Here is a 144,179-nt window from a genome sequence, read left to right on the forward strand (position 1 = left end):
GCAGTAAGACCAGCTACTGGCACGTATGGGGAGGGAAGTTTCTGTACTTCTATGTTTGACTAGGGCATTGCTTGTCAGATTTTTGTTTTTCAGCACTGGAATTCTTTCTGCAAATAAAATCCACACAGAAGCCTTGTATGTGATAGAAATCACAGGAGCACTATCTGCTTGAAAGGTTAGGCGGCCCACAGCCCCACCTGCTCCGCTCATGACCAAGGCTGTGTTCCACCCACGTTACCCTCTTTGCCCGGGAACAAGAGGCAAGGCACCTCCAAGATCAACAGAAGATTTTTATTTATTTTTTTCTTTTTGTTTTCTTCAGTTTTGTCTTGGTTTTAGGGATTTCAACAGAGGCATTTCTGTTGGATGCATGTGATATGCTGGTGACAGACAAAGCTGAGTGGAAGCCTGGTTTCCACCCTTGCTCATCACAACCAATATTGTGCCCTGGCTAGAATAAATGTATTGTGAACACCAACAGTACTGATTAGAAGACAAATGAGAGATGAAAACAGGACTTGCAAGAAAAATGCCTGCCCCAGGTTGGGTCTAAAGTGTGTCCCTTCATTTGTTTGCTTTTTTTTTTTTTTTTTTTACTTAATTTTTATTAAATAATAACTGCATACATTTATTGAATCTGATCAAACTAAAAAGCTTCTGCAGATCTAAGGGCACTGTAAGTAAAGTAAACAGATAGCCTTCAGAATGGGAGATTTTTGCAGGTTATGTTTCCAACAAAGGTCTGATAGAGAACTCAAACTAATCAATAAGAAAAGAACAAAAAAAACCATTTCCATTTCTTTGTGGGCAAGAAACTAAGAACAGAAAATTCTCTGAAGATGACAGGAGCATGGCCTACAAACACATGAAAAAATGCTCATCTTTAATCAGGGAAATGCAAATCAAAAACCACTTTGAGATATCACCTAACTCCAATATGATTAGCCCACGTCACAAAACCCCCAAACTGCAGATGCTGGCATGGATGTAGAGAGAAAGGAACACTTTTACACTGCTGGTGGGACTACAAACTAAGTGAGTCCCTTTGATCTTCTCTTTGAATCCAGGTCATTGCTAAGGACACCCAGCAAATCTGAGAGAACACAGCCAGTTCAGCAAAGGCAAACGGGCTGGCCCTGTGCACACAGCAATCACTACTCCTCTCTGGTCACCGCTCAGATAATACAGGGATTCAGTCTGCAGCCCAGCTCTAAGAGTTTATGAATTGAGGTAAGGGAAGTATACCTTTTGGACTCATCATTCTGGGGATAGGTTTGATGAGGAACAGGTATATGGGAGGCTAAGGGAGGAGGACATTATTTTTCCACCTCACACCCCTCTTCCTCTCCATTGTAATGGTTTCCATGGCAGCTCTCCTGTTCTCACATGACTCTGCACTTCTGGCCACGGATTATGCACCAGGGCTGAACATGGAGCCAAGCTATACCAATTCTAACACCTCATCCCCATGTCCAGGAGGGATCGTTTAATCTTTTTCTGGCAACTAAATGTCAGCATTAAAAATCTACCTCTTTCTTCAGTAGGAGAAGGAATAAATAAACCCTGGTAGGTCTGCATGAAGGAATACTACGCAGCCATAATGAGCAAGACATTATTAATATAAAGACACTGAGCTAATGAAGAGAAGACAGTACTATGTATTAAATGGTTACACAGTGTCTAATTTATATAACATTCTTGAAAGGAAAAATTATAGTTTTGGAGGGAATATCCATAGTTGTCAGGACTTATGGGTGGGAGGACCATGCTACTATAAAGAAACATCATGAGGCAGTTTGGGGGCTAGAACACTGCTCTGTATCCCCATCAGAATGTTGGCTACATTAATCTATATATGTATTAAAATTCTCACAAAATTCATAAAATTTATAATTTTTTTCAAAAGAAAAAACTCAATGCTATAATACTTTCTTAAATAAAATTTTAAGCTATTTTTTTTAAAGCTCTCTCACCTCCAAAGAGAAAGTAGAGATGGCTGATCTACAAAAGAGGCAGAAGATGAACACTGCAGAGAGGGGAAAAGAAACAAGAGGGGAAGCAGTGTCACCCAGGGTCCCCTTGCTCGGGGGGAGCTGCAGTCTCTTTCTGGAGTTCTATGACACAATCTTACACTCTTATAAACATTTCCCTTTTGCATGTAATGCAAGTTCAGCTGGCTGTGTCATAAGCAACTTAAAATCCTAACCAATGTAGTAAGGAAATTTTGGTTCAATCTTGCATTAGTTGTTCTAGAGCTGGAGGGCAGCTCTTCTCTTTGCAAGCATAATAGTGAATGGATGGCTGCTTCACCGATAAGGCCACCTCAGCATTTATAGGTTTCACCACATGGATGCTAAAACCTACATTCCAAACTTCTGACCCACTAAGCCCTAACTCTTGCCAAGAAGTCTCTTCCCCTAAGGTTACCACATAACTTCATAAGGGCTCATTAAATCTAAGAAATTTAAGTGACATTTATTGTTCTACACAATTTAGCTGAGATAGTTTCTACAAAGCATGCCAGGAAAAGTCCTATGTTATCAGCCATCCAATTAGGAGTACAGGATTTTATATTATCCAAGAGCTTATATTTTCTTCAAGAGGAAGTAAAATATTCTTGCATTAATTTATTTAGCCTGTGCTAAGTACCAACTGTGTACAGTCACTGAGCCACAGCTAGACAAATAGATTAATCATAAACCCTAGACTTCCTTCCTAGGTGAGGCATATGGAGAAGAGTCTGAATATTGCCCACATAGGAACTCAACCTTTATCATTCTGAAGATTTGCTATAAAGAGAACTAATCAGTTAACGACAACTTCAAGGATAAAACAGCAGAGATGCATTAGTTTTCATTGATGAAACTCTAGTCCATGCCTTCATCACTTGTTTGTTCTAACTTGTCTCACAGGGTAGTTTGAACTTGAGAGTTATTTTAAATTCACTGCAAAAATTTCAAAGTACACATTTATTTTGAAAGAAAGAGAGAGAAGAGAAAGCAGAAAAAGAGAAAGAGAGAAAGAGAAGGAGAGAGAGAGAGAAGGAAAGAGGGAAAGAAGAAAAAAAAAAAGGAAAGAATCACATATGACAACAATTGGCTGAATAAAAGTGTGGTTGCTCCCTTTAAATGTGCCAGATTCTCTCCTGTTACCACCCAGCTATTTCAGTCATTTACAGATCTGCCTGTCCCCTGTAGGTTTTCAAGATTATGACCCTTTCTGTCAGGATCAAGTCTAGACTCAGCATAAAAGCCCTCTTCAACCTGTGCTCAGCTCTCTTCTCCAGCATTTTCTCTTCTACATCCCAGTATTTTAGCTACTCTGAATTACTGGAAATGGTCACAATATACCCGCCGTTCTCATCTCTCAACCCATGATCATGCTGTTCCACTACCTGGCCAACAACTATTTATTAAGGATAAGAAAAAAATTTTGGATGAAGGACAATAAACTATACAAAGGTAGAAAGGCTACAGAATTTCTCCATAGACAAAGCATTAGAAAGACAACTCTGCATTAGGAAGCCACAGAAATGAGCCCCTCTCTGCGCAGAATCCAGGCCCAGCCTGAATTTACCACTGAATGGGCTTCAGAATAAACATTCCATTAGTGGACTAAATTAAGGGAACTGTGGCCCTGCCTGCTGGCTCTACATCAGTTTTTCAAGTCACTGTAGTGAAAAAGCTGACAACAGCCTGATGCTCTGCTGGTCATCACCACGATGGGTCATGGCAACAGCGTGTCTGCTGTTTTGACCAAAGATAAACGAAAGTTGAGAAGGAGCAGAGGCTCGGTTGGTGACAACTTGTCTTAGGGCAAGACCAACTGTATTGTAAAGCCATTTTTTCCCCAAAGACAAATTCTTTTTCTTTTTTCAATATAAAAATAAAAGAACTAGTTTTCTTCTTTTCTTCATTCCAACAACTGGCAGCAATTGCCTCTCTGCCCAGTAGAGGGAGGGCTCTCACCTACTTACAAAGATACATAGATATGGTCAGATTCACAGGAAAAAAGATGAGAATAAGAAAATGGTTTGATATAAAATTATGCCAACTAGGGTTATTGGTGGCTTGAAGTCTACTTAAGATAGCATACAGAAAAGGAGAGTAGAACACAACAATTAAATTTCTGGAGATCCTTAACAAAGTTCTCTTTGGTCCAGACAGCCTGCATTACAGAAAGATACTAACACATAGCCCACTCTGAGGGTGTCTAATAAAGGACCCCAAGTCTCCATCCTAAAAAGTTCAAGATAGTGAGATACAGAGAATTTATACCTGCAGGGATGGTGCTAGTTATACAATTTCTCCATAGAGCATTTCCCATATAAAAACATTGAGTGATAACGTCTTAACTAGAACTCAGAATTCTGAAGCTACACAACCCACAGACCACCACATCCAGCACGAAGATAGAGCCCACACAACGTGGGTTCTTTCTACCCAAGTCATGACTTTAACTTTTGATAATTAAGCTGACTTGGGGGAGCTCCAAACCAACGTTTAGGAAAAAAAAAAAAAAAGGCCAGTGCCTTTCCTAGTCTTTTCCCCCAAAGGTTTTAACCCTAATTTCAACCTTCTAGCTCTTGCTTCTCTGGTAGTGAATAAAGGTGAGCTAATTAAAGGGTAAGTTCAAGGAAACCACCTCCCAGACTAGCAGATGGATCACAGCTCTCTCTCTAAGGTGGGGTAGAGTTTATCTAAGTCAATTGGTACTTGAAGCCTAATGTACTCTTCAAGAGCTTATTTCAAAAGTATTTGAAGACTGAATAAAAAATTGTAGAAAGTCTAAAAAATGTGAAAAAATATAAAATAAAAGTAGTAATATGGGCAAACACCTATGTAGTACTTTCTATGCCCCAGTCTTTATTCTGAAAGCTTCTCTCATACCGGTTCATTTGCTCTTCAGCACCCCTCTGGTACTATGGTTTCCATCTCCATGTTATGGGGGGAAACTGAGGCACATAGTCATTATCTTGCTAGTAAATGATAGGCTTAGGATTTGAACCCTAGTGTCTCATTTCTGAGTCTTTGATTCTGGATCTCTAAGCCAGAAAACCTCTCTAAATATTGCATCTTTAATGTAAATATTTACAAAATGTAAAATTCTATCAGCGAGAAAACTGTACTCTACTTCAACTCTAACAGTCATACATCAATTGCATTTATTAGAGATGTAGTATATGTTATTAAAATTTGGTGTAGTGAGGTAGGAGGAGCTAGGGACTACAAAGGTTTTGAAGTAGCTCGGACCCCAGATTTTCACAACCCCAAAATCCTGATTGAGAAGAAGAGGCCAGAGAGTCACAGAAAAAACTCACTGCTCAGACTCAGGGTCTTTGTGAAAGCACCCATCTCTTGCTCTATAGCCCAATAACATCCTTGCTGACCTCCTTTGACCAAGGGTTGGAAAACTATTTTTGCTAAACTCCAGATAGTCAATATTTTAGCCTTTCAAGCCAGTTGCACTCTGTTGTAACTATTCAACTCTGTATTGTAGTGCTAAAACATCCGCACTAATACAGGAATGAATGGGCATGGCTGTGTTCCAGTAAAACTTTATTATAAGCACTGTGATCTAAATTTCATATAATTCTCATATATTATTATTAATTTTTTTGAGATAGAGTCTTACTTTGTTGCCCAAGGTAGAGTGCCATGCCATCACAGCTGACAGCAACTTCAAACTCCAGGGCTCAAATGAGTCTCTTACCTCAGCCTACCAAGTAGGTGGGACTACAGGTGTCCACCACAATACCCGGCTATTTTTAGAGACAGAGTCTTGCTCTTGCTCAGGCTTGTCTTGAGCTCCTGAGCTCAGGCAATCCACCCGCCTTGGCCTCCCAGAGTTCATTTTCATGTATTAAATAATATCATTTTTATTTTTTCTTAAGGTAATTAAAATGAATGTCAATTTCATACCATTTTTAAGACATTTTTTTTTTTTAATTTCAGGGTAATGTGAGAGTACAAACAACCGAATCACAATATTTGAATTTGTTAGGTAAAATGCCTCTTACAGTTATGTCCTACACCAGAAAAGGTGTGCCATACACTCCCACATTGTGCCTATTCAGTGAGCACACCCCAAAATCCCTCCTTCCCTCTCCCCTCTCCCTTGTTCCCCCTCCCCCCAACTTGAAATGAATTTTTCTCTTATGTGGGCATGAATTAGATCATCTACTGGCTTCATATTAGCATTGGATATTTGCTGGAGTAGAGTATCATTCTTATGATATCTACTGAGAAGAATTCATCCAGGTTAATACAAAAGATGTGAAGTCACCATCTTTCTTATGGCTGAACAGTATTCCCTGGTATGCATAGACCACTGTTTGTTAATCCATTCTCAAACTGATGAGCATTTAGGTTGTTTCCACATCTTGGCAATTGTAAATTATGATAAATAATCTAGTACATATCTCCTTATCATAAAATGATATTTTTTCTTCTAGGTAGATGCCTAGTAATGGGATTATGGGGTAAAATGGGAGATGCAATTTTAGTTCCTTGAGGATTCTCCATGCTTCTTTCCAAAGAGGCTGTATTAGCTTGCATTCTCACCAACAGCATAAAAGTGTTCCCTTCTCTACACATCTCTTCCCTTCTCTTCCATTATTTTTCTTTTGTTTCAGTTATTTAAAATTATAAAGACATTTTTAGCTCATGAACCACACAAATACCGGTAGACAGAATTTGGCCCCAGGGCTGTGGTGTACCTAGCCCTGTTCTTGGACATCAGGAAGGATAAGGTGATAGATGAGGTGGGGAGAAGCCTGAATATAACACAGAGGCCATAAAATCTAATATTGGTCAAAAGACAACCATTTTGGTAAGCTAAACTAACTAATACTGTGTTTTCTAAAACTGAAAGTACAGCAGAATTGTCCAGGGTACTTGCTAGAAATACAAATCTCAGAAATTCTGATTCAGTCCCATCGGCATGAAGTCTATTATTTTAAAACCAATCCACTGATTTAGGCAAAAGGCCTTTAAAAATTTATTTGTACTCCAAGGAAGCATAGGTATATCCACTAAGGTGTGGAAAGAAAATAGTAAAACTGCCTTCTATGTTATTTATATTCAAAAATTAGGAAGAAAAATAACACTTTATAAATAATTACCATGAGCACTGATCTTGGCCCCCTCACTGGGTTTGTGTGTCAGTGATCATGGATCACAAGCAGGATGTGAAATTTCCTGAGAAAAACATGGAAAGTCTGCAAAGTGGAGGTACTGACAGAGGTACCTCACTACTACATTTACACTTAGTGTATCCATAAAGAAGAGACCAGTACCAAGCACGGCTGAACCAATTTTGAAGAAAAAAAATGATTTAGCTACCAAATCTCAAAAGTTATCATAAACATATATTAATTAAGATTGTGGCCAGGTGTGGTAGCTGGCACCTATATTCCCAGTTACTAAGGTGGCTCAGGCAAGAGGATCACTTGAGGCCAGGAGTCCAAGACCAGCTTGGACAATATAGCAAGACCCCATCTCTAAAAAAAAAAAAAAAAAAAAAAATTAAGATTACCCAGGCAAGCTGGTATGCATCTGTAGTCCCAGCTATTGGGGAGGGTGAGGCAGGAGGACCATTTGAGCTCAGGAGTTTGAGGCTGCAGTGAGCTGTGATCATGTCACTGCACTCCAGGTTGGGCAACAGAGCAAGACCCCTATCTCAAAAACAAAACAAAAAAATAAGAAGATTGTGGTAATAATATAGGAATAAACAGGTCAATGGAATGAAATAAAAGTGTAAGATATGTCAAATAAGTAACCAAGACAGTCCATCAGAGGAGAGAGAGAAAGGATGAACTATTCAATAATGATACTAGGGCAACTGATTATCTTCAAAGAAAAAAATGAAATTAGATCCCACTTCATCAATAAAAATCAATTCTTGGATGAGTAAAATATAAAGAACAAAAACTTTAAACTTTTAAAAGATAATATAGGAAGATCTCTTTTTGATTTCAGGGTAGGGGAGGATTTCTTAAGACACAAGACAGTATGAACCATAAGGATAAGGACTAATAAATCTGATTCTTCCAAAGAAAAAGCTTATGTTCACTAAGAAACACCACAAACTGAATTAAAATTCAAGCCATAGACCAGGAGGTTTACAAACCATGTAACCAATAAAGGGTTGTATCTAGAATCTGTAACAAAGTACCGGAAGTCAGTAAGAACAAAACAACCCAGTGGGGGGGAGAAGGGCAAAAGATATGAATAATTTATAGAAAAGGAGGCCTAGAAGGCCAAGAAATGCATGAAAAAATGCTCAATTGTTGCAGAAAATGCTTTTGACAAAATCCAGCATCCCTTTCTGATAAGAATACTTTAGAAAATAGGCATAGGTGGGACATTTCTTAAATTGATTAGAGGCCATCTACAACAAACCCACAGCCAATGTCATATTGAATGGAGTAAAACTGAAAGCATTTCCAGTTAGAACTGGAACTAGACAAAGATGCCCACTATCGCCACTGCTATTCAACATAGTGCTAGATAAGTCCTAGCCTGTGAAATCAGGCAAGAGGAAATTAAGGATATTCAAATGAGGACAGAGGAGGTCAAGCTCACACTCTTTGTTGATGATGTGATCTTATCCCTGGCAAACTACAAAGCTCTTAAAAATAATCAAGAAATATGGTTAAATGCCTCAGGATGCAAAAATCAATGTCCACCAATCAGTAGCCTTCATATATGCCAATAACAGTCAAGCTGAGAATGAAATCAAAGACAATATCTTTCATAGTAGCTCCAAAGAAAATGAAATACCTGGGAATATATCTAACGAAGGATGTGAAGGATCTCTACAGACAGAACTATGAAACTCTGATAAAAGAAATAGCAGAAGATATTAACAAATGGAAGATCATAACATGCTTGTGGCTGGAAAGAATTAACATCGTTAAAATGTCCATACTACCCAAAGTAATCTACAGATTTAATACAATCCCCATCAAACACCAATGTCATACACTTTAAAAAAATAGTACTTTGACATGGAACCAGGAAAAAAAACTCAAATAGCCAATACAATTTTAAGAAATAAAAACAAATCTGGAGGGATCACATTACCAGACTCAGGTTATACTAAAAGTGTGCAATGATCAAAACAGCATGGTACTAGCACAAAAACAGAGATATAGATTTATGGAATAAAATAGAGAACCTAGAGATGAATCCAACCATGTATCACCATCTGATCTTTGATAAACCAGACAAAAGCATGCCATGGGGAAAAGAATCTCTATTTAATAAATAGTGCTGACAGAACTAGTTAGCCATGTGTAGTTGAAACTGGACCCACATCTCTCACCATTGACAAAAATTGATTCAATAGATGAAAGGTGTAAATTGAAAACACAAAACAATAAAAATTCTAGAAGAATGTGTGAGGAAAATGCTTGGCAAAATTAGCCTAGGGAAAGATTTTATGAAGAAGACCCCCTTGGCAATTGCAGTAACACCAAAAATGAATGGGATATGATCATGCTAAAAAGCTTCTGCACAGCTAAGGGTGCAATAACTAAAGCAGAAAGACAGCTTTCAGAAGAAGATTTTTGCATGCTATGACAAAGGGCTGATAAGTAGAATCTATAGAGAACTCAAATTAATCAACAAAAAAAGATCAAACAGGGGCAGCACCTGTGGCTCAGTGGGAAGGCACCGGCCCCATATATCAAGTATGGCGGGTTCAAACCCAGCCCCGGCCAGCTTAAAAACAGCAAAGACAACTGCAACAACTACAAAAAATGCCAGGCATTGTGGCGGGCACCTGTAGTCCCAGCTACTTGGGAGGCTGAGGCAAGAGAATTGCTTAAGCCCAAGAGTTGAAGGCTGCTGTGAGCTGTGATGCTGCAGCACTCTACCGAGGGTGACAAAGTGAGACTCTGTCTCAAAAAAAAAAAAAAAAGAAAAGAAAAATGAGAAAAAAAAAATCAAACAACCCCATTTATAAGTGGGCAAGAGACTTGAACAGTAGCTTCTCTGAAGGTAACAGACGAATGGCCAACAAACATGAAAAAATACTCATCATCCCTAATCAGAGAAATGCAAATCAAAACCACTCTGAGATATTACCTATCATTAAGTGAGAATAGCCCACATCGCAAAGTCCAAAAGCTGAAGATGCTGGCATGGATGTGGAGAGAAAGAACCACTTTTGCCCTTCTGGTGGGACCACAAACTGATACAACCTCTCTGGAACGAAGTATGGAGAATCCTCAAAGAACTGAAAGTCAACCTTCCATTTGATCCTGCCATTCCATTACTAAGTATCTACCTAGAAAAACAAAAATTGTTTTATCGCAAGGACACTTGCACCAGAATGTTTATTGCAGATCAATTCACAATTGCCAAGACATGGAATCAACCCCAGAGCCCATCAACTGTGGCATATGTACACCATGGAGTACTATTCAGCCCTAAGAAAAGATGGAGACTTTGCATCTTTTGTTTTTACCTGGATGGAGTTGAAACACATTATTCTTAGTAAAGTGTCTCAAGAATGGAAAAAGAAAGTATCCAATGTACTCAATACTAATATAAAACCAACATATAAACAACTACATGCCCACACGAAAGAAAAAAACACAAGTGTAGTCTAGCAAGGGGTAGGGTAAAAGAGAAGGGGGAAGGGGGAAGTAGGAAGGGCAATTGGTGGGTTCTCACCTAAATGCACAAGGTGAGGGTGTTTGGTATACCTCTTGGGTGAAGGGCTCAACTACAACTTGAACTTTACCTTAGAGATGAAAACTATGTAACCTTAAACATTTGTACCCTCATATTAATCTGAAATTAAAAAAAAAGAAAATATGCTTGATATCCTAGCAACCATCTCACGCCTGTAATCCTAGCACTTGGGGAGGCCAAAGCGGGTGGATTGCCTGAGCTCATGGGTTCAAGACCAGACTGAGCCAGAGCAAGACCTCATCTCTAAAAAATAGCCAGGTATTGTGGCGGGCACCTGTAGTCCCAGGTACTCAGGAGGCTGAGGCAAAAGAATCACTTGAGTCCAAGAGTTTGAGGTTGCTGTGAGCTGCGACACCATGATACTTTACCAAGGGTGACAAAGTGAGACTCAGTCTCAAAAAAATAATAAAATGAAAAATAAAATAAAATAAAACCACATCATATACCAGATTGTGGCAAGATTGAAATAGCAGATAATACCATGTATTGGTGAGGATAAAGAGGAAGGAGAACTCTGTTTCAAAAAAAAGAAAAAGTCTCACTTTGTCACCCTTGGTAGAGTGTCACAGCACTCAGCTCACAGCAACCTCTAACTCTTGGGCTTAAGCAATTCTCTTGCCTCAGCCTCCCAAGTAGCTGGGACTACAGGCACCAGTTACAAGGCCCAGCTATTTTTAAGAGATGGGATCTCACTCTTACTCAGGCTGGTCTCAAACCCATGAGCTCAAGCAGTCCACCCACCTCAGCCTTCCAGAGTGCTGGGATTACAGGCGTGAGCCACCGCGCCCGACCTAGAAAGGGGAACTCTTCTTCTATGCAGATTATGAGAGCATGAGTCGGTTCAATAATTTTAGAGAAAATTTTAGCAATATTTGAAAAAGTTGAAGAGGCACAAACCTACAACCCCAAATTTAACATCCAGGAATATAGCCTGGAGAAATTCTTATACATATTCCAAAAGAAGAAACAAAAAAATTTTCTTAGCAGCATTGTTTGTAATAGCAAGAGATTGGATAAACATAAACATGAACAGGAGAGAAGATAACTAAGTCATAGTCAATTAGAAAGGACTTCGTTTAAAGGGACTGGATTAGAGTGGCATGTGTTAATAGACATAAATATGTAAAAACATAATAATGAGAAAAAGCAAATTTCCGAATATTACACAGTTTTACAACAGGGAAAACTATGCCAGACATTATTTGTGCACTGGTGCATATGTGGTAAAGCATAATAAATTCAGGAATTATAATTCTGGCTGGTGATTCTCTAGTGAGAGGAGGAGGCATGGGAAAGAAGGAGGAGACACAGGAGTCCTACTTGTCCCTGTCAGCCCCCAGTAGGAACAGGCTATTTTTGTAATGTAATACCGTGTGCTTTTCAGTATCAGTGAAATATGTTGTAATAAAAAGCATATGAGAGAATGAAGTTAGATAGTACATTGCAAACCTTTGATGGAATACCAGGATGGCCTAAGCTTCAGTAGTGTGTGGTGGGGGAGAAAGTTTCAGACAGATTTTGTTACTAATTAACAGATTCCAGGGATAGGGAGCTGCCAACAAGTCACCCATTCTCATAATGGGATCAATATGTACCCTAGTTTACCCCAGACAATCCCAGTTTATGCGCATTGCCTGGTGTGATTACCAAGAGTTTCCCCTTTTACTTTCAAAAGTGCCCATGTTTGAAAGATACATGACATGGTCTCCCCAATAAAGCACCCTTAGCTCCTGCACTAAGAGGCAGGCTCTGGGTACCTGATGTGGGGGTCTGCTAAGGCCAGAATGCTCATGAGATGAAGAGGTATACACGGGAGAAATTCAAAAGAATAGGGAAGGTAGTCAGCCTCCAACTGATCTCTTAGCTGAAAACCGAAGACCTCGGGGTTCTCATCTTTTCTTTAGAACCATGTCCATTTAGAACATAGATCTGTCTGTTAATCTTTTCAAAGACACAGCCTGTGAAGTAAAAAGGCCTATAGAGTTAAGCTCACAGATGTAGCTGCGAACAAAAGTCACCATGGGAGCTTTGAAAACCACAGATTCTTGGGTCCCAACACTAGATTATTGGCTTAAAGTTTGGAAACTTGTGGCCACAGAATCCATTTTTGTAACCTGGAATTTTGGAATGAATAGCAGAGCTGTAACAGTTGTACTGTTTTAAATAGTGACTTACTGAAAGCTAAAGTCTTTTATACTAACTTTAAATCCTTGGTTATCTGACATAACCTACTTTCATCTCTTACCATAATCTAATGATTTTGTAGCCTCATGCCATGCAGCATTCAGCCTATCCTGCCCTTGGTCTGGTATCTACTATTGAGATCAAGCGAAGGCTGAGGTCAGATCTGGAACATGCTTGTCAAGGTACCTTCTAGCAGCTTTGCAATGGGCAAAGAGGATGATGCAAAAAACATGCAGAGAATGAGGCCAGGCCACGGTACATGGGGTCATCAACCTGAGCCCAACCCTCTAGTCCTGGTGAGTGGCCAACGCAGATGTCATTCTTTCAGGAGCAGGCACGCCACCATGGACTCCTTTTCTAGAACCTCATGCTGGTTCTTACTAAGTTTCTTTTTAGGAGGGTCTGATGAAAATTGCCCCAAGCTGCAGTAAAACTTATTAACACCAGAGGATAATTTTTTAAAAATTGGTTTTGTTTGGGCTACTTTTAATAGTTATTACACCTTAGAAAGTATTTTTGGATTTAGCCCAGGGTTGCTGGACTTACTTTTACATATATGTGGTTTTGAAAGATGTCTGAATACGATGCAAATATGACTCCCCAGCTGGGTGTGCTACACCCAGCAATGGGACACACCATTTGGACATCAGCTAAGTTTGGGTGATGGCCTTGTGGTTTGAATCTTTAATTCATTGGCTTTAAATTCTTGAGAATCTAGGTAATATTGTGTATGATACAAGTGCTCCTAGAATTTGCTCCCATCTAAATGTCTAAGTACAAAATTAAGCATATCTCTGATGATTTTTAGACATTTAATCTAATTGGATTTTCTTTTTTTCTTTTTAGCTCTTGCTTAGAAAGAGTGTTTTGGAGATTGGGAAAGTGTTAAATTATAAGTACCTTCATTTCCCAAAGGCCTCTTGAGAATGGGGGTCAGGCTAGAAATCTATCAGAAATAGCTTTTATCGTGTCCTAAGAGAATCCTTTTGTCACTGGCCTAACCCAAGCTGACTGGGTTGATTGCCTCTAGCATGTGTGGTTTCCAGCCTTCCTTGACCACCAGAAGCATCTAGGGGAGCTTTTAAACATTATTAATGTCCAGCCCCCACCCAAACAATGAAAATACAATGTCTAGAGAGGGACTTTGGTTATCAGTGGTTTGGACATCAGTGTAGGGTGGGTAAGCACCTAGTGCAGCGGTTCTCAACCTGTGGGTCACAACCCACAGGAATTGTATTAAAGGGCCGTGGCATTAGGAAGGTTGAGAACCACTGACCTAGTGTGTCTGAAACCGAGGGCTTCCAGTACAAAAACCAGAAAAGACCTGCATAAACCAGGAGGTTAGTCACCTCAGTGGGGGTGAGACTCCTGGCTCTGTGCTACTGTGCCCTGAAGAGCAAACTCTCTGTCCCTTTCTAATCTTTATTACTGATGGGATTCATGACCGCTGAGCGTAGAAGAGAGAACTGTTTCCTGAACCCTTCTGATGCTGTTCACTGTAACCTAACAGACGGATGTGAGCAAGATATGAGAAGATGCAATGAACCTGGCCCACGAAGATGAAAAAAAAAAAAGTCCATCAACACTGTCTGCAACCAGAGAGCAAAGGCAAAACCTTTGAGATTACACAGAAAGAAAAGTGGCAAGGAGGGATTCAAAAAATAACACTCCAATTAGTCCATTTTTCTTTTTCTTATGAAGAAATTGGAGACTCTCTTTGCAGTATTGAATATGTGGGGGCCTGTTGGTTCTCCTTCTCCTGGCAGAGTCAGGGTTTGTTTCCCCTCGGCTGTTCTGTCCTGCCCAGTCTTGGGCAGGGGGACAGCAGCTTGTATGTGTGCTGGAGGCAGCACTGTTGTTACACCTGGGTTCTGCTCTTTGTGCCTAACTGTGAATCACTTTGGTCTTCCCTTCAAGACGGACTGCTCTGTTTGGAACTTACAGCACTTCAGTGTGAAGGGCATTTATGGGTACAGAAGTGGAGGCCTGACTTTCAATATGAAAAGAAGGCATACCAGTGTTAGGAAGGTTTCCGTACAAAACAGTGCTTCTGACTTTCGCTGGCTCTGACTAGACCCAGGGCCCTACACCAGCTGTAGCCATAGAGCATGAACTCATCCGCTTACAGAGAAGTGAGGCCGGTTGCAGATCTGGTAAATGTCTGAAATAATAAGAGGGGGAAGCTGAGGGAAAGGTGAGATGACAGCGGTCGGGAGGTGAGACCACAGGAGTGGGGAAGTCCTAGCCAGTGGGGGTTAAAAACACCATGGCGCAGCCTTAGGCAGCAGGGACTTACAGAGGCACCGGTCTGCATACTTGGGTGACTTTTGTTTTTAACAAGTCTTACATACAAACATATATGTAAGAACAAATAAGTTAAAACAGTTGGATTTTTCCAGACTGACCCATAGCCAGATAGCACACACCTCAATGAAAATGGGGCTCTTACACGAGGAAAAAATGGAGGACGGTTTTAAGACAGCCCCATGAGGCTTAGAAAATGAGGACTTCTCCTAGTCCTGTGCTTTGTGTAACTTGGGGGACGAGCAGCCTGCAAGCCAGAGGACTGGGGGAAAAGTGATACCTAGTGAGAAGTCAGGTTTCCACTACAAGATGTGGAAGAGGCAGGTAATTCTTTCTTTATCTTGTGATGAGGCTTATATAGGGCAGTGGAGAAAGACTGTGTTTTAGTCTATTCATGTGAATATAACAGAATACGCAAGGATAGATAATTTATAAAGAAGAGAAACTTACTTCCGCATGGTTCTGAAGGTTGGGAAGTCCAGGTTCAAGGCACCAGCAGGTTTGGTTGTTGGGGGAGGGCCACATCCTTCAGAGGGATTAACTCTGCACCCTCACCTGGGAGAAAGCAGCAGGACAAGCCAGCCACATGCTGACGGAGGCCTGTTTTATTACCGGCCTTAATTCCATTAGTGAGTAAGGAGCCCTCATGCCTAGTCACCTGTGAAAGGCCTCATTGCTTAATAGAATTATAATGACAACACCTGGATTTTGGAGATGCTACATTTTCACAGCCCCTTGGAAGTAAGAGGGGAAGAGTAAGAGAGGGGAAAGCAGAGTATGGGTACAGAGGCCAAGAGAAGACAGGCCACCAGGAGGGCCTGCATTGGCAGCAGTCGAGGCATGAGAGGAGGGGTATTCTCACTCTACAGACCCCTCGGGACTCTGCAGCTCTCCCTGGCTGGTGCGGGCTGCAGGTCAGGGGTGCCGGCATGTGGTCTTCAGATGCCAAGGCAGGGGCTGCCGAGGGCCACAGTCAGTGCTCTTCCCGCTTTCCAAAGTGTCTTTTTTCCCAAAAATCACAAGGGGGACTGAGAGTGAGACAGGGAAGCCGTGTGGGGTAGAGCAATCCCGGGAAAATGTGTCTTTGGGCCACCCACCCACATGCCTCAAGTTTGAAAGAATGTGAACAGCAGGAAAACACATTTCCCTCTGCCCACTGTCCTATATGTGAGAGTAGAAAGCAGATTTGGGCAAAACTGGTATGTACACCGTGGTTGCTCAATAAATAAGACCTGGGCCTTTTCTTGTCTTCCCAGATCCCTGCCTGACACCAGGCGTTTACACCAGAGGGCTGGCCTTTGTGGTCCAGGTTCTGACTTTGGTGCAAGAGTTCCCACAGAGGTTTAGGACAGAAAGCTGCCAGAGTGTTTTAGCTTATAACAAATGACAGCCTTACCTCCTTTATTTTCTATTTGTTTAACTGTTTTACAGGTCAGTGCTCCCTAGGCTACCTTTTTTTTTTTTTTTAACCTGATCATCAACATTCTCTTCTCAAGCTTCCCTCCTCCCGGAGGCCCAGGCAGGGTCTGAGGGCAGCATTTCTCCACGTGTGGTCTGCCAACCGCCTGCAGGAGGCAGAGACCCTGCCCCGATGCCTCGAGTTTAGCAAGCTCCTGACACCCTCTCTGTGTGGAACCAGTGTTGGAATGTCCTGCCCCACTGGTAGCTTCTTAATTGACTGCTCCTTATTTCCCCCCAATCTTCCATCATTCTCTTACCAAAACCCGTGACCACGTAAGCTCCACAAGGACCAGGGCATCTATTTTGTTCACTGATGGATCCCAAATTCTTAGAACAGTCCTGCTCCAGTGACAGTTCCTTAGTAAATATTTGAAAATAAATGAAAAGTTTCTTGAATGCTCCCTTAATGCCAGGCACTGGCTGGGCTGAGTGCTGGGATATGGCAGCAAAGTGGACAGGCAGAGGCCAGCCCTCTTGGTGTGTGGCTTCTGGTGCTTGGGGAGGGAAAGGGGGGGACAGCAGACAGGTTGGCAGACTAAACAATCGTAGTAAAATGTTAAGAGTATTCTGAGAAAGTGTGGTGAGAATAATGTCAGGGTTTGCTGACTCCAGGGGCCACTGAACAGAAGAGAAAAGTTTCATTTAATCTCTTTTCTTGGCCTGCCAGCTCTTAAAATTGTCCTCATCTTTTCCTCAGCTCAAGTCAGAGCTCAAGTTGATCCCAGTTACCATCATCAGATTTTCCTAGGCATTGAGTCCCTTTGTTTCCTGTTCCTTCCTGTTTTGATTTTTTTTTTTAATTTCTATTTTAACAGCTGCACTGCAAATTTTTTTTCAGTCTTAAAGCTGCCTTCACATTTTTGGAAGTTTTATGCAGATATAAATTATGATGAAATGAAACACATGTGTCCATTTTCTCCCCACCCACCAGTCCTTGTATCCTCTCCTGACTGCTGTCTCATTGCCATGGAACTGCCTCTTCCTGTGGCCTTTCTCCTATCTCCAGAATAATTTTTTTTTTGAGACAGAGCCTCATGCTGTCGCCCTGGGTAGAGTGCCGTAGCATCACAGCTCACAGCAACCTCCAACTCCTGGGCTCAAGCGATTCTCTTGCCTCTGCCTCCCGAGTAGCTGGGACTATAGGCGCCCACCACAATGCCCGACTATTTTTTTTTTTTTTTTTGGTTGCAGCTATCATTGTTATTTGGTGGGCCCAGGCTGGATTCAAACCTGCCAGCTCAGGTGTATGTGGCTGGCACCTTAGCTGCTTGAGCCACAGGCGCTGAGCCTCCAGAATAATTTTTTGTCACTCTTCACTGCAGGCACCAACACACCTATGGAACCTCTCATCCCCTTCATTTTCTTCTTTATTTCCATGTGCTGGCCTTGCTTGTGGCTCTGACCCTTGCCCTGAGCCTTTTAATATCCATCCTTCTTCCCTAACTCTGGCACCTCCCCCTCTCTCCCAGATCTTGGACACCGTAACACTTGCTCCACTAGAGCAGAATTGCTGTCACCTTTCTTTCCACAATAGATTCCCCTAGGGAAATTGAGCAATCTGTTAGTGGGGTCCCAAATGGAACTGAGTTCATAGACCCCTTCACTCTGCCTTCAAACCCTGCATAATAGAATAAACTTAACCAACACCAACATCTCCCTTTGTGTGTTTCTGTCCTGCTGCTTGGTAAATGCTTGCTCACTCATTCATAACTAAGGCTTCTAAGCCCAGCATCGCTCATCCTGCTGTTTGACAGTTGTGTCTCCCAAACCCTTTGAATCTTAAATTAGTGTCACTACAATGTTATGATTCATTGCTCCTACTTTTTGTGAGATTCTGGTTGTTTCTTTTAAACAGCCCTTCCATTAAGGTAATAGAGCCAACGTAGAACACACACATATGTCTTCCCGAATCCCCAGCTCTGTGGGTGGTCCCAGCATTGCCTTCCAAATACAGCCTCTGGGAAAGGGAGGAAAGGGAAGTCATCCTTGTCTGTCTGCTCCTAAAACTTCATTTCCAAAGGATGTTAGTTGGTGCTTGTACACATGGGTGATCCCTACTCTCCTCTCCTTTAAAAGATAGTTTAAATTTTTTGGAAGGGATACAACTGTCTGTGTGCTATGCTATCTCTGAGTTTTCCAGTCTCGAAGATGTGCTTTGGCTTAGTCCAAATTGGGATCAGAGCATGAAGACTATTCATTCATTTAACAAATGTTTGTTGAGGAGGCACTGTTTTAGGAGGGGGGAATATATCAATGAAGTTTTTGTGGAGTTTATACTCCAGAAAACCTGGCTCGGTGCCTGTAGAACAATGGTTATGGTGCCAGCCACATACACTGAGGCTGACTGGTTCAAACCTGGCCTAGGCCAGATGAATAACAATGACAACTGCAATAAGAAATAGCAGGGAGTTGTGGCAGGTGCCCGTAGTCCCAGGTACTTGGGAGGCTGAGGCAAGAGAATCTCTTAAACCCAAGAGTTGGAGATTGCTGTGAGCTGTGAGGCCGTGGCCCTCAGGGTGACAGAGTAAGACTCTGTCTCTAAAAAAAAAAATAAATAAATAAAATAAATAATATACTCCAGAAAAGAGAAGACAGACAATAAAACATGTATAAATGATACAATATAGGATTGGGTTAAGAGTCATGAAGAAAGATAATATTGTATAAAATGACCAGGAGAGGCCCCTCTGAGCAGGTTAGAGACATGAATGAAATCAGAGAGCTATGCCTCTTCTCCTGCCCATGGCTAACTTCAATAATCAATTACAAGGCTGGGTGCAATGGCTCATGCCTGTAATCCCAGCAGTCTGGGAGGCCAAGACAAAAAGGATCAGTTGAGGCTTGAAATTTGAGACCAGCCTGGGCAACATAGTGGGACCCCATCTTTACAAGAATAAAAATAACAACAGGCTGTGGTGTCACAAGCCTATAGTCTTAGCTACGTGGGAGGCTGAGGCAGGAGAATCATTAAGGCCTGAAATTTGAGGCTGCAGTGAGCTATGATCATGCCACTGCACTCCAGCCTGGGTAACAGAGCCAGACTTTTTCTATAAAAAAATAATAATAGTCAGACCCATCACTTCACCTCAACGCCATATAATCCTCCATGAGCAGTCTGGGCCATCACTGCCATTTGATGGGTGTTGACATGCATGACCAGGCTAATTTTCCATCCTGTTCCAAAATTGTCTTCCTTTTCAAAAGCAAGGAGGAAAATTATAGAGGGTGAATCTGGGGACCATCTCTCACCCATCATTATTGAAGAGTCTAATGATGCAGGATTGATTATCTCTTCTCTTGTCAGAAAGACAAGGTGTTTCCATCCCTTTGTGAGATTTCTTTATTTCTGGCCCATTCACAGTCATGGGGCTCTGCAGCTAACTCAGCTGATCAATTCTAATCACCAGATTGAAATAATAGGTGCTGTTATATCATAAGCATATTCTTAGATTTCAACCTGAAACCCATCATAGATAGCATGTTTTCTTGAGAAACCCATTTTTTATAAATAAAAATACTCTACACATGCACCCCCAATTTTCTTTTTACCCACTCATTTATTGAGCACCTACTGGGTGCCAGACACAAAGTATTAAAGATGAAGATACACAATGTCTTACTCAAGTATCATACAAATGCCAATGGAGAACAAAGCGAAATACTCTTTATAGGGGGAGATTCATATCCTATCCTTTTATAATTGTTTTTAAGACAATGACCTTACAGGGCGGCACCTGTGGCTCAAGGAGTAGGGCGGCGGTCCCATATGCCGGAGGTGGTGGGTTCAAACCCAGCCCCGGCCAAAAACCAAAAAAGACAATGACCTTACAAACCACAACCTCAGAGGTCACCAGTGACTTTCAGTTGCCAATCCAGGGGCAATCTTTATTCCACTTGATTTCTACTGAGCACCATGTCCTTCTTTTCTCCAGTTGCTTTTCTTGGTTCCTATCATTATGCACTATCCTGCTCTTTGTTCTATTCCATTTTTCTCTATATTCTTTCCCTCAGTGAATTTCTGTCACTTCCAGAGATTTAATAACACTTTCATGTTGCTGAGTCTCGAATATGTATCCCAGTTTATGACTTCTCTTCTGAGTTACGGTCCACCAAAGTATCCTTCTGGAACCTGAAATTTTATGTGTTCAAGGTCAAACTCATCATCACTGTATTTACCAGGGTCTTTGTGATTGCAAATGACAGTAATATAATTTAAACTGGCACATGTAGGGAAAAAGAGGAAAACGTTTTTCTGTGCAATCAAAACAGTCTTGAGCTAGATCCAGGAACTCTCCTCCCCCTCCTCTCTTCTTCCTCCATTTTTTGGGGGGGGTGTGCACGGGTGTATTATAGGTCAGGTTCTCTGCATGATAGCCCCCATGAGCACCAGGCTTGTCTTCACTGGCTTAATAAGCCTAGAGAAAAGAGAGAAACTGGGTTTTCCATAGTTCCATCAAAACCCTACAATTAAATATCATTGGGCTAACTAGGGACACTGGCCCTCCTATAAACCTATCACATGACTGAAACACTAACTATGGAAATCTAAGTTTCTGCAAGCTGTGGGTAAACTCCAATCATGTTAAACTGAGTGTGGGGAGCTCCCAGTTTCCTCTACATCGTTGGAGGTTGCAGCACTTTGTGTCTTTCATTCTCTCATCACATTATACTTTGCCAAACAGCCGTTATGCACTTTCTTATCTCCTCTGGCAGACTGAGGTAGGGGACTAATACTTTCAATGTCTTGAACACAGTAAGTACTCTGTAAACACTTGTGGAAATGATGACAATAGAAACTCCAGAATCTATGCCAACAGGTCTTGGGGGTGAAAAAAAAATGTGTGTTTTATAAACATTCTACTCTTTAGGGTTTTTCTTATATTAAAGAAGAGGTTTGGGGCAGCGCCTGTGGCTCAGTGAGTAGGGCGCCGGCCCCATATACCGTGGGTGGCGGGTTCAAACCCAGCCCCGGCTAAACTGCAACAAAAAAATAGCCAGGCGTTGTGGTGGGCGCCTGTAGTCCCAGCTGCTCGGGAGGCTGAGGCAAAAGAATCACACAAGCCCAAGAGCTGGAGGTTGCTGTGAGCTGTGTGAGGCCACAGCACTCCACCCGAGGGCAGTAAAGTGAGACTCTGTCTCTACCAAAAAAAAAAAAAAAGGAGGTTTTTTTTTTTTTTTTTTTTAGTATTAAGGTGCATATATATTTATTTATTTTTACAATTCTTTTTTTAATTTTAGATTAATATGATGGCACAAATGACTAGGTTACATTGTTTGCACTTGTTAGGTAGAGTCCAAGTTGTTGTTGTGCCCGTCACCCAGAAGGTGTGCTGTACACTCTTACATTGTGCCCATTAGGCGAGAGCGCACCCATCTCCCTCCCTCCTCCTGCCCCTTCCCGCCTTCCCTCTCCTCCCCACTTGAATTTAATTGTGTTTTTCTCTTGTGTGGGTATTTGTTTGTCTACTTGTTTCATATTAATATTGAGTACATTGGATACTTGTTTTTCTATTCTTATCTTATGACACTTTACTAAGGAGAATCTTCTCCAACTCCATCCAGGTTAGTACAAAAGAAATAAAGTCTCCAACTTTTTTTAATTACCTAATAGTATTTCATGGTATACACATACCACAGTTTATTAATCATTTTGTGTTGATTGGCACTTGGATTGTTTCCCTATCTTGATGATTGTGAATTGAGCTGCAATAAACATTCTAGTGCGTATGTCTTTATGGTAAAATGATATTTTCCTTCTGAGTAGATACCTAGTAATGGGGTTGTGGAATTAAGTCAAAGGTCTACTTTAAGTTCTTTGAGGATTCTCCATACTTCTTTCCAAAGAGGGTATATTAGTTTGTAATACACCAACAGTGTGTAAGTGTTCCCTTCTCTCCACATCCACGCCAACATCTGCAGCTTCAGAACTTTGTGATGTGGGCTATTCTTACTGGGATTAGGTGATATCTCAGTGTGGTTTTGAATTGCATTTCTCTGATGATTACAGACAATGAGCATTTTTTTAATGTGTTTATTAGCCATTCATCTGTCTTAAAAAGAGAACTTTAGATGTAACCAGAGGTTATTTTATGTGTTCGTTTTTACCAAAAGAAAACTTTTATTTTCTGTTGACAGCTTCAAATGTCTTATGGAAAATAACTCAAAAGAATTCAATGAGCAAGTGGGGACAGGGGAGAAGGGACAGTGACAGAGGATCAAGGCGTATGCACACTTCTTGGGGGTGGGACACCATTACAAGAGAGACTTTATCTAACAAACACAATTAGTGTAAACCAATTCTTTGTACCGTGAATGAATCCCAAACAATTAGAAAAAAAAAAAAAACTGAAAAAAAAATACAATGTATTACTACCTTGTGGAGCAATAGCAACAGCATCAAAATTGTCTCTGCATTTCAAAAGAGCCTGTGGATGCTGAAACTTAACACTCAGTTGTTCCTTCAGCACAGGTTTGTTGAACACACACTAAGGAATGATACTGTGCAAGGTACACTAAGACAAATTCGTTGATCTCAGAAAACTTAGAATCTAGTGGAGGAAACAGACAAACAAGAAATTACTATGCACTGGGTGCATAAGGGCAGTGAGACTCAGCTAATAAATTGTCTGGGTCTCCATTTGCAACTGTCAAGGTTGGTGCTGGCTGGTTCTCAGGCATCTGTTTTACATCCACCCCGGGAACGCTTGCATTCTGGTCTCATACTTTCAGAGTTAGGCAAAGGAGAAGAATGTGAAGAAGGCCTGTCCCAATACCTGCTGCCTTCCTGTCTCTAAAGAAGTCTTGCCTGTGGTCCCCATCGCCTAGAAGAAACTGGTGATATTGGCTGAAGACACCTTGGGGAAAGGAACGTTATGGATCATTGTACCTAGGTGTAAGTTGATTCAGAACGTTCAAAAGCTCCTTAGTGATTTGGAGAGGACTTCCAGAAGTAGCTGTGGATTTTCATGCCTTTATGTTCATATTGCTCATAAAAATTTTTGAATTGCAAGACTTGTGCCATTATGAACCCAAATTTATGAGAAAGCCTAAGTTACAGGAATTATATCTCTTCCAAGTTCTAGTACAAAGCAGGAACTCCAATTTTCAGTTATGATCCGTGTTCTGCACTCAATTTAAGTGGTTTAAGGAGGCACTTCTCGAGCTTTGTTTGATGGATCTCCAATGGATGGAGTTCCAGTCCTGCAATCATCATCCTCCCCCTGACTTTTAGCCACTTTTTGTTTTGCAGCCAACCTTACAACTGAGCCCCTCCTTGGGTGCCTTTCCCAAGTGCTCTCTAAACCCATCATTCTGTGATTACCTATATATCCTACCCTTTGACCAGCTTCCTTTTTACCCAGCTGCCCTATAGGAACGCATCTTATTTTGTGAGATTCTGCAATGAGTCCTATGATTCTTCTACAACCTTAGGAGCATAAGGCTGATAAAGGTGTTTTGTTTCCTATTGCTGCTATAATAGGAAACAAAATTCAGTGGCTTAAAATAATGGTGATTTATTGTCTTACAGTTCTAGAAGTCAAGGTCCAAACTGAGTCTTATGGGGCAAAAATAAAGATGTCCACAGGGCTGCATTCCTTCTGGAGACAGTAGGAGAGAATCCTTTTGCTTGCCTTTTCTAGCTTCTGGGTGCTGCTCACATTCCTTGGCTCATGGCTGCATCACTCCAACATCTGCTTCTGTTGTTACATCTGCTTCTCTGTCCTTACCCTTCTGCCGCCTTCTTATGAGGCCCCCTGTGGTTACACTGGACTCACCCAGATACCCTAGAATTATCTTCTCATCTCGAGATACTTAATTACATCTGCGAAGTCCTTTTTGCCATATAAAGTAACACACCCACAGGTTCCAGAGATTAGGGCACAGATGTATTTGGAGGGGTCATTATTCAGCCCATCACATTGGAGAGAGGAAGGTTGAGTTCTGCATCTGTCTCATTCCCTGTTGATATCTCCAGACCTTTACTCTACAACAAGCATCAGCCAATATTTTCTATGAAGGGGTTGTGTAGTAAAAGATTAATGTGGAAGCTTTTATAAGCCAAACAACATTAAAATGGCAAATGTCAGCTAGGTAGGTCTGGTCACAGGATCACATCTTACCACAAGAGAAACAGGGAGATTTAGTCCATCTATGTGTCCAGGAGACAGAGGAAACAGTTTGGTAAATACATAGTCTTTGCCTGCATGGCGTTTTCTGAAAGCGTATGACGTGACCAGCTCTGTGCGTCCTGCTGGGACCCAAGCACAGGACCGACTGCTGCTTTTGATGTACAGGTGGATGATTTCACAACCATGTGGTAAACTCAAAGAGCACATTATTGTCTGTAGAAACTTTGAGGATAATACTTAGCCCAGCCTAGAGAAGTCTCAGAAGCCTTCCTTGTAGTGGAAATGCTTGTGCTAGGTATTGAGGATGAGTAGAGAAAGAAAGAGAATGAGGGAAAGCTATTTTCAGCAGAAGCAATAATCAGAATAAAGAGTGTGGGAAGGAACTACAAGCAATTCAATATTATTAGAGCATAAAGAAAATGGGCAAGGAGGGGCAGGAGATGATGCTGCAAAGGCCTCCCATCGGGAGCCCCAGAAGCATGTGGACATTGACAATAAGTAGCAGGAAGAAATTGGGGGGCTGAAAAGAGGGATTGGTACATGAGCAGCTGCATAATTAATAGATGTCACTTTGGTACTGTATTTAGGAAGGTTTTAATGGAGGTGAGACTTGGAGAATAGTTTGGATGTTTTTGCAATTGTACAGGAAGAGATAATAGGGCTTAAATTAGGTTGTAAAAGATAGTTTTTTTTTTTGTTTTTTTTTGTAGAGACAGAGTCTCACTTTACCGCCCTCAGTAGAGTGGCATGGCGTCACACAGCTCACAGCAACCTCCAGCTCTTACATGATTCTCTTGCCTCAGCCTCCCAAGTAGCTGGGACTACAGGCGCTCACCACAATGCCCAGCTATTTTTTTGTTGCAGTTTGGCCAGGGCTGGGTTTGAACCCACCACCCTCTGTATATGGGGCCAGCGCCCTACTCACTGAGCCACAGGTGCTGCCCTTAGGTTGTAAAAGAAAGACACTATGAAGCAAACATCACCCTGATCCCCAAACCAGGAAAAGACCCAACAAGAAAAGAAAATTATAGACCAGTATCACTAATGAATATAAATGCAAAAATATTCAACAAGATCCTAACAAACAGAGTCCAGCAACACATCAAACAAATTATACATCACGACCAACTTGGTTTTATCCCAGGGTCTCAAGGCTGGTTCAATATACGTAAATCTGTAAATGTAATTCAGCACATAAACAAATTAAAAAACAAAGACCATATGATTCTCTCAATTGATACAGAAAAAGATTTTGATAATATCCAGCATCCCTTCATGATCAGAACACTTAAGATAATTGGTATAGAAGGGACCATTCTTAAACTGATAGAGACCATCTACAGCAAACCCACAGCCAATATCGTATTGAATGGAGTTAAATTGAAATCATTTCCACTCAGATCAGGAACCAGACAAGGCTGCCCATTGTCTCCATTGCTCTTTAACATTGTAATGGAAGTTTTAGCCATCACAATTAGGGAAGAAAAGGTGATCAAGAGTATCCATATAGGGTCAGAAGAGATCAAACTTTTGCTCTTTGCAGATGATATGATTGTATATCTGGAAAACACCAGGGATTCTACCACAAAACTCTTAGAAGTGATCAAGGAATACAGCAGTGTCTCAGGTTACAAAATCAACATTCATAAATCGGTAGACTTTATATATACCAACAATAGTCAAGCTGAAAAAACAGTTAAGGACTCTATTCCATTCACAGTAGTGCCAAAGAAGATGAAATATTTGGGAGATTATCTATCAAAGGATGTGAAAGATCTCTATAAAGAGAACTATGAAACTCTAAGAAAAGAAATAGCTGAAAATGTTAACAAATGAAAAAACATACCATGCTCATGGCTGGGAAGAATCAACATTGTTAAAATGTCCATATTACCCAAAGCAATATACAATTTTAATGCAATCCCTATTAAAGCTCCACTTTCATACTTTAAAGAGCTTGAAAATATAATACTTTGAATCAGAAAAAACCTCGAATAGCCAAAACATTACTCAGAAATAAAAACAAAGCCAGAGGAATTATGCTACCAGATCTCAGACTATACTACAAATCGATAGTGATCAAAACAGCATAGTATTGGCACAAAAACAGAGAGAAGTAGATGTCCGGAACAGAATAGAGAACCACGACATGAATCCAGCTACTTACTGTTATTTGATCTTTGACAAGCCAATTAACAACATTCAGTGGGGAAAAGATTCCCTATTTAACAAATGGTGCTGGATGAACTGGCTGGCAACCTGTAGAAGACTGAAACTGGACCCACACCTTTCACCATTAACTAAGGTAGACTCTCACTGGATTAAAGATTTAAACTTAAGACATGAAACTATAAAAATACTAGAAGAGAGTGCAGGGAAAACTCTTGAAGAAATCTGTCTGGGCTAATATTTTATGAGGAGGACTCCCCAGGGCAATTGAAGCAGCTTCAAAAATACACTACTGGAACCTGATCAAACTAAAAAACGTCTGCACAGCCAAGAACATAGTAAGTAAAGCAAGCAGACAGGCCTCAGACTGGGAGAAGATTTTGCAGGATATGTCTCCAACAAAGGTTTAATAACCAGAATCCACAGAGAACTCAAACATACAAACATGAAAAGAACAAGTGATCCCATTGCAGGCTGGGCAAGGGACTTGAAGAGAAACTTCTCTGAAGAAGACAGGTGCACAGCCTACAGACATATGAAAAAATGCTCATCATCCTTAATCATCAGAGAAATGCAAATCAAAACTACTTTGAGATATCACCCAACTCCAGTAAGATTAGCCCATATCACAAAATCCCAAGACCAGAGATGTTGGCATGGATGTGGAGAAAAAGGAATACTTCTACACTGCTGGTGTGAATGCAAATTAATACATTCCTTTTAGAAAGATGTTTGGAGAACACTTAGAGATCTAAAAATAGATCTGCCATTCAATCTTATAATTCCTCTACTAGGTATATACGCAGAAGACCAAAAATCACATTATAACAAAGACATTTGTACCAGAATGTTTATTGCAGCCCAATTCATAATTGCTAATTCATGGAAAAACCCAAGTGCCCATCGATCCATGAATGGATTAATAAATTGTGGTATATGTACACCATGGAATATTATGCAGCCTTAAAGAAAGATGGAGACTTTACCTCTTTCATGTTTACATGGATGGAGCTGGAACATATTCTTCTTAGTAAATTATCTCAAGAATGGAAGAAAAATATCCAATATACTCAGCCGTACTATGAAACTAATTTATGGCTTTCATATGAAAGCTATAACTCAGTTATAACTTAAGCATATGGGGAAGAGGGAGAGGGAGGGGAGGGAGGGGGGAAGATGGGCAGAGGGAGGTGATTGGTGGGATTAACACCTTTGGTGCATCTTACAAGGGTACATGTGAAACTTAGTAAATGTAGAATATAAATGTCTTAACACAATAACTAAGAAAATGCCAGGAAGGATATGTTAACCAGTGTGATGAAAATGTGTCAAACGGTCTATAAAACCAGTGTATGGCGTCCCATGATCGCATTGATGTACACAGCTATGATTTAATAAAAAAAAAAAGAAAGAAAGAAAGACAAATGCAAGAAATATGAATGACTTAAAATTGGGAAGATTTGTAATTGGTTAAATGTGAAGGTTCAAGCAAGAGGGAATCTGCAGTGGTCCCAGGCTTCTGACAGGTAACCCTGTAACTTGCCTCATCATTAACTACAGGAAATATGGGTAGATCATAGATCTAGGAAAAGGTGAGCACAATACGGGGAGTTGTCCAGTTGTCCATCATGTAACAAACTACAGAAAGTCCCAGAGTTACAAACAAGATAGGTTCTATAGATTTGTTCTTAAGTTGAATTTGTATGTAAGTTGAAACAGGTACATTTACCTAACACCTGTAAGAGCCTTCATTCATAAGTATGAGTCATACATCAGTCAGATGTTTGTAATTCAGGGGTTTACTCTAATAGCCTTCATTCATAACTGCAAGGAGTATGTAAGTTGGACGTTTGTAACTTGAAGACTACCTGCACCTTAAAACTTACTGGCATAATTCATGTAGAAATGTCTGTTCCTCATTCTTTGGGAGCAGAAATGCTACATTAATAAAGGAGTTATTAAGGCTGCCAGCCTTGCAGTAGAAGCTGAAGGGTAGTATGTTTCTCCTACATAAAAGAAGGGGGGACTTAAAATTACCCTTGATTTATTCATGGCATAAAATTACCCTTGATTTATTATGCTCACAGATTATGTAAACTGAGAAGTAGGACAGGGTTAAACAGGGTTGATTATTTCTATTCTACCATGTCTGGGGCTTTGGTTAGAGATAATCATATGGCTGGGGGCTGGAATCACTTGGAAGTTTCTTCACTCACTGCTGGGGCATTGGTGGAGATGGCTGGCAGACTGTGTAAGGGTTAGCACTGAACCCTACAGTATTCCTGGTCTCTAGCCACTAGCATCTCCCCCACTCATTGGTGACAACCAATATGTCTTCTTGACATTGTCAAACAGCTCCAGTGGGACAATTGCCTCCTGTGGTTGAGGATCATAGGCTATGAGTCTGAAACTTAGCCAGGACTGCAAAGAGGCATTTCCAATCATCAGCACATAGCTGGTCTTTAGAGCCACTACAATCCATGAGGTGTTTCAGAATGTGTAGAGTAAAAAGATCAATGGTTCAAGGTTAGAAAGATGGACCCAAATTGAAGGGGGTGAGGAAGAGATAATATTAAGAAAGATGAAAAAGAAAAATCCAGAGAGATAGTAGGAAAACCAAGAAAGACAGGAAAGAGAGGTGCAGTGGTGATTCCAAGTGCCTGCCCGGCATCCTATCTCCACTCTTTTTAGCCAGGTCCAGCCTCTTGACCACAGTGACACAAGCCAGGCCATATAGTCCTTTCCTGTGATTTTATATTTTGAGCCATGGAGCAAAGTGTTTCTTACCTTTTGTGTACTTGTAGTGAAATGATGTAAATCCAGAAGTGCCCAGGATGTTCTCTGCCACATGGCGAAGTTTCTGCTCAGTAGGTTCAGATACGCCATGAGGTCACCATGATCACCTATGCCTCTCAGCTCAGAAAAAGACTCTTCAGGGAAGGTGGTGGGAGTACCTCATACCTGAAGAGGATTTTTGGCTCCTAAAACACCTTTACTTTCTAAAGTTTTCTTAGACTTTTGCCAGTTAGTGTTTTTCTGCAGAACTCTGAAAGACCAGAACACCAAAAGCATCCCTTCCATGCTGTTTATCTTGCAGCTGATATCTGAGCTAGATAAGCTGTGAAACAATGTCAAATAAACACACATGCAACTTGTGAGCTGTGTGGGAGCTTGATGAGTAATAAGCACCCCAAACACTGTGATGTGAGTGTGTCTTCTACAGTGTCTTCTGCCGCAGAAGAAATTAAGCTCAGCAGCAGAGGGAAAGAGAACAGAAAGCTGACTTTTGGTAGCAGTCGAGTGCCTGGATTTGATTCTCAGAAGCCAAATCTAACCCTGCACTTTCAGTTATGTGAATAGATGTATGCTTTCAAGTTGGGTATCTTTCTGTTGCAAATGCAAGTATCCAAATACAGAAAACTTGAACCAGGAGTAAAGTGATAGACTTAAAATGTGAAACTGGTTGAGTCAAGATAGGGAAAGTTGCAATCTTTGTTGTACGGAAGTGAAGCAGCTTTCACCTAGCGTGTTTCCTATCTCGGGTAATGCCCTGACTACAAGAGGAACATTATAGACTTAATAGAAAGGCATTGGGATATGGGAGAGAGAATTCGGAAAGCCTCTCTGCTCCACTGCCCTCCCACACTCCTCTATGACTGCCATCCATATCTAACAAGGTTCATAATCCGCTTTGGATGTGTCCTGGGAATGAAGGCAGTTGGCAATTGTCACACTTTTCTAAGAGTCAGAGACTGAGATGGATAACGTTAATCTTGTTAATCTAAAGCCCTGAGGAATGAGATGATTTCTGTAATTGCTGCTAATGGACTGAAACCAAGAGGGTGGGGAATCCAGATTCAGAGACTTTTAGCATCTTTTAGTAGCTAATTTTACTAGCCACCTATAATCACATAATCATAAGCATTTCAAGCAAACTTATTGCTCCCTCATCAAACAAAGATTATGATTGTTCAGTTCTTAAGATGGCCCTCCAAGTCTCTGTAAAAGAGAGTGGGTTGCTAACCCGGGAGAGACCCTACCCAAAGCAGTCTTCTGACCATCCTTAAGCCTGGTGGCAGTCAGTGAACAAGGCAGATCCTCCCAGAAGAAAAGCTCTGGAGCATCCGCGTCAACTGACTAAGGAACCTATTCCTCAGCTGACGGAGATCTCACTGTTCCTGTTTCTCAGCCTAGAGGATGTTGCTTCCTTCCTCTAACCTCTTTCTACGTGTGGCACTACCTTGCCTCTCTTCTTTCCCCATCAACCTCCTCTCTTCATTTGGGGACCACCATCTAATCTCTAGACTCAGGTAAGTCTCCTATTCCTCTATCTGCTTAATAGGAACTCAACTATGCTGCAGCCATACCTACGACCTACAGAAAATGAAAGGCTCATGGTCATGCAAGTGTCATTTCTCCATCCACACATCCTTCAGGAGCCTAGCAAAACCCATACCCACCTCTATAAAAGGGCTGTCATTTAAGGTAAGTGTAATAACAGAGGCAGACCTGAAACAAGAAAGCTTTTATGTAACATTTATTTTTTAATCCCATCCTAACTTTGCCTTTAACCCTCACCTCCCATTTCTATTCTTTTCTTAAAAACCCAAACTTTATTTTTAAACAAAATATTTAAAATCCTGATTATGTGGAATCATAATAAAACTTTCTTCTCTTGAAAGAGCGGGAAAACACATGATTTTCATTTTTTGCAGCATTTTCAAATATGCACGTCAATACATATTTTATAAACTATTTAAAATAAAAACCCTTCATCCTTTGAGGTTATTGTCATTTTCTAGTTTACTGACACGTCTCCCATAATACAATAATTCTGTTCATTTTCACGCATGAGGTGGAAACTATACTAAAAAATAGGATTTTAATCCCTGAGGTGCCAGTTAAAATGGACGAGGTTGCCATTGCAACACAAGATTTTAAAAATCAGCCTTAAATAATAAGCATGGATCACCTCCAAAGCATGGAGTCATTTAGAAAACTGCGTTGACTGGGTGAGGCTCACCCTGCTATTCTCGGCCTTCATGCTATGCCAATCTTTCCTTTTGTAAAGGAGTAACACATAGCAATGAAGTCTGCAGAAACTTCCGAGATCCTCAGAAGTCAAGAGAAACCATAGTCCTGTTTCTCCAATCTCCATTCACGTTGTTGGAGAGGGGTTTTCAGCACCATCCCGACACCTGGAAAGGTGGATGAACAGAATTGTTTTTTTATGTGTCCATAGATTCAGTCAAAAAGGAGAAATCCGCCCTCCTTGCTAGAAAAAGGGGGGTGGGGGAAAGGCATGTCTTGCCGTTCTCTGCGGCCACAGTTCAGCAGAGCCGGCTCGGGTTCCGTGCGCCCAGCGTCCCGCAGCGCCTTCTCCTTCCAGGCGGCCTCCAGCCGTAGCCCAGCGCGCGCCTAGTAATAGCGGTTCAGGCTGCGCGTCCCGGGCACCTCGGGCTGGCCGTTCATCCAGATCTCCCTGATGATGCGCTCCCGCTCCTCCAGCCGCTGCGCGCGCTCCAGCTCCTCTGCCGACGTGAACACGTTCTTGTTCAAAGTCCTCTCGAAGCGGCGGTGTCTCCGCACCGAGAGGTCTGACGCCGTGTCCGAGCTGCCGTCCTCGCTGTCGCTGCTGTCACTGCTGCTCTCTCGGTCCTCCAGGAACTTCTTCCCCGGACGCCGCCGGCAGTCTGTGTGGCAAGAGACCCTCATCACCAAGGCGGCCAGGGTCAGCACCAGGCCGATGCACACGCCGGACACGAAGTACAGGGCTGCTCGCTCAGGGTTTTCTGGAGGGCGAGGGGGAACAAGTATTTCAGAGATGGCAACTGGAAAAGCAGAGACCAATTGGGACCCCAGCCCACACCTCCCACCAGGCCCCGAGGCTTTGACGATCAAAAATATTGCCCTCCCATGTGACAAATGTCACACGTTCAGAATATAATTATTGATAAAATACAGAATCTGGAAAGAATAGATGAGATTCTTTTACTCTTGTGCAACTTTTGACTTTGAAATTCTCTTCAGATGAACAATTAAAGAAAAAAATTTAATTACGTAACACCCATGATATGCCAACAACCGTGATTGGGAGCCATTTAAGAGATGTTTCTGTCTAAAGCTCTTTTTACCTATAAAAAAACATCTCTCCTTATAAATTGGCTCACGTAACCCTTTGAATGACATTTTATCAGGGTACCCGGCAGTTTCTGAGTTGACCTCCCCTTTCTGGTATTCATGCCCTTGTGCAATCCCCTCCCTTTAAGGCCTGGACCTAGTGACTTCTAAGAAATACAGTCAGCCCTTGAACCACACCGGCTTGCACCACGCAGGTGAACTTTTAAGTAGATTTTTTTTTCAGCCATCTGCATGAATGAAATAACAGTATTCGCAGGATGTAAGACTTGCCCATAAGGAGGGCTGACTTTGTGAATAGGCGGCTGCAAGTCTTGAGTATACCTGCATGGATTTGGGTCTATGGGGAGGTTCTGGAACCAATTTCCCACTTATAGCAAGGGATGACTGTACAATATGGCAAAGGGAACGAGTGATCCTAAAATTAAATTACATAAGACTGCGATTTCCTCTTGCTCTTGCTTTTGCTTTCTCCTTCTCTGTGCCTCTTCTTACTTGCTGGCTCTGATGATGCCAGCTGCCGCATGTGAGCTGCCCTACAGAGAGGTCCAGGTGGCAAAGAACTGAGGGGGGCTCCTGACCACCTGCAGCCTTCAAGGAACTGAACGGCGCCAACGGCCATGTGACTGAGTTTATGGTGAATACCACATCACTCAGCTATCCTTGAGCTGGCAACAGCCCTGGCCTGGCAGCAGCCTGTGAGACAACCCAGCTAAGCCACACCCAGATTTCCAACCAGGAGATTCTGAGAGATAATACATGTGTGTTAGTTTAAGCTACTAAGTTTTGGGGTAGTTTCGTACACAGCAATAAATAACTTACTCAATGGGTCACACACTGAAAGGCAATATAGGCATTTGGGAATGGCTTTAGCAGGCTAACTGAAAAAAACGTGGGCTCTTTCCTTTGTGAGAGAAAAAATAGTCATTTTGTTGATGATTAAAAATGCTTAGAGGCACAGTGGTGAACCCTGTAAGATGTGCTGAACAGAATGGGTCTTTGGGTGAGCAGTTTTCCTTTCCAGGTACATGCGAGGAGGACACAAGGACAGGCGTGGCCATGAGTCACGGGCAGGGTCAACCTGACAGGATCCAAGACTGACGAATTAATTTTCCATATTCTATATTCACTTGTAAGTATGAATCAAAATATATATTATTTTATGGGTTTTCAGAATATACGTGGTATCATAGATGATATATATTTGCTTTTTAAATTTAAGACTATTTCTTAGAGAGATTCCAAATTTGTATATTTAGGTTAATAACATTTTTTTTTTTACTTTCACAGAGTGTTTTGTAGCATAGATAGACCTGTCAAAGTTTATTCAACCATTTCCTTATTGATAATATATAAATTGTTTCTAGTTTTTCCCAATTCCTGTCAATGCTAGAATCAGTGTCCTTGGGTCCTTATATACATCTCTTCATATACAACAGAATTATTTCTACAGATTAGTTATCTAGAAAATGAACAGTTGTATCAAACAGCATAGGCATTTTGAAATTTTATGCCTTCTGAATTCTGTATCCAATAACAGGCACTATGGGTCTAAACACCGCATATTGAATCCATGTGTTAACAATCCATCCTTCCCTCTGAAGCCCCATCAAAATGACAGCAATATGGATAAAATAGATATAAATTACAAGTACAAAGAGCTGAGTGGAGAAGAAAATAGAAACAAGAATAGGTGATAATAGTCATCAAAAGGATTCGAAGTACAGCGAAGGAGGCTGAATCTGAACTCCATCCAGCTGACATTCAGCAAACACTGAGAGCACTAAGGAAGCCTCTGCCTTGACAAACCAATGGTCCAGTGGGGAAGGAAGCCACCCCGTTCCACTATAAAGAGAAGCACTATGACAGAAGAATGAAGAGGGATCTCTGGAGAAACAAAGGAAGGTAGGAAGCTAAGATCAAATATGGGGGTTGGAGAAGGCTTTCTAGAAAAGAGAATTTCTGAGCGGAGAGTTGAACACTGAGATGGGTAAGCCATGTGAAGACTGAAAAGAAGTAGTCCAGGCAAAGGGACCAGCATGAACAAGCATAGAGGTGTGAAAAAGCATGTCTGTGTGGGCAGTGCCTGTGGGCTCAAGGAGGAGGGCGCTGGCCCCATATACCAGAGGTAGTGGGTTCAAACCTGGCCCCGGCCAAAAACAAACAAACAAACAAAAAAAAAAAAAAAAAAAACATGTCTGTGTGGAAAATTATAAGAGGCTTGGAACAAATCCATGGAAAAATGTTAAATTCCTTTTTCCTAAGGCAGCTCCTTAAATATTTGGAAATAACTATTATGCACTAGGATTAAGAACATTGGTTGATATTCAGAAATCATAGTCACTCTTTAAACATCATGCATTTAGCGCAGAGAATAATAGAACCATAATCTCCCTCTTTGTAGAGACTGTATTTGAGTCAAACAACCCCAGTCATGTCTAATTACAGTATCTCATGTAGTGAATTTATTGTCATGTAAACTCAGCAAGTCTTTTGCAAAGATGATGGGATTAAGTCTTGTTTCCCCATTTAAAAAATGTTCTACTTATTAGGATTCTTTTCAATTCAAATCTGAAAACTTCATTATTTCAGCCTGCTTTAAAACTGTTAAGATTTTTTTTAAAATCTAATATTGTCATCTAAAATTATCTCTCAGAGCCTACCATTCACCAGCAAAACCAACATACATAATTCTATCCACAACCATTGTAAAAAATATAGAACAGGACAGTGATCTGTAACAAGCCACTAGACCAGCCTCTAGCAATTGGTGTGCCACAGCACACTGGAGTGCCACGAGAGGATCTTAGATGTGCCATGAAATTTTTTTTTAACTTTTTTCTTTCTATTTTTGGCTTTCAGTCCAGAAGGACCTCAACTCTGTGCCTCTTATTTGAGGAACAAGAGGAGGAAAGGGAGGAAAAGGGTATCGGGATTGGAGGGTGTGGGCACTGCCAAGGGCAAGGTCAAAAATCAGGGTGATCTCTGACGTGAGTCTGAACCCAAGACAGCATCAGCAAGTGAGAATGTTTAGAGGTGGGGGGAGATGCTACAGGTGAGTCCCCACCTCCCTTGCCTCACAGATTGGCCTGTTTTCCCTGACAAAACAGCCCAGCGGCTCTTGAAGAAGCGGCGCATGTGTGCCCAGCTTTGCCCACTTCAGAGTCATCCTCTTTGAAAGTCTGGCAGTTGTCAAACACCAGGAGGGCATCAGTTGCAGACTCCTCTGAGCTGGTGTGCCCTCTTCGGAGTAGCCACTCCCTCGTGGTGGAAAAATCCATAGGATTTTTGATGATGCACCGATATCCGCTCACCCAGCATGGATTCACAGGCTAAAGATCATTAATTAAATTACTTTTGAAAGAAGTTCAAAGCATAGTAAGTATATTCTGTTTTTTACTGTTTTTGTTTTTTGACTGACATAATTCAAGTGTGCTGCAGAAGCATAAACATACATTCGAGTGTGCTGTGAGATGAAAAAGGTTGAAAGACCCTGCTGTAGATGAATAACGGCCTGCCATGTGACAGGTTTTAGGAGGAATGAATTTCCCTAATCAGCCCGGCATTCAGCCCAGGTGTCTCTACCTTATCTCATGCTCACAAAATGCCTCACTGATCCCCTGGTCTCCTAGGGCTGCTTACCCGACAACGTGCCTCCATCATAAACAGCCCTTTGCCTTACTTTCTGCCAATTGCTTATATCTGTCTTCCCACCAGACTAGGTGCTTTCTGAAGCTAAGAATGAATCTTATTTCATTCTTTGAATTTCCAGAACTTACCAAAATTGTTCATGTTCCTACAATTTAATGAAATATCATCACTCCCAATCTTTACAATAATCTCCTTTTTCTTTTTTTAATATTCTATAATTTTTTTCTTGCCTTAATTTTATTTTATTTTTATTTATTTATTTTTGGTTGGAGATTCATTGAGGGTACAAAGATCCAGGTTACACTAATTGCATTTGTCAGGCAAGGTTCCTCTTATAAATGTGTGCCTCCCCCAAGAGGTGTGCCAAATCCGGTGACCCCTCCACCTCCCTCCCTCCTTTCCTCTCTCACCTCCCCCATTCCTCCATGCCCCACCATGTACTAGGTCATCAATTGTCCTCATATCAAAATTTAGTACATTGGATTCTTGCTTCTCCATTCTCATAATGTTTTACTAAGAAGAATGTGTTCCACCTCCATCCAGGTTAGTACAAAATATGTATAGTCTCCATCTTTTTTAGTGGCTGAATACTATTCCATGGTATACATATACCACAGCTTGTTAATCCATTTTTGGATTGGTAGGCATTTAGGCTGTTTCCACATCTTGAAGATTATAAAATGAGCTGCGATACACAGTCTAGAGCAAATGTCCTTATGGTAAAATAATTTTTTTTCTTCAGGGTAGATGCTCAGTAATGGGATTACAGGATCAAATGGAAGGTCTAGTTTGAGTTCTTTAAGGACTCGCCATTCTTCCTTCCAAAAAGGTTGTACTAGTTTGCAGTTTTTCTTCTCTTCCTTTCTGCCTCCCTTTATCTCCTTCTTTCCTCCTCTTTGATTGTCTTTTATGAAAGAAAAGACAGAAGCATAAAGAGGCATCACAATCCCCCAGTCCCCACAAGAAGTAGAAAGGCCCAAGCCGACCAGTCTAAGTCTGTCTACTTTCAAAGCCCACTCCCTTCTGGTCACCAGGTGCTTCTGTGGCACCAGTATCGATGCTGAGGTACTATCTACTGCACAGGCTGTTGGGAGGATCAAGGTGGATAATGCCCATGAAAGTTTCATTTGTCAGAACTCATGTGCTCATCCACTGGCATATTCCTTTGCCACGCACTATAGGGTCACAGAAAAGACCTTATCTCTATCCTTAGTTTACCATTTTCCCTGAGGAAATATTGATCAGGATGGCCCACGAATCTGTGTTTATTTATGATTAGCTCATGTCTGTCTGATTATCATTAACATGCACAAAAAAACATGCTATCTGATGACAGGCAGTAATGGGCCTGAGTCTTAACCAGATTCTACAGCAGTATTTTCAACTGGTGTGCTGCAGCACACAGGTATGCTGTGAGAGGATCTTAGGTATGCCCTAAAGATTTTTTAAAAATCATTAATTAAATTATTTTTGAAAGAAGTTCAAAGCACAGTAAGCATATTCTTTTTTTACTCTTTTTTTCATCAACATAATTTAAGTGTGCTGCAGAAGTTTAACTATCGGTTCAAGTGTGCTGTGAGATTTAAAAAAGGTTGAAAAACACTGTTCCAGAGCAACTTAAAAAATTCTTAAGCTCTCAGATACAGAGTAGATGTTCTAGGACAAACAGAAGCCCTGGATTCGGCCTCCCACAATTGGGTTAAATCCAATAACTTGCTTTTCTTTGTAAAGTGGGAGGAAGCCTCTCTCATTTATTAGTCAATTAGATTGAGCCGATCACAACCTCACTAAACATCCAAATCTCATATGAGAAACAGGCACACAATGAAAGTTAACTGGAACAGAGCGTGACTAAGTGGAACCATGAGAGTGTAAATAAGACACCTCTGGGGTGGCTCAGAGGGAACAGAATTGGGGAAAAGTCATTGGGCACAGGGAATGGAAAATCGAAAAGGCAAGAGAGGTTCAGTCCAGATGGGCCTTTATAAGACCTAGTTCCAGTGATAATTCAAAAGTAAAAATCACTAGGATAAAAGAAAATGAAATCCATTTACTACAAAAATGGGCTCTGCTGCTTATCAAGATACAATATCTTTCCAGGGCTGTGCCTTGGGCCTTTCTGCTTTGCTTGGAGTTCTTTGGAAACACCCCCCACGCCCCCGCCTTTTTCCCCCCTAACACAGGCTTGACTCTGCCTCAGAAATCTGCTCCCAATTGTAAACAGAATTGATTTTCTGCCACTAGCTACATGAGGCAGGAATAAGGTCATTTCATGTGGAGTGGGAGCTGGTCAGGGACCCGGGGTGCTGCCTTTATTCACATACCCACACCCATCAGCCCAGTGCCCTGAGTCCCTGTGAGTCTAAAAGGGCCTAAGTTTTATCTCACTGCTCTGTGCTTCACTCTAGATAAGCAGTATTCCCAGTGGGAACACATGCCCAATAGGTGAACAGGCCTAGATGCCTTTAAGAAAATCAATTTCAGGCCTTCAACAGCCATGGTCTTTGTTCTTTCCTATACTGGATCTGCCAAGAAAGTGCCTGCCCATAGTGGAGCGACATATTTACTTGTTCTACAGGCCCCAATGGCCCTTCCCCATTTCATAAAAGGTAGACCCTCCCTCTCCCCACAGCCCGAATCTTACTACAATGCATGCACTGTTGCAGAGTGCAAAAATGGCCACCAAGCAAAATAATAGTTCCAAGTACTGATTTAGAGGCAAAAGAATTTAACAATTGGTAACATACTTTTCCAAGTCAGTTTCTAATTCTTTGTTTTCAACAAAACAGAAAGAAGGCCCTATCGGGTTGTTAGCAGCATCATTAAAATAATTTTTAATGACAGATCACCTTGGTTTTTGGCATAGAATGGAAATTTAATTCAAAGACCTGAATGACTTTACTAAAACAAAACTCCTTTAGTTTTCATCTACATATTTATGTGAACAAAATTTCTTAACACTCATATCTATAAAAATAAATATCAGAAATAGAATTATCACTGAACCATGCCTTATCTTGCAATAAGTGATATTTATCCATGAATACATAGACTAATTGGCAGAGGGAGGGTCATCCTTGCCTTTAAGAAATACATTTCCTATGATAGGTTTTATGTTTAAAACCCCCATACCTTCCAACCTCATACAGAACATAACTCAATGAACTCATCTTCTTTTACGTCAAACTAGCAAGTTCTTTTCTCTTGCTCTTGCTCTCACTTTCGCCCTCTTCTTTCCTCTCCCTCTTTTGACCATTCTCTTCCTACCTGAGTCTACCAGACATCTATGCCCAAAATTCATGGTCATGTTTGACTCACTTTTTTGCTTCCATCCATGAATTAACTAATCTCAGCCATTCTCAGGTCTCTTCCGTCTCCACCATTCTCACTGCCATTTCCCTGCACCTGCAGTGTCCTAGCTCAACAATCAGATTCCACTTCCTCCCACCTCTAGTGCATTTTGCAAATGGATGTATGCTAATGCAACATTTTAAAATGTGACTCCTATTATATGCCTCGGTATTTTTTCCAAAAGAAAAAAAGACTCTCACGGCCTTCAAAAATCTATTTCCAATCCCCCTTCATCAATCTTTCACAGGGGACTTCATACAAGCCAAAGATTTCATTGTCTACTGTTGGCCCACAAACACACCCCCTTCATGTTCATTCCTGACTCCTCTGCTAGAATGCCAGCATGTGGGCACCTTAGTAAATTTTTCCCAGTACATAATTAACCTTTAATAAACCTGAGCCTTTCTTTCTTACACTGATGTAGGGCTCAAGTGACATGCCTTGAACTATACACATATTTAATTCCTCCTTTCAGCAGCATGAAACATTCTAAAGGAGTTTTCTTAGACTTTTATTAAAGATCACTTCATTATGAGTATAAAATAAAAATTCCACACAAGGTTATTGTGAAAATTCTTCCTTAGGAAAAGAAGAAATTTAAAGTCATCCTGCACAGGCTTTGGTTTAGGAGATATGGCTTTGAATATATAAACTAAGGATAAGGTTCATATCAGTCAGTATGCACTGGCAACTAAAAGACTTTGATTTCTGACATTAGTTTGGCTTTGCCTCCTTAATTAAGTTAAAGAAATTTAGCCAATTATAATTAAGTTACGTTCAAATGAAATGAACCAAAGAGAGGGACTGGCCCTCTCCTAACTAATAATACCCTGGGAAGTGCCATGCCAGTGGGAAGCTCACTCTGCTCTGATGGGGAGGGGAAGGCCCCAGTTTGCAAGTGAGTGTGAATCAGCAGGTGCAGCTACTGTGACTGACTTCCTGCATCCATTTCCTGGGGATGAGCCTTGAGACCAAATTCTTGTCCTCTAACTCCCCACTATGAAGTCTTGATGAGAACCTGCCTGGGAAAGCCAAGCCATGTTTTAGAAGACACCAATACTCTATCAGCCACCAGTTCCTTCAACCCAAGGAAGCCAGTTCTCTAAGAGTATCTGCCTGTGTCCCAGTGTGGGAGAAAGAGAGCATGACAGTTCAATTACACTTAACTTTATTGATCAACTCACCCAATAAGTCAAACTCTCTTCTGGTAATGTAAGTACTTAGTGTTAAAATAACTCAAGTCAGGCTTGGTGCCCATAGCTCAGTGGTTAGGGCACTGGCCACATACACTGAGGCTGGCAGGTTCTAACCCAGCCCAGGCCTGCTAAACAACAACAACAACAAAAACAGCCAGGCATTGTGGTGGGCACTGTAGTCCCAGCTACTTGGGAGGCTGAGGCAAGACAATCACTTAAGCCCAAGACTTTGATGTTGCTATGAGCTGTGACACTACAGCACTCTATCAAGGGTGACATAGTGAGACTCTGTCTCAAAAAAATAAATGAATAAATAAATAATTCAACCATCTATGTTGGTAGGTTAGACATAAATTTGAAATAGGCTGTCTTTTAAAATGTCTAGATAACTCAAGTATCCATGAAGGTACCCTATCTTATTTTAAGGTGTCAGTGTCTTATTTTAAGACAGTGTCTTATTTTAAGGTGTGCTCCCAAAGATGCGCTAGGTCTTGTTTTTGGGTGACGTCTTATCTTTCCTGTAAGCAGGTCTTATTTTCGGAGGATGTCTTATTTTCGGGGAAACAGGGTAGCAAACACAGACACATCTTCCTGGCGTCTGGGTCTGGAGCTCCCTATCTCTAGCTCCTTTTCTTGGAGATTTGCCTACATTCCTTATAGGGTTTTCAGACCATATGAGAGTTTTTAACCTAATTACATGGGCCACAACCTCCAATGAAATGAAGGTCATAGGAAACCAATAAATGCTGACCAGACAAAGCAGAAGAGCTTGGGCTACATTTCCTTTACTGCCTAACCCCTTCACAAGTGGAATCTCTTTATGTACTCTCCCTTTCCCCAATATTAGAATCCCAAAATGTTAAAAATATATGCATATTGTATATATGCATATGCAGAGAGAAACATAACTCACAGGGAAAGGGGGGAGGAGTGAGAAAAGGAAGGGAGGATAGAAAGAAGAGAGGTAAAGAGAGAGGAAAACAAATTAGATAGAATAGATAGATGAATGATGAACAGAGTGAACCATCATTTACTAATGCTCCTCTTTATCAGGATCTGGCTTAATTGCTTTGTGCTGGTCATCTACAACAACTTTAGCCATTACCACAGTTCACCAGGGTAGGTAATCAGGTTTACTCTTGTTTAAAGGATGAGACTGAGATGAGAGGTCATATGCAGGTTTGCTGACACCCAAATCCATACGTTCAAGATAGAAAACTGTACTTCCTACCAAAGGTAGAAACACAAATCATTCTGGCTTTCCCACACTGCCCTACCCCCCTCCTCCATTATATAGACCTAACTTTGAAGACAGTTTCTGAACTCCATCTTGCAAACTGCTGCTCTCCCTCTAGCTCTCCCTATCCTATCCCCCAGATCAGAAAACCTCCTCTTTAGTCTACAACATCTCAGACATGGGTTCTCAGAGGAGCTCAAGAAAAGCAGTCAAACAGGACAAAGGAATTTAGTAGGCCTCACTGAGTTTCAAGCTGGAGACTCAGCTGATGCAATTTATATCATGACTCTTCATCACTTTTCTGAAAAAAGCAAAACTGGAGCTCCATGGTATTTATTTGTTTTTGTTTTTTTTTTCTTTCTTTCTTTAATACCTTCTCTTCAGTTTACTTCCTCTTGACCAATGATCCACTCTGGTCTTGACCAGATCTAGAAAGCTGTTAATTACCCAGGCAGCAGAGGAGGGAGGGCTATTGTCAGTTGTTTTCTCTTAATAAATAAAAATAAATGTATTGTTGCATCTTGTTTCCTGCAGGTTATTGTTTTCATGGGCAGGAAGTGGCCCTATGGAGAGCTCCTGGACTAATTTCATCACACCCTCAGAGGTCAGATCATACCCAAAAGAGTCTCTGCAGGAGTCCACAGCAACACCCAGCCCAGCCCAAGTCAACTGCTTTCCATGCAAGTGTAACCTTTGCCCTACCTGGGCTTTCTTGCTGGCCACATGCTTCCAATTCCTTGAGTGGAAAGGAGAAAGCTTTAAAGTGGGCTTTAAAGAGAATAATGAAGCTTGTGTAGAATCACAGAGTGCACAATATAATCTCTTTTCTAGCTCTTCGGACACTGTAAAGATGTCTCTTTATGAGATCCTGCCCCACCTCATAGGAAAGTGTAGATTTCCACTAACACTGCTGGCCCCTCTGAAATGCTGCAGGAAGACTTCCTTCCATCCCTGGATTGCTCCTCCTCAGGAAGAAGGAGTATTGGACGATCTCTGCTGCCACTGGGCTGGCTCTGATGTGCTTCTTTAATGACACCCCTCTTATTTCCCCCATAGGCAATAAGCACCGCACAAGAAAGCACCCATTTTCCTATCCCTCATCCTAATCCATCTTTTCTTCCCTGCAATGGGAAAGACCTGCAGTCCCATCACTGCCCTGGGACTCAAGGGAGCTGACACGCACACTTTACCAGTGCCTTACCACTGCTGAAGCTGACACTGATGAGGTCGATTTCAAAATTCTGATGCTTTTCTGAGGGAGTCCTTGAGTTTGGAAAGGAAGAAGAATGTGATGAATTAGCTCTTCCAACCTAGGCAGGACTTGATATAGTTGCATTATAATTGGTTATAAATTATTAGCACATGACCGTGAAAACTTTGAGCATAGAATCCATAAGATAAGATTCACTTCAGATTCCCAGGCATTCAAGCAAGCATGCCACTCATGGTATCACACAGGTATTTATTGTTTAAATCATGAATTCATAATTTCTTAAAGGGCAGTTTATAAATGTATTGTATGTATACACATGTGTATATGATACACACACACATATATAATGGCCTAACACTAAGAGTGGAGAATAGAAAATAATTACAAAATCACCATAATCTCACAACTTCAATATAACTACATAGTATGTAGCACAGTAGAGTGAATTTTATCTCTGTCATAAGTATGTACTTATTTATTTATACTTGGTTATATTCAAGATACATATAAAATTTATACCTTTTTCTCTGGATATGCGTTTCATGCAACATGTAACACTGTTCAATATGGTGCCATAGTCTTCCCTCCATCAAGCCTAATGATGATGGTATGGTGTTCTGTCCAGTCAAAGTGCTCTAGTTTACAGAAACGGTTTCCTGCCTTTGGTTATTGAGTGTTACCAAAAACATTTTTTAAAAAAATGATTATAGAAGAAATACTGCATTTGGCACTACTTCCTTTTCTTGCCTAACAATGGATTCTCAGAAAAGAATCTCGGTGTCAAGCAGGGTATACCTTAATATACGTGTCAAAGTACCACTTTCCCCAATCCCTCTCTAGCAGGTGATATTCAATACAAGTGTCTCTTCATCATGTGAAAAGACGCTCACCTAAAACAGGGATTAGCATACTGTGGCATACAGGCCAGAGTGGGCTGGCCAGTCATATGTTTTTTTTTTTTTTTTTTTTTTTTTTTTTGGTTTTTTTTTTGGCCAGGGCTGGGTTTGAACCCGCCACCTCTGGCATATGGGACCGGCGCCCTACTCCTTGAGCCACAGGCGCCGCCCCAGTCATATGTTTTTGTAAACAAAATTTTATTGAACACAGCAATGCCTTTTTTCTTTTACATTGCCTATGTCTGCTTCCCTGCTATAAGGCAGAAGTGAGTCATTATAACAGAGACTAGCTCACAAAGTTGAAATATTACTCTTTGGCCCTTTATAGAAAATGTTTTCCACAGCCTTACCTAGAGAAACAGAAATTAAATGACATTTGGACACGTTCTTCATCCATCAGTCTGTTAGAAATCCAAACTGCCACAGGGGCTTCTCATACATCCTTTCCAAGTAAAATAGGTAAAATTCTTTAAATGGCAGTTTGTTCATATTTTTCTCAAATAATAATATATATATACTTTGCTTACCAATTCCATTTTGGAGAATTTATTCTACAAATTTACTATGTCCTGGTTCATTATTGGCACTCCATTTGTGGTTCAGTTGGAAAAATCCCACCGGCTGTCAGTATAGTACTAGTGAAACTATGGCTGCTCCATGGATACAACGGATCAGGATGTAGTTGTCTAACAGAATGAGGAAGGTCTCCACATACTGATCTGAAATATCTCCATGATATGTTTTTCAGTGAAAACAGCAAAGTACAAAACTGTATTACATGACGCACTCTGGGCATAAAATGGATGAGGAGGAAACTATATGTTGATATTTTTTTACACTTGCATGAAGAACTCACAAAGGATTCATAGAAGCTTGATGATGGGTCAAGCATGGGAGCCAGAAGGAAGAGGCAGCTCTGGGGTAAGACTCCTTGCTTTATGTCTTTTTACATCATTTGGTCATTGATCCATGGCCTTTGCTGAGCATCTAATGGTTGCCAGGCACTGTTTTACATGATGAGAATATAGCAGTCAGCAAAAAGACCAAAAATCTCTCTGTTCCTGGGAACTTACATTCCAGCAGGGAGATAGATACTAAACAAATATATAAATTATATAGCATGGCAAATGATGATAAGGGGGGAATAGGGAGGGAAATACGAAGCACTGAATGTGTACAGGTCGGAGGAGGTCGATGGAATGACCACAACAAAACTCACTGAGGTGATTTTAAGGAAAAACCCAAAGGAAATGGAAGAGTGAGTCAGGTGAATGTATTTAATTTCAAGTCATTAAATTAAAATGAGTTATCATTCCATTTACTCTTTCTAACAATCCTATTAGGAGTTCTTAATGTGGTTGTTATTATTATTAATGAGATCACCCCCATTATAAAGTATCATTCTGGTCCAAATGGATTGCTTATAAATAGTTAAAAGAAGAAATGCTAACTTCTCCAATACAGACGCTGAGGCAGAGGCAAACAAAACATGTGGGGAGAATGTGGATGGTAGCCTAGGCCCCTGGGGGGAGCGAGGGGAAAAGACGACCCTGAGGGAGTTCTGAAGACCAGGAGGGAGTTTGCCAGTTGACAACCGAGGGGAAGAATTCTTAGGAAAGCAAACAACTGTGTAAAAGCAAAGGGGTAAGGAAATGCCTGATAAGTGTTTAGAACTGGAACAGAGGTGTTGGTCAAAGAGGGTGGTAACTGAATAAGAGAATGGAGAAGCCAAGGTCAAACGTGTAAGTCTTGGTAAGCCACACGAGCACCTGCAGAGTGGCGGGTCCCAAACCATCCGCAAGTCCCTTTCTCCTTATTTTTCCACTCTCAATCAGGTTTTCTCATTCTCAGCACTACTGACATCTTGAACTCAATTCTTTGTTGTGAGAGATTATCCTGTGTATTGTGAAATGTTTCTCCACCAGATGCCGAAGTCAGCCTGCCCTTCCAAGGCATGACAACCAAAAATATCTTCAGATATTTCAAGAAGTCTTCCTGTAGGGCAAGATCTTACCTGGTATGAACCATTTGTCTAAAGATTGAAAAAGCTAAAATTCTCATTTTTCAGCCTCCTATGCAGCTAGAGATGGCCATGTGACATGGCCAAACATGAGAGGAGATCTACTAGACCCTCCTTCCTTTTCTGCCCTTTTTCAAAAAATGCTTTTGAATGACAGCATGGACAACAGAAACCACTCTTTAGCTATGAGATAAGTATAAAGAAGTATACTTTTTTATACTCTTTTATACAAGTATAAAAGAAAAGCCTGGCTTGGCACCTGTAGCTCAAGCGGCTAGAGCGCCAGCCACATACACCAGAGCTGGCGGGTTGGAATCCAGACTGGGCCTGCCAAGCAACAATGACAACTACAACCAAAAAATAGCCAGGTGTTGTGGAATCCAGCTACTTGGGAGGCGGAGGCAAGAGAATCGCTTAAGCCCACGAGTTTGAGGTTGCTGTGAATTGTGACACCACAGAACTCTACTGAGGGTGACAGCTTGAGACCCTGTCTCAAAAAGAAAAGAAAAGCCATGAGAATCACAAAGATGTTGGCCCCTACATTTTTTTTACTGTATGATATATATTTAAGGTGTACAACATGATGTCTTGATATATATACAATAGTGAAATGATTACTAAAGTCAAGCAAATTAATATTCCCATCATCTTCCTTGGTTACCTTTTTAATTTCTTTTTGTGGTAAAGCACCTAGCATCTACTCTCTTAGCAAATTTTCACAACTTTCAGAATACAACACAATGTTATACACTTTCATCCTCATGCCCTACTTTAGATCTCGAGACTCATTCATCCTACACAACTGTGACTGACTGCCTCCTCTCCCTTCCCAGCCCCGATAACCACAATTCCACCATTCCACTCTATGCTTCTACAGTTTCACCATTTCTTTTCTTTTTCTCTTTTTTTTTTAGATTTCACATATAAATGAAATCGTGCAGTATTTTTCTCTCTCTGGCTGAGTATATACCCAAAGAAAATGAAATCAGCACCTTGTAGTACCATGTCTGGACTCCCAGGCTCATTATAGTCCTATTCCTAATAGCCAAAATGTAGAAACAACCTAAGTGTCCACTAATGACAGAATAGATTAAAAAACTGTGATATATTCATATACACAATGGAATATGATTCAGCCTTAACAAAGATGGAGAAACTGCCACTTGTGACAACGTGAATGAAACTGGAGGACGGTGTGATGAGTGAAATAAGCCAGACTCAGAAGTATGCTGACCCTACATTTTTGAGCCAATGGGCTAATGCTAGCAACCACCCACCTCCTCTTCTTATGTGGGTAAGATATGTATTTGGGTTACCAAGTTGAGGTTTTCTATTATTTGTAACTGAAAACAATCCTAACTGCTATACCACACAAAAGTATTTGGATTTTATCCCAGAGATAATGAGGATGCACTGAGGAAGTCTCAAAAATAAAGAGTTGCATCACCACACCTGCTGTTTGGAAAGATTTTTGCTGCAAAAATACAGACCGTGAAGCAAGATTGGAGGCAGGAAGGCTGTGAAAAATGCCATAATGGCAAGGCAGGCAAAAACAGGATGGGGCTGGAACCAATACGATAATGGTGTGAACAAAGGGGTGGGGATGCAGCTGAGAGGCTAAAATGGACCTACCCTACCCTGCTGGATATGAGCCGTGAAGAAGGTGCATCAAAGACTAAAAATCATTCTAGTGACAAATGTCCTTGTGGTAAAATGATTTTTGTTTTTCCGGGTAGATACCTAGTAATGGGATTGCAGGACCAAATGGAAGGTTGACTTTTAGTTCTTCAAGAATTCTCTATACTTCTTTCCATAGAGGTTGTATCAGTTTGCAATCTCACTACCAGTGCAAAAGTGTCCCCTTCTCTCCACATCCATGCCAGCATCTGCAGCTTTGGGACTTTGTGATGTGGGCTATTCTCACTGGGGTTAGGTGATATCTCAAGGTGGTTTTGATTTGCATTTCTCTGATGATTAGGGACAATGAACGTTTTTTCATGTGTTTGTTGGACCATTAATGTGTCTTCTTTGGAGAGGTTTCTGAAGGATACCTGCCCTCGACCCCAATAAAGTTATTGGCCTACGGGTCCTTCCCGCTCCCTGACTGTGCTCCCTGACCTGTGTGCCACCAGGTGTGCTGTAAGTGATAAAGTATTTATTTCCATCCTTTCTCCTAATGGTGGGGAGCTATCCATCTTAAGACCCTAAATCAAAACAAAATCATATGTGAAACTGGAAAAAAAGAACTTTCACATTCAGCCATAAAAAAGATGGAGATTTTGCATCTTTGGTATTAACCTGGATGGAGTTGAAGAACATTCTCCTAAGTAAAGTATCACAAGAATGGAAAAGCAAGTATCCAATGTACTCAATACTAGTATGAAGCCAGTAGATGAACAACTACACACCTACACGATAGAAAAAATATTAAAAATCAATACCATGGAATACTATTCAGCCATTAAAACAGTTGGAGACTTAACATCTTTTGTATTAACCTGGATTGAAGTGGAACACATTCTTAGTAAAGCATCGCAAGAATCCAATGTACTCAATTCTAATATGAAGGCAGATGACCTAATAAAAAGTGGGGGGAGAGAAATGAGGGAGCCAGGAAAGGGGAGGAGGGAGGAGGATGGTCACAGTGTATGGCACACCTCTTGGTGGCGGGACTCAGTTCTAAGAGGGACTTTACCTAACAAATGCAGTCAGTATAACCTAATTCTTTGTACCCTCAATGAATCTTAAACAATAAAAAAAAAGAGTGAGCAGCCCTGCTTCTAACATTAAAAAAAAAAAAATGTTAAAAATCATTTATCCATATTAGGTGATGTCCTAGGTGGCTAGGAGGAGGAGGAGAAGGAGTACAATAGAATGCAATAGAAGGAGTACATTTAAAGTGAAAAACAATATTCCATTCTAGGCCAGGTTGAATTTGACATACTTATAGTATATCCAAGTGGTAATTTTTAGGACACTTTGAAAAGGAAGGCAAAAAAGATAAGGGAGTGGTAATTGTCTAATGCATGTAGGATATAATTAAAATGTTAATATTCCAATAAACTAACACTTATTTTGAAATAATATCAGTGAATTATAGAACAAATAAAAATACAGCTAAGCAAAAGAAAATAAAACATACAGACACAAACCTGTACCATCTTGGTACCCGGATATAATTTGTAGTAAAATGTGGGTACCTACATATACATATGAATATACACACATAAATGGGAATATATTGTATATGATGTGTGGGAACAGGCTTTATTCACCCAATATCATGTCATAAATACCTTTCTATTTCAATTAATATTCACTATTTTTTCTAATTTGTTTACTGCCTGTGTTATAAATGGTTTCGAGATGAATTACCATCATAGTAAAATTGCTACCTATGTCCCTAATTATTTCCTAAGGAGAAGTTCCTAGAAGTAGGAGTTCTAGCTATATGTGTTTTTTAACGCTTTTGATGCACATGGCCAAATCACTGTTTAGAAAGTGTTGTAGCAATTCACAATTCCAGAAGTACTATATGCAAATACTCACAGCCCCACACTCTTTCCAAGACTAAAGTTATATACAAAATCACTCAAATCTTTCAGAAGTTTATAAAATAAAAATATTAATCTCATTGATGTTTCCATTTTGTATTTGCTAGAATTTGAGCTCTCTGTGTTTTATTAATAATTTACATTTTTTTCTTTTGCAAACTGCTAATTCTTATCCTTTGGCAATTATTCTTTTGGGACACTTTTATTGATTTGTAAAGGCTCTTTATATGTTAAAAACTTCAATGCTTTTTCATTAATGCTACTCTATTTTTCTTAATTTGTCATTTGTAATTTACTTTTAGGGCCTATTTTGGTAAGCAGATATTTTAAATTATTGAAATAGTCAGGGTTGGAAATGGCTGTTGTGAAGAATGGGTACAAGATGTATCTGGAAGCAAAAAGAAAGATTAAATCACTATGTAAAAGGCTTAGCTGATATTGGAGACCATACATTTTGAGTAACTTCAAACTGCAAACTGGAGAAGCACTTGGTAACTTGGGTACAGAGGGAGTCTTAAGTCATCACGTATCAACCCTGTAAAAGTTGATATGTGAAAATAAAACTAGTCCTTGCCCAAAGGAAAGCTAATGGGAAACTTAGTCCCTTCCTTTTTATATAACATCTAGAGACATCAGGTGAAAACAAAAGCAGAGTATCAAAAAATTAAAAACTCACTCAAACAGCAAAGAAGCAGTTTGATCGTTCAAACCATTGAGCATTTTCATGTGCTTTTAAATGGCTCCTTTTATATGAACAACATCTGTTTTCAAGAAATGTTCTTGAGAAGAACATCAGCCATCTTCCTATAGACTCCAACTTTGAACCAAGGTGGTGGGAATATGAGACTCTCCCAGACACACACTTTTACCTCCACCTCTCCCATTTCAGTCAGCCCCCCAAACAAGAACACACACACAGAAATTGAATAGGATACACAATGCACTCAGAAGGTAGGGTTTCCCCTATTGTTTTCTCAGAAGCTGGACCAAATAAGGCACTTGTGTGTCAGTAAATGTGTTAGTGTATTGCTGGAATAATGGACCACATGGATCAAGACAAGAGGCACTGAGAGAAAACGGGAGGGGGTTGGGGCCCCAAGGAGTTGGAAGATCAGATATAACAAAATGAGAACAGGCGAGAGCTGTAAGATTCAGACATTTTCCATAATTTTCTCCTATCATACTTTTCATTATTGCTTCCAATCTGTTTATTTGATTTTCTTCTTAAAACAATGGTTATTTCTATCTGTTACATTCACATTCCTATTTTAAATTTTCTTTACTCATCAGGGAGCGTTCCTAATTTCAGAATCAATTTTTAGTCATCAAGTCTATTTACTGGGTCTAACAAATTTCACTTTAGCCACTCTACTTTCCATTTCCATACACACACACACACACACACACATACACTTATTTATTTATTTGTTTCTTTCTTTACTTATTTATCTTAACTCATACTTACTTAAAAGGAGCACTGTCTTCCTTCATTCCAAGTTAAGTCAAGAGAACAGGGTGGGAAGAAGGAAGTTTGGAGGAGAGAAAAAAAAAAAGGCCATGTGCCCTTTTAACCTTCACAAGATTACAAGACACATGGTCAACAGAGACCATTCAATGAGTTACCACTTTCAATGGCCACACTCAGGGTCATGCTGGCTGACATGGAAACCTGCCAGACACCCCTGTGCTGAGCAGAGCTCCAAAGTCCAGTACTCTGTTGGCTCTTACCCGAGAGATTTTCTTGCAACTGCTGATTTGCAGGTGTCCTTTGAGGTCTTGGAAACTCTAGACCCTCTCTGCCATCCCTACTTCGTTTTGGGTATATCTTCACTACCAAGTTAAGGAAGCATCATTCGATCACTTGTGAAAACATGATGACAGAGTTTCACACATCTCTTGTCTAGCTCTACTGTCCTTTCTCCACAAGATAACCTTGAAGAAAGGGCAAAGGAGAGATTTCTCTGTGTGGGTACCCAGGAAGGAGGCCTCTAGACTTCCTTAAGGAGGTAAGGAGCCAGCCGGGGAAGCCCAGAGACATGGTTCTTTCTGAAATCAGTTTGCACATCATCCAAAATCTTCTCACGAAAAGAAGCCACGAATTTCCTTGGCTCAAGGAACCCTCAACCTTGGCTTAGATTTGCCGTTGTAAATAGAAGTGTCAGGTTTTGCATTTGAACTCTTAATTTACCACATATCACCCCTGCCTAGAAAATTAAAAAGTAAAACTTGTCCTTGTCCAAAATAAATCTAATAGTCCTTTCCTTTTTATGTAACATCTTGAGATATCAGGCAAAACAAAACCAAAAAAAGCAGTATATCAAATAATTTATAACTCACTCAAGCAACAGAGAAGTATTTCAAACCATTCAAACCACTGAGCATTTTCATGTATTTTTAAATGGCTCGTTTTATTTGTACAGCATCTGTTTTCAAGAAATGATCTTGAAGAGAAAGTCAGCCATCTTCCTACAGAGTCCAACTTTGAACCAAGGAAGGGACTAATATTAGATTCCCCTAGACACAGGTGCCCTGTGCCACCATTTCTCTCCTACAAGATATCAAACACCTCAGACAGCTCCCGAAGCAGAGAAAACACACACACACACTCACACCCAAACACACACTCACACACGGGCAGCCCACGTGAGATTGAGAACTGCATAGAAACAACCAGGCTGAGGTGCTCCACAGCCCTCCCCGCCTCAGAGCTAACGTGTAGTGACAGAAGCCAACAGCAGCCCCAGACTACTTCACTCACTCACTTGAGCTGAAAGGAAAACAAACGTTTTCAGTAAGATAAAGCTCTTAGAAGCCTTCATTTGCCAAATTAGAGAATGCCAAGCTTAACTCCAAACCAGAAGACCTTTCATCTCAAACCTCTGCAGAGTAGAGCCCTCACCCTGATTACACAGTGTTTCTCTCCTGAGTATAAGGTAGGAGATAACTAGCCAGGGGACAGCCCCAGCCCCGGCCCAAGGTCCCAGCCCTGCCCCAGCCAGACCAGGTAACTACCTGAGATGAAGGAGTAAGCTGCTAGGATGTTGCTGAGCAAAGCCATCTCCGTGTGCTCAGTGCTGTGGCTGAGGGGCAGCCTCATGTGGCATCCAGAGAAGACCTCCTGGAGATGCTTCGGCTGAGTCAATGTGGCCACACTCCCTCTCTTCTTTTCTGTTGGGGAATATAAAGCACGTGATTAGACGCATGCTGCTTTTCTGAAGCCATGTTCCAAAGAGCCCAGGCTCAAAATGAAAGAGTCAGTCTCCTAATGCCAGTGAGCTCTCCAGCCAGAGGCTGCAAAAGATCTGGGGTCTTATCCTTCTTGCTCAAGCGAGTCTATAGGTTTTCAAGGAAGTGGTAACTCTTTGCATCCCTTATTTCCCTGGCCTTTCCCCTTGCTCTTCCCCATCTCCCCACTTTAACACTTTCTCTTACCTTTCTTGGTACTCTTTATTGCACTCTCCTGGCAATCTTATTTGTAGCCGGTCAGGTCTAAATTTCTAGTGTCCAAGCCATAGTCCTCTCCTCTCCTGCTCTGCTTTCCCAAAGCCCATACTGATGACACTTGTGTACCTTGATCAGTTTGCTTCATCCTTCAGGTCACAAATGTGTGTCCTTGGCAGTGGGCCAGTGCTGGCTGTGCCACAGTGGCCAAAATGGTTCCAGTTTTAAAATACCCACCAGAATTTGGGAGCTTGAGCCCGCTCCCTGTCCCAACTCCATGACTCCACCTGTGGCTGTGATGGGCCAAACACACACACGTAGCCCACAGAGTGTCCACCCACAGAATCATCCCTCCAGGGGCCAGAACAGGGCCTGGGGATCTCACGCTTCAGTGACTCGGCCCCTGGCTGGAGGAGCAGCTCCTCTCCCCAGCTACCTCAGTGGCTCAGACCCAGCTTCATCAGTGCCCAGCTCACTCAGCAAAAGCTTCACAGAGAGCTCCTGAGCATGAGGGGGAGAGAAGTGGCGAAGACTTCATTGACTCAAGTTCAATATTATGGTGAGCAAAGGGCTGGAAACTGAGTCACAGGGTACAAAGAAATGTCAGGTCAGGGAAAGCTAGAGAAGCAGAAGGCTTCAGTTCTCCAGGAAAGAATGTGGGCTCTCAGAGGATTACAGACATCAGTAACACAGGCCACATTTAGAGGGCCTGGAGAGCTGCAGTTCCTCAAGGTGGATGGAATGGGTTACAACAGAAAAAGGCACTCTCACTCAACAGAAAAGACCAACATACAGGGGAGAAGCAACTACCTTAGGTCCTGGGAGCAGACATAGACCTTGGGAATGGCAGAAAAAGGAGTAAGAGCTTCAGGAGCTCTGAGAAGGGGCTGGCCACAATTGAGGGATTCCTGAGCCTCTGAGCCAGAGCATGGGCCAGAGCCAGGGCCTCCTGTAGCAACCATTTATTTGAGTTCCTAAAAGGTGACAAGTGGATGACATAAATGAATGGTCAGAATGAACACCCTGAGTTCAGAGGCTATTCTGAAGGTCTGAGGACCTAAGGACCCGGAAAAGAGTGAAGTTGTTGCAGTATTTCCAAGCATGCAGTGAGACACGGCTATTTCAAATCCATTACCTCCTGCCTATCTCCTCTAATGCTACCGTAGCACAAGTCTCATCACTTCATTTCTGATAATTCTGCAACAGTCTTCTACCTGGTCTTGCCTCTGATGTCTTCTTCCTGCTCAATTGTAGCACCCACTCTGACCAACAGTCTTCTTTCTACAATACAACCACTATCACATTGCCTCACGACGTAGCCAGCTCTGTAACGAATTCCTATTGAACTTCTTAACACAACGCATGCCCACTTCCACAATATCTGACCCCTATTGAGCTCCTAATTTACCTCCTATCCAAGTTGCACACATGTGCACACAGAAACACAAACATGCTTAATGCTTTAAAAATACCAGGTTACTTTTAATTCCCCCAACACACCAAGCTCTTTCATCTTTTCATGCTTTTGATCATGCTCTTCCTCTGGTTCAAATGTCCCCTTTCCTTCCCCTCATCTGTCTGGCAAATGTTTCATTTAAGAGAGAATTCAAAAGTTCCATAGCAATTTTAAAATCTTAATATGTTTTTTTGCAGAAATAGAAAAATCTATGCTGAAATTCATATGGAATCTCAGGGGGCACCAAAAAACCAAAACAGCTTCAAAAAATAACCAAGTTGGAAGTCTCACTCTTCCTGATTTCAAAACTTATTACAAATCCTTAGTAATCAAAAAGTATGAGATTGGCATAAAACAGACATACAGACCAATGGAATAGAACAGATATCCCCCAAGTCAATCCTTTAATTAGAACATAAATGCTCAAATGATTTTTGACAAGGGTGCCAAATCATTCAATGGGGAAAAGACTATCTTTTTAGCAAATAGTGTTAGTAAAACTGGATATCCATATGCAAAAGAATGAACTTGGACCCTTACATTACACTATATTAAAGAAGACAGCAGCGAAAATTTTTATAAAACTCTTAGAAGAAAACATAGGATAAAGCTTCATGACATGAAATTTAACAGTAGTTTCTTGGATATGACACCAAAATCACAGGCAACAATAGTAAAAATAGCTAAACTGAACTTCATTAAAATTGAAAACTTCTGTGCATCAAAAATCACAAGAGAGCGAAAAGGAACCCCCCCATGGGAAAAATATGTGCAAATCATATATCTAATAAGGAATTAATATCCAGAGTCCTATATATTCTAATTCCTAACATCAGACTCCTATGACTCAATAACAAAATATCCAATTTAAAAATGAGCACAAGGCTTGAATAGACATTTCTCCAATAATATATGAATAGTCAATAAGCAGAAGAAAAGATGTTCAATGCCATTAAGCATTAAAGAAATGCAAATCAAAACCACAGTGAGATATCACTTCATACCCATTAGTACGACTACTATCAAAAAATCAGAAAATGACAAGTATTGAAGAGGATGTGAGGAAATTGGAGCCCTGGCGCTCTGTTGGAAAGATAAAATTGTGCAGCCACTATGAGAAAACGGTATGGCAGTTCCTCAAAAGAGTTAAAATAGAATGCTACGTGACCTAGCAATTCCTCTTCTGGGTATTTATTCAAAAGAATTGAAAGCAGACACTTGAACAGAATTTGCACACCAATGTTGAGAGCATTATTCACAATAGCCAAAAGGCTGGAGTAACCCAAATGTCCATCCACGGATGAATGAATAAACAAAATGTGGTGTATACATACAATGGAATATTACTCACAGCCTTAAAAAGGAAGGAAATTCTGACACATGCTACAACATGTAGGAACCTTAAGGACATTAGGCTAATGAAATAAGCCAGTCATAAAGGACAAATATTAAGTAATTCCAAGTATATGAAATGCCTAGAGTAGTTCATAGAAACAGAAAGTAGGATAGTGATTTTAAGAAACTGGGGGAAGAGAGGAAAAGAGAAACACTATACAGAGTACTGAGTACAAAGTTTCAGTTTTGCAAGCTAAAAAGAGTTCTATAAATAGATAATGATGATGGTTGGACAATAATGTAAATGTACCTTATGCCAATGAACTGTACACTTAAAAATAAGTTAAGATGATAAATTTTGTTACGCATATTTTACCACAATTTTACATATCAGTAATAAGAATAATAATTAAGTTTTGATAAGGTGCAACAGTTAATTTTGAAGATTTCTTCATTTAGAGAATCCTGCAATCAAATTGTGTTTAAATTGACAGAAATGGTAACAGAATTATATTTTAATGGTATTAAAATTAAAGTCAATAGAATTCTAATTCTGTCATATTACAAATATGGCTTAATTTTAAGTAAAACCAAAACAACAAACATTAAATTGACAATAAACATCAAATATTAAAAAATGAACAGTACTATAATTCTGTCACATTTATAGAATTAACAGGTGAAACACACATCAATAAATGCAAAATGTATTTGTGTAGAATTTAATTACAAGTCACAATTTAAAAAAAAACAGAATCTATAAGGAACTCAACTCAATAAAACACAAATAACCTATTAAAAATTGAGACTTTTGAACAGAGATTTTTCAAAAGACCTACAAATGGCCAAGAAACATGAAAAAAAAAAAAAATGATCAGCCTCACTAATCATCATGGAAATGCAGATTAAGACCACATGAGGAAAAAAAAAAAAAAAAAGACCACATAAGATACCATCTTACACCAATCAGAATGACTGTTATTAGAAAATTGAAAAATAGCAGGTGTTGGAGAGGATGTGGAGGAAAAAAAAAACTCATGCACTGTTGATGGGAATGTAAATTAGTATAACCTCTATGGAAAACATATGGAGATTTCTCAAAGAACTAAAAATGGAACTACTATTTGATACAGTGATCCCACTACAGGGTATTTAACCAAAGAAAAAGAAGCAATTACGTCAAAAAGGCACATGTTTATCACAGTACTATTCGCAATAGCAAAAACATGGATTAACCAAAGTATGACTGGATAAGGAAAATGTGATCTATATAAACACACACACAACAAACACACACTCCCTGTGGAATATTATTTAACCATAAAAAATATTGAAATTACGTCTTTCATAGCAACAGTGATGGAACTGGTGTCCATTATTTTAAGTGAAATAACACAGACACAGAAAGTCAAATACTGCATGTTCTCATTTGTAAGTAGAAGCTAAATAATGTGTACAAGTGGACAGAGGGTGTGGGTTAACAGACACTGGAGACTCGGAGGGGTGAGAAGGTCAGAGGGGTGGGGAATGAGAAATTACTTAATGAGTACAATGTAAGCTACTTGGGTGATACTCTGCACTAAAGGCTCAGACTTCACCACTAAGCACTATATCATGTAACAAAACTGCACTTGTGCCCCTTAAAATGATATACATTAAAAAACAAAAAAACAAGAAAAGGTCTACTGCAGTGAAGTTCCCCATGAATCTTCCACAAGCCCTTTTTTGGCTACCAAAGTAACCAAATATTCTCCTAATACAATTGGAATTATCAGTTTACATGTTTGTCTCCTAAACTGAAGAGGCATCTTATAAATTCTTATTACTTAAGCCCCTGGCATGGTGCCTGATGAAAGGAGGCTCTCAGTAAATGCCAGCTGGATGCATGGCTGGGTGGATGGATGAATGAAAGACATACTGACACTAAATGCCCACCAACCCAGGAATGGATTAACAAGCTGTGGTGTATGCACACCATGAAATACTATTCAGCCATTTAAAAAGATGGAGATTTACATCCTTTGTATTAACCTGGATGGAAGTGGAACACATTATTCTTAGTAAAGCATCACAAAAATGGAGAAGCATGAATCCTATGTACTCAATTTTGACATGAGGACAATTAATGACCTAGTACACAGTGGGGGGTGGGAAGGGGAGAGGGGAGAGAGAGAGAGAGAAAGAGGGAAGGGGGAGGGGAAAGGAAAAGCAGAGAGAGGGAAGGAGGGAGGGGGTGGGGTCTCGGTTTGTGACACACCTTTTGGGGGCAAGACATAATTATAAGAGGGACTTTACCTAACAAATGCAATCAATGTAACCCGGTTTCCTGTACCCTCAATGAATCCCTAACAGTAAAAAAAAAAAAAAATTAATTAAAAAAAATGAAAGAAAGACACAATGACAGATATGAGGGTGAGTCACCTTCAAGACTAAAGGACAAGGGCTGACCCCAGACCATGAGCAGAAAATATGCAAGACAGAGCCTACTGTGGCACAGAAACTCTTCCTGAAAGTCTCCCTGCCCCAGCTGCCAATAGAGAAGGTCACAGGGGCCAGAAGCAGGAGAAACAGGGGCAAAGAAGTTAGGCCAACGCAGAGAAAAGATGACCTCTGGACAGGTCCTCCATTGAAGACCTCCATGGTCCACATGGGATAAGTTAGTCTAGGGCAAGGGTCAGCACAGCTTTTCTGTAAAGGGCCAAGAGTCTGTGTCATAGCTACTCAACTTTGCCATTGTGTTACAAAGGCAGCCTTTGGTAATTATCAATGATTGAGTGAGGCTGTGCTACAATAAAATTTTATTACACAGATAGTGCTTGGTCCCGTTTGGCCATCATTTGCAGAACCCTAGCCTAGATCCTAATCACTCAAAATATTGCACAAAGGACCAGCATCATTGACATTATTTGGGAGGTTAATCCTGATCACCACCCCAAACCTACCAAATCAAAATCTTATTTTACAAGATAGCCAGTATAGTTTGAGAGGTGCTGCTCTACATAATCCCCTTCAGCCTGGGCACTACAATGCCACACATCAGAGGCCCAGGGGCCTTTTCCCTTAGTGCCATCTTTACTACATAAATTGGAACTGGGCCAAGGACCATTTCTCACTGACCCTGTCATACATCTTGGTTCTTTAAGCAGTTTCAGAACACCTTCCTTCAGACTCTAAGCCAGAGCACAAGACTTGATAAAGGAGAGTTGGTTCAGGTGAGATGAGGTCTGTAGACATCAGAGAAGTGAACCCAAGAACCAAACTCTGCTCTCAAATCCCCATTGCGCCCTACCTTAACAGGAATGAACCAACTGAAAGTAACCTTTGACACTTTCCATGGGCAGTTCACCCTGTCATTAAAATATTTCTGCATCTTCTACCAACATAAAGGTAAGGGAATGAAGTGCTCATTCTCTCCTAAGTATAATTTTGTGTTCTGTTCCTCAAGAAAGCCCTTCATCACTGTTAGCTTCTAGAACAGCGGTTCTCAATCCAAAGCAGTTTTGCCTGCAGGGAACATCTGACCATGTCTAGAGATGTCTTTAGTTGTCACAGCTGCTGTGGGGCCCGGTCCTGGCATGTACTGAGCAGGGAACAGGGATGCTGTGAAACCTCCTAAGTGCACAGGGCAGGCCCTCCACTACCACAAACTGTCTGACCAGAGTGTCAATAGTGCCAATGTTAAGAGACTCTTCTAGAACAAACATCACCACTTCATTAAGCAGCCTGAGCAATTCTCAGTGTCTGAGGTGTCAAAGAGAGGGCTGCTTGGCAGTTCCCAATGCTTTGATCAGGACAGCATGGGGCCACCAACTCAATGCTGCCAACAATCAGAAGCCACCAAGCTCTGGGAGAAGGAATCACAGCAACCCAGCCCTTAAGAGAACACATCCCCAACCAACACTGGCTTTTTAATTTGTAACTAGAGAACCCGTTGGCTTAAGATCTAGATAATATCCTTCTCTAAACACATCAATCCTGAGGAGTACGTTCATGAGGACAGAATTACAATTAAGGGGCTGTGTATTTTCAAAGCCAGCCCTTTCTCTCAATGATAACCCTTTGTATTAACCTCATGCCATTCTAGAGATAAATTATAACTAGAGAACACTCAAAGGCCAGTCATTCAGCATCACAGTACACTTCCTTTGGACAGCCCCTACTAATTCTTGGAAATCTCTCTCTCCGACAGCTTCCTCTCATCCATGCCCCAAAGCTCCTTCACGTAGGTACTGATAAACCACACCATGATTGAAAGGAGAGAGCTTGTTTCTAACCCCTGCATGCCAGATTCTTGTCTTCATGACCACGTGCTGGTCTCCTGGTGAAGATGACAATAAACCCTATCTTGTGCGCACCATTTCTTAGATTGAAGGCTAACTCCATGCACTTTTTCCCAGTGGCTTCCTTTTTAGAGGTACCCTTATTCCTCCCATTGCTGCAAATTTATGTCTTCCAGAACCTCAAGTCCACCCATCTACGCTGAGTGAAATCACTGAATGGCCAAGTGTAAAATGAAATGTACCTGGCAGTAGTATATTTCATCTTACAATTTAGTAGCAGCAGTGAGTGGCCCCTCATATGCAAGTACCCATACAGGTGACTATCTCATTACAAGACACTCAGGGGGTGGAAATGTCATTATTCCTATAGCTACCTGGAAAGAGTGTGCTGTCAGGAGCAGGTAAGAACAGTTCATCCCTAATGATATTGGTATCAGCCAATAGAGGTTCTAAAACTTGATTGACTCCAGTTGGCTTCTCAGACTCTGAAAGAAAGAAGGAAAAAAACATCACATACCTGGAAGATCACATCATGCTTTAGATCTCGTCATCATGAACCCTACCGAGAAGCCTTGGTGGTGTGTGTCCAGATTCTTGGAGGGATGAATAGCATCCCCTGAGAGAAAAAAGCCCAGTGCCAGAGTTTAAATCTGGAATTTGGACTAGACAGCCTGAGAAACCAACCTCCCAAGGTCATAGCAGAGAGGAAGCAAGAGGTACAAGATCAAAGGTACATGTTTCCTCTCCTCTCCCATCAGCCAAAACCCACAAAACAGCTAGACTGGGACCTGCCTGGCCCCTCATCAGTGAAGTTGGCAGTCCAACTTCTCTGGAACAGGAAGGGAGGGAATTCAGTTCCCAAATAGCAATGCCCAAATGGAGCCATAAATTGAAGTCTCACGCTGCTCTGTGTGGGCACTAAAAATCTGGAAATGCTGATGTGTGGATTTCCACAGTCTGTGCCTTCCAAGCAGAAGTGTCAGGCTCCTGCTCAGCCCAGCTAGGGAAGCTCCTCTCTGCTGCCAGCTTCACTTAGACATGTGTAGGAAGAACTCCATGAGTCACCAAGCTCCGAGCATGGAGCCGCCCCTCATTCATTCCTCATCACTGCACCCGACAACTCCTGCAGCATCTCACTTCTGCTTGTTGATGACTTTGTAGAGACTTATCTCAGCTGCTTCTGCCCCACAAAGGATTTTTGCCCCACCTTCCTATCTCCATTTTACATGCCAAGAAATTAAAGGCAAAAAAGAAAAGGAAATCTAAGACATGTTATCAGCAGTTCCCTGCAGACTCACGTTACAAAGAAGCAGCCCATTGACCCTCCACTCTGCAGTCACGAAAAACATCAAGGACTGACTCTGGGGCAGTCACGTGGAGTTGGAGGAGCAGAGGCTCAAATGGAAAAACAGTCCTCACATCACAGGCTGGGGAGAGGACACATGTGGACCTAGAGTGACTGAGCAGACAGACACCTGCTTTTTCCTATAGGGCTGACAAGCACCTATGAATGACACATCCAACATGCTAACCTACCAACCGCTTGGCTCATGTTGCTTCAACCATCTTCTCCTAAACACAGCAACAAATCAAGGACATATCCTGGACCTTGTCATCACATGGAAAGCCTTCACCTCTGAGGGATTACTAATCCTAACCCTAACCCTTACAAAGTCTTTAAAGGCATGGCCCATGTCTTAATTCTTCTTTTTGTTCCCAAATCCTAACACTACGGATGGTTTTAGAACTGTGCCAGTTCTATGCTAGCACAGAACTAATGCTAAGGGATGGTTTTCTGGGTAAATGAAAGAAATCCCCAGTCTCTAATCAGAACCTCTATTTCATTTCTCCACGTTTGAATCAAAGTAAACATGCTCCCCACCCTCTCTGAGGCTCTGGCTTCCATCCTCTCCCTGTTCACCTGGCCTATCACTCTCTCCCTAGCTGTGGCTTCTCTGTGCAGCCTACTACCACAGCACCCCCTGCTCTCACTTGCACCCACCAGGACCCTTCTGCTGCCCCCCCCCACCTCTGGCCTAACTCCCAAACCACTCCAACACACATCTGCCTGCTCTCCTGCCCACAAACTAAGTTCTTCCCTTTTCAAAAAAGGACCATTTATATTTGCATCATTGCAAATGTTTGGTTGACAAAACCAATCAATCAAGAACCTCAATATTGCTAGGAAAACCTACATGTATGTCCCTGATGTGTCACTTTCTCATTCCCCAGAGATGTACCAAATCCCCACTTTTTTTTAATGCTCACTTCTCCATCCTCACCTGTCTCTTAAATCTTCCCAACTTCTCAGAGAAAATAGAGGCCACCCTACCTAACATCTAACTTCTGTCCCTTCCATCTTATTGTGACCTTCCTTCCTCCTGTCTCTTTTGTGCTTTTGATAAAATCATTTCCTCCTTCTTCCTATGGGACATGGTCCCACGAATGATTGATTCTTCTTTCACTTTCCTTTTTTGAATGATCTCCATCTCTCTATGTAAATAGGTAGGCAGATGGATGGATAGATAGATACATAGATAATACACATAGAGAGGGCTGAAATATACATGTATCATTCTCTCTCTCAAACTTCCTCCCAGTCTTTCTTCCTCCTTACCTTCTCACCCATGTCTGTGTATATGTGTGTGCACAGAAACACACATACATACATGAGTACAAATGTGTATAGAAGCATGTTATTTATCTAGCTCAAACATTTTCTCATTTTTTCACAATCATCCCTCAATCTCTCTCTCTCTCTCTCTCTCTCTTGATCTACTGGCTTATCTACTATAAACTTACAGGATTACCCCACCCTTAAACGATCTTCTCTTTGCTCAGCCTCCCCTACAGTTTCTTGTCACTTGTTCTCCTTCCCTTCACAGCCAAATATCTTCACGGAAACTCAAACTTTGTCTTTCTATTTCTCCCATCATCCATCTTTAGCCCGAAAACTTTGGCTTCATATCCAGCCTGTCACAGTGAAACAATCAGGTCTGGGCCTCTGATGACCACTTTGGGATAAAGACTATGAGCTCCTGGCAGGCAGGGATCCCATACCCCAGCCTTCTGCATTTGTGGTGGCCAGCACAGGGTCTGGCATGTAAGTGCTTCCAAACAAACTCCATCACAGTGACAGGAGTCAGGGTCTGTGGGGCTAAAATTGCCAGACGCAGGCTTTAAAACAGAATGAATGGTTTCTGAGCCATTACTGGCTCCTGAGATCTAGAACCATGGATGACCCAAATGGTGTGAGCCAGAGCCATGGGGAAGATGCAGCCTTTGAGGGAGGAGATACTTGAAGAAGAGAGAGAGGGCAGCTGTGGTGGCTCACACCCGTGAGTGCCAGACCTTGGAGAGACCAAGGCAGGTGGATTGCTTGAGCTCAGGAGTTCAAGACCAGCCTGAGCAAGAGCAAGCTCCCTCCTCTGTTGGGAATAGAAAAACTAGATGGGCATCATGGTGGGTGCCTGTGGTCTCAGCTACTCAGGAAGCTGAGGCAGGAGGATTGATCACTTGAGCGCAAAAATTTGAGGTTGCTGTGAGCTGGAATGATGCCATTGGCACTCCACCCAGAGGGGCAATAGAGTGAGACTCTATCTCAAAAAAAAAAAAAAGAAAGAAAGAAAGAAAGAGAGGGAATACCCAGCCTTCCTCTTTTCCACTACTGTCCAGCCTTCCACTTGTGCTTCCATTGGCCAAACCTAGCAGTAAACCATAGAATCCTGAGCTTTCAGGAGCAGAGCAGGGCATTTGCAAGGATACAGGGCATGTACGATACCCAGCACATAGTAGGTGCTCAAGAAATCATAATTCTTTTTTATGTGCCAATGTTATGTGATGACATTTTGAGCTGCATTTTCTCATCACTTTATATCTGAATAGATAGAAACACAAGCTGAAACTCATGCCATGTGGACTTCTCCAAGAGGGCTTCTCTTTTACAAATGAGCAGAATGTCTGAGAAACGTGAAAAGCAACCCCATCCTGAGGTTTTGTTGTATAAAGCAAATGCTGAATTTCCACAGCTGCTGGCTTCAGCCTACCCAAAGGGATAGTTTCAGTGAAATATTAATCTCTGAGAAAGCCACACTGGGGTAAGCTTGCACAGTAATTCAAGCAGCATGTGCAAAATTTATTTAGTGTTTGGCTGGGAATGGTTTTAATTATGTGAAGACTTCAGAATAAGAAGAAAGTGATTGAAGATATTTGACTAAATTAGTCATGGAGGCCCTGGACACTCCCAGACCTCTCTCCAGTTTCGGCTTATTGCTGCAGTCCCCAAACCACAAACACAAAGGAAAGTTCCCTGGAATAGGATGATGGCACTGTCAGAACTAAGATGCAACCAGCAACAAAAACAGTCAGGGCAGGAGACACCACCCCAGCACCCCCCGCAGTTCAGAGACTCTAGTAGCACGGGGGTCAGGTGTTCAGTCATGTGTCCCTACAACTGGAGTAGGGACACAAGGGTGAGAATCCAAAGGAATCTTCAAATCCTGAGAGGGAGGATGCCAAGTGCTTCTATCAAAGGGGCCAAGTGAGTGCAAGGTGCAGAGTGTGCTGGGCAGCTGCTGGAAACCTCACACTTCCTGGGGGTCCCTAACATCATGTGCTGTTGAAGTAGCACCCAGGAGTGGGGCAAAAGCCAGGGCCCATCCCTGAGGATGATCCAGGCACCGAAACTGGGCCCTGTAGACAGATGAGTTAAGCCAAGCCTATAGGGCTTAAAAATGGTCACTGACCAAAAACCACGTGGCGTCTCCTAGGCTGATGGAACAGATAGAAAACCCGTAAGTTATCTTTAAAGACCAGCTTTCAGCCTCTGGGTTCTGTCCATGGGTATCCAGGCCCTGGCACAGCCTGGGAGCAGGGGTTCTGTTTCAGAAGGGAATCTCAAAAGGGAAACAAGGATTTTCGGAGACAATCGACAGGTAGTCCTGGGAGGTAGCGCACAGGAGCTGAAGACAAGCAGCAAGGTTCTCATGATCAGCCCTAGGCTGGCCCATCAGGACTGATGGCCTAATCTGTGTCCACCATAAGGACTGTGGAGGAGATGCTGCAGTGTTCCCTGCCTCAGGTCACCAAGGTGTGCAGGGCACCAAGCTGTGCTGGTCCTGGCTGGTAGTAATGGGAGAGAGAGCCAGGCTGCACTAGCTTGGAGTCTGTAATATTGAGGCTGGGAGCGGAAGCGAGCAATATCCACCTGCTTTCCCCAGAGATCCTTTCAGCTCATCCCATGTCCTAAATTCAGTCCTGCAGCCCACCTGCTTCCTCTTTTCTCTACACTGTTCATACTTGTAATATCCTAAGCCTCCCAATCACTCAGGCTCAAATCTGAGGGACATCATGGACCCTTTCTCTCCCTTGCCCTGAAAATCCTACCTCCTATCCTTTCTAACTCTCTTCCTACCATCACTCCCCTGACTTAGCAATGACTCCCTTCCCATTCCCCGGTGGTGTCAGGCTAAGCATTTGGAAACAAAATTCTAATAATGTCACTCCTTTGCTCTAAAATTATCAAAAGATCCACATTACCTAGAGTAAAATTCAGATGTGAGCCTATAAATCAAAGCCCTTCACGAGCTCTTCCCAACCTGCCTTTTCAACACAGCCCAACATCAGGCAGATGGAGCCCCTCTCTTATCTGCACACTTCCCACTTGCTTCTGCCTCTATGTTTTGCTCTTCTTGGAATGCATCTCTCTGCATCACTGCATTTCTCAATCTTACCCAACCCTCGAGGCCCACATCACTTCACCTCTTGCAAGTATGTTCTCTGAGCCTGTCCTTCATGCATAACGGCTCCTGCTGTCAGACTCCTGCAGCCCTGGGCGCCCCTCTCTTATACTGAGTGAATGTATTTTACACTTTCCCATTGGGCTTTAAGCTCTTTGACAATAAGGGCCTTACCTCAGTTTCAGCTTCATGGAGGAGGCATAGGGATACTCAAGAACATTGAGTTTGGCCAGTTTGTAAGAAATGCAAAGAAGTTTGGGGGAATACTTTTGGAAAGGTACATTGAAGTCACATCACTTTGGAGCACCAGTTGAAGGTTTCTAGGAGTCATCATTAGAAGTATGAAAAAAAAAATGAAAGAAAGAAAAGAAGTATGAAAATAGATGAGGCAACCCTGAGAAAGAACATCCAATGTGAAGGGGAAAGATCTGTGCTGGAATCATGGGGAACACTAGCCTGCAAGTGTCAGCTGGAAGACAAAGAAACGGTCATGGACCCTGGTGGGAAATGGCTGTACAGAATGGAAGATGGTCACACCACTCGTACCACACCATGCAGGAGAAGAGTTTCAGCCCTTTAGTCAGCCACAACATGTGCTTGAATAATTCTGATTGACTCATATGTGGCTTTGTAAATAGGGCAGGACATGCTGGCAGATGTGTGGATCCTTAATTCAGGACATGAAAAAAGGTGATCCTTTTATTCCTAACCAGTGGATTCTCCCAATCTTACCGCTGAGGCCTTTGGAAATGTAGAGAACTCAGAAATAATGTCTGGGCAAGGAACACACAAAAGGAAACAAGCAGCATTCCTGGTCATCTAGATTCTTTTCTGTGTTTGCCCCAGTCCCAAAAGTGACTTCTAAGTCCATTACAATTATTACAACCAGAGCATAAGCACAGGGACCCTGAGGAATCAGTGGGGGCTTGAGGTGGGGGACCCAAACCCCTGACAACAGGGAGTCTAGAAGCCCAGACAGCCTTCCAGGGAGCTGGAGGGAGGAGAAGTTCCAAATGGGGGGTATGCTGTGTGGGAGCTATGTGGACTCTCCAGAAGGCGGGCAGCTTCCACCTGAGACCTCCCTGATCATCCCTCACCAGGGGGAGCTAGTCCTGCTGCCACATGGGACCAGCTCTGTGTCAATTCAATTCAATTCAATTCACTGCAGACAACCGGCTGAGCTCCTGGGAAGTAAAAAGCCCTGAAGTGGCAGACATTCAACTGATCAAAACAGGGAGGCCCTCCCAAGCCAGCCCTACTAAAAAGGTCCCATCAGGGTCTTATACTTGATTCCAATACAAAGGAGGTCAACCTATTTGTTTCAAGGGTCCTACAAATGTTTGATTCAAATTGCATTAAAAAATACTTTGAACAGTATAAACAGAGACACTCAAGTATGTGATGGCAAATGTGAACAATCACGGACTCCATGGTTGTCCTGTCAAGACCTATGTTTGAACACATGTAGATGTGTCATTAATAAGAAGGCTATAGTTCCATAAAGATCCTTTAACCATTCAGATCCATAATATAAAACTGTACAAGCAAGTACACTGACACCCCTTGGGCCCTGGTGCACCTTGTTCCATTAAATGCCAGGCAAGGCATAGGGACATCCATTGTGTGCCTTCTCGTATACAGATGTAACAGTGAACTATACAGTAATAAGTGACCACATCGTATGTGCCCCATGGCAAGTCACTATTGGTAGCTATAGAGCTTTTTGTAATCTTAGACTGGTTGGCAGACTCTTGGAAGCCTGAGCAAGACCAAGTCAGCAACACAGGGCCGTTCTGTCACTGCTCCTCCTGTGTAGGTGTGTCAGGGATGAAACTGAAAACTGAAGTTTGGGCTCAAAATGCCAAATTTAACATTTTTTTTGTTGTGTTAAAGGCAGAGAGAAACAGAAAGAAAGAAAGAAACAAACAGAAATAGGCACTGAAGTTTCTGGGGAAAAAATTTAATACCACAATTAGTCTCTCATCATGATACAACCTAAATTTGAGAAGTGTTTTCTCCAAAGATATGAATATAAGTCAATAAATGAAACTGTTTATCTATTCCTTTCAATTAGACCCCTTATAATTAAACTATTATAAATCATTAGTGAGTCAACATTGAAGCCAGTCTTTCCTAGAGTTCTCTTTCAAGTTTCTGGATTTTTTTCTCTTTTTTTTTTTTTTTTATGGAGACAGAGTCTTACTTTGTCACCCTCAGTAGAGTGCCGTGATGTCACAGCTCACAGCAATCTCCAGCTCCTGGGCTTAGGTGATTCTCTTGCCTCAGCCTCCCGAGTAGCTGGAACTACAGGTGCCCACCACAATGCCCGGCTATTTTTTTGTTGTAGTTTGGCCAGGGCCGGGTTTGAACTCACCACCCTCAGTATGTGGGGCCGGCGCCCTACTAACTGAGCCACAGGCGCCACCCATTTCTGGATATTTTTAATCAGAATAGCCTGAATCTGCAAAATGTCATGCTATTACTTCCAATGTCCAATTGTCCCAATTTTCCCCAGGCTGTACAGCCAATACAAAATATGTACATTTGAACTGAGGATGCTAGGAGGCTGCAGCTGTCACCCCAGACCCTCAATTTTAAATTTGCATATTCATCATAATATTCTCATTACTTTCAGTAATTAAATATATGCTAAAAACTAGATTCATCAAACAATTTAATTACAAAATGTTGGTTTCTTCCATTTTTCTCATAAATATTCTATATACGATTTCATTTGAAGAGTTTTAATGTTTAAAATATTTTTGAAAATCACTATCATTTAATTCATAAGAGAGAACCAATATTTTAAACAAGAAGGAGTGAAAGAAACATATATATATATTTTGTTGTTGTTGTTGTTGTTGTTGTTGTTGTTGTTGTTGTTAGAAGGACAGAAATGAGATGTGTGCTTCAATCACAGCCCCAGGTATAAACTTAGGGCTAAAAATAAATAATGCTTGTTGAAATGATCAATGAAGCAGAAATAGTGTGTCCCTTGCTCGTAGAATTGGGAGAGGGGAAAACTTCGGCAATGGAGAAATAGAAGAGAAAATAGGAGAATGGAAGGTTTAGGAAGTTTTGCTTTCCTTATGAGAACCATCTTTTTACAACAGGTGTTTTTTTGTCAGAAGCAAGGCAGACCAGAAATGATGGTCAGTGGGTAGCCAAATACGGCCACAGACCAGTGGGGCCAGCAGAGCTCAGGTGTCGGCTCCAGGGACATCATGAGCACTGAGGTATCTGGACTCATGGTACCCCATTTCCCCGAAAATAAGACAGTGTCTTATTTTAAGGTGTGCTCCCAAAGATGCGCTAGGTCTTATTTTCAGGGGTCATCTTATCTTTCCTGTAAGTAGGTCTTATTTTCGGATGATGTCTTATTTTGGGGGAAACAGGGTAGAGAAGTGGTGAGCAGAATGCGATTGGTGAGGGAGGAGGCCTCGGGGTGGCAAGCAGGAGCAAGCACAGAACTCAGGAATCATGTGTTCACTCATTTATTGATGGAGCTTCTATGAAAACAAGGCACTGACTTAACTTACCAGGCACTGGAGTTACAAAGACAAATAAGCCTCAGTTAGTGTCTCTTTGAGGAAGGAGAGATCAAGGGAAGGAACGAGGAGGAGGGCAGAGGAGGGGGCCGGCGTCGGCTCCCTGCAGAGGCAGCGCTGGAGATGAGTCCCAAAGGAGAAGCAGGAGTTAACCAGGCAGAGCACAGCTGAGGACTGGGCAGGGGGCACATCCCGACTGAGAGCGCATTCATGGAGAAAGACAAGCTTGGAGAGAGAGAACTGTATAACTGAGCGACAGCAACTGGATCAAAATGGGTGAAGCACAAAGTGAAAGAAAAGGAACAGCAAGTGATGAGTGGGGCCAGGCCAACGGAGTCCTGGTGCGCGCTGCGAGGCCCTAAGCCTGTCCCTGGCAGCACTGGGGAGCTGCCCAGGATGCTACGCTGGGAGCCCGCATGTACACTTCCCTATGCAATTTCACACTATTTGCTGTGTGGCCTCCCAGGAACTTTCTGAGAGCAGGAACTGTCTTTTTCATCTTTATATCCTTAGAGTTCAACTAGCATCTTTATATCCTTAGAGTTCAACTAGCCTGGAATGCAATGGAACTCAACATTTAACTGCTAAATGAACTAATAGGTGAATGATCAAAGTGCAAAGTCGGGAAAGGAGAGCCTGGGAGGCAAATGCAGGGAGCATCTTCTCCTGCTATAAAACTGGAGAACCCTGTGCAAAGGCTGAGCAGTCAGGACAGGAACCCACCTGAAATGCAGTAACACAACTGTGAGTGAATACAGACAGGCTTCACGTCCCAGGCCACGCAGACAGGAAGGGGATGGAAAAATGATCGCAGCTGAAGCTAACCCTGGAGTTGGAACCGGATGGAGACACATTCAGGCACCACAGTCTAAGGATGCTTCTGAACTCTTCTTGGAAAAGGACAGTGTTATGGGTTGAATTCTTTCTCAACCCCCTCCCCACCCAATAATAATATAGGGAAGTCCTGATCTCTAGTACTTCAGAATATGACTTTATTTGGAAATATAATCTTTGCAGATTTAATTAAGATGAAGTCATTAGGATGGGCCCCAATCCAATACAACTTATGTTCTTATAAAAAGAGGAAATTTGGACACACACAGAACAAAAACAAGTAAAAAGACACGGAAAGATGACAGCTAACTATAAGCCAAAAACACCTAACGCTCCCCAAGAAGAGAATCCTGGAATCTTCCCCTTGTGCTCTCAGAGGGAACAGCGCCACAGCCCTTCTGACACCTTGACTTTGGACTTCTGGCCTCCAGAACCATGTGATGATAGATTTCTGTTATTCTAAGGCACCCACTTCATGGTATTCCCTTACAGGAGCCCTAGGAAACTATCACAGGCTGGTAGTTAGAACAGATCAACACTTGTGGCAGACTTGGGTGTTTTTCTCCCCAACATGCATTTTCTCATCCTCCTTGCTGGATGGGACTTAGCAGGGACAAAGAGGAGAAGGGAAAGGAGAAAGCTCCACAGGCTCCTGGGGGCCCTTTGTGCCACCTCCTGGGAGGAGGAGAAAAGATTCCACATCTCAGAACGGCACAGGCTTTGATAGCACATACAGATTACATCTCACTCCACTTTTCATTCACCAGCTATTAATATATGACTTTGGGCAAACAACTTATTATTTTTAAACCAAAATAGAAAATACAACCTAATATCCCTAAGAATTCTTAAGAGTTAAACTTCACACTGAGATAATCTATGTAATGCACCAAGTACTATGTCTAGTGACCAGTGGGTGACCTCCCAGATGTGCGTGTGATTCTGAGTCACATGCCCAGGATGTCCATGAATTTTTTCCCTTTACTGGATGAATCAGTTCACTGAGCATTAAAGAAATAGCTAAACATGTTTCCATTAAATTGGGCATGCAGTCCTGTCATTTTTACCTTAGAGCATGCCACAAACCACTTCACCCCGCTGTCCCCCCCTTAGGTCCTCTAAATTAAAGCAATAGCTCTTCACTGGCCTCTCTACCTCCTTTCTCTCCCCATCCTCCAATCTAACCTTCGCAGAGCCACCAGAATTACCATTCCAGAGCAAGGGTTGGTGAACTATAGCTCACAGTCAAATCCAGCTCACAGCCTGGGTTTGTTTATCAAGTTTTGCTGGCACATGGCCACACTGTCTACGCTGCCTTTGCATTACAGTGACAGAGCTGAGGAGCCGCAACTGACTTTACGGTCCCCAAAGCTTGGAATATTTACTGTCTGATACTCTATGAAGTATGTCTTCCAGCTTTTTAGTAGCATATACTCCCCCCAGTGACTAACTTGCTTCTGATACAGACAAGGAGCTGTGTTAGTGGGTGGGTCCCTGCCTATCCTTCCTGGCCCATCTCTGGTCACTCTTCTCTATGCAGCATAAACTCCACCTTTGCTAAACAAAAGGTGCCCCAAATGCACCATGTTGCCTCCACCTCAAATATCACACTACTCCCTCTCGATATAGACAGCTTCGACCAGTTCTTTGAGATTCTTCTTTAATGTCCCTTGCTTCTAGAAGTCTTTCAGAACTGCTCCCTCAGCCCTATCCAAGGGCCAGGACTCCTTCCTTGGAGCTGCCTCTGCACCATGTAAATCCCCCAATAGACAGCACGCTGTCAGTGGCGAATGTGGGTCTATATGCCTCCTCCTTCACCAGATGCCTCCAATCTAAACTGATACCTATCATTCCTTCCTAGAGCATCCTGTTCTTGCCTAGCATGGCCCTCACCATCGTTTGTAATCATGTACTTTTATCTGTGCATTTATTTCTTTAATGTCTGTCCCCTAACAACTATGAGCTCCAAGAAGGCAGGAACAAAGATGTTGGAATCACCACCATGTTATCATTTCCTAACCTACAGGCAGCCATGTAGTATTGTTCAAATTGTTGAATGAATGAACGATTGACTGAACCAAAACATACATATTTTACAAATAAATCAAATACAGGTGAAAGAATCAGAAGTATCAAGGCTGTTCCTTCTGGGCACACTGGATACTGTCTCTCAGACCCTTGTGGCACCCTCATATTCCAGAAGGTTTGATGGGAAAAAGCATAGCTGACAGCTATGATGTGAATACTCAAACCATGTATACAGCCTCAAGCCCTCATTTTTGGAATCAGTGTGGACAAATACATAGGCCTTTCCCATGACAAGAATTCAGACCCTGCAAAGTAGGAATAAAGCAAAGTACAGAATGATGTATCTTCAGTGAGTTCACATTTGTGCCAAGCCATGCGGCAGCCCAGCCACGCCCTCCTGGAGAAAGATATCCTCTGCTCCTCGTCTCCCAGTGAAGGCGGGGGAAGACACTTGCAGCTTCTGCCCTGTGTCCCTGAGGAGAGTGCCCTGTCTGCCCATCACACCCAGCTGAAGGGACACTGCACATTCCTGCCTCCAACCTGGGAGGACGGGGCTGGGAGGGGTCCGGCAGGGATCCCTCTTCTTCTTCCTTTCTCCCAGTGTCCTCCACTACTGAGGGAACCTGCAAGCTTGAAATGGGACTCCTGAAAGATGTGCTGTCCACTTTTCCTGATGTCAGAAGGCTCATGATCAAGCAAATAATTCAGCTGAGTTGCTGCTTCATGTGGGAAAAAAAAAAATATCCTGAGGCCATTTCCTATGTGGCCTTTTGGATTCAGGTCAGTATCCTTCAGGAGGCCCCGGCCATAGAGGCCTTCTGTGAAGGTATGTGCATTTCATTGAGATGTTTCCAAGAAGAGCAAAGGCACCATTTCAACCAAAGCACATTTATGAAGTTGGCAGCCAAACCCTAATTCTAGCTCTGAGCCTCAGGGATGTCAGCACCATGAACTAAAGTAAAGTTGAATTTCTTGTTTAAGTCAAGCTTTTAACCCCCTGCGGTATCTGCGTCTAGTCTGAACAAAAGAATCCTATGTATGAAAGCACAGAGGTTGTCTTTGCCCCTAGATAAATCCATCTTCTCAGAGCCCGTTGGGCCTGCATCCCCTAAGCCTAGTAATAAGGCATTCATAAAGAAATGCCAGTCTTTTCCATCATTAAGAACTTAATTGGTGGCAGCCAAATCATCTGGAGTCATTCCAAGCACAGGGCTGTAGTCCCAGCAAACCTCCTTGTAATGTGCCTTCCATTCCCTACAAGATCCAAGCAACCCTCTGTCTCCTCCCATAGATTTGCCCTCATCTCCAACCACCTCTGCCTCTGATCAGGTGTCTCGGGTTCAAACTAAAGCTGGTGCCTTCTCCCCATGACCCCACTCTGGGTCCCCATCCTTGCTCCTCAAGCCTTTGTTCTCACCTCTAGGGATCTACAAAGCAGACACCAATTCTCTATGCCTGGACATGGAGCCTCAGCACATCATGCTCTCTCAGAGCATATTTTGAAGAAGTTCAGGGGCTAATATACTACACCTGAATTTGACAGGGTCAGGATTAAGAAGGGATGAGTCATAATTGGGCACTGTGAAAGAAATTTTCTGTCTTCCACCTAACAAAGCTGAAGATCTGAAACACTTATCCAGGGTGTCTTTAAACATGTCCACCCATTAACACGAAACCCGTCTACAACGTGAAGAGAAATACTAAAAATCTGCCTGGAAAAGGAAACTGAGCACAGTGTGCTTGTGGCCACTCTGCAGGGCCTCCTCTGGCTCCGTGTGTTCACCCCATGCAAATATGTGCAGGTCATTTCACCTCTAAAACAGTGCCCCTGGCTTGGCGCCTGTAGCTCAGTGAGGGTGCCAGCCACATACACCGAAGCTGGTGGGTTTGAGCCCAGCCCGGGCCTGCTAAACAACAATGACAACCAAAAAATAGCTGGGCATTGTGGCAGGTGCCTGTAGTCCCAGCTAGTTGGGAGGCTGAGGTAACAGAATCGCTTAAGCCCAAGAGTTTGAGGTTGCTGTGAGCTGTGTCGCCATGGCATTCTACACAGGGTGACATAGTAAGACTCTGTCTCAAAAAACTAAAAAATAAATAAAACACTGCCCCTACCTAACACCTCTATCTACAGTCTTCTCTTTCTTTTTACTTTCATAGCCAAGGTTCTAGAAATAACTGCCAATGTTCAGTATGTCTGCTTCCTCACCTCACACTGTCCAGCTCCCCTCATCTGTCAAATTCTCCTCACCAAGTCATCAACAGCTTCTTAACTCCCAAATCCATGGACATTTCTGTGTCTTGGTGGACTTCCACATTGTGGACTATAAAACACTTCCATATTGATGCTGTTGATCTCTCCCTGCTGAAAAATCTCCTCTTCCACATGCCAGTGTCCAATTTCCTGCCTTTGCACTCCCCCCACTTCCCCACTGCCTTCACTAGGTCTTCTCCTTCCCTCCCTCAGAGGTCAGTGTTGTGCTCTGGGACCCCCACTCTCAGAGCCAGTCTGGCCCAGACCCCAGATCCTGATAGTTGGCCTAAAATCATAGGTCCTTGTTTATATCTGTGTGACCTTGGGTCAGTAACTTACCATCTCTGTGCCTAGGTTTATTCAGTTATAATACAGGTTAAAATAACAGTTGTCCTCCCTGGCAGGGGTTGTTGAAAGGATTAAGACACACAATACACAGTAAGCATTAGCTATTATAATTCCTCTTCCCACACTCTGTGATCAACGGATCCACATCATGACTTCACTGTCTTTTGTTAAAAAGTTTGCTTATGAATCTTTGTTAAGACCTCTCTGTGAAATGTCAAACCTATAAAACCACCTGCCTGTAGACATCTCTCCCTAACTGTCCTGGTAATTCAAACTCAGCATGTCTACAGCTGACCTCATAACCCTTTGTTATAAATGCTGTTCCCTCATTACCCTCCTGGTAAGTAGCCCACTCTCCTTCCCACTAGTCACTCAGGCCAAAATCTCAGAGTCAACCTAAACTGCTGCCCCTCTCTCACTCCCCTGCTTAAGTCACCAAATCATATCGACTTTATTGCTCAGGTATTGCTTGAGTCCGCGCCCAATTCTCCATGCCTATTACCAGTGTCTTATTAGAATCTCATTAGTTCTCACCTGAATGATCATAAGTAACAATAATATTAAAGATAATATTGGCCACTATTATCACATGTCAGTCAGTGGATAAACCACTGCAGGGACAATTCACATAGTTCATCGTCCTGACCCACATCCATGCCACCCATGAGGGAGGAAGTAGAGTCTCTGTTTTCAGATGAGAAAGCAGAGGCTTAGAGACATTTACTCAACAGCCTCAGTTATAGAGGTGTTGTGAAACTGAGACGGAGACTGAGGTGTGTCCAGTCGTGTCCCACCCTCTAAACTGCAATGGTGTCCTAATACCCATCTTCTTAACACGGGTCTTATTGTTCTCCAATCTCTACTGTATTGCCAGAGAGGTCTGTCATTAGAACAAAACTCCCACCAAGTCTCTCCTCTGTGTGGAATCCTACAGTGGCTCCCCATTGCCTTCAAAGTAAAGTTCAAGTTTGATCTGGTTACTTTGCTCCTTTCCAAACTCACCTCCCTCCTCTTCACTACACCTCCCTATTTTCCTTCCTTGCAGCACACCGTGCCTGCCACCCAGACATGCTGCAAACTTGTCACCAGCCCCCTATCTAGGTCCTGCTTCTCCCTCTCCTCAGCTTGGATGCTCCCATTGCAGCCTCCTCAATGAACATCCTCCTGGACCTCCATGCTACCCAAGCTGAGTCCATGTGCCCTAATCTGGGTGCTCACGGTACTCTGTCTCTGTGATGGCCTCTAGCATGGCATTAAGGTAGCACAACATTCATGGATACAGGTGGTTTGGCACAGGCCAAAATCCTAGGTCTGTCACTTATGACTGTGTGGCCTTGGGCAAGTTACTTAACCAACTCTGTGCCTAGACTTACTCAGGTTTAAAATAGGTAAAATTTACAGGATGCCTATGATATGCTAGAGTTCATGGTAGGCTCCAGTGATCTGGGAATCAATGGGACATACGTTCCCATTGATTCACTTTCAGAGAGCTGACTGTACTGACAGAGATGGACAGCAAAATGCTGTGGTACTATCCCTGACTCTCTTGTCTGTCTCCACATGGACTGCTGAGCTCCTGGAGCACAGAGTATCCTGTTCATCTCTGTGTCCACAGGGACTAGACCTATGCATGACACACAGGGTGTTAGGAACACTGACAGCTTGGGCTGAGCAGACACACCAAGGCCGTCAAGCTGTCTCTGTGAGCATGCACGCCTACCTATAGGGACACAATTCACTTTCATGTGCACAATTCACTTTCATGTGCGTCTTTTCCAGAATAATATCCAAGTCATTATTTTGTAAATTTTCACAAAGTCCTCACAGTGAGCCCAACTCTAACTCGCAGCAAGACCTAATGCCATCCCACCCCAAGAATGTCCAGGGAGTGTCCAGGCCAACAATCCTGCCCTGCGTGACTGACCTGCTGCTGAGAGATTAAGAGAGCCAGTCCTCATGGCAGGTAAATGGCATTGCTGACTTCCTTCCAGAGTCCACTCTGCTCATCTTCATGTTCATTAGTGAATCTCAGTGCAGCAAGGAAGGGAGCTGCTGTCAGAGGTTACTTAGCCAAGTGGCACACAGAATGGAAGACACCAGGAAAGAAATGTGCTTGTCTGCCAGCAAAAGGCCCTCCCTGCCCCTCCTTATGGGTGGCTGTGGCCTGTCTTGTCCAGACAAGATGAGTGTATTTGTAGAGGTGCCCAGGGGAAGACAGCTTTAGGCAGCTTTAGGCAACCCTTTTGATGGGGTCCCCACACAGAAACAGGATCCCCTAACATCTGCTCCCTGCAGCTACTTCCCGACTGAGTGACAGGGGAAGGAGGGGGCAGGGCCAAAGGGGAGAGGCTTAAATTACAGCAGGTGTTTTGTAAAAAGCCTTTTCCTTGCGACTTTATGGTCGCTTCTTTGCTGAACAGCATTTCCGTGTCCTCTCACCATGGAGGACAAAGTGCAGCCTGCTTTGGTGATCAAAGAGGGAGCAAGAGGAGGTAGAGAGTCACTGAACCCCAGAGCAGAGAGCACAGAGCCTCTACCTGTGCCAGGGACAGCCTCAGATGTCACACAGGGGAGAAGAAAGGGCAGGGAAGAAATGGCTTGCTCCCACTCCTGATCACAGAGGCCCATGTTTTTGTACTTTCTTTTTTGAAAACAGATTGTCTAAAAGCATCATTAATGATGATACAACTATCCCAAGACTATCCAGGACAGTAGAGCAGGGCTCAGACTGGTAGTCTGGATCTGATTCTGGCTGTGCTTGTAAGCTGTGGGTGTGACCGCACTGCCTCTCCTAATATTGACCTCAGAGGGTGTTTGTGAGGATTAAGTGATAAATGCACTTAAAGCCTCAAGCAGAGAGCCTGGCACCCACCCCCAGTGCTACTATTATTTTTCCTTTTGTAAGAGACAGGGTCTCGCTTTGTCACCCAGACTGGACTCCAGAGGTACAATCATTGTCCACTAGTCCTTGAATTCTTGGGCTGATCCTCCTGCCTCAGCCTCCCAAAGTGCTGAGATTACAGGCGTGAGCAACTGAAATTGGCCCAGGTGCTATTACTATAGTCAACCTCTAGGAACCACCCACAGGACCACTTCCCTGGAGGGAGGTTGGTACCCAGAAGAGCGTATCTTCTCCCAGCCTCCCTGCCTTCATTTCTGATCGCTGGCTGGGTTGGGTCTCTCTCTACAGCTGTATCTTCTCTGTCATGACACTACTCCACTGGGCTGTGTTGTATGTTTTCGTGTCTATCTCCTCGCTCCACCATGAGCCCTGGCAGGGCTGGGAATGGGACTACGATACAAGGTGGTTCCTTCATTTATCTATCTTACTGAGGGCCTCCTATGTGCCAGGGGTTACTAAGTGATAAATAAGGGAGTAAAGCCTCTGGGACCTGTAGAAAGCCCTATACCAATTGTCCAATTAGCAAGCATATGTACCCAGTATCTGTGGGGAGGTCTATGCAATCGATACATGCAAAAGGCTTCGGACTCAGAGAAGAAATATAAATGTGAACACAATTCTCAAGCAATTGGCCAGTTGATCTACAAGACATGATGAATTTTCTGTAAAACAGACCTGAGCATCAAAATTCAATCTCTCTTTCTCCTTCCCCTCCTCCCTCCCTCCATCTCTCCTTCCCTTTTTAAATCCAGAAACACTTAGCAATTACTTAGCAATTCATACAAACTTTTGGAGGCTTTGAAGGTAATTGTTCAAAAGCCCAGACTCTGGAGGGGCCATCACATAGGTTATCAGCCAGGGCTGTGAAAAGGAAACAAAACAACCACACACAACCACCGAGCTTGGCTTTGTTTTTGACTGTAGTTTCTTTGCTTACTAAAGACAGTGTCCTTCTCTGACCCCGGACTCAGGTCCCAGTGCCCCAGGAGGAAACAGGCCAGGAGGGACAAGAGGCAGAGCCACCATTCAAAGAGCTTAGCACACCTCAGTCTTAAATGCCCACTCCATTATCTCCCAACAGCACAGGGACAGACTCCTGGCCTGCTGAAATGTCAAAGTCACCTCCCCAGACCATCTCCAGCCCTCCAGTCCCCACCATGTACTACACATCTGCCAGGCCCTTTCTTGACTTCCAGGCTACCTCATATATGTAGTTTCCCGTCTGTAATGCCCTTCTATCACCAGTTCCCTCAAATGCAGCAAGCTCCTATTTGTACGTTAAGGCCCAGCTCAAACATCCTCTTCTCTCTGATGCCTCTCATGACACTTCTAGCGGAGATAATAGCTGGTTCCTTTGAGTCCCCATTTCTCTGTTCAGATCTCTTATTCTACTTAACACACTCTTATAGCTATTCATATATCCATCATATGTCATGGACTGTGAGCTTGATGATACAGATTAGGTATTCTTCATCTTTTGAGTCTTTGGCACCTACCCAGAGCTCCCTTCATACATATTCCAAGTCCACACTAACACCTCAAAATTCTACCACCACCCTAGTCTGATAATTTCCCTTATGGTACTAAATAGGGTTTCACATAGAGTCAAATAGCAGAGTACATTTCACAAAGAACACAGCTCAAGACCTAACCAGGGTGGGTGCATCTCCCTGGAACCGGACACACAAAGCAGGAGCCAGGTTCACGAGAAATCCACCTGCTGGTCAGTGAACAGGTGCTATCCAAGATGGCAGCTGACAAGTTGTGGCATCAGAGGCCTAAAGACCAGAAACCAAGCCTGACACCTGCCCTCCCCTCCCGACCACTCCTGGGCTAATTAATCTTCTGGGCCAAGCTATTAATCTTCTGGGCCAAGCCTCATTGTAAACACAAGTGATGCCCAAAGATCTGACTTTTACTTAAATCATTAACACCTGGGGTAATATGTTTCTTAGATCAGCCAGCTGGTGACTCAGGAAAAAGAACAATGCCAGGAGATAGTAAAGAGTCTGGTGCCTGAAGGAAAAAGCAGTGCCACAGGGGATCTGAAGGTCCCAGATGTGTCAGTGAACAGGGAAGTTCTCGCCCTGCTTCAAAGTTCTCACAGCCTTTACTACACTGTTTCTGTGGCCCCTAACAAAACCTCAAAGCCTTGCAGATATCAGATGACCTCATCCCACTAAAGTTTTGGGGGCAACTTGCCAAGAAAAAGCAAAGGCAGGGGGATTACAGCTGTGGAGGACAGCTGTGGAGGAAGCCAGAGTGCACAAATGCATAGGTATTTGCGCAGGGAAGTCTGGCCCACAGAGCAACTGACCCAGGGACCAGAGGGTGGGGGGGGGGGGTCAGCTTTCAAAGCCAAGGCATATTTGGGGCAATAAAACATTCCAATTTGGTTGAGTGATAAGCTGTAACCAAGTACCCAGTGTCAAACACAACTCATACGGTCAGCAATGGGTTCCAAACCTCGTTCTCCAATACCCTCCATGAGTCATTAAATTCCCTTAACAAGTTTTACCTTTAATAAATAAGTATTCCTCATAATATTCAAAAGAGAAGGTGTACTCCACACCTGATGAAGTATAATACGGGAGACCCAGCTGGTGGCTTTTATTCATCCACCCCTATTCATCAATTGGTTTCACCAATATTTATGAGCTAGGTGCATACTGCAAAGGATACATGCTTGGTAAGGAATAAACTGTGGTCACAGAGTTTCTGCCCCCAAGCCTGCATCTCTGTCCTCCAGGCAGGTATGTGTTGACTTTAACCCCCTGCCCCTAATCCCCAAAGAGCTGTTCTTTGTGAAATGTACTCTGCTGTTTGACACTTCTAGTACTTAAGCTCCACTTTGCATCAAGGTTAGTGGTGCTGGCCCAGCACTGTGACAGGGAACTGACCAGTGTTCTATCCCTGTGTAGGCAGGGGCAGGGCAAGGAGGAAAGAAAAGGAAAATGAGTTATAATAATAACGGCCCAATCTTAGATCACAAGTGTACAGGTGTAAAAGCCAATGGACTTAGGCTGTCATTCATGCACTCAACAAACTTCACCTCACATTTACTGAGCAGGCACTAGACTAAGCCCTTTACCTGCATAGTGTGAACAGTATGTGTTCTGTGATCCAGCTGTCTGTGTGAGTCTTGGCCCTACTATTCATTAGCTGTGTGAATTTGAGCACACTGCTTAGCATTTCTGTGCCTCTATTTCTTTGTCTGTCTGGAAAATAGGACAATACTAGTACCAACTTTAAAGGGATATTATAAGGATTGAAGGAGTAAAGCTTGAACCATCTCCTAGCATGGGTAGACATTTGGTATTAAGGTGAACAATTATTATCCCATTACTTAGTCACACTAGTCTGCAGAGAAGGCATACTATTTTTTTTTTCTTATTTTACCTATAAGGCTTTGAGAGACTGAGTCAACTTGCCCAAGGTCAAATAATTAACTTTTAACAGAGTTAATTATTGGCAGAACTGGGATTTGAATGTAGGTAGCCTGACTTCAAAGCCAGAAAGCTTAGCCCCACAGTGAGCATGGATGGCACTGTTCTAGAATCTAAGAATGTTAGACCAGCGGGGAGGTGAACAAAGATCCCTGCATAGTACAGTAAATACTTCAAGAGCAAAAGAAAAAGGGCAGAGAGGGAATCTCCACTCATCAGAATGCTCCAAAAGGGGGGAATCTGGAGCTGGGACAGGAACAGAACTGACTGTTGGAACTGATGACTGTTCCACCCAGAATGGAACTTTGCTCTGGTCTCAAAGAGTGATAAGAAATTTGCCAGCCAAAGAGGAAGAAGGGCATTCCCAAAAGTAAGGACCTAGAAAAGTGAGTTGGAAATATGAGGGGAGCACAGAAGAAGTAGCATAAGATGAGATTGGGAAGGTAGGTTGAGGCCAGTTGTGAACAGCCAGAGGGTTAGATTTTATTCTGTAAAGATAGTGATTCACAAATTTTAACATGCAGAGGAATTGCCTTTGGCACTTGTGAAACACCTGCATATTCCCATTCCTTCAGTGAGTAATGGGAAACCAGCAAGCGTATTAAACCAGCATAGTTGGATGATCTGTTGTGGATTTAGTAACTGAATTCTGGCACTGGAATGAGGGGAGAGGTGGAGACAGGGGTTGGTACAATCAGGGGGTTGGAACAAATAAAAGGATGAGAAATAATGGCACTCTCCAGGAACTGATACATTAAACCTCAGCACTATTAATATTTAGGGCCAGATAATTCTTCATTGTGGGAGACTGTGCGACCTAGAATAGTTAGCAGCATCCTGGTCTCTCTACCCAGCAGATGAATAATATCCTCCCTGCTCACTTGGTAGTGGCCAAAAATGTCTCCAGACTTTGCCAGATGTCTCTTGGGAGGCAAAATCAAAACCCTGGTTGAGAACCATTGCTTTTAATCCTATCATCCCTACTTTATAAGAAAACCAGCCACGGAAAGGTACAGAAAGGCGTCAGCCAGGATTCAAGCTGGTGGTCTGGCTCCAGGGCCTGGGCTCCTCGCCATGGTGCTTAACTGCCTTTCTTGGAAGAGAGATTCAAGCCAGCCCTCTGCAGCAAAACTATAGATTTGGTAACAGACTGGATGTCAGAAAGGGGATGAAAGAGTGAGGTTCAAAGGTGAAATCTCAGTACTTGCCACTGAATTCTGAGAATAATAGGTACTAAATAAATAGTTTGGGGTTGGATAGAATCAAGATGCATTTGCCCAAAAAGGAAAAAGCTGGACCTCTCTGCTTTGAACAAGCAGAAGGTGGTGATTTCTTGCTCAGACTGAACAGAGGAACTGTCTGCAGGGCTGGACTTAGGATGTGCGGTATATACCTGGGAACCAAATCCTGGCTGGGCCCCTTCCTAGCAATGTGGTCCCAAAAGTGTTATGTAACCTCTCCCCATCTTATTGTGCCAGTTTGTAAAAGAGGGAGTCTCCACTTCTCGGTTTGATGAGAGAAAGGCAGTTAGTAAGAGCAAAATGGCAAAGTAGCCACATGTGGTTGGCCCTCCTGTCCTGCTAAAGCAACCTCATTACCTCCATGTCCCACATCCAGTGCCCCGCCTCGGGCCCCACCGTTGTGACGCCCAGATGGAGCCGCAGCGGCTGACAGAGCCCCAGTCCACCCGCAGAGCGTCTCACTGAGGCTTTAGGGGGCGCCAACCCCTTTTCACTCTCCAATCAATTCTGAGTTCAGAGTCCTGGGGGTCGCCAAGCGAGCACTGCGAGCCAAGTGTCTCCGAAACCAGCCAACTTCACAGTCCAAGGTGCACCACGTAAATTTCAGGTAGATCTGCCCTGGGCAGGCCCGGGATCAAAGCCAGTCGCTGCCGCGGGCTAGCTCTCTCAACCCTGCTCCCAGAAACCGAGGAAAGAGGCGCCAGATTTGGAAAGGACTCGCTCTCCGAAGCTGGGCATAAAGGAGCTGAGAGTCGTCTGAGCCAGAAAAAGAAACGGGGAGCAGGACAAGCAACAGGAAAGTTGGGGGGGGGGAGGAAAAAAAGAAAGCGCTGGGAAGCAGAGTTCCCTGTGGGGTCCAGCCTACAACACCTGGGCAGGGGCTTGGGAACAAAGCAGTGGCTTTAGGTCAGAAGTGCTCGGGATGTTTCAGAAGAAGGGGCGCTCCGGGGAAGCCACGGCCGGCTGGGGATGCCAGGCGCCCCTGCGCCCAGGGCGCGCTCTCGAGCGCCGCTTACCTTCGCCGGACCGCCGGCGCGCACTTCCGGGGGCTGCGCTCCCGGCGCGCGGGGCCGAGCAAGGGGATCGGGAGCCGATCAACGAGGGGAAGACGCGACAAAGTGCTGCCCTGGGCTTGGTGGGTACCAACGCCTCGGAGAGAAATTCCGGCGGACCGGACGCCGGAGCCAGGGCTGTGCTGAAGACGCGGGGTCCTGGCCTGGGCGCTCACGGGCGGCCGCGCCAAGCCCCGCAGCCGCTGGAGAAGCCCGAGTCAGGGGGAGGAAAAGGTTGTCTCATTTCCTTCGGTCTCCCCCCTCCTCCACCCCCTCGGCTCCGGACCTGCCCTCCCTCTCCCCCGCCCCCTTCTCCAAGCCACCCGCCCATGTGGGCGCTCACGGGACGCGAAATCTGAACGGCTGTGGCGCGCGGCGCCTCCCTCCGCGCCAAGTTAGTTCACGCTCCCAACTCCCTCCAGCCTCCCTGTGCCTCTGGCTGTCTTCAGGGCCTGGGAGGTTCCCATCGTCCGCCCCTACCCTATCCCGGACGTACTTCCAGCCTTTCCCTCTGCTTGGAAGAGCCCAAATTTGAAAGCAGACCTCCAAGCTCCTGCCAGCATCCATCCTCTCATTCCTGTCCCGTCGCCTGCTTTGAGTCTGTATTAAACAACCCAACCCAGACAGGAAATAACCACTTACTTTGTTAAATTTGGTCAACTTTTTTCTTTTCCAAAAGGGGAGTTAAAGCCTGATGCATAATCTCGAAGGAATGTTCCTTTTTATCGGAAGGAAAGCAGCTGAGGCTTTTGTTTTGTTTGCTAAAATCAACAAGTATTTATTGAGAGTCTGATAGGCATGGAGCTGGGCGCTGGAAATGCAGAAACAAACCAGAAGGGCACCCTGTTAACCGGCTGTCATAAGTGATGAGTGCAGGGAGACAGGAGGTCTAGGGGTGCAGTGGTCTCTTAAGAGATGGGGCAAGGAGCAGAAGATCTTTCTATGAATAAAAACAGTATAGGCAGAGGCAAGAAGGAATGAGAAAGCCCCATCGGGAAGCAGTCTACCTAGCGCACAGCCCGGGTAGTGAGTGATGGCGCAGAGCAGAGAATGTTGGGCTAATCCATTAAGAAAAGCAGCTACAGGGGGCTATGAGATGGAATTGACAAGATTCTGTGACCAAGGGTAAGGGGGGCTATCGGATGGAATTGACAAGATTCTGTGACCAAGGGTAAGGTGAGGAGGGGATGAAGCTGGCTTGGAGTAACCAGTGACCAAGTAGATGACCAAAGTCCCAGAGAACCTTCTGGAGCTGCTACCCCAAGTGTGGTCCACAAACTGGGAGTACTAACATCACATGGAAGCTTTTTAGAAATGGAGACTAGGGGCCCACTTGACCCACTGAATCAGAATCTGCATTTTAACAAGATCCCCAGGTAATTCAAATGTGTATTAGAATTAGTATATTCTGTCTAATATACTAACTGTATAATAGACAGACTGTCTAATATACTAACTGTATATTAGACAGACTGTACTTTAGACTGTGGAGCCCTGACTGTATATTAGAAACACCTGGATAACTTTAAAAGCCAACAGGAGGCCCCAGCTCCACCCCCACAAATACTTTTTTAATTGGTCTGGGGTGGGGTTCCTACATCAGTATTTTTGAAATGCTCTCCAGATGATCTCATATAGCCAGAGCTGAGAACCACCGTGCATAGTACTAGACATATTCAAGAGTTTCTTCATTTAACCTTGATATGCAGCTCTTCACAAAGGAAAAAAAAAATGCCTATGTGCAGATGAAAATGTAAAAACAAGTTACTCCATTCTCATACAAAGGCAACTGATCTGGTAGAAATCAGTTGTTTCTTAAGCTAATCAGAAAACCAGGTTCTCGCCTCAGAGGCCTACTAAATTTCTATCACAACTTGGGCAAGTACTCCCCTCTCAGACCTCTATGTTGTTACCTGTAAAAAGAACACATACCTCCCTGACTCCAAAGTCTACACCCTGGTGTGCAAGATGCCATCATCAGGGCTTCTCCTAACGCTCCAGCTTTCTCAGCAGGCAGATGGAAAGATGGTGATGAGAATCAGGGTTTTCTAGTATGGTGCTACATATGCCGGCCCGGAGCACAGCCATGCACAAATCCCAAAGATCAGAGGTTTATGTGCTGAGCTCAGGGCACACACAAAGCTGGTGCTCAGTAAATGTGTTGAATGAATGAATAAACAGATAAGAAAATAAATACAGAACAGGTGCCAATAGGTGATAATCCAGAGCCTGCTCATTTACCTTCCCCCCAGAGAAAGGACAATTGAAGGCACTCTGACCCAATCTATCCTTGAATTTAAAACACTGCCACTATAAAGGACTGTTCATATGAGTTGAATACTTAGAACACGCTAGTCATTAAGCTGTGCTCCACTTATAAACTTTGCCTCATTATTAAAATGAAGCAGATACTGTTGAAATCATGCACTTCCACAGGTTTCGGGCATCACAGGCCTGGGGGGACTAGAGCTACCTTTAGGTTTGCCCCTGCCTCTGGTTGAACAGCAGTGCACAATTGTATCCATCCACAGCTGATCAGATAGCCCACCCCCTTGAGGTTTTTGCAAGTCAGTCCCCAGAGCATACATTTTTGCATGGAGATAAACCTCCAGAGAAGTGACTGTTCCAGGGTCTTACAGAGGGAATTTCTCCCAGGAGCTGTGGTGGGGGACCCGTGGGTTATGGCTTCACCTTGGAAAGGAGCTCCTCAAAGCTACCAGCTTCATGGCCACATGGCACTCATGTGTGTGTGCAGGCATGCACTGCCTTTAATGAGAGCCTCTTAGGTGCCAAACCCTATGCCAGTCCTTTCCACATATATTTCTTTTAGTTAATACAGCATCCTTGTTAGGTAAGTATTTTTGTTCTCTTTAAGAAAACTGAGACATCGTGAAGTGAAGATCTGTTTGTCCCTGAAGCCCAAGTTTCTTAAGTAGCATACTCTCCTGCACCACTTTCCACATCTACCACCCCTGCTCACCTCCTTCCATGGAGGAAAGAATCCTCATTTCAAGACCCATTAACTTGCTATGGTTACAAGTCATTAAAACTGTCTGTGCCTCATTTTCCTACAAAATAAATTCTCCTTGATTGGTCTTTTCCTAAGGAACCATTTATGGTTTGATGCTCCATTGCTTGAGAGGAGATGAAGAGAGAGAACCTGAAATCAGTGGGGTGATTTATCCCAGATAGGAGGGCCCTGTACCTTTCTAATAACACAAATGTCATAAAAGAAGGAGCCATCTCACCTGGGCACAGTGGCTTATATCTATAATCCTAGCAGGCCAACATGGGAGGATCACTTGAGCTCAGGAGTTTGAGACCATCCTGAACAACAAGACCCCATCTCTACTAAAAATAGAAAAATTAGCCAGATGTGGTAGTGGGTGCCTATAGTCCCAGCTACTTGGGAGGCTGAGGCAAAAGGATTGCTTGAACCCAGTGGTCTGAGGTTGCTGTGGGCTAGGCTGAGACCGTGGCACTGTAGCCCAGGTGACAGAATGAGACTCTGTCTAAAAAAAAAAAAAGAAGTAACCATCTATATTTTCCATCTGTAGGGAGATATAAGTACAGAGCAGCATTAAATATCAATTAAGACTTTAAATCAGATTTGAGGAAGGGGCGTTAAGCTCCTTTGCTAGACCAGGGCAGATGCTTGGTGTCTACCTTGTGAAGCTGCTCAGCCTGGTCTTACAAGGTCTGATGCATTATCCTTAAGGTGGAGGTGGTTGAGAAACTCAAGCAGGGTTTGAGATGCACAGAACATCACACTGCAGTTTCGGTTCTAATAAGAGGTGGGGAATTAGAAGAGGAAAAGAGTTTATGCAGGAAGCCCAAACTGCAGCTCAGGATCTGAAGTCATCACTCTATGCCTGGGTCCAGGCCCAGAGCTGTGAGCTGGCGCTGTCAGTGTGGGCAGCCTTGCATATGTGGACAGACTATGCAAGTAGTTCTGAGCCCCCATGCAAAATGCACAGGGCATCCAAGTTGCTGGTGGTCATAGCAGGGGACCACCATGAAGTCCTGACCGACAGCATATTCAGTTCATGGAAGAAGTTTGGACACCAGAACCCCTTCAGTTATTTAAAAAAAAAAAAGACGTCTCCATCTTTCTTTAAAGCTGCATAATTTTCCATGGTGTACATGCAGCCTTAAAGAAAGATGGAGACTTTACCTCTTTCATGTTTACATGGATGGAGCTGGAACATATTCTTCTTAGCAAAGTATCTCAAGAATGGAAGAAAAAGTATCCAATGTACTCAGCCCTACTATGAAACTAATTTATAGCTTTCGTATGAAAGGTATAACCCAATTATAGCCCAAGAATATGGGGAAAAGGGATAGGGAGGGGAGGGGGAAGGATGGGTGGAGGGAGGGTAATTGGTGGGACCACACCTGCAGTGCATCTTACAAGGGTACATGTGAAACTTACTAAATGTAGACTATAAATGTCTTAACACAATAACTAAGAAAATGCCATGAAGGCTATGTTAACCAATTTGATGAAAATATTTCAAATTGTATATAAAACCAGCACATTGTACCCCATGACTGCATTAATGTACACAGCTATGATTTAATGAAAAAAAAAGAAGAAGAAGAAGACATGGTATTAACAGTTTTACCCTACAGTGGGCAAAGACGGAGGCTTCCCTCAGTGACACAAATGTTGTCATGACAAGATCTGATAGGAGAACTGCTCTCTATATCCAGGTCATCATTGAGCCCCATCAATGAGCTACTATTTGACAAGGCTTCAGCCACATTCCTGCTGCTTCCACTTCCAAAACTCCATTCACTTTTGCATAACATCAATTTGATGATTTAACACAAAGCTCATTGTAGTAAACTTTTAGTAGTTTTGCCTCAAACAAAAACTAGTAAAAGGCTTCTTGATTACAACCTCAGATTTTGATTACCCCCATTTTACTGATGAGTAAACTAAGGCACAAAACCCAAAGGCAGGCAACAAAACCAAGTTGAGCTATCAGTTGAACCAATTGGAGTCCTTTAGACCCCTATGGTTTACCCCAAAGCTGCCAAAGGCACCACAAGATGCCTGGAGCCAGGTATGTCCAGATATGTCTCCACCTGAAATGATCTAGCACTGTGTAACCTGTTTGTCTATCAATGCAGTTCAGCTTAACTGTCATTGGCGGAGTCTTCCCGCCCTTCACAGGGAACTGTCTAGCACCACAGGCAACTTTGCTGCCTGCTACACTAAGCCCTCACCTGGGAAGTGTTCTGAAAACACTAGCTGTGCTCCAGACCAGACCACTTGAATCAGAGTAGAGCTTCTTTGCAAGTAATTAAAATGTGCAATTAGGATTGAAAACCACCTCTGTGGGAAATGCTGAGACAAAATCCAGGTCCTCACAGACAAGAAGTTTACAAAACAGTAAGGAGCTCAGTCTAGTAATGGATGGTCTCCAAAAGTCATTAGGAAAAGAAAGGCATCAAAATTGCTCTCTTGTCTGAGGCATATTAAGACAATGCCAAATGGACAAAAATCCCTGGTCTTACCTCTGCCTTGAGTAAATGAAACTATCCCCACATGATAGGATGTGGGGATTTTCCTACCAAACAAGGTAGGAAATCTTGTTCTGTCCCAAGAAAGTATAAATGAATTGAAACCAGAATCCTTGCCTGCTTCTACTATGGCACAACTATTTACAAGAAGGCTTCAAACTTCCAGTTCTTATTAACTCCAGAAGTAGTAAATGGTGTCCAGGAGCGTTGGTGCAGGGCAGGCATGTAAACCGAATAATGAAAGACAAAGGGAAATTGCCTCACGGCCTGATGAGAGACTAATGGATGTGCAGACAGAGACACCAATGTGTCACCATTAATGATGTCACTTTAGGAAGATCAGGAGGCCGAAAAAAATTTTTTTAATGCTTTGCCCTATGGTCATTTTATATTTACTCATCTCAGCAAAAGTGAACTGGAAAGGAAAATGTATACTTGTTCAAAATGTTAGTTTGGGAAAATAGGACAATCCCTCCCTCCCTCCCTCCCTCTCTCTCTTCCTTCCTTCCTTCTTTCCTTCCTTTCTTCCTCCCACTGTCTTACTTTGGTCATTTCATTCCCTGGCAAAGTAGTGGGATTTCTGTTAAGGCCTATGGATAGTCATTAACCAAATGGCATTTAAATTCATCCATTCCTTAACAACCTGCTGAAATGAAACTAGTCATTTGATGGTATTAATACTAATACCTCGTAGACACCAAAGGTTGAAGAATGCAGTACCACTTATTTATAGTCCAACATTTCGCCAACTTTTTATAAGGTCTAATGGAGGCCTTTAATAGCTAAATAAATCAATGTTGACATTTATACCCCCTCTGAAGTTCTAGTTCCCAGATGTAGATAACCAAATTATAAAAAACAAAAAACAAAAAACATAGTCTCCAGGTCTTATTTTTTTTTCCAGAAAGCAAAGTTTTGCCTGTACAGAGGAATATGAGAGGATGCTAGGAGAACCATTCAGTTGTTTCAAAGAACTTTTAATAGAACTAAAAACTCCAGGGAATATACCGTTGCACACCTAAGTCTCTACAACGTTCCAATCACTTCCCTCACCTTTCTCAAAATATAATGTGTCCCCATAGGACGAGCTAATGAGTAAAAAACATCAATTAAGTTTTATCATTACGTGATCTGTTACAGAGTGGAGGCTTATCTCATTGAATCGTTTCCTCACAGGCCCCAGTCAGAAGAGTAGAGATCAAAATTCTCAGCTCAACCACTCTATCTTGCTTAGGGTAATAAGTTGAAATCAAAATATTTCTCTAGCCAATTGCCACTGGCTGATACAACATGACATCTGATTAATGATAGGTTTTTAACCAAAACATATTCATCAGTTAAAACATAAACATAGCTTAGTATAAATTTTGCTTATTTCCCCCCATTTTCTATAGAGAAATTCTCATGCCCAGGCTGACACCTCCTTTACCTTTTCATCTTAGCTAATAAGGTTAAATAAGCATAAACAGAGCTAAAATAAATCATCCATAAAAAGTCTTCTTTTTCTAAACAACAGGAAGCCACTGTAAAAACTGACAGATTTCAATGATTAAAAAAAAAATGAGATGATAGAACATTGAAACACGCCTGAAGAAACTGCTAATAGTTGTTCTTTAAGAAAATGCAAGTTAGATCCCTGGTTCCAACATACATGACCCCAAAAAGGTAAATATTTTTTAAGTAGGTCCATACCAGTATGCTTTTAGACTGAAACAAATATCGGCTCTCACTATAAAATTGAGACATCCCATGCATTTTCGTCCCATGACCTATTAAAAAATTACCTTCATATGTAGAAAACTATGCATTTTTAGAGGAAAAAGAAACATTAGAGTTTGAAATAAAGTATAAAATCTGAATTAAAGTAGCTCTACCTAACAGCATAACGGAACTGAATACCCAGCCCTATTTTAGCATTCTACTACATTACAACACTACCTGCAACTCTTCCAAAGTCCTCAAGGACTTATTTCCTGTAATGCTGTGAAAGGTGTGAGCCTGAGGAATTAATAGGGTGATTTGGTCTGAAAATAAATGAGTAAAACACAGGACTGATGACAAATCATTCCACATTCTTCATTCCCTTGAAGAGTGTACACTAACCAGAACAGATAGTTGAGGGGCCCTTAGACTTGTGAAAACCCCACAGCGCATGCATTTAATCAGCTCTTCACAGACTTCGTGGTAGCAAGTTCTGTGACATGGTGTCCTTATGCACAGGTATGCCAGACCTCATCACACAAACTAGATGACAGTGTGTTATAGCCCCAGTCCCCAGATTGGAGCGATTTCCGTTCCTCAATTTGTTTCTACAACCAGCAACCAGTCAGCCTCCTGTGTCTGGACACATGTAATGGAATTTGGGGTCTCCTGTAGCTGTGAAGATTGAAGTTTTCATCCTAGCAGCAGAAGAGCTAATAAATGAAGACCAATTTATTTGCATCACCAAAGGGTACACACTAGGTATCCTTTAAATGAAGAACTTTGATAATGTATTAATAATATGATACACTTCATTTATTTTAAGTAGTTTGCTATACTTCCCAGAAGCAACAGAGCTTCCACACAGCTGGGTAACTCCAACCCCCTTGGGGCACATAGGAAGTTGGGGCGGGGGGTGTCTTCTCTATGCTTCAGGCCCCCACTTGCCAAACCTCTCCCCCTCAGCTTTAGTTCCTCTTTCCTTGTGTTTAATTTTCCCACTGCTTCCTTTCCCTCAGCCTTAAATATGCTGGAATCTCCCTCAGCATATAAAGTGTGTTCATAAATGGCTATTCAATAAACCTTCCAGATTCTGGATCCATCTCTAGATGTTTTCTTTTTTTTTTTTTTTTTTTTTTGTGGTTTTTTTGGCCAGGGCTGGGTTTGAACCCACCACCTCCGGCATATGGGACTGGCGCCCTACTCCTTGAGCCACAGGCGCCACCCTCTAGATGTTTTCTTTATCTATTATTGTTAAAGAAAAAGAACCAAAGTTCTCAAACAAAAGCATGTCTTCACTATCCTCACTTTCTTTTTTTTTTTTTTTTTTTTTTACCGGTCTTCCATTTTATTTTTTTTTATTAAATCATAGCTGTGTACATCAATATGATCATGGGGCATCATACACTTGTTTCCAATGTATTCACCCCTACTATGAAACTAACTTAGGACTTTTACATGAAGCTATCCTCACTTTCTTAACCCTATTCAATCCTCAGCTCACTGTGGTCTGGTTTTTGTCCCCAACACTCCACTGACACTGGCTCATTAAAGCCACTGGTGGCTGCCTCCTGCTGTGTTGTGATCTCTGTGCAGTATTTGCAGCGGGCTGCGCCTTCTTTGCCTCTCTCCTCCCTTCACCTCTGCACTTCCCCATTTCCTACATCCCCTTCTGCCTTTGTGACACTCCTCCTTTGTGACCTTCTTTAACTGGCTTTGCTTCATAACAGACTTATCTGTTTGTCACTAAATATCCACCTCTTACAAGATAAAATCGGACTCCTTAGCAGGAGCTGCAAAGCCCCTGGGGCGGTCCCTACCTGCCTCTCCCACCCACCCAGGAACAGCCGTTTTAGGCTTCTGCCGTGTCAACCTTTTTACACTTTCCCAAACATGTCATTCTGTTTCACGCTTCTGTACCTTTGTACAGAATGTTCTCAACTCCACCCCCATCCTCCCCTAAGGAATTCCAGCTCATCTTTTAAGACTCAGAACAAAGGTGAGCAATTCTGGGAAACCTTGTCTGCCCCCAAACAGAGGCAGTGCTCCCACCTGGGGCCCCAACATCTGTGACAGACCTTTGTTTCTCTAGAGCCCTGCAGCATCACCTGGATCTGAATCTTGTGATCCAGAGCTTGCCATAGCACCTACTATGTGATCAGGGTGCAAGAACTGTCCACTTCTTTTATTTCTCTCAGTTGAATTTAATTTGACTTGAGCTCTCTATTTGCTCAACAGAAAAATTTAATTTCACTTATTTCTGGAATATCTCCCTTTCCCGGGTTCACCCCAAGGCTCTGGAGACCAGCAGGATGCAGAACATGAAAGAGTGTGCCCAAGACTCTGTCTGTGTGGTCCCCACATCCATGCCTACTGCCCAAACCTGCACGGAGCCACCAGGCAGCTTCCTCTGAGGCTCCAGCCTGGGGATGTTTTTCACATGGGTTCTCAAGGACACGGCCTTTAATGTTTAGTCATTTTTACCCACCCTCAACTGCCCCCCTTGTGGGTGCTGTTGGAAAGCAGGACCCAGATGGCCACACCCCATGAACACCCCAATGACTCTGTTCTTTCTCTCATTTTCATTTTCCTTGAGGTTCCAGTCAGGATATGCAGGCTCAGAAACACAAAACTCTGATGCCTGCCCCGCATGGAGCAGCAGGATTCTCTTCCAGGAGCACAGGCAGCTCCAACAAAGATAGAAGCAGCAACATCTTCCAGAAAGTCTATTTTTAGGCCAGAGTGGTGGCTCATGCCTGAAATCTTAGCACTCTGGGAGGCAGAGGTAGGAGGATCCTTTGAGCTCAGGAGTTCAGACCAGCTGAGCAAGAGCAAGACCCGGGCTCTACTAAAATTAAAAAAATTAGTTGGTCACCTGTAGTGGGAACCTCTAGTCCCACCTACTCAGGAGGCTGAGGAAGGAGGATCGTGTGAGCCCAAGTTTGAGTTTGCTGTGAGCTAGGCTGAGGCCATGCACACTAGCTGGGGCAACAGAGTGAGACTCTGCCTCAAAAATAAAAAAATAAAAAGAGTTTATTTTCAGCCCTACAACAAATAGCTCCAGAAGACAAGGGCGTGACAGGGTCTTGCTACCTTCTTGAGACAAAGAAAAGAACCCATAGCCAAAAGATGAATAGTTCCGTAAATCATTCTGCTATATAGCCAGTCATGAATTTGTTTAATTCATTCAAAGCAGAAATGTTCATGAAAAACACAAATGGAATTGCCCTCCCAGAGGAAGACACCTCCCTTGGCAGCCCACCTCCCTGTTTCTTGTTCAAGAAGGGAGCCCTGAAATGCCCGGGCGCCTCCATCTGGGGCCCAGGAGCAGCGCTCACATGGCTGCGTTTATCTGAGCTGCTGACTTGGGCTGCTGACGCAGGGCATTTGCCACAGCTGCACTATCCCACTTTCTCTCATGGATGATTTTAATCTCTAATTTTTGCCCAGTCTGTGAGAAAACTGAAAGCATGGTTGGGAGGGGGCGGGATATAGAAGTTACAGGTCATGAGCTGAGTAGCAGCTAAATCCTGTGGGAGGAAGCGACCGCCAGTGTAATCCTTTCAGGAAAACAAGTATTACTGGAGAGGAGAAAGCTGCCAATGTAACTTTGTTCCAAGAATAAATAGCACATTTTCCCTCAGTGTTTGCTTTTCTCTCTTTGATCCCCTTGAAACCCTCTGGAAATGCCTGGCCAGCAATTTTTCTCCCCTCTGAGGCTGGGCAGAAGGAGCCACAAGCACTGGCTTGAGATTCCTCAAGTGAAAACCAGAGCAGGAGCTCCCAGGCAGTGCTGGAGCCATGAGCCCTGTGGAGCCTGCGACCCAGACTCTGCAGGGAGGCTTAATCACCACACACATGCCACAGTGTTTCCAAACCTGCTGTCGTGATGCCAGAAGCGGTTTAAAAGGCAATAATCATGGAGAGGGTTTATTTGACCAAAGCCACGAGGAGTTTGGAAATTGGAAAGAAAAGGCAAAGCTGGAGTGGGTTAATGTTTAGCTTTGGTCCCAGGCAAAGTAAATGCCTGCACACACCAAGGCCGTGAAGAGCGTGCCCTCACCATGGGGCGTTTACGGCTCAAATGCTCTAGAAACCACAGTCCTTGCTTCCTCACATGGTTTCCCCCATTCTTCCCAGATAGCTGCATTTCAGGGGAGGCGTAGCCAGGGCTGTGCAAATAAAAGACGAAAGCCTCGGCGTCAGACAGGCCTGCATTCAGATCTGGTTCTCTCGCTTACCAGTTGTGCTAAGACAAGCTAAGTACTCAGCATCCTCGTCTGTCAGATGGGAATAATAATACTCATCTCATAGGATGGTCATGAAGAATATTCCGAAATGAAGGATGCAAACACTTCACATCACACTTGACTCTGAGTGTCCAATAAATGTCAATTCCCTTCCACTGCTGCCTCACCATGGCATGGCATTCAAATCAGAAAAGACTTACTAAGCACTGATTAATGGAAACACTTTTACCAGGCTTGTGCAGGAAGCCAAGAATATAAAATCCACTCAATGAGAAATGACATTCACAATGAGGATACAAGCCTGGAAAATGTCGAGTAACCGACACATGTGACTGCACAAAAAGCACTGAAAAAATGGCCAGTCCTGATTGTCCTGGGGATCCCCCAGAGGGTTGAGCTTTCTGAGGAAAAGTTTTATGGAGAAGAAGCCTGAGCTTGCTCTAGAACAGAGGGGCCAGGAACAACTAGATATATTTTTGAAAAGCTAATAGATTTATCTGACTTCACTATGAAATAGTAAGGGATTTTTGAGAGATAAGGGGGAAGAAATTGGGAAATATAGTAGGCTGAAGATGATGGCAAATTCTTTGTCACTCCAGAGTTCTTGTCTCTTATCGAATCTGGGCTGGTCTAGATGATGCTGTGCCAGTTTCAAACCCAGGCCTTAAGAAAGCCAGTAGTTTTTCCTTCCTGATTCTGGGCATGTGTGCATTTTAGACACTGTCTCTTAGAATCTAGCCCCCATGCTGTGTAACATCCATGCCGACAGAAAAGTCCTGTGTGGCTCTTTAATCAAAAGCCCTGATTGAACTCACAGCCCACAGACTGAAATAAACTCAGTCATGTGAATCATCTTGTACGTGTATTCCAGCCCCGTCAAGGTTCCAGATGAGTGTAGCCCCATTGGATACCACGCGGAGAAGGACTACCCAACGGATACCAGTCAACCCACAGAATCTTGAGATTGGCACTTGCTCTTAGTTACAAATGATTTATGCAATAGATTATAAAAACAGGAAAGGACATGTGGAAATCTCCGAATATCAAACACCAAATTCTATATTCACCATTATTATCACCATCACCATGGAAACCAATAATAAGTGATCACTATGTGCCAGATGCTGTATTATAAGTTTTTATATATGTTAAAAATTCAACCAGTAAGGTGGGTACTATTATTCATATTTCATAGTAAAGAAAACTGAAATTTAAAAAGGTTGAGAAATTTGTTCAAGTTTATACAGCCTGAAAAGAGTAGAGATGGAACTGGTGGAATTCAAACCCGTTACATTTTGACCCCTCCCAAACCTACCATCTTTCTGCAAGTGAAATAAGCAATGGATGTATTGACAATCCATTTGAAACATACAAACAACCCTTCCAGCTGGAAATTGTCAACCAGTGTGAAAAACTACACACTTCCTGGGCTTGTCAAATAATTCCAGGAAAGAAAATGATAATGAGTTTACCCTTATTGTTCAGTGACTATATAGGTACATATGACAATTTGAGATAAACAAAAATGAAAAGTTTATTCAGGAAAATAGAAGCCACTTGTATTCATATCCATTTTTATATAATCATCATCCCCCTAAAAAAGACTTAGTGGCTCATATTAACAATGATTATTTATTATCTCTCATGGTTTCTATGGGTCAGGAATTTTGGAGTGGCTCACCTTGGGATGTTCTAGCTCAGGGTCTCTCAATGGGTTTGTAGTCAGGTACAGGCTGGGTTTAAGTCATCTTACAACTTGCCTGGAGGTCCACTCCAAGGCAGCTCACATCCATGACCAGCATGTTGGTGCTTGTGGTTGATGAGAGGCCTCACTTCTTCATCAGTTGGGTGAGTGTCCCCATAGCTTAACAACTGGCTTCCCCAAGAGCAGGGGTGTCCAACCTGCAGCTGGGCCGAGTGTGGCTCAGATGGCTATTAATGTCATCCAGCATAAAATTGTAAACTACTTAAAAGATTATGAGATTTTTTTTGTGATTTTTTTTGGGGGGGGAACTTGATTGGGCTGTTCTTGAGCATGAATGTTTAGATGACAATGTCATGCTACAATGTCACATAAAATAAACCTATGTATGCTGTCACTATTTGCACACATGTGTGGCTTCAGTTTTACTGTGGTGTGGAGCTTCCAGTGTGTCATCTTCCAAGCTCAGACAGTCAAATTGATACTGTCAGGTATTACATGTGCTCATGGGGACTTGGCGAGACTGCAATTATCAATATTTCAACCTACGATTGCAACGTTAGGTTTTAATGTCAAGTAAGCATTCTAATTTGATTATTAAGGATATTTCCATACCTTGGTGGCACCTCACACATAACATGCTGAACTTTACAATCTGCCCTCTACCATGGCCTAAATCAGCAGCCAAGATGTAGAAGGGTCCAAATCTTGCTATTTCCCTGTCAATTATTCTTCACAGTAAAAGTAAATATAGTTCTTTGTCTATTATGTTTTTAATCCTAGCATGGCTTCTACAACTTCTCAAAAGAAAACAGAATCCCCCCCCAAAAAAAATTACCTATGAAGGAAGATTGTTCAGTAAAATGTGGACAGATGACTACTTTCTTGTCAAGGCAAATAGTAAGGCATTTGCCTTAATTTGTAAGGAATTTGTGCAAGTTTTCAAAAACTATAATTTGAAAAGGTATTATATGCAAAAACATGCCGCCAAATTTGATGTGTATAAAGATTTGTGTTGTGGGCGGCGCCTGTGGCTCAAGGAGTAGGGCGCCAGTCCCATATGCCAGAGGTGGCAGGTTCAAACCCAGCTCCGACCAAAAAAAAAAAAGATTTGTGTTGTAAGGAAAAAACGGGAACCAAAAAAAGTCTTCTCAACAACAAAATATCAAGTTACAAATCAGATGGATTCCATTGTAAAAGCTAGTTATATGGTAGCATATTTAATAGCAAAAAAAATCAAAGCCATTTACTGATGGTGAGTTTATTAAGCAATATATGGAAAGCATGGCAGATATAATTTTCCATAACAAAAAGAGGATATTTCTAAAATCACTTAGTCTCACCAGACTATAGCCAAGTGAACTGATGAAACTGGAAAATCTACTGAAAGAAGTTTGGCGGGTAAAGCTAATTTAAAATTTTATGCTTTGTTGATGGATCATAGCCCGATGCTACAAATACAGCTCAACTTGCTATTTCTATTAGTGTATTGATAATGAACATGTCATTGAAGAAATGGCTTCATTAGTTCCATTAAAAGACATAACTAAATCAACAGATCTATATGAAGCAGTAAAAAAAGTGTTTAAGTGATTTTTTTTGTCCACTGTCAACCTATCTTATAGTTACTGATGGTGCCTGGGTGATAGTAGGTAAAAGAGAGGGACTTATAGATGATGCAATTGCTGCCCAAAACTCATGTTTGATGATGTATCATTGCACAGTACAATAAGCAAATTTATGCACAAAAGCTTTAAAATGGATAACATTATGCAAATCATCAAGATGGTGAATTTCATAAGGGCCAAGGAATTGAATCATCATCATTTCTAGGAATTCCTTAAAAGTACTGATGCTAGCCAGGTGTTGTGGTGGCTAGCTAGAATCCCAGGAGGGATTCTACTTGGGAGGCTGAGGCAAGAGGATAGTTTGAGCCTAACAGTTTAAGGTTACTGTGAGCTATGATGCCACAGCACTCTACCAAGGGTGATAAAGTGAGGCTCTGCCTTAAAAAATAAAAAAAAAGTACTGATGCTGACTATGGCAACATCATTTACTTCTCAGAAGTAAGATGGCTAAGTTGAGGTCAAATGTTGATGATCAAGTCATTTATGGTATCAAAAACTAAATTTGTGCCAGAGCTTGATGATGAAAACTGGCTTACAGTGTTAGCATTTATAATGGATTTAAAGGAGTTAAGCATGTGTCTTTAAGGTAAAAACCAACTTATCACTGCATGTTTCAAACCATAACAGCGTTCCATGTGAAACTGCATATTACGGTATTTTTCATGTTCAAGATTCACGTTTAAATTGATTTTGTTTCACAATTCCTTGTACTTTTTTATGAATATTATTCTGTTCATATGTGCTAGGCATTTTCCTTCCTTGTAACAATTCTATAAGGATACTCTTGTTTTCTCCATATTACAGATGAGAAACCTGAGGTGGAGGAAGATAGTTGAGTAAAAGTCAGTCTTCTGGAAGAGATATTAAAATAGAGAAGATCTAAAAGAAAAACTGGAAAATATTTGGCACAATATTCTTACCAAATTAACCTATAAATTATGTGCAGTTCCAATCAATAGTTCAATAGGCATTTTCATTGAAGTAGACAAATTGACTTTTTTTTTTGAGACACAGTCTCACTTTGTCAACTTTGTCACCCCTGGTAGAGTGCCGTGGCCTCACAGCTCATAGCAACCTCAAACTCGTGGGCTCAAGTGATCCTCCTGCCTCAGCCTCCTGAGTAGCTGAGACTATAGGCACCTGCCACCATGTCCGGCTATTTTTAGAGATGAGGTTTTGCTCTGGCTCAGGCTGGTCGTAAACTCCTGAGCTCAGGCAATCCACCTGCCTCGGTCTCCCAGAGTGCTAGGATTACAGGCGTGAGCCACCTCGCCAACCAGAAAATTGATTCTTATGGAAGAACAAAGAGACAAAATGTAGCCAAGATAATTCTGAAAAAGAGGAACAGAAACAAAGAACTTGACTTGCAAGTGATACAGGCTTACTATAAAGTAAAATGATAAGATAGAAGCCAGACAGACACCAATAGCCCAGAGATGGACAAATATATCAATGGAATAGAATAAAGAGCCTGGAAATAGCCTAAGTATAAAAGAGTCCCATTTAAAAGTATAACATATAAAAGCATATAAAATCAGTGCGAGGAAGACAGAGCATTTACTAAACAGAGCTGAGACAACTTGATTTCTGTATGGAAATTTCCATAACTGGAAAATACCATTGGATCTCTACCTAACACCACTACAGAAATAATAGTATCTAGATGACCTTGAAAAGGGAAAGAACTCCTAAATAAGATAAAAGAAGCAGAAATCATAAAGGCTTAATTAATTTGGCTATATAGACACTTCAGTACAATTAAGACCACTTCAGAAAAGTTTGTGTTTTTAAAAAGAGACCAGGGACACAAGAGAAGACATTTTCAACACATATGATTAATAAAGCTGAGTAATAAAGTGATAGAGTTGAGTGAACTTTATTTTTCATACAAAAAAGATGGATTTCCACAAAATAAGAAAAAAACAAAAAAACTAAGAAAAGGAGGGACAAGTATTCCTCTTTTTTTATGTTCACAGGGAAACAGAATGAGTGATTAGTGTATGAAAATAGTAGCGGCAGTACAATGGAATGTAAAACAGCATGAGGTTCCACACTGAAAAGCTGATACCCTTAGCCAGGGTAAAGGAAAACAGGAAATGTCAAACACTGCAAAGAGAAGTATGATTTGATTCAACCACTTTGGAGAACTCTTTCGTGATAACTGGAACATGGAAGTAGGCAATCCAGTAATTCCAAGGCTAGGCTAATACCTCACATGAAGTCCCATACATGTCCTCTAAAGGACAGAGGAATGTTCATTGCAGCCCAATGTGTTTGTAATCACAAAATATTGGAAACATCCTAAATGTCAGTAAAGAAGGAAAGCACATAACTAAGTATTGATGGATACCCCCAATAGAATACCTAAATAGTGGCTGGGTGTGGTGGCTCATGCCTGTAATCATAACACTCTGAGGCTGAGGCCAGAGGATCCCTTGAGCTCAAGAGTTTGAGACCTCCTGAGCAAGAGCAAGACACCGTATCTACTAAAAATAAAAAAATTATGGGGCGGCGCCTGTGGCTCAGTGAGTAGGGCGCCGGCCCCATATGCGCAGGGTGGTGGGTTCAAACCCAGCCCCAGCCAAACTGCAACAACAAAAAAATAACCGGGCGTTGTGGCGGGCGCCTGTAGTCCCAGCTGCTTGGAAGGCTGAGGCAAGAGAATCACATAAGCCCAAGAGCTGGAGGTTGCTGTGAGCTGTGAGACGCCACGGCACTCTACCGAGGGCAGTAAAGTGAGACTCTGTCTCTACAAAAAAAAAAAAAAAAAATTAGCCAGACATGGTGGTGCACACCTGTAGTCCCAGCTACTCAGGAGGCTGAGGCAGGAAGATTGCTTGAACCCAGGAGGAGTTTGACAGCTCTGTGAGCTGAGCTAAGACCATGGCACTCTAGCCTGTGGCAATAGAATGAGACTCTGTCTCAAAAAAAAAAAAAAAAGAAAGAAATGAAAGAAAAAAAGAATACTAAAATACAATCAAAATGACTGAACTATATGATTTTTATAAATTAACAAAAATAAATTTCAACAACATAACATTGAGTAAATGGGGGAAAGACGTGATTGTAAGAGGGACTTTATCTAACAAATGCAGTCAGTGTAACCTGGTTTCTTGTACCCTCAATGAATCCCCAACAATAAAAAAAAAGTATAATATTATGTACCATATAATGTACTATTTTGTACCATATAATACTATTTTTACAAAAAATAGCTTGCTATTATATATATATACATATATATATTTATACTTTAATATGACAAATTCATAATAGTCCTTGTTACTGGGGAGGGAAGAAGGTGAATGAAATAGGGAGGCTGAGCAAAGAAGAATTCAACTTTATTGTAATGTCTTATTTCTTTAAAAAAAAACTAAAAATATAATAAAATGTCAGTATTTATTTATTTTAAAGGTGGCATTATGGACTAAATATTTGTGCCCTCCTCCCCCAAATTCATATGTTGAAACCTAATCCCCAGTGTGAAGGTAATTAGAGATAAGGCCCTTGGGAAGTCATGAGGGCAGAGGCTCTTATAAGCAGGATTAGTGCCCTTGTGAATGAGATCCCAGAAGGGGGAAAGGTTAGTTAACAGAAACAAATATGTGGCTAGATGGAATTAATGCTAGTACTCTATAGCACTCTAAGATGCCTATAGTTAATAACAATTTACTGTATATTTTTCAATAGTTAGAAGAGAGGATTTTGAATGCTCTCAACACAGAGAAATGATAAACATTTGAAGTGATGGATGTGCTAATTACCCTGATTTGATCATTACACATTGTATACATGTATGAAAATGTCACACTGTATCCCAGAAATGTGTACAACTATAATATGTTAATTAAAAATAATAATAAAAGCCAAAAGAGAGAGAGACCCCAGAGAGCTTGCCCTTCCACCAAGAGAAGACACAGTGAGAACTAGGAAATGTGTCCTCAACAGACACTGAATCTGTTGACACCTGTGTCTTGGACTTCCTAGCCTCCAGAATTGTGAGAAGTAAGTTTCTGTTGGTCATAAGTCTCCAGTCTATAGTATTTTGTTATAGCAGTTTAAATGTACTAAGATAATTGGGTAAATTGATAGTCTCAGTAATCCTCTTATCTATTTCCCCATAATTCAAAGGAGGTGGAGTGGCATGTGCTTTGTAGACTCAACTGCTCTGGAGGCTGAGGTGGGATTGCCTTGAGGCCAGGAGTTTGAGGCTACAGTGCTCTATGCTTATGCCTGTGAATAGTCACTGCACTCCAACCTGGGCAACATAATGACACCCCATCTCAAAAAAGGGGGGGTTATTCCCTTTCTGTCAGAACATGTGAAACTATCAGAAGTTTTGACATTTTTTCATGTTTTAAGATGTGCTGAGAGTCAGCAGAGTACCACCAAACACTGAGACTGGGCTCAATCACAAGCTCAGACTTTCTAAGAGAAAACAGTCATGATGAAGTCAATGGTCCTGAGTTAGTCAGAGGACCCCATACCCTGCAAGAGCTATGCTGAATGCTGTCAACCTGCCCTCTTCAGCCACCTTAAAGAGTCTTCTTGACTTCCTAGCTCATGTGCCAACCATGGCCAGCTCAACCCATGTACAAAAACAGAAGAAAACCTGACCAGGGCTACATATAGGATAGCCTAATGGTACATAAAAGTTGCAGCTATACTAACTCTGAAAGTAGAGCATGCATGCACCTGGCTGAACACCCTACTTATGTTGAATCAGTAAGGAGGAGGTTTTATCTCCAGCAAATGCTCAGCTCCAAGGGATTTTATTACCTAATCGGAATGGTTCCCAAAGTCTTTCTATACTAAATTCTAACCCTAATTGTGCTGGCAGTGGTAAGCTAGTACCATTTAAGTGAAGTTATTTCTCCAGTCCCAAATGCCATTGCAGTTTGCTAAAAGAACTTACAGAATATGCTCAAGGAAGCTGTCAGTAATTTCCAAGAAAAAGTAGAGACTGATAAAACAATAACCAAATTTCAAACAAAGGAAAAGTGGGTCCCAGTAATTGTATGCCAATCAAATGGAGTCTAGAACATATAAGTGACTATGGAAAGAGAAATATGAATGATAGGTGATGCTCATAGTTGTTAAGTGTGTGGGTTTTTAATTATATAGGCTCTGAAGGACAGCTCTATCCATTAAGAAAAAATATGACCTTAAAAATTTATTTACCTTCTCAGGCCCTCAATTTCTATTTCTCTAATATAAGAATATTAGTATCTATTTCACAGGATTTTTGGTGAAGATTTAAAGTGGTAATGAATGTAAGGCATATAGCATTGAACCTGCACATAGAAGTCACTCAATAAAAGGCTAAGATGATGGTGGTAGAGATTTGTAACCATAAAAAGGGAATTCAAGCTAAAGAATATATGTTCTTCTCATCAGCCCATGGAACATTCTCCAAAATTGATCATATCCTAGGACACAAAACAAACCTCAACAGAATCAAAAGAATTGAAATTTTACCTTGTATCTTCCCAGACCACAAGGCATTAAAGGTGAAACTCAACTCCAACAAAAACATTCAACCCCACATAAAGGCATGTAAATTAAACAACCTTATGCTGAATGACAGTTCAGTGCAGGAAGAGATAAAAGAGGAAATCATTAACTTCCTTGAGCATAACAACAATGAAGACACAAATATCAATACCTGTGGGATACAGCAAAAGCAGTCCTGAGAAGAAAATTTATCGCTTTAGATGCCTATATCCAAAAAAACAGAAAGAGAGTGCATCAACAAACTCAAAATCCTATGGAACTGGAAAAAGAAGAACAATCGAAGCCTAAACCCAGCAGAAGAAAAGAAATATCCAAAATTAAATCAGAAATTAATGAAATTGAAAACAAAAGAATCATACAGAAAATTAATGAAACAAGGAGTTGGTTTTTTGAAAAAATAAACAAAATAGACAAACCTTTGGCCACACTAACCAGAAATAGAAAAGTAAAATCTCTAGTAACCTCAATCAGAAATTATAAAGGGGAAATAACAACAAATGCCACAGAGATACAAGAGATTATCTCTGAATACGACAAGAAACTCTATGCCGAGAAATTTGAAAATGTGAAGGAAATGGATCAATATTTGGAATTACATCCTCTGCCTAGATTTAGCCAGGAAGAAATAGATCTTCTGAGCATACCAATTTCAAGCACTGAGACCAAAGAAACACTAAAAAATTTCCCAACCAAAAAATGCCCTTATCTGGATGGCTTCACAACAGAATTCTATAAAACCCTCAAGGAAGAGCTTTTTCTCATATTGCAGAAATTATTCCAAAAAAATTGAGGAGGAAGGAATCTTCCCCAACATATTCTATGAAGAAACATCATCCTGATACCAAAACCAGGAGAAGACCCATCTAAAAAGGAGAACTTCAGACCAATTTCACTAATGAATATACATGTAAAAATTCTCAACAAAATCCTAGCCAATAGATTGCAATTTTTCATCAAAAAAGTCATTTGTCATGATCTAGTAGGTTTCATCCCAGGGATGCAAGTCTGGTTTAACATACACAAGGCCATAAACTTAATTCACCATATCAACAGAAGCAAAAACAAAGATGATATGATCCTCTCAATAGATGCAGAAAAAGCATTCGATAAAATCCAGCATCCTTTTCTAATTAGAACACTGAACAGTATAGGCATACGTGGCACATTTCTTAAACTGATCAAAGCCATCTATGACAAACCCACAGCTAATATTTTACTGAATGAAGTAAAATTGAAAGTTTTCCACTTTCAATGAAACCAGAAAAAGTTGCCTTCTATTGCCACTACTATTCAACATAGTGCTAGAAGTTCTAGCCAATACAATCAAGCAAGAGAAGGAAATAAAGGGCATCCAAATGGGAGCAGAGGAAGTCAAATTCTCTCTCTTTGCTGATGATATCATCTTATACTTAGAGAACCCCAAAGACTCAACCACAAGACTCCTGGAAGTCATAAAAAAATACACTAATGTCTCAGGATATAAAATCAATGTCCATAAATCAATGGACATTGTACATGCCAATAACAGCCAAGATGAGAAGTTAATTAAGGATACAATCCCCTTCACAATAGCTTCAAAGAAAATGAAATACCTAGGAATATACCTAACAAAAGAAATGAAGGATCTCTATGAAGAAAATTATGAAACTCTAAGAAAAGAAATAGCAGAAGATATTAACAAATGGAAAAACATACCATGCTCATGGCTGGGAAGAATCAACATCGTTAAGATGTCTATACTTCCCAAAGCAATCTACAGATTCAAAGCCATCCCTATTAAAATACCAACATTGTATTTTCAAGACTTGGAAAAAAGAATTCTTCATTTTGTATGGAACCAGAAAAAAAACCATATAGCTAAGGCAGTTCTTAGTAATAAAAACAAAGCTGGGTGTATCAGCATATCAGACTTTAGGCTGTATTATAAGGTCATAGTGGTCAAAACAGCACAGTATTGGCACCAAAATAGAAACATAGACATCTGTAAAGGAATAGAAAACCAGGAGATGAAACTAACCTCTTAGAACCACCTAATCTTCGATAAACCAAACAAGAACATACCTTGGGGGAAAGACTCCCTATTCAATAAATGGTGCTGGGAGAACTGGATATCCACATGTAAAAGACTGAAACTGGACCCGCATCTTTCTCCACTCACAAAAATTGATTCAAGATGGACAAAGGACCTAAATCTAAGGCATGAAACAATAAAAATTCTCAAAGAAAGCATGGGAAAAACACTTGAAGATATTGCCCCAGGGGAAAACTTTATGAAGAAGAGTTCCATGGCAACTGCAACAACAACAAAAATAAACAAATGAGACTTTATTAAACAGAAAAGCAAATAGACAACCTACACAATGGAAAAGGCTATTTGTATATTTTGAATCAGACAAAAGCTTAATAACTAAGATCTACAGATAATTCAAATTAATCAACATGAAAAAAGCCTACAATCAATGGGCAAGAGGGATGAATATAACCTTCTCTAAAGAAGACAGATGAATGTCTAAAAATAGATGAAAAAATGCTCATCATCCCTAATTATTAGAGAAATGCAAATCAAAACCACCCTGAGATACCATCTAACCCCAGCGATAACGGCCTACATCCCAAAATCTCAAAACTGCAGATGTTAGCATGGATGTGGAGAGAAGAGAATACTTTCACGCTGCTGGTGGGACTGCAAACTAATACATCCTTTTTTGGAAGGAATTATGGAGAACCCTCAAAGTACTCAAACTAGACCTCTCATTTGATCCTGCAATCCCATTACTGGGCATCTACCCAGAAGAAGAAAAATCCTTTTACCATAAGGACACTTGAACTGGACTATTTATCACAGCTCAATTTATAATCACCAAAATGTGGAAACAGCCTAAATGTCCACCAACCTAGGAATGGATTAACAAGCTGTGGTATATGTATACCATGGAATTCTATTCAGCCATTAAAAAGATGGAGACTTTACATCTTTTGTATTAACCCAGACGAAAGTGGGACACATTATTCTTAGTAAAGCATCACAAAAATGGAGAAGCAAGAATCCTATGTATTGAATTCTGATATGAGGACAATTAATGACCTACTACACGGTGAGGGTTGGGGGAAGGGGAGAGCAGAAAAAGTGAAGAAGGGATGGGGATGAGGGTCTTAGTGTGTGATACACATTTTGGGGGCAGGACACAATTATAAAAGGGACTTTATCTGACAAATGCAATCAATGTAACCTGGTTCTTTGTACCCTCAGTGAATCCCCAACAATTAAAAAAAAAAAAAAAAGGGAATTCAACGACCATTAGATATTGTGGAGATTTATTAATAGCTATTCCATATGAGTCTCATTATTTCACTTGGTTATAAAATTAAATAAACTGATAAATCAAAGAAATACCATTATCCCTAATATGTCTCCATTATATTAAAGCATTTATCAGGTCTTTCATTATTTCATATTTTTATACTCAAAATGATATCGTATTATTTATAAAGGGGAATCTTTAAGTCTGTGGATAATCATACCAAGCCACTAACTCTATATTGATGTTGACGGTGGCCAAGGTGTATATAGGGAAGATGCTGCCTTATTTAATGTGTTTATTATTTATTAATGATTTATATTGATTCATAGTCAAGATAGTCACACATTTAAGCCTACGTAGAATTAAAATCATCATGTCAGATGAAGACAATCTGTATTCTGTGGAAGATAATAATTATATAACTTTTATTATCATTTCCCCTAATGAGAAAATTTTAATTTGATTTAATCTCTCCCTGAGAAAAATCAAATACTAAGAAATAAGATTTTGTTGGATAAGGTCAAGCTTTGGAGAGCCACAAACCATTGTAATGTCTGAGATTTTTTTTTCACTAATACCTTCCATGGAGAATACATGAGTTAAGATAGGATACACTAGGGAATTTTACATGAATAGACATTAAGTGTGAGCTAACAGAGAGATACAGGTGCTAAAGGAGGTATTATAGTTATGGGTTGTGTCAAAAAGCCCATGCTAAAGATGGGGCCACGTATTGAAGAGGTGATAGAAATTCTAACGTGTTGTCTATTGGTGAGACTTCTGGAGTGCTGAATCCACTTCTAAGCAACAAACCACCAGTGAAGTTCTCCTATGCTACAAGCAATCAGAGTAGTGAAGGCTCACCAAATATCACACAAAGAGGCAGATTATATGAAGAGCTGGCTCATAAAGAAAAAACTTAAGGGACTCAGAATAATTAGACTTAAGAGAAAGAAATGCATAAGGAACATGATAATTATATTAAAATATTTAAAGGAGAACACTGAGGGGGAGATTGTGATTCAAGAATCTACCTACAATAAGGCTGCCATTTATGAGTCAAGGAAGAGAAAGGCATTGTTAGCTATGCAAAAAACCAGAAAACACATAACTTAGCTTCTTCTCTGAATAAAAATACTTATAACCAGGTGGCACCTGTGGCTCAGTGAGTAAGGAGCCAGCCCCATACACCAAGGGTGGCGGGTTCAAACCCGGACCCGGCTGAACTGCGACAAAAAAAAATAGCCAGGTGTTGTGGGAGGCACCTGTGGTTCCAGATACTCAGGAAGCTGAGGCAAGAGAATCGCCTAAGCCCAAGAGCTGGAGGTTGCTGTGAGCTGTGATGCCATAGCACTCTACCAAGGGCAACAAAGTGAGACTCTGTCTCTAAAAAAAAAAAAAAAAAAACATACTTACAACCACTTTCTGAAAGTTGAATTCTAAATGCATTATAGTATTCTAGATCGTATCCTATAACAGAAAAAGGATATCAGTAAAAAACTAGGAAAATCTGAAGAAAGTCTATACTTTATCCAATGTCAATTTCTTAGTTTTGATAAACGTGCCATGGATATGTAATATATTTATTCAGATTTCCCTGTTTTTCTCCTTTAAATACTTGAACTTTATATTAAGACTTCTTCTGGAGGGTTGAATCTAGTTCTAGGCAGTAAACCACCAACTTAGGAAAATAATTTTAAATACATTTTAAGAAGCCATATACACAGATGTCCATTACATCATTATGTATGTATACTGGGGAAAATTTGGAAATGAAAAACATTCAACAGTATAGGAGTTCTTAAATCATAGTACATCTCTATGATTAAATGTCTTAAAGTCATTACAGATGTAATGGTATGGCAGGATATTACCATGAGGAGATTCTTAGGATACAATATGGAATTTGAAAGCTGTATACAAATCTGAGTTGTAGCCCAAACTGCTACGCTACTTAAGTAAATAGGGGAAAAAAGATTAGAAAAACAAGATACTTAAAAATAATGTATCTTTTCTTGGGTTTTGTTTTTTCTTCTTATTTTTCTCTATTTTCTACTTTTCTCTAGTAAGCATATATCACCTTGCTGGTCAAAAAGAAATCCATAAAAACATTTGTGCTAGTTTCATTATGTAAACTGTTCAGAGGTCAAAATCTCTCTCCTTTTCCCCAATCTTTAACTAGAGGATGTTAAAAGACCAATAATTAAAATCATAAGATTGCTCAACATAAAATAACTCATAAGGATTTTCTTTAGAGCATGGACTGTAGCTAGATCCATTAGAGTTGAAAGAAACTGTCTCTATGCTTTTAAGCATTCACAAATGGCTCAAGAGGCAGAGGGCCGGCAATATACGTAGTAGAGGAGCATGCCAAAGATATCTCAACTGGGGACAAGGGCACCATGCACAAAGGCAGAAATCAAAACCAAAGGGGGTAGAATTAGAATCTGTCCCAGATCTTGGACAATAAACCAAAATTACATTTTAGTGCAGACAAATGTTCATAAAGTAAATGCGGCAATAATCCAAGCTGAAAAGCATGTAGTTGAGCATGGCATTTTTCCAGAACAAAGATTTAAGTCTCATTATCAAAAATGCTTCATGCAACCATCAAACACAGAGTAGAGAAAATTCAAGTCAGAGAGCTGTGATGCCTCAGGCAAAACACAGAACTAAAAGCATGCAGTGATCACATTGGATCACAAAGAGCTTTTGTTCCCTCCCCAGGAGGGTACTTTACAGAGCGCTGATGGAAACAGAACCTCACGCAAAAAGATGAAAGAACACCATCCCATTTAGGCAGGGAAAAGGTGGTCCGGCCAAGGGATACCAGTACCTGCACCCATCTTGCACCCATAGTTGGGGTATCAGGAATCCTCACACTGCTAAGAGACCAGCCATGAGTCAGAAACCTTCCCATAGCACCCTGTCCAGTTAGGCATTTCATTTTTCCAATGATGGGCCACGCATGTGTATGGACTGTTTTTTAACTTTTACTGACTGTCTGTCTGCTGGCCAGAAATGCTGATTTTTTTTTTTTTAGCTTTAAGAGCAAAGCAAATTAAAACACTTCTATAAAATATTTTTATAGGCCAGGAATTAGTCTTAGTTCAACAATGATCTTGTTAATTATAGAACTTGTATCAACAAGCTAAGTTGCTATCAAAACTATGTTATATAAAATCACACGCACAAAACCCCCATGGAATATATTCACAGTTTGATCTAGTATGCATGTCCTGTCCCCAGACTTCAGGAATATGACTTCTTCCTAGTGGACACAATACATTTTTAACCCAAACATCCACACCAGTAGGGCTAATGTTTGACAGTTCTAAGTATCCTGAGGTTTCTATTCCAAAAGCAGCCACAAAAACTTAATAATGATTCATTTGCATTAAAAAAGTCTGGGACTCTTTTCTGATGCTGTGACTTCATTTCCATTAAATATCTACAATTTCCACACATCCGTATTCCCAGTGAACCCAGGGCCGTTTGATAAAGAAAAATACAACCAGTTTGAATCTGAACACCTAACTTCCTTCAATAAATTACAGGTCTTCATGACTTTTCCCCCAGATAGTTTCAAGGTTAATGTGTTCAAATGTCTTGTCACATCCTTAAAGATGTAATATTCTCTGAGCCATGGAAAGCTTGATAAATGCGGTCTCTTAAATTAGATTCATTTCCCCAAATCCGTGATCTAAGAGCAAAGTTCAATAAACCTCCTCTGACTACATTAAATAAAATAAAAGTCCTAGTTTCTGCTTCAGGTTATTGAAGTATCCCTCAAACTGGCAGTGAGGCAGGTTTAGTTCAGAAAAAAAGTTCAGCCTTGTTTGCTTTCTCTGTCTGATCATGTAAAAAAAATAAATACAAACATTCACAGAAAATGTCTGGATAGACGATTAATGGAATCTGGGGTCACCCATCTTTTCTGTTGACATAAACGTGGGTGCTATTTCTACTCTTAATAACAGTAGCTCATCTGTAACATGTGAGCTAAGTTTCCCAAAGGTATTGTGTTTATTAGTAAGGGAGTGGGGACAAACCCAGAGGATATCACCCCAGGATCAAACACCACATTGACTCAGACATAGAGTTGATCTTTTCAATCCTTTCCCATTCGTAGGGTAGGATCAGAAAATAAAAGTCCGGGTGCCCTTATAATGAGTAAAAGAGAAAGGAGGAATTAAGGGCTGCTTGGCAAGACCCACGGTTGGTTCATGAGAAGGGTTTCCCTTTCTCCCTGCAGCAAGGTCTAGTCAAAAAGAAGTTGCAACGGTACATATTTGTCATGGGCTTGAGTGACTTACAAAAATATTGCCCCTGAGCCACAAGCCACAAGCCAAGCTTGCTCTGTGTGATTTACGGCCTCTTTGTTTCCACTTACTCAGCCAGGTTTGTTAGAGGACAGCTTTGTTCCCAGAGGACTCATTAGTGAGTGGTGGATGAAGAAGTGTTGCAACTTTAAAATTGATTCAGATATGAATGTGCAAAGTATATTCAAACACTATCAATAAATGCAAGCTCATAAGCCAAGAGGGAGCTTCAGGGAAATTCCAATAGACAATACCATCGGAGAGAAATTTGAGGGTAGATTTTTTTTTTTAACCTTATCTGGGTTTTTTCTTTTTATTTGCCCTCTCCAGCTTAAGTAAATTGCTATGCCTAGATGAGAATATTTAATGAGGCAAATTCTTCTGTTCCCTCTTTCCCAAGAGAAGCATTTATTATTTCAGAAGTATCAGACAGTAGTACAATATAAATCAGATAAGATGACTTCTGCTCTTCTGACTCAAGACAGATGACAGGTCACGCATGGCAACCACCTTCTTCTCCCCAAATTCTTAGAAAGAAAAATTCACTCTAGAGAATAAGATGGACCCTTAGTGGGTCAGAATTAAAAAAAAAAAATCACTAAAACACAGAATATAGATAGGATTAAATTGAAGAAGAAAATCACAACCAAAATGCACCCAGTAGAGTCCAACTACAAAAAATAAAACAAACCCTGCCAGGCACACCCTCCCAGAAGGGCAGTTGCCTAGGGGATGAGGGGACCTTGGAATCACTAACAGATTATTATTTAAGGTCCCACATGAAGACTCACCAGGTGTGTAGAATCATCCTCTCCTTCTATCTTCCCCCTTCTCATTCTTCCTTCCATCCACACCAGTTGAATCAGGCAGCAGTTAACAGAACTGACTGTACTTAGAGATAAACAGTGTGTGTACATGAACAGAGAAGCAGTCTTGTAGCCTTGGGTAGCTGACAACCCCCCTGCAAGTATGAGTAGTTCTCATGCCTAAGAGTCTAACTGTCAAAGTAACGTAGCTGGCAGCAACTGGTCCCTCCTTAGGTTCAGTGCACACATATGGTACAAGCACAGCAGCACAGAAGCCTCCCTCACCTACCTCTCTCTATTCTATGCACACATGCAAGCAGGTAATGAACGCATAGCAGTTATAATACCAGGGGAAAAGTAAATACAAAGAGTCACTCACAATCACAAAGCATTAAACACTTAAGGAAAGCTAACACCACTAAAAAGAGGCACTCTTAAACTCAAAGAGTAGACAAACTTGACCAATGGAAAAAAGAGGTAATAGGGCAAGCAGAAAAAACAATCATGAAACAATGTTAAAAGAGACATACTCAGAGAAAACATTGGCAATGAATACTACAAAGGAATAGTATGTAAAATATATAAAGAACTTCAATAAATCAAAAAGGAAACACTCTTGCCATCATATAAGAATACAGTGAGAATACAGCCCTCTGCAAGCCAGGAAGAGAGCCCTCTTCAAACCCAGTCATGTGGGCAGCCTAATTTCAAACTTCTGAGCCTGCAGAACTGTGGGAAATAAAAGTGGTGTTTAATTCAAGAAGGAGAAGCAGAAGGAGAAGACAATGCAATAGGAAAAGATCCCCAAAAAGTAATTTATAGAAATAAAACCATAAAACACTTTAATCTCAGTACTAATTGGAGAAATGCAAATTAAAATATATTTTGTACCTTTGAGATAAAAATTCCTTAACATAAAATGATGCCAAAAATAAGGAGAAATGACTGCTTTCTTGTAATGATGCTACTTTGAAAGGAGACTGGGAAATTAACTGATAAAATTAAAGTTTCAGATTCTATGACAAAGCCATTCCATTCTCTGTATCGATTCTGGAGAAACATTTGTGTATGTGCACAGTCACTCATATAAAGATATTTATGGTCACATTATTTGCAATAAAAAACTTTGAAATAATCTTAATGTCTGTTAATAAGATAATTATTAATTACTATAACACAACCATATTATAGAAAACAAACAGAAAAAAATGAGTTTTCTACATTGATAATGATATGGAAAACTCTCTAAGCTACATTGTTAAGTGAAGAAAGCAATTTTTCAGAGCAGAAAATAGAATATATTCCACATGTGCAACACATTAAGACATAAAAACATGATATATTTTACAGATACATAAATATGTAAATACATACATAAAATTTTGAACGGGTTCAATATACAATTCACCCTGGGGAGGAGAATGGGGAATGAGAAGTGGCAAACAGGGATTTCAGCATTATTTGCAATATTAGAATGATTTATAAAAAGAATATATACTGTGCATGACAGGTATCTTTTAAATTCAGAAACAAAATTAAACTATTTTGCTTAACTATCTAGTCTAAATTATCTGTTAAGAGAATAAAGAAATTCACCACTAAAGTGTTCATACCATGGTGGCTATTTTTTACTAAAAAAAAAAAAAAGAGAGAAAAAGCATCTATAAAGAAAGTTTATGTTCTTCTCCCAAGGAAAAGAATGATAATCAATGACAAGCTGCAACTGTATAGATGCAGACCCACATGCCAGCTCAGGAGGTAATGTAGTGCTTCCTTTGTTTGACTAGCAGTGTTTTCAACTTCTCTACTAAAATCAGAGAGAAAAATTATCTTTGCAAATCATTTTAATACATATCACACCTTTCTGGGGAATAGGAAAACTACACCCACCTCATTGACAGATCATCTTACACCATTGCCTTTTCAGAAAAATTGTGAAACATGCCTTGTAAGACAGGCTTTTAAAAAAAGACAATATTCCACGAAATATTTTAAGCATTGTTAAGTAGAATTGCCTTTGTTAGTTTATGCCTCAACATTCATAATTATGAATTCAATGTGATAAGCAAACAAAAGCCATTGTCCTTCAACTGATAATATCATGTTTCTGGTTTTTCTGAAAATACTGACAGGCCCTTGACAAGTTTAACAGGGGGAAAAGTGTTTATTCATGCAAGAATGGGGATCTAGTTTTGTGATTAATAATCCTCTGAAGTAGAAAAAAATAAAAATCCAAATAGTTTATGAGGCATGTTCCTAACCTAGAAGATGAAGAAGAGAGAAAAGGCTTCAGAGTGGTCAGGCTGGTTGAGACTTGCTACTATAACAAACATCGCCCAGGTCTTAGTGGCTTCAAACAATAAAAATCCCTTTATTGCGAGGGGAGGAGAGCAAGATGGCGGCCGAGTAACAGCTTCCTTGCATCTGGGCACCGTGAGTCCGGGGAGATAGGACTCCAGGAATCTCTGGCTGGTGGGATCTGCCTATCATCACCCCTGTGAAGATACAGAGAGTCAGCGAGAGACTTCTGGACCCCAAGAGAAGGACTAAAACAGTGGAAAACCGGCAAGTGGTCGCATGTGTTCAATTGGTCTAAACCTGCCAGCAACTGTAAATTCAGTAGCAGCGAGACTGCAAACCGGAAAGGCCTTACCTGTGAACTGTTTTGGTGTCTTCGGACTTGGCACTCAGTTGAACTGCCTTGGGGAGAGGCTGGGCGGGAATGCAGAGAACTTTAGCCGTTGTCTGGGGCCCCAGTCTGAGCCGCTGAGCCAGACAGAGCTAATAGTGTTTGGCTGTGGGCCACAGGGAGCCATTGTGAGTGATCTGCCCCGGCAAGCTCCGCCCTCAGGGTCGCAGAGCTAGAATCGGGTGGGAGCTGGTAACCCAGCACCGAGGGTGGGGTCTGAGCTGCCTTGCAGCCCTAACCCTCAGGGGCAGAGTGAGACCGGTTTTGGCACACTGGGTTAGTGGATAGCCACTTCAGCAGTGATTCCAGTGACAAGCACTTCCCTGGGAAGGCTTCTGCTCAGCAAGTTTACAAGTTCAAAGTGCCTTTTAAGTGGGCTGAAGAGAGATTTAGGGTGTCTACCTGCTGGGGTTTGAGAAATCAGCAGCCTCCAGTCGTATCAGAATTGTGATTACCATCTCAAACCCCAGAAGACCACGTGTTGCCCAGACAATATTCAACAACATATACATACTGCTTTGTTTTTGGTTGTGTTTTGTTCTTTTTTTGTTTTTTTTTTTTTGTTCATTTTGATGTTGTTGATGTTGTTTTGTTTTCTAATTTCAACCTTTTCTGTACAGATCTTTTTTCTTTCTCAATTTTTCTAGTTTAATTATAATTTCCCATTGCTGCCTTTTTTAATAACTAGAACTTCATTTTTGCTAGTGTTTCTACCGCTATTATTTGGTTTTTCACCCAATATTATCCCGTAAAGTTTTCTGTTGGCTTGTTTTGGTTTGATTTACAGCATTTTTGTCTTTCCTCTCTACATGGTGGAGGTGGGGTACTGTGTCTGATCAGGTTAGCAAAGAGCTGCTGACCTCAAGGGAACCACCCAACTGGGCACCCCCAGAAGGTAGGTGTTTTTTTTAAGGTTGTGTCAAAGTACCCTACTGTACACCTATATTGCTCTGTCTCCCTCTTTCTGTGCCTCTCTTCTTTTTGTCAATATTACTTTTACCCCCTCTCCTTTCTCTACTTTTTTCTCTTTTCACTCAGTCCACCTTTCTTTCATTCCTTTCTTGCTCTTCAACCTTCTCACCCTTCTGGTCCTGTAACCCTTAGTCCACAGACAAGAGAACTTAAAGAGCAAGAGGAAGTGAAAGGAAAATTTGGGCAAGGAAACAGATAAAAGAAATCACTCATGAGGAAGAATCAGTAGAAAACTCCAGGCAACATGAAGAACCAGTCCAGAACAACCCCGCCAAGGGACCATGAGATAGCTACTGCAGAGGATTCCACCTATAAAGAAATGTTAGGAATGACAGAAAGGGAATTTAGAATACACATGATGAAAACAATGAAAGAAATGATGGAAACAATGAAGGAAACTGCTAATAAAGTGGAAAATAACCAAAAGGAAATCCAAAAACAGAATCAAATAAGAGATGAACGATATGAAGAATATAAAAAGGATATAGCAGAGCTGAAGGAACTGAAACAGTCAATTAGAGAACTTAAAGATGCAATGGAAAGTATCAGCAACAGGTTAGACCATGCAGAAGAAAGAATTTCAGAGGTAGAAGACAAAGTTCTTGAGATAACTCGGATAGTAAAAGAGGCAGAAAAGAAGAGAGAGAAAGCAGAACATTCACTGTCAGAATTATGGGACTTTATGAAGCATTCCAACATACGAGTTATAGGCATCACAGAAGGGGAAGAAGAATGCCCCAGAGGAATGGAAGCCATACTAGAGAATATTATAAAAGAAAATTTCCCAAATATCACCAAAGATTCTGACACACTGCTTTCAGAGGGATATTGGACCCCAGGTCGCCTCCACTCTAACCGAGCTTCTCCAAGACACATTGTGATGAACCTGTCCAAAGTCAAGACAAAAGAGAAGATACTTCAAGCTGCCAGGAGTAAGCACCAGTTGACCTACAGGGGCAAATCCATCAGAGTGACCGCAGACTTCTTTAATGAAACTTTCCAAGCAAGAAGACAATGGTCATCTACCTTTAATCTACTTAAACAGAACAATTTCCAGCCCAGAATTCTGTACCCTGCTAAGCTAAGCTTCAAAATTGACGGAGAAATCAAAACATTTACTGATATACAAACATTGAGGAAATTCGCCACAACAAGAGCATTTCTACAGGAAATACTTCAACCTGTTCTAAACACTGACCACCACAATGGATCAGCAGCAAAGTAAGAACTCAGAAATTAAATGACAGAACCTAACCTCCACAATGATGCAAAAGATAAAACTAAGCAATGCACTCTAACAAAATAAGATGCATAGAATACTACCACAAGTATCAATTATCTCAATAAATGTTAATGGCTTGAATTCCCCACTGAAGAGACATAGATTGGCTGACTGGATTAAAAAACACAGGCCATCCATTTGCTGTCTGCAAGAAACATACCTGGCTTCAAAAGACAAATTAAAGCTCTGAGTCAAGGGTTAGAAAACAATTTTTCAGGCAAATGGCATTCAGAAGAAAAGAGGAGTTGCAATCTTATTTTCAGATTCATGTGGATTTAAAGGAGCTAAAGTCAAAAAAGACAAAGATGGTCACTTTATATTGGTCAAGGGAAAAATACAACAAGATGTTTCAATTCTAAATATTTATGCACCCAATTTAAATGCTCCCAGATTCTTGAAACAGACCTTACTCAGTCTGAGAAATATGATATCTGATAATACCATAATAACAGGGGACTTTAACACTCCTCTTACAGAACTGGACAGATCCTCTAAACAGAAATTAAACAAAGATACAAGAGATTTAAATGAGACCCTAGAACAACTGTGCTTGATAGACGCATACAGAACACTCCATCCCAAAGATAAAAAATACACATTCTTCTCATCACCCCATGGAACATTCTCCAAAATTGATCATATGCTGGGACACAAAACAAATATCAACAGAATCAAAAGAATTGAAATTTTACCTTGTATCTTCTCAGACCATAAGGCACTAAAGGTGGAACTCAACTCTAACAAAAATGCTCGACCCCACACAAAGGCATGGAAATTAAACAATCTTCTGTTGAATAACAGATGGGTGAAGGAAGAAATAAAACAGGAAATCATTAACTTCCTTGAGCATAACAACAATGAAGACACAAGCTACCAAAACCTGTGAGATACTGCAAAAGCGGTTTTGAGAGGAAAATTCATCACTTTAGATGCCTACATTCGAAAAACAGAAAGAGACCGCATCAACAATCTCACAAGAGATCTTATGGAATTGGAAAAAGAAGAACAATCTAAGCCTAAACTTAGTAGAAGAAAAGAAATATCCAAAATCAAATCAGAGATCAATGAAATTGAAAACAAAAGAATCATTCAGAAAGCTAATGAAACAAAGAGTTGGTTTTTTGAAAAAATAAATAAAATAGATAAACCATTGGCCAGACTAACAAGAAATAGAAAAGTAAAATCTCTAGTAACCTAATCAGAAATGATAAAGGGGAAATAACAACTGATCCCACAGAGACACAAGAGATCATCTCTGAATACTACCAGAAACTCTATGTCTAGAAATTTGACAATGCAAAGGATATGGATCAATATTTGGAAGCACACCCTCTCCCCAGACTTAGCCAGGAAGAAATAGAGCGCCTGAACAGACCAATTTCAAGCACTGAGATCAAAGAAACAATAAAAAATCCTCCAACCAAAAAATACCCTGGTCCAGATGGCATCACACCAGAATTCTATCAAACCTTCAAAGAAGAGCTTATTCCTGTACTGCAGAAATTATTCCAAAAAATTGAGGAAGAAGGAATCTTCCCCAACACATTCTATGAAGCAAACATCAACCTGATACCAAAACGAGGAAAAGACCCAAACAAAAAGGAGAATTTCAGACCAATCTCACTCATGAATATAAATGCAAAAATTCTCAACAAAATCCTAGCCAATAGATTACAGCTTATCATCAAAAAAGTCATTCATCATGATCAAGTAGGCTTCATCCCAGGGATGCAAGGCTGGTTTAACATACGCAAGTCCATAAACGTTATCCACCATATTAACAGAGGCAAAAATAAAGATCACATAATCCTCTCAATAGATGCAGAAAAAGCATTTGATAAAATCCAGCATCCTTTTCTAATTAGAACACTGAAGAGTATAGGCATAGGTGGCACATTTCTAAAACTGATTGAAGCTATCTATGACAAACCCACAGCTAGTATTTTACTGAATGGAATAAAACTGAAAGCTTTTCCTCTCAGAACTGGAACCAGACAAGGTTGTCCTCTGTCACCTTTACTATTCAACATGGTGCTGGAAGTTCTAGCCAATACAATTAGGCAAGACAAGGAAATCAAGGGAATCCAAATGGGAGCAGAGGAGGTCAAACTCTCCCTCTTTGCTGACGACATGATCTTATACTTAGAGAACCCCAAAGACTCAACCACAAGACTCCTAGAAGTCATCAAAAAATACAGTAATGTTTCAGGACATAAAATCAATGTCCACAAGTCAGTAGCCTTTGTATACACCAATAACAGTCAAGATGAGAAGCTAATTAAGGACACAACTCCCTTCACCATAGTTTCAAAGAAAATGAAATACCTAGGAATATACCTAACGAAGAAGGTGAAGGACCTCTATAAAGGAAATTATGAAATCCTCAAAAGGAAATAGCAGAGGATATTAACAAATGGAAGAACATACCATGCTCATGGATGGGAAGAATCAACATTGTTAAAATGTCTATACTTCCTAAAGCAATCTACCTATTCGATGCCATTCCTATCAAAATACCAACATCGTACTTTCAAGATTTGGAGAAAATGATTCTGCGTTTTGTATGGAACCGGAAAAAACCCCGTATTGCTAAGGCAGTTCTTAGTAATAAAAATAAAGCTGGGGACATCAGCATACCAGATTTTAGTCTGTACTACAAAGCCATAGTGGTCAAGACAGCATGGTACTGGCACAAAAACAGAGACACAGACACTTGGAATCTAATTGAAAACCAAGAAATGAAACTAACATCTTACAACCACCTAATCTTTGATAAACCAAACAAGAACATACCTTGGGGGAAAGACTCCCTATTCAATAAATGGTGTTGGGAGAACCGGATGTCTACATGTAAAAGACTGAAACTGGACCCACACCTTTCCCCACTCACAAAAATTGATTCAAGATGGATAAAGGACTTAAATTTAAGGCATGAAACAATAAAAATCCTCCAAGAAAGCATAGGAAAAACACTGGAAGATATTGGCCTGGGGAAAGACTTCATGAAGAAGACTGCCATGGCAATTGCAACAACAACAAAAATAAACAAATGGGACTTCATTAAACTGAAAAGCGTCTGTACAGCTAAGGAGACAATAACCAAATCAAAGCGACAACCTACACAGTGGGAAAGGATATTTGCATATTTTCAATCAGACAAAAGCTTGATAACTAGGATCTATAGAGAACTCAAATTATTCCATATGAAAAAAAGCCAACAATCCCATATATCAATGGGCAAGAGACATGCATAGAACTTTCTCTAAAGATGACAGATGAATGGCCAACAAACACATGAAAAAATGTTCATCATCTCTATATATTAGAGAAATGCAAATCAAAACAACCCTGACATATCATCTAACCCCAGTGAGAATGGCCCACATCACAAAATCTCAAAACTGCAGATGCTGGCGTGGATGTGGAGAGAAGGGAACACTTTTACGCTGGTGGGACTGCAAACTAGTACAACCTTTCTGGAAGGAAGTATGGAGAAACCTCAAAGCACTCAAGCTAGACCTCCCATTTGATCCTGCAATCCCATTACTGGGCATCTACCCAGAAGGAAAAAAATCCTTTTATCATAAGGACACTTGTACTAGACTGTTTATTGCAGCTCAATTTACAATCGCCAAAATGTGGAAACAGCCTAAATGCCCACCAACCAGGAATGGATTAACAAGCTGTGGTATATGTATACCATGGAATACTATTCAGCCATTAAAAAAAATGGAGACTTTACATCCTTTGTATTAACCTGGATGGACGTGGAAGACATTATTCTTAGTAAAGCATCACAAGAATGGAGAAGCATGAATCCTATGTACTCCATTTTGATATGAGGACAATTAATGACAATTAAGGTTATGGGGGGGAGGAAAAGCAGAAATAGGGACGGAGGGAGGGGGGTGGGGCCTTGGTGTGTGTCACACTTTATGGGGGCAAGACATGATTGCAAGAGGGGCTTTACCTAACAATTGCAATCAGTGTAATCTGGCTTATTGTACCCTCAAGGAATCCCCAACAACAACAACAACCGAAAAAAGAATAAAAAAAGAAAATCCCTTTATTGCTAACATTAGATGTCCATTGTAGTTCAGCAAGGGGAACTTGCATCTCATAGTCACTATGAACCCAGAGTGACTGCCATCTAGAGCATTGCCATTCATGATACAGATGGAAAGAAAGAGAATTCTGGAGGATTGTGTTCTTGTAATAAAGTGCTCTGGCCCAGCAGGGACACCCATTACTTCTGATCATCTGTCAGAGGTAGATATATGGTCCCACTTAATCACAGGGTACCAAAAATTGTGATCCTACCACATGCCAAGAAGAAGGCAGAGCCATAAATACTTGGCAAACAACAATAATAACTCACGTTAGCCTGTCATGGGACATCAAAGACATCTACACTGAGGGTCCCAGGCCAACACAAAGTTAAACAAAGGGCAAGTCTGGTGAGAACCTGCAGGCCCTAGATTGGGGCCAGAGAGTAACCAAAGAGTAGAAGTAACTCACCCTGCCCAGGAATCTTAAATAAATGGAAAATCCAAATAATGTCTAGTTTAGGATAATCTGTGCATGTAGGTGATGCTGGGACATTTCTTCCAATTACTCACAAATGATGCATGATCCAATGGTTTCCAAAGCTGCTTGGTCATCAGAGTCACTTGGAAAACTTTTAAAAATATAAACACCTGAGTCCTCCTCCTAAGAATTCTATTCAATGTATAGCTGGGATAGGTTGTATGAATCCATATACTTAAGTTCTGTAGTACAGTTAAAAATACATATCTAGTCCTTGTCCTTAGTTCCTGTCACAGGGCTTGTAATACTCTTGGAATTTCCTCGTGATAGGAGTGATAGGGCTGCCTTTTGTTATTCATAACAAGCTTCTTTCAAACATACCTGAGTTTATCCTAATGAAGTGACTTAGGTGAGCCCCAGACAGCTTCAGATGGAGATTGGTTCCAGAGGAAACAATCATATGAGTAGAAGCTCTGCTCTTAAACTTCCGAGGATAGAAGAGGAGCTGGAAATTGAATTCAATCACCAATGACCAAGGATTTCATCAGTCATGTATATGTAGCAGAACTTCCATAAAAACCTCTAAATGATGAGGTTCAGCGATCTTGCAAATTTGCAAAGATATCTGTGTTCTGGTAGGCTGGTGTACCCCAACTTCATGAAAACAAATGCTCTTGTGCTTAGGATACTTCCAAACCTTGAATTATGTACCTCTTCACTTAGTCATACTTTTGTATTCTTTATAATAAACTTTAATAGTAAGTATAGCATTTTCCTGGGTTCTGTGATTTATTCTATAACAGAAAATTAACATACCTTGGGCAGGGAGGGGTTGTGGGAATCCCCTGACTTTGTGGTCAAGTTAGTAATAAGTGCAGGTAACCTGGAGACCTGGTACTTGAAAGGGGCACCTGAAGTCAAAACAATCTTGCGGCACTGAGCCCTTTAAATCTGTAGAGTTGGATGTTAATTCCAGGTAGTTGCTGTGAGAATTGAATTGGATTGAATTATAGGACACTTGGTTGGTGCTGGAAATCAGAGAACTGGTTGGGTAGAAGACAAAACCCCTCTCCTGCACACCCCAGGATTTTCATGATGATTAAGTATGGTGACTTTTGCTGAAGATGTTTAATCATCCAGCAGTCCTCATGTAGGGTCATGTGCCAGCCTTTCCAACTTCACTGACCACTGACACCGGTGAGTGACTAAGTGACCCAAAGGGAGCCACTGGACATCAACAAAATAGAATGAAAGAAAACACTGGCTGAGAGTTGTAATACCTAGTTCTTGGTTCTTTCTATGGTTATCTAGTACCACATAGAAAACTATCCCAAAATTTAGTGGCTTAACATAGCAACAAGCACTTAATTTGCTTATAAATCTGCATTTGGGGCAGGGCTCTGCAGAGATGGCTGTTCTTCTTCCATGCATTTTCAACAGGAATGGCTTGAATGGAACTGGAGTATTCACTTCCAAGTTGGCTCCAAAATGCTGTCAGCAGAGACTGTTGACCAAACACCTCAATTCTTTCCCATGTATGTCTCTATGGGGCTACTGAAGCCTCCTCACAGTATGATATGTGGGTTCTAAAAGTCCAAGTTCCTAGAAGAGGAAGTGGAAGCTGCTTGTCTCATTGTCACTTCGGCAGTCCAAGCAGTTACAAAGCCTGCCCAGATTGAGGGGACAGAGTATAGTTCCCACTTTTCAGTATAAGAAGTGTCAAGGAATTTGTGATCATCTTTAATCTACCACAATTCCTACTCTGACTTTTGGGCCTCAGGCTTCTCACCTGTGAAATCAAAGAGCCTAATTGGATTATCTTTGAAGTTCCTGCCAATCTCCAAAGGCTTTGAATCATCGGTACTGATGTATAATTTGCTGATTGACAAAGAAGCCCAGTCTGTGAGTTCATGTCCTTTATAGGCCTACACATGACAATAGCTGAGCTCAGCCAGACAGACACACAGAGCTCAGAGCTCCTGGGCAAGGACCCTGGGCTCCTCTGTATTCCTTCTGAACTCACTGCTGCTCTCCCCACCCCGCCCACCTCCCATGCCAAAGTCCTATTCTAATCCCTCAAACCTGACAATAGCTGCCCTGAGGGCTTCCTGACCATCAACATCATTCCTGTCCTTTCTTTTGGGCAATAACTAAAAAGCTAAATATGTAACAAGTATAGAAGAAATTTCAACAAGAGATCAACAAAACTCAAAAGTTCCTTGCTGTGAAGGGGTTCAGTGAGTGGGCTCCAGATCCAGACAGTTTGGGTTCAAATCACCCCCAGCATTACATTTTTGCTGTGAGATCTTGTAGAGAAGTGACTTCACCTTTTTAGATTTCACTTTTCCATTTTTAAAATGATGATATAAATAGCATCTCTCTAATAAAGTCATTAAAAGTGTTACCTGAAATGGCTCATATAAAGCACACAGCACAAAGCCCACGTTATTATAGGCACTTGATAAATATTAACCAATGCTTCTAAGTGATAATGCAAAAGTCATGGCCATGTTTGATTTTCATTTTCCAGAGGCAGAGAGGGTAGATCTTGCCTTGAGCAAGAAGTTTGAGGCTCAGAGCTGCCATATTGCAGTAGGCCTGGTCACTGACCACCAGCCTCCTGCCAGGAGAAGAAAAAATATGACAGAGTTAGTGTCTCACTTTTGTTCATCTGGCATCAGAGTGGGGATTCTACATTGGCTGGACATCTCTGGTTGGTCATTTCCTGATCCCAGTGTAGACAAGTGACTTACATCCTAGGCCATCCATGGCCTGAGATATTTGCTGAGTATCTACCAAGAGCCTTCTGGGTGCTGAGGTCCCAGCAGTGGACTAGCCACTGAGCATTCTGCCTTCATGGAGAGCATGTTCCTCTGTCCCATTCTACTTGAAAGGCACAGCTATAGAGGCCCTTGGCTGACTCATTCTCATCTGCCCTGACCTCTAATCTCATTCTTGAATCTACAACTTTCTCTGATACCTGAAAACTGGCTCTGCAGACTCTTCTGGAGGTGGGGAGGGAGATTAGAGGGGGAAGACTGTATACGAGGGTCAACATTTACATGGTTGTGCAAGAGTACAGATGGCATCAAAACATGTATACATTTTTTTGGCACCCTCTGTATTATGAGGATGCACTGGAGTATAATTCTTCAGTGTTATTACAAAACTGCCAGCTCATTTCTGAAGAAGCACAAAATACAAAAAAGCCGGCATTGTTTCCTTTATCAATGTTCCACTGTGGTGCTGGGTTTAGGGAGGTGCCTGCCTTGACAACACCTTGTAATAGCCCCACCAACTCTTTCGCAAGATGGCTCCAGGGCTCCAGTGCTTCCTACACAAGGAAGAAAAACAGTGTTGAATAGGAGAGAAATTCAGACATATAAGAACCAAGCAACAGAAAACACAGAGTCTGGCAGTGTAATGGATGACAGTCAGCTCCCAGGAGAGGAAGGGCACAGGCTGGCTCATCATATCTATTTGCACAAGGTCCCTCTCATACGCATGGACTCTGGCCCTTCCTTCCTGGGATCTTTAACCATGACCTTTCCCAAGGTTTCTATTCTCAGGACACTCACTACCTTGCTGTGAGCACCCTGTGCTGATTCTCTTTCCTGGTAGATCCTAAATAAAGATACGCGGCCCAGGACTCTCCCCTGGCCACATGACTCTATCTATCCAGAAGCCTCCTGGACATCTTTCCCTGAAGGTCCTATGACCCTTCAGATATGAGCTTCAAACTGTTAGGGGTTGAATTATGTATGTCCCCTCCTAAAAGATGTGTTGAAGTCCTAACCTCCAGTACCAGTAAATGTGACCTTATTGAAAATATTCTTTGCAGATGTAATCGAAAACACACTAGGTTGGGCCCTAATCCAATATGATTAGTGTGTCGTTCTAAGAAGATAAAAATCCCACATGAACACAGACACACAGGAGAAGGCCTTGTGACGACAGAGGTAGAGACTGGAGTGATGCAACCACAAGCCAAGGAACACCAAGGATTGTTGGCCCCTGCCAGAAACTAGGACAAGGCAGGGAGGAAAGAATTCCCACCTAAAATTTTCAGGTGACCATGCCCTACTGAAACTTTTATTTTCAACTTTCAGCCTCCAGAACAATAAGAGAATAGATCTGTTATTTTATCCCATCCGATCTTTGTAACTTTGCTATGGCAGCCCTAGCAAATGAACATACTGAGCATAGATCAAAAGAAGCCCATTCTTTTCTGACTAGCCTCTTTTCTAGTATTTCTTGTTGTAGTATATGAAACCACTTGCCCAATCAGAAATCTAAGGGTCATTTTGACTCCTTCCCCAAGCCACAGTCAACAACCAAGAGTCATGTCAACTTGACCTCCTTTGTAAGTCACCAGTCCTTTTTCTATTGATAACTTTACCTCCTTTTGTTGTGCTCCTGACCGATTCATTTTCTTCTGACATCATCTCCTGTCCCTACCCTACCCCATCCTTATTCCACCAGTGTGATCCAATGCCCTTCATGTCACACCCCTACTTGAACCCTCCTCAACAACTGCCTGTGTCTCACTTCAATACAAGCACTAAACCTATAGGCATCACCTGCAGGGCCATGCATGGATGACTCAGTGTCAGCATGACCGCCTCCATTTGTTATCCTTCACTTACTCCTTTCCTCACCCTTGAACTTTAGGATCAGGCAGTACTAAATCTCTTGAGGTTTTCAGAATATGCCATGCTTTTTCATGCTTCTGTACCCTTGCAGGAGCTGCCCCTAGCGTTAGAAGTAACTCCAGCCTCTCATATGCCTTGTAAATGTCTATTCATCCTTCAAGTCTTTGAGTAAGTGTTTTCTTGCTTGTGAAAGACTTTCCTCAAGCAATTTTGGGTAGCTTATATTTCCTCTCTTATGATGATAATTTTTTTATATATATATTATAACTAGGCTGTTTGCATGTCTGTTTTTCTGCTGCACATTTTGAGGGCACAAACTGTGTTTTCTTTGTACCTTTAATGTTTGGCATTCATTCATTCATTTCTTCTTTTATTTATTCATTCAGAGCTAGACAAGGCATAGGGGACACCATGAAAAACAGTTCTGCTGTCTTGGAACTTAGAGACTAGCAGGGTATAAAACTAAATAGTTGATCACAGAGGGCCAAGAGTGCCACCAGGGACATGGAGACAAGGTGCTATGAGAATAGGTAAGGAGTACTTTGCCCAGCTTCAGAGGGTCCCATGGAAAGTGAGGTCAAGGTGCATGGGGAATACAGCCTGGTGTCAAGAATGCTCCTGGTCCTAAACAGCTGGAGAGCAGAGGGAAACAGTGGCACAAAGAAAAAGGCTGGAGCTGTATGCAGAGACCAGGCCCTAGGGGGAGTGTCAGGTGGTTAAAGAGAGCAGACTTAACCTGGGACTCAGTGAGTCCTTTTTTTTCCCTTTACAATTGCCTTTATTCAATTGCTTTTAATTTAAAAAGAAGTTTCTTCTGATGAGTAAAACAGCTGAAGACAGAGAAATAAGAGCTAAAATCACTCCCTCCTTCCTAGAACATGAGGCAGTTGGAGAAGTACCCTTCTCTAAGTTGCTGTAACATATGCAAATACAGAGCAGGCACATGTGTTGGATTTTGTGTTGTTTGTTCACATTTTTACAAAAATTAGATAATAACATACACATTTCCCCACATCTCGTTTTTTCCACTTAGTATGTACATACTATCATATCTCTCCATAAGAGTATGCTAGTAGTTAGAGCAAACTCATTCATTCTTCTTTGTGGTAGCTGCATAATATCCCACAGCATGGAGGCACTGTGTTTATTTGGATATTTTCTTATTGATGAATAATTGTCCATTGCCCAGTACTTTGCCATGGTAAGCAGTACCTCTGTAAAAATTCTTTTCAATATATTCATAGGTACTGATGCTTCTACACCTATTGAAATAACTGCCCAACATGGGGTTCCTGAATTAATGGGTATGCATTTTGAACGTTAATAGACACTGCCAGATTGTTTTTCCCTGGAAGTCTGAGCAGTTCACTTTCCCACCAGTAAGCTATAAAAGTGTTGACACACAGATGTCACGGGTCTTTTTCAATTTTGTCCATATGATGAATAAATAATTAAACTCTACTTTCTCTGATGTCTCTATCCCATTTAAATCTTCATTTCCTCTTTTGTGAATTGCTTGTTTATATTGTTTCCTACATTCCTATAGCTTTTGGCTATTTTGTTACCAGTTACAATGAGCTTTGGATAAATTAAGGATAATACCATTTCATACATACAGCAAATTTTATCTCAGTCTATAGTTTGCCCTTTGACTTTGCTTATTGAGGTTTTTTTCTTGTAATTTGAAAAAAAAAAATGAGGGGAATGTGTTATTTGCTTTCCCCTTCATGGATTTTGGGATTCTCATCATCATTAAAAATATCTCCTCTACTCCAAAGTTATACAAATTTTTCACTGGATTTTCTTCAAATACTTTGTGTTTATTTATTTATTTACATTTATCTCTTTAACTCCAATCCATCTGGTATTTACTTTTGCATACAACGTGAAATGGTGACTAGGTATCTACACAGAAGAAAAACAATCATTTCATCATAAGGACATTTGTATTTGATTATTCATTGCAGCTCAATTTACAGTCACCAGGATGTGGAATCAACCCAAGTGCCCATCAACCTGGTGAATGGATTAAAAGACTGTGGTATGTGTATAGCATGGAATACTACTCAGCCATAAAAAGGATGGAGACTTTATATCTTTTCTATTAACCTGGATAGAGTTGGAGAACATTCTCTTTAGCAAAGTATCACAAGAATGAGAAAGCAAGTATTCAATGTACTCAATATTAACACACACCCAAAGAAGAGAAAATTTTAATTTAATTCACATTGGGGGGTTGAAAAAATAATTTAAAAGAAGAAAAGAAATGGTGGTCCATCTTACTTTTGCTCTGCAGATGGAGAACCCATTAGGTTGGCATTATTGCTTGAATTGATCCTAACTTTCCCACTGAACTGAAATGTCATCTTTACAAATACTAATTATGCAAACACATGGTGCTTATTCCTGAATTTTAGCCCATTCCCATGGACCACTTACTCGTGTGCCAAAATGTATTCTTTTGCTAACAATCATTTTATCTTCAATTTCAATATTAGGTAAGGCAGATGTTCCCTATTTCCTTTCTAGAATTACCTGTCAAAGTCTATAGGGCTATATGTTGTATTACAACATGCCACTATAATTATGTTTTTTAATTATATTGCTCTTGTACTTCAAGGAAGATGTGGTTACAAGTCATAGCCAATTGTGGATGGCTATGAATGAACACTCAGTCATTTATGCAGCCAGAGTCACACCAGATGCCCTCACTTTGGTCTCACCCTCTGACACCGATTGACTCAAAGACCCCCACCCTCTGAACTCTGGATGCTGATGGCTACATTCCCCTTTCCCTGGGTGAGAGGCCTCGGTCAGATGTCTTCCTCCGACAACCCTGCCCCAGGCTAAGTGGCTGCCAGCTTTAAGCTTTCCTCCTCTTCAGGCTCCTGCTAGCCTTGAGCACAGTAGGGGAGAGGACCAAGTCTCTGTACCCTGATAATGGCCCTCTCACATTCACGTGCCAGGCTACTCTCCAGCACAAACTTTCCTTCCAGGAGACCTGTTGCTGGTCCTAGACTCGCTGTGCTTCTCCCTGAGTCTGTACTGCTGACTCTCCCAGGGTGGAATCAGCTCTGACCTTTTCCTCACAGGCACTGCTGACAGCATGTGGAGGAGGTTAAAGTCAGAAGCATGGTGTTATGGATTGATTTGTGTCCCCCTAAAATTCATAGGTTAAAATCTAACCCTCAGTTTTTCAGAATGTGGCCTTATTTGAAAATAGTTATTTCAGATGTAATTAGTTAAGATGAGGTTATCAGAGTGGGCCCCCATCCAATATGACTGATGTCCTTATGAAAAGGGGAACTGTGGGCACAGACTGGCACTCAGGGAGAACACCATGTGAAGATGAAGGCAGAGATTGGGGTGGTGTTTTTAAAAGCCAACGAGTGCCAAGATTAGGCAACAAACCACCAAAAACTCCCACAGCTCTCGGAAGGAACCAGCCCTCCTCAGAACCTTGATCTGGAACTTCTAGCCTCCAGAACTGGGAGGCAATAAATTCCCGTTATTTAAGCCATGTCATCTCTGGTACTTTGTCACAGCAGCCCTAGGAAACTAATTCCCACAGCAACCCAGCCAAGATGAAGGAGGCTGCCTTCTCCGCCTGGTTCCTTCTCTCTGCTCTTTGCTGGGGTGGGCTAGGGAGTCTGATCACAACAAACTTCAAATGTGTTTTTGCCTACTGGAACACCAACCTCGAGAAACTTGGCTCTTGCCTGGTATGGAGGTTTAGCAGAGAAACTCAGGCTCCCCTTTGTTACCCACTGCCTGGTCCTGTGCAGAGCCAGGCAGAGGGTTCTGCCTTCCTACTGTGGAATGTGGTGCTCAAACTTCAGTTGCTCAACAGGAAATAGCAGTTAGCAACTGCTTTACAGACTGACTGTGGCCTCCTAAGGTTAAGGACTTACTCCCTACAGTCTCCCCTACTATGGGCACTGGAATGCTCACTCTTCTGAAATGTGCAGCGATGACCCATGGGCATTCCTGAGGACTGTGTCCAATTGTCCTCCCAATGGCTCAGTGCCTAGTTCAGGGTCTGCCTCACGGCAAAGACTGAGCCTTTGCTTACTGGATGGATGACACACAAAAATACAGGAGACTCTTCAGGCCCTCCCCAGTCTGTGGCCTTCCTCTGTCCGTGGCCCTCCCCAGTCCATGGTTCCACAGCACGGCTATGAAAGCTTTACCTACAGGAGCTGCATCAACCACTGCAACCAGCACTTTCCCACTCCCCACCCCCCTTAAGAACCCTGCATTTTTTCTCTTTCTCTCTGGGCTGACCACTAGCTTCCAAGTCCCTTTCCATTAGTGTTCCCTCCCGGCAGCTCTTAACAGTCAGCCTCACACAAAGGAGGTTGAAACAGCCTCTGGCAAGTCTCCCTGGAATTCATAACCAGCTTCCTCCACCCCAAAGTCTACCAAAAACTTCAGACAAAACTCACAGAGGAAACTCTGCATTGAGAATTGAGTCTGTTTCCCTGATGCTTTTTATTAAATCATAACTGTGTACATTAATGCATTTATGGAGTACAATGTGCTGATTTGACATACAATGTGGAATGCTTACATGAAACTGATTAATAACATGACCATCACCTCACTAAGCACAAGCTCATGTTGAAATAACCATCCCAGGGAAAGCAACTGAAGGAAAAACAAACAGTAACAAGAAAGAAAAACTTGAGGCTTCCCTAACATTATGTTCCAAAACTTCAACATATGGGAATAGCTGTGGGGAGGGCAGTTGTCAGAGTTGGAGAGAGATTTCCATAGTCATTGGGGACTTGCGTGCTGGAAATGGCAAGAAAAGTGCCCTGAGCTCCAGCCCAACTTGGCTCTTAAAGAGAAACCCACCACTCATTAACTGGCCCTAAACCCTGCTAAGTGAAAAAGAAAAATAAATGAGCTCATTAAATCCGGAAGGAGGGAAGACCTGGAGTGTTAACCAAGGAAAATTCCCAGCACTGCTTAGAAAAACAAGGGGGTGTTGGGCACACTAAGATTCATGACCAGGAGAAGGGGCTGCCTCAAAACAAGGGGGCTGAATGATCCTGACCACCACAAGGGGCTATTTCCACCTCTGCACACAGGCGCCTGGAGAGGGAACCACTGCAACTTGCTGCAGCTGGCAGGGTCTATGTGGTTTACTGAATCAAGGGGACCAGGTCTTTGGTCAAACTCATGGTAAAATCAGTTGGGAAATACAATGGGAAGTTCCAAGAGAATGACTAGTTCTTGAGAGAATTATGACTTCAACCCAGACTGCGGTAACTGCCTGTGACAAATACAGCCTCAGGTTTGGTTTAAGAAAGGCTGTTCAGGGCGGCGCCTGTGGCTCAAGGAGTAGGGCGCCGGTCCCATATGCCGGAGGTGGCGGGTTCAAACCTAGCCCCGGCCAAAAACCACAAAAAAAAATAAAAATAAAAAAAATAAAGAAAGAAAGGCTGTTCATCACTCTCTATCCATTCCTCCTCCGCTCCCCACCCACTTTTGTGTCTACCCGCTAGATGCTGCCCCTGAAGGCCTGACCTACTAGTGATGCTCCCCTTGGCCCATCCAGGTTTCTGATCCTGGCCCTAGCTTGACCCCTGAACATGGCCTCCTTCATTTGGGGGGTTCAGCAGACTCCTTTCAGATCTCCTTATTCTAGAATGATGGGGTCTCTGACCATTCCTGAAGTCTGCTTTTGTAAAAGACAACTCCCCTCCCACCACTTTCTATGGTAGCTCCAGGCCTACACAAACAATGACTGTACTTAGATTAATGCCTGTGGCACTGAAGCATGAGCGGGAACAATGGGAACGCAGGGGAGAGTGCCTAACCCACCTGAGTGTTTGCCCAGAGCCATCAGGGAAAGAAAGCCTTCCTCAGAAGAGGTGACTCACCCGACTTTCCCCTGGTGGGGGCTGGGGCGTGGTGAAGGTGACACCAGGCAGAACAGTGGAGGCAGAGGCACAGAGTTGTGAAGAAGACAGCCAGATTAACAAGAATCCTACCCACTGCCAAGGAAAAGACATGGTCAAGTTCATTGTGTGCCCTTTGCTTCCACTTGCTGATTCTCTTTCCTTGGGGACTGTAGGTCAGAAGCATTTTCATGACTGACTTATAGACAAAGTTACCATTTGCTTAAACTTGGAACCTTACAAGAAATTCTACAATACAGCAAGGTCTATTCCCAATTACCTTCTCTCAGTCATCCTCTTCTAACATAGACACCATTCTCAAAAGGGAACATGTAATTTACAGGGGAAAAAAAAGACTTTTAGAGTCCCCAGGTCTTGAATACCAACTCTGCTCATCCCTAGCTGTGTGACACTGGACCTGACCTCTCTGAGCCACACTTTTCTCATTTGTAAAAAGGGGGCAATAATATCTACCAAATATAGTGGTCATGAAGATTAGCAATAATATATGCCAAGTGCCCTCCCCCCACCCTCCACCCCTAATGCTTTATCCCAGACTGTGATCTGGGCTGTCTCCCCTTGGAAGCCCTCTGCTCCCTTCAGTGTCTGGCTCCTACTGAGTGAAGATCGGGGTGTCACTCAGTCCCTGGCATGAAATCCCTGGACTCTTTGTGACTTCCATTTCTGCAACAAAAACACTGCATCTTCCTGGAGTCTACTCTTTGCTCTTGAAAGTTTTGAAAAACTAATTGTTATGCATGAACAGACCCTTGGAATCCAAAGTCACTTCCTTAACAGTCAGAAGGGTCAGTCTGCTACACAGTTTTCAATTGTACTCCCAGAGGTGTACTCTGAAGGTCAGGGTCACAGATTGTTCTAGATATTAAAGCATGTTACACACATTTTTAGTCTCTGTGGGGCAGGTGACTTACAAGAGGGGTGCTTGCAAAAGTTTAAAAAAATTAAATCTGTAGTCCCCTCCTCTGGTGAGAAAAGTGCCAATTTCATCTGGTAGACCAGGACAACCAACTTGGCCTCACGGAGGGTTGCTAACCTGGGCGTGAGGGGGAGAAGCAGGAAGAGGTAGGGCTCCCCTGAGTCCCCTCGGGAGTCTCTGTGGATATTTTTCTCAGAAGTCTAGATGGGTGACAAGTAGCCCGGTTGTCCAGGACGGTGGGGTTGGTAACAGGACCCTTCGTGTTTTGAGTTGAAAACAAAGGATGGCTGGGACTGTGGGAGCCTGCGCTGCCCCGGGGCTCCTGGGACAAGCTGGCACCTGGAAGGCGGCTGTGAATGGAAACTGGAGGCAGAACTCAGCTGAGCCGCAACCTCGTGAGCTCCCGTGGGGGTCACCCCTGGCTGAGGTTACCGCTGAGGGAATGGGGTCATCCTCCCTAGAGAATTTCTGTGGCTGTGCGGGGACACGGACAAAAGCAGCTTTGTGGAAGGCTGAGAGACCGTCCAACGGCGCCACCGTGTGGCAGCGCGGGGCAGAGCGCATCCCAGTTCCCCGGGGCTGCACCCTGGGACCTTCTCAGACAGGTGTGAGGAGGGACTTGTGGAGAAGCGGGTTTTCTGCTATCAGGATAGATGGAAACTACTTGACATGCAAATACAAAAGTGAGAAAGAGATTCCTATCTTTTTACTCCAAGTGTGTAGAGCAACCTTCACCGCTTCCCTACGTGGCTGAATTTAGTCCCAGCTAATAGCTTTACCTAAAAATTGATGCCTTAAAGACAAGTCAAAATGAATGAATTAAAGACTGCTCAAACATTAGAGCTGTCTATTCCCTGGGATGTTTCCAGGTTCCCAACTCGAAAAACATGTCTGCATGAGTGAGTAAGCGAGGAAATGAGTGAGTCAGTCAAGAATTTCTGAATTGACTCCCCACCATGCTAGGGGCTTCAGGGCATTGTACCAGACCTGTTGGATGGCACTTTCCCAGCCTCAGCCTCAACTGAGGCGTGGGTACGTTTTCGGTGTGAGACAGCTCACCATGTGCGGAACTCACAGGGAATTTCTGAGAACTGCTTCTACGATCCTTGACCACATCTAGAGAGGAGAGGAGGGAGGGGAGTTATGAGGTTCCTTCTGAGGGTGTTGCTGCCAAGTCCCCACTCACCCTTGCAGGGGTGTGGAGAGGCTGCCTCCTTCTCTCAGGCCTAGCAAGGGGGCTTCCTTGGGAGCAGTAAGAATCCTGCACCATTCCCACTCTCTGGGGGTACAAAAGCCAGGGGCCTGACTCACACTGAGAACACCAAAACAGCTGGTGCAATGGAATAGAAGGGGCTTCCCTAGAGGTGGGCTGTGCTCTCAGAATCCCTTAGGGTAAGGACATGTGTTTCCCAGACTACAAAGAAGTACTAAAACCAAATGATGTGGTTTTAAATCCTGCCTGAAATCAGAGCATGGTTGCTGAGGAGCCCCAACAGCAAGATTTGGACTAGAGTGGACCATCACTGAATCAGAGGCTCAGGGCTGAGGAAGGAGACATCTAAAGAGACAGAATATACAGCCCACATCATAGGAGCTGGGCTCAGAGGAGGTCTTGGAAGAGCCCAGCAGTGTGCCACTATGAAAGAGTCAGCTTCAGACAGCTACCTTGAGAGAAGACTCCATCGAACCCAGGTTCCACTGTAGGACAGCCTGCCCTGGCTCCCTAATGACCCCATCCCCAGTCCACTGCTAGCCTTAACAAGTAGGAGGAACATGAGCTGAACATGTGAGAAGCTGGCCAGTGGGCCTCGGGGCAAGACATGATTGCAAGAGGGACTTTACCTAACAATTGCAATCAGTGTAACCTGGCTTATTGTACCCTCAATGAATCTCCAACAAAAAAAAAAAAAAAAAAGAAAACATTATACAACCCCCCCCCCCAAAAAAAAAGAAAGCAAGTGTTCATTGCCTTCTCTCCAGCTAGGAGGACAAGAGAAGACCAAATGCTGTTAGGTTCCAAGTTTTTGTTAGTACCCAAACTAGGCATTGTGATTACTCAAATGAGACTATTTGCAACTAAGTGACTGCCAGACTGTTATTACGTAAGTGTGAGCAGAAAAGTCAAGAGTCCAGGGTATATAAATTGTAAAAGGATAGAGGGAGACCCAAACTAAAGATGAGATGACCCACTTGCGTTTCTTCAACATACAGATTGCAGTATATTCAGCTAATCTTTACCCAGCATTTTCTCTCTGCAGAGACTCTGGAAGACAGAAGAGGAGGAGGAGGAAGAGGAGACAGACTCCTATCTCACAGGCCTGCCAGTCTTCCTGGAGAGAAAACCCTAGTGTCCCAGTTCTGGTCTCGGAAAGGCAATAGCACAGGGTCTGGGGGTCATGCAGACTGGGTGCCTTTGAGGTCAGAGATCATATTTGCAGCCAGATGTCCCTTTCTCTTCTCACTTAGGACTTTGTAAGGAGGGTCTGCTCATGAGGCCTCTGATTAACTCTTGGAGGACACTGCAGTCCCAGAGCTGTCCAAAGCCCAGTAATGCACTCCAGGGCCTGGGGAGAGGGCTAACATGGATTCCGGGGCCTGGACCACCCTGATTCTCCCAGATCACAGCTTTTCTCTGGCCTCCCTGCTCCATCACCATCCACCAACCCTCTCTGTGGTACTAACTCCTCCCCGACACCTCACATCATGCCCCTGCCCTGTGTCCCCTTCTCCAACCTCCTCTCTGGATCTCTCATCCTCCCAGCTGTTGCTGGGGACAGATCCATCAGTAGTAACCACCACCTGAAGTCCCTCTTTCCTCCCTCCTCTCATCCTGCCCCTGCTTGGAGGTGGGACCTGCCATTATCCTCACTTTACACACGAGGGAGGCAGTGACTTGCAGATACTGTGGGAGTGGCCTCTGCACTGGAGAGGCTCTGGCTTGGGATCTGTTCACTTTGAGCAGTGGTTCTCAACCTTCCTAATGTCACAGCCCTTTTAATACAGTTCCTGTGGGTTGTGACCCACAGGTTGAGAAACACTGACTTAGAGAGATGAAACACAAAAGTCTCCTTCAGGCCTGACTTTCCCCCTCAGGGTTCTACCTCCTGATTGTTCACATCCTCTGGAACAGTGGGCAGGGCTCCTATGGTACACAGCTGAGCATTCCCCCCACCCCCAGTTTAGAGACTAGGCCACAGAGAAAGGGAGAGAATGAAGTGTCTTTCCCAAGCTCTCCCGGGCTGCAAAGGCTCTCCTGCTCCTGTGCTCCCTGCTCCATGCTGAACGGCCCCCGCTCCTACACCCAGGGGACAGCACCCTGAGAGCCAGCATAGTACTGCCTCCTTCTCACACCAAATTGGTCACTAAGACTAGTCATTCTTTCTCACCAGTGTCTCAGGATTGTCCCCCTTCCTCTTCACATGTGCTGCTTCTGCCTCAGTTTGGACCTCACCACCTACACAAATGCAACATTACCAAGCATCCCTATCTGTCAGGTACTGTCATCACTGTCTGGTTAAGATGTAGGGTCCATGCCGGGGAATTCAACAGAGGGAGATGAATGCAGAGAACTGACTGCAGTAGTGTAGGAAGAGCTGAAAAACCAGGCAGGGACCAAGGAAGCAACTTTGCAACAGCAGGAGGAATGGTAATAGGTACTAGGTAACAGGTAACAGAAGGTAACAGCAGGAGGCTGTTACCATCCCAAAACCTGAAGGGACAAAAGGAAGAGGTGGTGGTATTAGAACCACAAACAGTGGCCACTTGAAATGAACTTGAACCTTGACGACAGAAGTTGTCCAAGAGGAGCTGTGGCCTTGGAGGAAATGCAGTCATTGTCAATTCCTTTGTTCTCAAAATAGAGAGAAAGGGAGAGAAATACCTTGGCCTTTTCCTTCCTCCCACCACTGCCTCCCATTGACCAAACCTGGTAGGAAGCCAACCAGCAAATCATCCTGGGAAATGCAGTTTGCAAGCGTCAGCCTCTGTGATGCAGAGCAGAGAAGTGGAGGGGATCTGAAAGAATACAGGCATCTTTCCAGGACAGGCTCTGGGAACTGGGGGTAGAAAATCAAACAAGAATCACAGCCCACAAGGTAGCCACAGATATACAGATAGTTATAGGGCAGTGTGGTAAGTGATGCAGGGGTCCACATGGTGTAGCAGGTGCTGGGAAAGGGATCCAAGTCAACCTGCTCAGGGCAGGTAAGTAAAGACTCTTGGAGGTAACATAAGAGCTGAAACTTAAGCACAAATAAGAATTAGCCAGATGAAAAGTAAAGTGGGTTTGGGACAGCCATTTTACGATAGAGCATGCTTGAACCCAGGGAACAGAAAGATAATGACTCCACCACAGAAATCTTTCAGTTCTTTCTCATTGTGTATGGGGGGAAATCTACATCTGTCTCTGGGTAGTGCAAGGCCCTGCTCTCTCCAGCTTCAGCCCTACATCCGGAAAGCCCCCTGAGATGTCAGCCACCTTCATTTCTCCTTGTGCATAGAGATAGGTCGTGATTTCCCCCTTGATGCCTTTGCACAAGCCTTTCCCACCCCCTAGTAAGATTCTGTTCAAATTTTAGCTTTTCTGTGAACTTCTCTGACCTCCCTAGACAAAGCCCTGCTCCCCTGAGACCTGTGCACATTGCCCCTACATAATGTGCCTTAGTGGATTTGTTTTGGCAGCTGACTGTCTCCAAGGGACTGTGAATAAGGTCCTTGCAGGAAATGTCAGTATATTTACGTTACATATCCTTAGTGCTTGCAAAGCACCTCGCACAAAGAAGGCACTCAGAAAAGTGGAGAGAGTGAAGAAACAAGAGAGAGAAAAGCAGCCAAGGCACAGTAATTTTGAGGTCACACCCATAGGACTCTACATAGTACTCACGTTTGTGCTGGAGCTCAGAGAAGGTGTACGGTTGCATTAGTATACAAACATGCCACACTTTAGTGACCATAAATTTGATTTTCAAAGCCAACATTCTAGGGTGGAGCAAGATGGTGGCCGAGTAACAGCTTCCCTGCAACTGGGCACAGTGAGTCTGGGGAGATAAGACTCCAGGCATCTCTGGCTGGTGAGATCTGCCTATAATCATCCCTTTGAGGATACAGGGAGTCAGCAAGGAACTTCTGGACCCCAAGAGGAGGACAAAAACAGTGGAAAACTGGCAAGTGGTTGCGTGTGTTCGATCGACCTAATCACGCTGGCAACCATAACTACAAGCAGCAGTGAGACTGCAAACCGGAAAGGCCTTACCTGTGAACTGTTTCAGTGTTTTTGGACTTGGCACTCAGTTGAACTGCCTTGGGGAGAGCTTGAGAAGGAGTGCGGAGAACTTTAGGCATTGTCTAGGGCCCCATACTGAGCCATTGAGCTGGGCTGCAGGAAGCCATTGTGAGAGAACTGTCCCAGCAAGCTCTGCCCTCAGGGTCCCAGAGCAAGGATCAGGCAGGAGCTAGTAACATAGTGACTGAGCAGCCTAATGGCGGGAACTGAGGTGCCTTACAGCCTTAACCATTAGGGGCAGAGTGAAACTGGTTTTGGCACACTGGAGCCTTGGGCTGTTGCCCTGGATAGAGTGCTATGGCATCATAGCTCATAGAAACCTCAAACTCCTGGGCTTGGTGCCACCCAGACCTCCATAAGAGCTGCGCCATGACCCCTGACCTGTGACCCATGCCCGCCGGGCTTCTGCACACCCTGACCAAAAACTCCAGGAGCCACACAACCCCGCGTCCTCCCTCCTGTATCCTCCCTGCCTCCACACTGGCTTATCGATATTCTCAATTAATGTGAATGGTTTAAACTGTCCTCTAAAGAAGCACAGGTTGGCTGACTGGGTGCAAAAACTCAAGCCAGATATCTGCTGCATACAAGAACCCCATCTTACATTAAAAGACAAATATAGACTCAAGGTGAAGAGATGGTCAGCTATATTCCAGGCAAATGGAAAGCAGAAAAAAGCAGGCACAATAGCTTTAAACCAACCAAAATAAGGAAGGATAAGGATGGACACTTCATATTTGTTAAAGATAATACTCAATATGATGAGATTAATATTTATGCACCCAACCACAATGCACCTCAATTTATAAGAGAAACTCTAACAGACGTGAACAACTTGATTTCCTCCAGTTCCATAGTAGTTGGAGATTTTAACACCCCTTTAGCAGTGCTGGATAGATCCTCCAAAAAGAAGCTAAGCAAAGAAATTTTAGATTTAAACTCAACCATTCAACATCTGGACTTAACAGACATCTATAGAACATTTCATCCCAACAAAACTGAATACACATTCTTCTCATCAGCCCGTGGAACATACTCCAAAATCGACCACATCCTAGGCCACAAATCTAACCTCAGCAAATTAAAAAAATAGAAATTATGGGCGGCGCCTCTGGCTCAGTGAGTAGGGCGCCGGCCCCATGTGCCGAGGGTGGTGGGTTCGGACCCAGCCTGGCCAAACTGCAACAAAAAAAATAGCCGGGTGTTGTGGCGGGCGCCTGTAGTCCCAGCTGCTCAGGAGGCTGAGGCAAGAGAATCGCATAAGCCCAAGAGTTAGAGGTTGCTGTGAGCCGTGTGACACCATGGCACTCTACCTGAGGGCAGTACAGTGAGACTCTGTCTCTACAACAACAACAACAACAAAAAAAAAATAGAAATTATTCCTGCATCTTCTCAGACCATCATGGAATAAAAGTTGAACTCAATAACAACAGGAACCTGCATATCCATACAAAAACATGGAAGCTAAACAACCTTATGCTGAAGGATAGATAGGTTATAGACAAGATTAAGAAGGAACTCACCAAATTTTTGGAACAAAACAACAAGCAAAACACGAATTACCAGAACTTCTGGGATACTGCAAAGGCAGTCCTAAGAGGGAGATTTATAGCACTGCAAGCCTTCCTCAAGAAAACAGAAAGAGAGGAAGTTAATAACTTAATGGGACATCTCAAGTAACTGGAGAAGGAAGAATACTCCAACCCCAAACCCAGCAGAAGAAAAGAAATAACCAAAATCAGAGCAGAATTAAACAAAATTGAAAATAAAAGAATTATACAACAGATCAATAAATCCAAAAGTTGGTTTTTTGAAAAGATCAATAAAATAGATAAACCTTTGGCCAACCTAACCAGGAAAAAAAGAGTAAAATCTCTAATTTCATCAATCAGAAATGGTAATGATGAAATAACAACAGACCCCTCAGAAATTCAAAAAATCCTTAACAAATACTACAAGAAACTCTACTCTCACAAATATGAAAATCTGAAAGAAATCGACCAATACCTGGAAGCACGCCACCTACCAAGACTTAGCCAGAATGAAGTGGAAATGTTGAACAGGCCTATATCAAGTTCTGAAATAGCATCAAGTATACAAAATCTCCCTAAAAAGAAAAGCCCAGGACTAGATGGCTTTACATCAGAATTCTACCAAACCTTTAAAGAAGAACTAGTACCTATACTACTAAACCTCTTCCAAAATATAGAAAAAGAAGGAATATTACCCAACACATTCTACAAAGCAAACATCACCTTGCTCCCCAAACCAGGAAAAGACCCAACAAGAAAAGAAAATTATAGACCAATATCACTAATGAATATTGATGCTAAAATACTCAACAAGATCCTAACAAACAGAATCCAACAACACATCAAAAAAAATTATACACCACGACCAAGTGGGATTTATCCCAGGCTCTCAAGGCTGTTCAATATACATAAATCTATAAATGTAATTCAGCACATAAACAAACTAAAAAATAAGGACTACATGATTCCTTCAATTGATACAGAAAAAGCTTTAGATAATATCCAGCATCCCTTCATGATCAGAACACTTAAGAAAATTGGTATAGAAGGACTCTTAAACTAATAGAGGCCATCTACAGCAAACCCACAGCCAATATCATATTGAATGGAGTGAAATTGAAATCCTTTCCACTTAGATCAGGAACCAGGCAAGGTTGCCCATTGTATCCATTGCTCTTTAACATTGTAATGGAAGTTTTAGCCATTGCAATTAGGGAAGAAAAGGTGATCAAGGGTATCCACATAGGGTCAGAAGAGATCAAACTTTCACTCTTCGCAGATGATATGATTGTATATCTAGAAAACACTAGGGATTCTACTACAAAACTTTTAGAAGTGATCAAAGAATACAGCAATACCTCAGGCTACAAAATCAAGACCAATAAATCTGTAGCCTTTATATATACCAATAATAACCAAGCTGAAAAAACAGTCAAGGACTCTATTCCTTTCACAGTGGTGCCAAAGAAGATGAAATATTTGGGAGTATACCTAACAAAGGACGTGAAAGATCTCTACAAAGAGAATTATGAAACTGTTTGAAAAGAAATAGCTGAAGATGTTAACAAATGGAAAAATATACCATGCTCATGGCTGGGAAAAATCAACATTGTAAAAATGTCTATGCTACCCAAAGCAATATATAATTTTAATGCAATCCCTATTAAAGCTCCACTGTCATACTTTAAAGACCTTGAAAAAACAATACTTCGTTTTATATGGAATCAGAAAAAACCTCGAATAGCCAAGACATTACTCAGCAATAAAAACAAAGCTGGAGGAATCATGCTACCAGACCTGAGACTGTACTATAAATTGATAGTGATCAAAATAGCATGGTACTGGCACCAAAACAGAGAAGTAGATGTCTGGAACAGAATAGAGAACCAAGAGATGGATCCAGCTACTTACCATTATTTGATCTTTGACAAGCCAATTAAAAACATTCAGTGGGGAAAAGATTCCCTATTTAACAAATGTTGCTGGGTAAACTGGCTGGCAACCTGTAAAAGATTGGACCCATACCTTTCACCATTAACTAAGACTCTCACTGGACAAAAGATTTAAACTTAAGACATGATACTATAAAAATACTTGAAGAAAGTGCAGGGAAAACTCTTGAAGGAATCGGCCTGGGTGAATATTTTATGAGGAGGACTCCCCAGGCAATTGAAGCAGTATCAAAAGTACACTACTGGGACCTGATCAAACTAAAAAGCTTCTGCACGGCCAAGAACATAGTAAGTAAAGCAAGCAGACAGCCCTCAGAATGGGAGAAAATATTTGCAGGTTATATCTCTGATAAAGGTCTAATAACCAGAATCCACAGAGAACTCAAACGTATTAGCAAGAAAAGAACACATGACCCCATCTCAGGGTGGGCAAGGGACTTGAAGAGAAACTTCTCTAAAGAAGACAGATGCACGATCTACAAACACATAAAAAAAGCTCATCATCCTTAATCATCAGAGAAATGCAAATCAAAACTACTTTGAGATATCACCTAACCCCAGTAAGAGTAGCCCACATAACAAAATCCCAAAACCAGAGTTGTTGGCATGGATGTAGAGAAAAGGGCACACTTCTACACTGCTGGTGGGAATGCACACTAATATGTTCCTTCTGGAAGGATGTTTGGAGAATACTTAGAGACCTAAAAATAGACCTGCCATTCGATCCTATAATTCTTTTACTAGGTTTATACCTAGAAGACCAAAAATCACAATATAAAAAAGACATCAGTACCAGAATGTTTATTGCAGTCCAATTCATAATTGCTAAGTCACGGAAGAAGCCCAAGTGCCCATCGACCCACAAATGGACTAGCAAATTGTGGTACATGTATACCATGGAATATTATGCAGCCTTAAAGAAAGATGGAGACTTTACCTCTTTCATGTTTACATGGATGGAGCTGGAACATATTCTTCTTAGCAAAGTATCTCAGGAATGGAAGAAAAAGTATCCAATGTACTCAGCTCTACTATGAAGCTAAATTATAGCTTTCACATGAAGGCTATAACCCAACTATAGCACAAGACTATGGGGAAAGGGCCAAGGAAGGGGAAGGGGGGGAGGTTATGGTGGAGGGAGGGTAATGGGGGGCCACACCTACAGTGCATCTTAGAATGGGTACAGGTGAAACTTACTAAATGCAGAATACAAATGCCTACATACAGTGACTAAGAAAATGCCATGAAGGCTATGTTGAACAGTTTGATGAGAATATTTCAGATTGTATATGAAACCAGCATATTGTACCCCTTGATTGCACTAACGTACACAGCTGTGATTTAACAATAAAAATAAATTAATTAAGAAAAAAAAAGCCAACATTCTATCTTTTCTTTTCAAGGTTGTAGTGCATTTTAGAATCTACTCTCTGATGAACTCCCCCCAGGAAGACGAAAAGTCAAGTGTTTTCTCATCTCCACCGGCTCCTAGAGGCCACTTTCACACGCTCTGACATTTCACTGCACACAACCAATTTCTACTTTGCCAAGCTCCAGAAGGTACTTCTTGCTTATTTGTTTTGCTTGCA

At 42.0% G+C, this 144,179-nt stretch overlaps 1 protein-coding gene and 1 pseudogene across 5 annotated transcripts; one reads left to right on the top strand and one right to left on the bottom strand.

Moving 5' to 3' along the window:
• Positions 1–28,843: 28,843 nt before the first annotated feature.
• Positions 28,844–28,964, top strand: LOC128585306 (uncharacterized; annotated as a pseudogene).
• A 2,508-nt stretch (positions 28,965–31,472) lies between these two features.
• EVA1A (eva-1 homolog A, regulator of programmed cell death) lies at positions 31,473–84,375 on the bottom strand. 5 transcript variants are annotated; one of them, XM_053589049.1, is made up of 4 exons: positions 84,071–84,375; positions 61,093–61,203; positions 53,219–53,374; positions 31,473–32,742 (listed from the first exon to the last, which is right to left on the bottom strand). In XM_053589049.1, the coding sequence occupies exons 3-4, from the start codon at positions 53,301–53,303 to the stop codon at positions 32,369–32,371; spliced, it is 459 nt and encodes a 152-aa protein (XP_053445024.1). In that variant the 5' UTR covers positions 53,304–53,374; positions 61,093–61,203; positions 84,071–84,375; the 3' UTR covers positions 31,473–32,368. The 5 variants fall into 5 exon arrangements, 3 of the variants coding, with proteins under 3 accessions (XP_053445024.1, XP_053445025.1, XP_053445026.1); XR_008379640.1 differs by lacking the exon at positions 31,473–32,742 and adding an exon at positions 44,794–45,318 and having other exon boundaries at positions 84,071–84,208; XR_008379639.1 differs by lacking the exon at positions 31,473–32,742 and adding an exon at positions 51,943–52,138 and having other exon boundaries at positions 84,071–84,208.
• Positions 84,376–144,179: the final 59,804 nt, after the last annotated feature.

The sequence above is a fragment of the Nycticebus coucang genome, chromosome 4 (genome assembly GCF_027406575.1).
Source record: "Nycticebus coucang isolate mNycCou1 chromosome 4, mNycCou1.pri, whole genome shotgun sequence".
NCBI lineage: Eukaryota > Metazoa > Chordata > Mammalia > Primates > Lorisidae > Nycticebus > Nycticebus coucang.

Excerpts from the sequence above, each read along its gene's own strand:
- EVA1A (XM_053589049.1), bottom strand. The coding sequence starts at position 53,303 with ATGAGGCTGCCCCTCAGCCACAGCACTGAGCACACGGAGATGGCTTTG. Across the intron at positions 32,743-53,218 it reads AGCTTACTCCTTCATCTCAG|AAAACCCTGAGCGAGCAGCC; the intron begins GTAGTTACCTGG and ends CTCGCCCTCCAG.